Genomic DNA, 112762 nt, shown 5'->3' on the forward strand with positions numbered 1-112762 from the left:
ACCCACGGCTACCCGTAAAGCTGCTGCGTTATTCACACAAGGGTTTGCAAACCAGAATACAGACTGGGCTGCAACCACCAAAAGATAAAGCGCTGTGAGAACCAGAGCTGCTGCGGGCTCCTGCAACACGCAGCCAGGTTTGTGACCATCTCTGAAGAGAGGCCACTGCTGGAGGCAGCATCCCAGCACTGCCAGCAGAAGGGAACTTACCTCCCATTTAATGTGCACGCAGCTCTTCTGACATTCTTCAGCTGTGAGACACTGAATCATCACACTCTGCTGATCCAAGTCCTTTTCAGGATGGAATCTCTGCATTCCTCCTTCCTGAACGCATTGCCATCCTGCGTATTTTCTTTATTTGCCACTCCATCAGCCTGTGCTGCCCAGTATCTGCATCTCGTTTTATTTCCAAGTACTCAGTTAATAAAACCACACCAGTTAAAATACCCTTACACACACTTTAGGTACCATATATTCTTACAGGTTACAGTCGTCAAGTAGGGCGAGATTTTAGAGAACCTAAACGTTAAGGTCTGGGGCAGGGAACATCAGCATTGAACACAGCCTGACACCTGCAGCGTCCCGGCCGTAGGTCAGACACCTCACGGATCAGCACAGCAGTCCTCTCCTCCTCCTGCTCTGCCGGGGCTGTGCCACAAACCAGTCACCCCACAGACATCCCAGCACATTTAGAACGGCCACGACACAAGGAGGAGTGACACCGAGCTGCCCTGCAGAGCCACCCTGCTGTGCTGCTCTGCAGCTCTGCCAGCAGCGCTGCCACTCCCACGTGGGCAGAGCCGGCTGTGCCGCGTGTCCTGCTGTGCCGTGTGTCCTGCAGTCCGGCGGTGGCCGAGGGGCACGGTGCCACTCCGGGGCATCACACCGGTCCTTGTGCCGCCCAGCAGGGATGCACCCTGCGCTGCCAGCCGTCCCAGCCCCGCGCCGCTGTCACTCGTGGGCCACGCGCTCCAGCGCCACGTAGAAGCTGTCCTTGTCGTCCACGCAGTGCCAGCCGATGGGCCCGGCCTCGCAGTCGGCGCACACCAGGAACTTGACGTTGCCCACGTCGCGGGTGAAGCCCACGTTCTCGAAGGAGAACATGTCGCGCACCAGCCAGTGCTCCCGCACCACGTCCCCGTCGCCGCCGTCCGCCGTCGCCGCCGCCTTCTTCCTCATGGCGGGCAGCAGCAGCTGCGGAGAGCACCGCGTCACCGCCCCGCCGCCAGGGGGCGCCCTCCGCCCCGCCCCTCCCGCCTCCCCCGGCCGCTCCCCGGTACCTCGCGGCAGGTGAAGGTGGCGGCTCCGGGCAGCAGCACCCGGGATCCGCAGCGCTGGCACAGCACCGCCTTCAGGTTCCGGCCCTGCGCGCACACCAGCCCGGCCGATCCCGGCGCGGCTGCGGGAGGAGAAGAAGGAGGCGCCGCCGCCGGCTCCATCTCCGCACAGGCCGCCGCCATGGCCGCGCAGGCGCAGCCGGGCCGCCGCCCGGAGGGCGGAGCTGAGCCGTGACGACGGCGCGTGCGCAGCGCTGAGGCGGGCGCTCGTGGCTGGGGGCGGGGCCTCGCGCTCGGTCCATCGCCGCGCCGCGCCTGCAGCCCAGCCATGGGGGGGGGGGAAAAGCTGGAGGAGCCGCCGAGCCGCGCTGGGTTCGTGCACTGCGCTTCCCGAGGACGGAGCGTTTGCTCTGCACCGCCCGGCCCGTGAGCTGCGGGATGAAGGCAGCGCTGGAGGCGGCCGCGTGGGCTGAGCGGGAGTCCGCGACGCAGGGAGTCGATGAGCGTCCGCATGGCACGGAACAGAGGTGAATTCCTTCTGGCTCAGGAAATATTTTATTCTTTATGTTTTCAATAAAAAATAAACATAGGAAACAAAACCACGGAACACTTGTGTAATAGAAACAAACGCAGAAGGTCAGAGCGTTGGCTGAAAGTGCATACTTAAGTCATGCTACCACGTCCCTGCTCCCACCCTGTGCCCAAGCCGGGACCAGCAGTAAGCTCGAGGAGCAGCGCTACGAGCTCAGGCAGAGGAGAGCCTGCGGGCAGCAGGAACGCGGGGCGGTGCTGGGAGCCGTGCTGGGAGCGCTCCCGGAACCGGCAATGGGACGCCGTGCTGGGGCTCAGCCTGCGGGGCGGGCGGCGGACAGCTGGGGGGCAGGGAGGGCAAAGCTGAGAACGTGGGGGCAAAACAGAACCCTGGATGTGACTCCAAAACAGGGCCGGTAGTAGGGAAATCCTAAACAACAGGAAAACCAACACCATGAATTGAGTTACAGCCTGACGGGGGCGCAGCGGGCAGACAGCGGTCCAGGGAAGAACCAGTTCATCAGCAGGGACTGAGCAACCGCATCGCCGTGCCCCGGCCTCGGGCTGCACTTCAGCCTCCCCACAGGGGTGGGAGCAAAGGCACTGCCTTTGGCAGCAGGGCTCCTGTGGCCAGAAACTGCAGCTCTTTGCAGCTGGGACTGTCAAGCTTTTCAAGGGAAGTACGATGCGATGAGCCCTGCCATTACAGCACAAATGCCACAGCGCTGCCTTTATGCCAGGCAGTGGATTTCCCTGCCCTCTGCCCCTGCAGCCTCAGGCTTTTGGGTCTCAGTAGTTGACAGCTTCAGTCCGCGACTCCTTGCGTGCAGAACCTGCAGCACAGGACCCCTCACACACACGTGCTCGTCCAGTTTGGCTCTGCACTGACGTGTGCTTGAGGAACGAGTTGAGAACATTCAGTATGTACAGGATGATTGGAAGCGGGAACGAAGAGCAGCTGGATTCCACCCGCACGCATCCACGGGACTGAGAGCAACCGGAGCACCCAGCCGGTCCTGCAGCGGCCGCAGAAACCACCCAGCTGTGTGCATGTCCTCACATGTGCTCACCAGGCCGGCTGATGCCAGCTGGGGGCTGCTCTGCTCTGCTGGGAAAATGAGCCACAGGAACAGCAGAAAATGCAGCTTCTGTCGACCCACTTCACCACCTTCTCCAGCTTCACACAGAGCCCCCGATTTCAAATGACTGCTGAGATCACACGATTATGCACATGCTCTAGTCAAAGCAGCACAGAAAGCTGCCGTTCTGGTGCCTACTTCCACAGCATCCGCAACTCTCAAAAACAGTCACTGCAAATCACTGGGGACTCTTCTTGCAGCAGGCAGTACTGGGGAAGTGCTTTGTAAGCTCTCTCCAGATCACTTCTCCCGAAGGACGCAGACCCCGGCGTCACAGCGCTGCATCCCCAGGGAAGTCACCACTTCCCAGCTGTCGATGATGGGATCGTAGCACTCAATGCTGCTCAGCAGTGAATTGCCATCGTAGCTGCAAGGACAGAAAGTTACTGTGTCACTTCGAGTCACTCACACCTCCTCCCGACACACAGAGCACCTTCCCTCCGGCCCACGGCCGCCTCTTACCCTGCTATTGCATACAGCCTTCCCCGCAGCACGGTGGCCCCCACGTAGCAGCGGGGGGTGGTCATGCTGGTTACAGTGGTCCAGGAATCGGTGCGGATGTTGTAGGCTTCCACAGAGGAGAGATGCGCCGTCCCATCGAACCCACCAACAACATAAATGTGGTCGTTCAGCAGAGCCACTCCAGCACCTGCGGAGAGAGGAGGACAGAGGGGTGCTGGCAGTGCTGTGCCCAGCACTGCAACCCGTAACTCTGCCAAATTCTGCTCAGTTTCCAGTCGGGGAGCCACCAGCTGCAGCCAGGGCAGCAGGAGCAGCACCAGGTGCTCAGCTGCCTGTAAGATCTGTGCTCAGTTGCCTCACTAAGAGCAGTAATGCTGTTGGCCCAAACTGGGGGTGTGGTGACGGCAGAACTGTGCTGCCAGCAGGGTGCAGGGCAGCCCCAGGCACCGCAAATAGCAGAGGGCACGGCAGCAGAGCATGGGTAAAAAGGAGCTGCAAGAAACAAGTTCTGAGACATAACTTTCTGCAGAAGGACTCGGACTATACTTTTCTCCTAGATCCTGATGCGAGGCTTGAAGTTCAGATAGGACGCCAAGCAGGAAAGAGAAGCTGCAAGCTCCAGTTGGCCGAGTAATGCTGTCTTAGCAATGCTGCTCTCTGCTGTCCTGGCTGCCCAGGGGATGAGGCCCAGTGCTTCCCCCAGCACCCCTGCAGCAAACGAGCGCTGCCTTTGCACACTGTGCCATTACTTCACACACAACAGCTGTTGCTGGTCCTTGCCAGTTCCTAATTAGGGCAGTCACAGCAGACTTACCCTCTCCCTGCAGTCTATCAAGCCACACTCACACTCCATTATGGCTCCTCCTCCCGGGGATCTAAGCCAGCACGTGAGCTCCTACCTGAGCGCTTCGTGGCCATCGGTGTGACGTTAGTCCAGTGTCCCGTGTGGGGATCGTACCTCTCCACAGAATTCAGGATGTTCAGCCCATCGTAGCCACCTGAAACACAAGAGAGGAGCAAACCGTGAGCCTGATTTCTGGACAAGTTTTCTGCGCAGAGAGCAGTAATGTGCCTGGTTCAGCCTCAGCACAACTCACAACACAGCGGTGCAGAGCAAAGAGGATCTGTGCAGCATCCCAGCCAGCACAACCACTGCACCGTGCAGCGCTGCCTCGCACTGCGCGGCTGCCACCCCACCGCAGCGCAGCACGGCTTCCAGGACCGGCGCTGGCTCAGGATCTGCTGCCTGCAGGCACCTACCGAGGCAGTAGATAACTCCATTGGCCACAACAAGCCCCGCTCCTTCCCGTGCTGTCTGCATGTCTCCCAGCATGCTCCACTGGTCGATGTTGGGGTCGTAGCGTTCCATGCTGGTGTGGCGCCGGCTCCCATCGAACCCACCAGAAACATAAATCATATCTGCAACGACAGAGCAGGGCTGGGCTCAGCAGATCGAGCACCAAATGTGCACGTGGAGCACGAAGCCCTCAGACGGAGCAAATCTACAACATGGACTGCGAAATGCAGCAACCAGCAGAGCTCGGCACGTTTGAAGCTGAGAGAAATGCAGACTGCTCACCCTCACGGCATCAGCCCGCCTGCAGAGCCGGCCAACCAAACCCAGAACCCAGCCGGCCCTTCCAGCTGCTTATCCTCCATGAGAGCTCCCCCTCCTTGAGCTCCCGTCGCTCAGAGCACAGCGGCACGAAGAACGGCGACGCGGCACGGCATCCATCGCTGTATCGCAGCAAAGAGCTGCCAGACCTGCAGGACCCCAGATTTCCGCCCCGCGCTGCCCAGGACGCACCTCCCAGGGTTGTGGCTCCCGCCAGCCCGCGCCGCACATTCATGGGTGCCACGGAGTACCAGATCCCATCCTCATCCGACGTGTAATCCAGGCACTCCACGGAGCTGAGGCGCGAGCGGCCGTCGTAGCCCCCGATGACGTAGATCCGGTCGTGCAGGGACACGGTCGCCACGTAGCGCCTCTTACGGGTGATGCTCTGAAACGGTGCAGAAAAGCAAAGGGTCGAGAGAAATGACCTCTGTGCATGCGGAACAACCGCCGTGCTCCTGTCCCATCTTTGCTGCCTTTTTGCAAAGCGGCGCACAGAGGCAGAGGCACGCGATGCCGTGGATTTTAGGGATCCGGCTCTGGCTGAAGTGCAGCAGCACTGCGTCTGCTTTCTGCAGCTTCTGCTCCTGTGCCCAGGTCTCCCTGCACAGAATTATTCTGCCTTAAATGTCAGCTTATCTCCTGTCACTGCCGAATCCCTGCACATCCTGGAGGTGTGCACGCCTCCCACCGCTCCCTGTCAATGGGGAAACGTGGAGGCTACACAGATCTGATGGATGCAGCTGAAGCTTTTGGCCTCCCAAAAAAAGAACTGAATTTTGGGAGATAAAACTAGTGGTAACAAAGAAGCTCTGCACTACTGCATACTGATACAGCTGCTTTTAAGACCGCAGTGCAGAAGCTCTTAATAAATCCCATCGTGCTCAGACCCAGTGAGAGCAGGGATCACATGGCCCACATGAAGCAGCGCTGACCCCAGTGCTCCTACTGACATCCCACACATCACCTCCAGACTCCGCAGCTCAACACCCCTCAGTGACAAAACGCGTCTCTTCAGCTCTCGCTCCCACAGCAGAGATGCGTTTTCTGCAGGCTCAGCCCAGCAGACATGGCAGCAACCTCTTCCACAAAGCTTTCTCAGTAAATCTTTACACGCAAAGCAATTCCAGCATTTTCTGCATACTCCCCCACGACCCAAAGGAGCTGAGGACAGCCCACAGTGGTTACATGGCCGATGGCACGCGGCCCACGTTTGATGTCAGCCCGCCTGTTCCACACAACGATGGTCAGAAAAGATCCCTTACGGGCAAGAAACTCCACTCCTGGGTCTTCGGGTCGTACTTCTCCACGACGTCGATGGGTGACTGCTGGCTGCCAAAGCCGCCGATCACAAGCAGGACTTCGTTTGCTCCTGCAGCAAAAGGAAGGCCAAAGCCACGTCAGCCCCTGTGCAGCCGTTTTGTCACAGCACCGAGGCCCTGCATGGCCACACAGCTGCTGCCGCTCCCGGCACCCCACACCGCTCACCCAGACGGGCTCTGGTCCTGGGTCCCTGCATCTGGCTCCGCAGCTCGGGACGGAGATGGAATTTCTTTGCTTCATCGACGAGGTCTCTGCACTGCAGGCTGCATCGGATGAACGGCTGCAGAAAAACAGCGGTCACTGATAGCTGTGGTCTGTGCTAAGATCTCCCAGGAGCTGCCTGGGGCTGTGCAAAGACACGCAGGGATGGATGGCAGCTAAGAAGATACAGCTCATCTCTTGCGGCGCTGCAGATTGCAGGATAAAATACCATACGCTGGAAAAGTGAGGAAAATCGAATTCTGCTACACAAAAGTCAGCTCAAATCCATTTGAGGAGGGAGCAAGGGCTGAGGTGGGCCTGGCTGGGTCTGCCCCGCAGCCTCAGCTCAGCATGTGCCTGCCAGAGACACAGCATGCAGCAAAGCACAAACTGCACTGCTCTGCCATTAGCTGTGCACAGAACACCCTGCTGCGAGCTGACTTGAGAAGCAGGGAAGTCTCCTCCAGAAGCAGCTGTGGCACAGCAGCCCCAGCACTGCCTCATGTCCTCCTTGTCCCCCAGCTGGCCCTGGACCAACCTCACCTGCAGCTCCGCCTCAGTTCCCTGCGGGGGTTCGGTGCTGTATGGGAGCTGTGAGTCATGGCCTGAACCCCTGCTTGTCACCTGAGGCGAGCGCTGAGTCAGGCAGAGGAGCGCAGGTGAAGGCAATGCAGCTGTGCTGCTGGAAGGGGGGAGCCTGGCTGCACCTCTCCTAGACCCATTTCAGAGCTGGCTGCCAGTGGGGAAGGATCTCTGCTGGAAATCTGCTCTGCTGGAGTTTTGTGAGTGAGCCCAGGACAGGGGTAAGCTTTCTATCTATTCTCTTTTTGTTATCATTATCTGCTTTGCCAAACTCTCTTATTTATTTCGTAGTTATAACATCCTCATGTTCATTGGTACACAGGTGCCATGTGCTGCTGCAACGCACCAAGACTGAACTCACTGTGCCCCGCTGCCAAACCTTGCGCCGGATCAGCACTGCTTGTTTGGAATTTAACTTCCATTGCAAAAGCTTAACGGCCTCATCTCATCATCCACACTTTGGTTTGCCTCTGCCCGTACCTCAGTGTCAATGACATCCGTGATGTAGCGCGGGGTGAGGAGCGGCATGCGCACGTACTGCAGCAGCTCCGGCAGCGACGCCTCCCGGTCCTTCTTCGAGTGCTTCACCCAGTTTATAACGGCCTCAAATACAGGTTCTTCTGAGTCCACCTGCAGGAAGAGGCACACGTTGCTCAGACAGGAGAGCAGCAGCCTGCGGCCGAACGGACAGCCCTGAGCACAGGACAGAGCCCAGCAGCAGGGAGCGCAGCAGATCTAAGCCTGCTGTGGGTGAGAAACTGGGCGTCAGCATCACAGCCAGGGCTGCGCTGACAGGAGCCCAGCTGGCAGTGTGGGAGCGGGATCTGCCCCTCTGCCCTGCTCCCAGGGCCCCCCAGCATGAGGACATGGAGGCCCAGAGCCCACGAGGACGCTCAGAGGATGGAGCGCCTCTCCTGTAGGGATGGGCTGAGGGGCTGCACTCCTTCAACGTGGGGAAGGGAGACCTCACAGCAGCCTTTAATAATTAAAGAGAGCTCATCAAAAAAGACGGGGAGAGACCTTCTAACTGAGCCTGCAGGTAATGGTTTTAAATGAAAAGAGAGCAGGTTTATGTTAGGTGTAAGGAAAAAATTCTTCACCACGAGAGCGGTCTGGATGAGGAGCTGCGAGATCTGGTTTAGTGCTCGTGGTAGCAGTGGTGATGAGAAGCTGGTTGGACTGGATGATCTTATAGGTTGTTTCCAACCGTGTGATTCTATGATTCTGTGATTTCTATGACAGGCGGTGAGGCAGCAAAACACAGCGTGTGGAGGAGCAGGGCTGCCCCATCCCCAGCACTGCTCCCAGGCAGGTGGTGAGCGGGCGGTGTGACCAGGACTGGGGGCCGATCCCTTCCAACACAAAGCCTTCCCAGCTCTGGGATCCCTGGCTGCCCAGCAGCTCTCACCACAACCCACCCAGATCAAACCTCAGCGCTGAAGGCACAGCTGTAAGGACCCCAGCCCTCCCCTGCACTGAGCACCACCTGTGTGCAGCCCCCATTGCTGCCCTGCGTGCTCCTTTCTAAGGTTTGCTAACAAGAGATCAGCTTGGCCGAAGGCCGCTTCTGCTGCAGCCTTTCAGAGCACACATCCACGTCTCTCCTCTGCTCAGCCCTTTGCAGGGCTCTGAGGAACTCGGGAGATTCTGATGATGGCCTGCTCCAAGGAGCTGTGAGCTCTGAATAACGACTCGATCACTCCTTTAGGGCTGAAGCAAACACCACCTCTTGTCGGAGTCCAGCAATAACAGATCAGTCCCCTTCCTATTCTCAGGGAATGTTCACCTATGTCAGTTCTCAACAAAATACGCGCTCATAGAAGACTTGGAAAAAAAATCTGACAGTTGCCAGCCGTGCCGTAACACCTCCAGAAACCAACTGTGAGGGATCAAAGTCTGCACCAAAACTCGGGGGCAAAAACACCTTTGTGTAACCGCCTGGAGCAGCGCCTGGCAGCAGCACTGCGCCCTGTGCGAGCAGAAGGGCCGCATGTGAGGTTATGGGGCCAAAGGAAAGGGGAGAACCTTCCTGCAAAGCGAACTCCCAGCTCGGGAGGGACGGTGAGGCTCTCTGAGCACTGCGGGCCGATTTCCGACTGCTTTCAACACTTTGCATCTTTGCAGAGTAACGCTACGTTCAGGTTTTACCTGAATTTCATCACACTTGATGAGCTTTTCAACCTCTTCTTGATTTAAGAGGATAAACTCCTCGTGCTGAACCACCTCTGGAAAATGTTTCTGGCTGAAGACCTCTGCAGCTTGCATTAGATCAACACAATTGTGTGTCTCAGCAAAATCCCGAATGCCCAAACAATTTGATGGATCCAGCTGGCTTTCTAGAAACTCACAGCAAGCTTGTTTCACACCTATGGAAAATCAGAGGGGTGAATGAGCACTGAACACATCCTGTCATCCTCTGCTTCAGTACAGGGAAGCTGGAAACAGTCAGGACAGACCGACTGAACAACAGTGGAACAGCACCACACGGACACGCATGCAAACGGCTCTGCTGAGGGGCACAGCAATGCCGAGCAGCAGGAGAACTGCTTGGGCTGTTTGTGCCTGCTGTGCTGAACCCCCTCCTCCCCCAGGTTGAATCCAATACTGAAAACTGTGAGCAGAACTAAAGCAGAAGTGCTGTGGCTTTGCCCAGCTGTGAGCAGCTAATCACTGGCAAAGCCAGGCGGCGTCGGGGCTCTGCTCTTACTGTCAGCAGGCAGTAATAAGTGACAGCAGCACAAAGCGTGGAGAAAAGAATCCATCCCACTCTTTCTCTAGAAGGGTCAGCTCTGCTACACCGAGAGCAGCGTGCAAAGCAGAGGAGAAGTCTGGCACAAGGTGAATGGCTCCAAGGCCCGGGCTGAGCACAGCGCAGAGGCATCGCAGCCATGGGAGGAACAGCAAACCTCAAACCACAGACACCTGCAGCCCGCCCAGCACTCAGCATTACCTTTCAGCTGCAGCAGGCACGCTGCTGGGAGCAGCTCCTGGACGTTCTCTACCGTCACGTGAACGGTTTCTGTGTACACAAAATCCAGCAGGATTTCCATGGTGGAAGCCGTCAGCCCCTGGATGTCCACGTAGGGTTTGTCCTTCTCTGAGAGCTGTAAATCAGAGAGGAGACAGAGTTCATTTTTCAATCATCTGGTCAAAAAGACACCAGTGCTCAGCAGGTGCTAAAAAAGTGAGATTCCAACAGAACTCCATCTTTTCTGTCCTTGTGCTCACCAAAAGGAGAGGGAGGAGAAAATCCCCCTGGAGAACACACGGACAGATGAGCCGCAGAGCAAAGCAGAGTCTGTTACGTGTGGGGAAGACGTTACAACCGTGCTGCAGAATGCACAAACTGCACCCCGAGCCAAAGGCTGCACATCATTCCTGTGTGCTGCCCGCTGCGCCACGCAGGGACCCCGAGCTGTGCAGGAGGAGGGGATCCAGGGATCCTTCCTGGGCTGCACACGTGGGGCCAACGCGGCATTCGGGGCTCTCACTCCTCTGCTCTACGCCCCAACCCGCACAGAAAGCTTCCCAACCATTCCACCCATCCACCCTATCAGCTCACGGTTAAAGTCCCTAAAAAGGACGACTATCTGCAGCCCATGAAATTCAGAGTTAAACGGGATTTTAACTTCAATATTAGAAACTAAAATCGGAGCGCATGCAGTGATGGCATTTAAGCAGTGCTGACTTCATCCCCTTGATATTCTGTCAGCTCAACAGCGTCACTTCAGAACAATTGCTTTCTCTGAGGACCCCTGCCCCGAGCCAACCTGTGGAACGGTGGGCTGCAAGCATCCACTGTGTGAGAACCCCTCTGTGCAGAGCTGACACCCCACCAAGCAGCAGCTGCAGGCACAGCACCCTGTGGGAGCTCATCAGCACCCCGGCAGCAGGACGTCTCCACGCAGCACAGTGCAGAGCCGATCCCTTTGTGCATCAGTGCAAGCACAGCTCACATGAAAGCTCCTCACTTTTCTTGCCAAGAATGAGAGTGAAGTTGGTTGCAGGCACACTGAGCGAGGAGAATGTGTGATCAAAGCATCACCGCTTCGCTTTGGAAGTGCCACCACAGGGGATGGGAGGGGGGATCAGAGCGGACACAGAAACTCCCACAGAGGCATTTGGTGACACAGCAGCAGTGCAGAGGTCACCACTGAGATTGAGCCACTCCTGCACTGCGGGCACCGCGATCAGCACCCGCAGAACCTCACAGCACCCACAGAACCTCACAGCACCCGCAGAACCTCACGGAAGGACAGACTGCCCTGCTGGGCCCACAGAGCCGCAGGTGCCTGTGATGCAGGAGAGTCCGGCTCAAAGTGCTTCCAAAACAAAACTGAGCCGTCCGGTGTCACCAGAGCCCAGAAGTGACCGGACCGGATGTTTGCATGACTGCAACACGCAATGCAGATGGAGGCTGTTCCTGTCCTGTCTGCGTGCTTAGAAATAAGAGGACAGGAGTTACTGGGTCTTTGCGACCAGCAGCCTTCCCAATTACTTCATGTATTGTATGTGAGGCAGAAGAACACGGGATCCCAGCACCATACCTTAAAGACCCCAGAGCTGACTGTGACACAGAACGTCCCACCAGGACTCTGAGCTCCAGAGCACACAGGCCGTATTACAGAGCTGCATTCCAAACGCATTCCTAGTGCATCCCATGCAGCACAACAGCGTCAGAAAGCCATCAGAGCACCCAGGGCAGCTCCATTCCATAGGAAATGACTTTGCAGACACCGCGTGCTTCACCCCGGATGCCCGAGGCGGCTGTGGCACACAGCACTGCCATCCCCCAATCCACCCCCACATCACAGGACTTGCTGTGCAGGAGTGTGGCCGTTCCCAGGGTTCAACCCAGCATTTCAGAACTGCACCTCGTTCCACTTTCTTATTCAAGCCCACTTCTTGACTTTGTCCTCGCTGCCGCAGATACACACAGCGTGCTGCAATAAACCCTTCAGCTCCCTGCGAACAGGGAACGCTGGTGTGACCGTGCTGCTCTGAGGGACGCTCACAGCACAGACCACGGGCTCGGGTCAGACAGGACCTTAAGGACCACTCGGTTCCAATCCCTCTGTGGGCTCGGTATGAATCTGAACGTGACCAGAAGTTGCTAATTTTCACAATTAGAAGAATAGTTCTGCATGGTCCAGGGAAAACAGGAAGGAACACAAAGCCCAAAGACCTCAGACCTCGCTCTAAGAGAAGACAGAGCGGTTTCTTTCTCAGGTGGAGCCAATGAGGAGCTCTTAGCAACCCTGTGATCCGTGAACTCATCCAAAGGCAGAAATGGTGCAGCTGCAATACAGCACAGAAGGGCTCTGCTACAGCTCCCACCGACAGCCCTCAGCACTGCACGGAGGGAGCAGCTCTGCTCTGTCCTGAAGGAACGCAGAGATACAGGCAGAGCCACTGCTCAGGGGGATCCAGAGCCACATCCCAGTGGGACCCAGAGGGATCCCAGCCCATTTCCAAAAGGATCCAGAAGGATCTGCATCTACCATCCAAAGGGATGCAGCGGACCCAGAGCCGCCGTCCAAAGGGATCCAGAAGGATCCCGGCCCACCGTTCAGAGGGACCCGGAGGATCTGAAGCCATCGCCCAGGGGGATCCACAGCCGGGATCCAGGCCGACATCAAAAGGGATCCGGGGGACCCACAGCCGCCACCCAAAGGGATCCGGAGGCCCCGGCCCGCCGTCCGCACGGACCCCCGGGGGCCCAGCCCACCTCCCGGACGGCTCCGGAGGACCCCGGCCCGACGCCCGCATGGCACGGGGAGCAGCCCGGGCCGCGCCCGCCGCCCCGCACCGACCTCGCTGGTGAACATGGCGCAGAAATAGTCGCTGCAGGCGGCCAGCACGATGCGGTGGGCCGGGAAGTCCTTGTGCTCCACGCGCAGCGTGACGTCGCACAGCGTGTTGCTCTTCCGCAGCGCGTTCATGGCGTTGAGGATGGACTTGGCGTGCGAGTTGGTCATGATGTCCTTGGGGGGGGCCATGGCGCCCGGCACCTGCGGGCACAGCCAGCACGGCCACATGTCACGGCCCGCCGCCGCGCCGCCAGGGGGCGCCCTACCGCAGGCGGCCGCCGCCGCGCCGCCCCTCCCTCCCCCAGTCTCTGCCTCGCCGGGCCGGGCCGCGCCGCCCCGGCGCCCGCGGCGTCCCTCCGGTCCTCCCGCCGCCCCTCCGACCCGCAGCGCGGCGCCCTCGCGACGCGGCGACGTTCGCCCGCACTCACCGCGCCGCGGGGAGAGGACCCGGCCCGCACGGCGCGCCTCCCCCCTCCCCTCCCTCTCTTCGCCGGGCGCGCTCTGATGACGTCACGATGCGGCGCGGCGGCGCGGCACCACCCGTCCCTCGGTTGCTCGGCAACGCGCCGCCGGAACCGCGCGGAGGGCGGCACGGCGCACTGCGGTCACCGCCGCCGGGTTCGATCGGCGGGCGCGGCGCTCACAGCACCGGGAGCCGCCCCGCCCCGCCCCGCCCGGCCGCGGCGTCGCTCAGCCACGGGCCGTCAGCGCCGTCCCCACCCCCGCCGTTGCCCGAGCGCCGCGCGGGGAAGGACGGAGCGCAGCGCTGCCTCGCGGCGGATCCCGCGGCCTTTATTGAATGTAGAGACTCGCGGCGAAGACGATGTCCCGTTTGATGCAGCCGCTCGCCGCCTCCATGGTGGCCGCCAGCCCCGGGTCGCCCAACATGCGCGCGGCGCGGCGCAGCTCCCGGCACAGCTCCTCCAGGCGCTGAATGCAGCGAACCACCGCTCCCTCCTGCAGCGGAGCCAGGGCGGCCAGAGCGGCGAAGGGCTGCGGGGGAAACGGGGGGAAAACGGGAGATGAGAGGGGGAAGGGGGGAACGAGGCCCCAGAGCGAAACGGAGCGACCGTGACGGTCCGGAGGCCGTGGGGAATGGAGGGATCCCAAAGGGGAATGGGGGGATCGGGGGCTGCCTCTGGGGAACGGAGAGTCCAGAAGGGAACGGGGGGCTGTGTGGGTCGGAGGGGTTCACGGGGCTCTGGGGAACGCCGGGGGCGTCTGTGGGAGTAGGGTGGGTTGGGGAGGCTCACCATGCCGCGCGCCCACTCGTACACCACCTCGGCCAGCCCGAAGCCGAACTGCCCCACGTAGTCCTCGGCGCTTTGGGGCAGCCCCCACTCCTCCTGCAGCCGCCCCACGCGCTCGGCCACGGCGCGGATCTGCTCCATGCCCTGCGGACGCAGCCCCACGGAGCTCCGCTCAGCCTCCAGCAGCCCCGCGGAGCCCCCGGCCCCCCAGAGCCCATACCCGCTGCAGGTTGGGAGGCAGTTTTGGGGGCGGCTCGCCCCGGCCCGGATGCACGGTGCAGGACAGCAGCGCGGCCACCTCCTCGGGGCGCAGCGGGCTCAGCACGTTGCCCAGCAGCAGCTCGGTCAGCAGCAGCTCGTGGCAGCTCAGCAGCGCCGCCACGCGTCCGGGGAGCTGCACCGCACCGCCGTCGGCCACGTAGCCCAGAGCCTGCAGCACCTGTGGGCAGAAATTGGGGCTCAGCCCCGCAGGGACCCCGCGGCGGCAACAGGAGAACCCACCGAGCGCACGGGTGGACCCACGTAACGCTATGGGCGAAAAGAGCCGTCAGGTCAACCCGGAGGGACACGAGGGACACTCACGCCCAGGCGCTGCCGGTACTCGGGCAGCAGCAGCAGGGAGCGGTCCGACAGCTGGTACTGGAGCTGCTCCACCTGTGCCTGCAGCCGGCGCCGCGCAGCGAACTGCGAGTACTGCGGGACACACAGCCAAGGTGGAGGAAATGGCAACAAATAAAGGAGAACACAGCCCCAAAATGGACACAAGCAGGGTTAGGTGAACCCAGAGACCCAGACGACCCCAGAATTGATCAAATCGCACAGAAATGACCCCAAACGATCCCCCAAACAGCCCCGAGATGGCCCCAAAGTGACCCAAATCCATCCCCAAATCACACAAAACACCCCAAATGACCCCAAGATGACATTGAAGGATCCCAAAAACCAGCCCAAAAGCGCCCCAAACAACCCCAAAAGACACCAGAATGATCCCACAGAAGAGCTCCAAAATGACCCGTCCCCCTCACTCCGTACCAGCTGGGGAAAGCGGGGGCCGTGCACGCAGCGAAAGCCCCCCAGGGCCGCCCCCAGGCTTCGGGCACGGGCAGCTGCCTCCACGGCAGGGGGGTCCCGCAGCTGCAGGGCTCCCACTGGGTCCAGCAGGGGCAGCCCCCCCGCAGCCGCCCCTGCCATGCGCAGCAGCTCCTGCAGGGCTGAGAGCAGCTCGGGGCTGGGGGGGTCCTTCCTGGAGGAGATGAAGGGGGAACAAAGTGCCACAGTGCCCCAGAACCCCCAGGGACACCCCCCAAAACAGCCCCCTGCCCCCCAAACCCAGCATCCCCAGAGGACCGCCCAGGAACCCCACAGCTGAAAGGATCCCTCCCCCCAGTAACCCTAATTACCACAGCGGATTCGCTCCCCTCCCCAGGGACCCCAATATCCATCCTCTCGCAGGGAACCAATACCCACACGACCCCCCAATAACCTTCAAATAGTGGAGAGCCCCACCCCCCTGAGGACCCCAATAGCCAGAGACCCAAATTAACCCTATGGAGCCCCCACAGACCCCAATAATACCATCAGCCCCCCCAAAGCCCCACCTTCCCCGCGCTGTCTGCCTCCGCCGCAGCTCCTCCAGCAGCCGGGGGGGGTTTGCCCGCAGCGTGCGCCCCACAATGCCCCCCAAGTCCTCGGGGTGCAGCTGCTCCAGTGCTGCTCCGGGGGGGCCTGCAGGGGGAGGGAGGAGGGGGGGGGCAAAATAACCCCTAGATAATCCCAAACTCTCCCCCAAAACGGGGAGTCAGGGGCTTGGTATGACACCCTCCCCCCCCCCCCCCACCAGCACCCTCACTCCAAAACAGGGGCTCCCATAGGGTCTGTGGGTTCTCCTCAGGTGCCTCCCAGCCCCCATAAAGCCCCTCTTCCTTTGGCCCAGAGCCCCTCCCACCCCACTTTTTTTGGGGGCTTCCTCTGCACCCACCCTCAGGCAGGAAGAGCCGATTCAGCAGCACATCCTCAGGGTAGGGGGCATCCGGGGGGGGCGAGGGGGGCGGCCCCCCCTCCTCGGGGGGTTTCTCACTCAGCACCATCGCTGTGATGGTGCGGCCCCCCCCGCTTTCAGCAGTCACCTGTGGGGGGGACAGGGGCACGATAGGGGGGCAGGAGGTGAGGGAAGGGATTGGGGGCTCATTGAGGGCGGGAGGGACTGGGGGCATTTTGGTTTTTTTGGGGGGAGGCATTGGGGGTTATTTTAGGGGCTTGGGGGTGGGGGTTATTTTGGGGAATGTTGGGACTGGGGGCGATGTGCATTGCTTTGGGGTGCTGTGGGGGGACCTGGGGGAGTTCAGGGGTTATTCTGGGGTTTTTTGAGGGGGGGAACGGTCATTGTGGGGCTATTTTAGGTACCTGGGGACGTTTGAGGGTTACGTTCAGGTGTTCAGGGTTACTTTGGGGAATGTGGGGTGGGGGCTGTACCTGCAGGATGAGCCCCAGCGCATTGCGGTGCTGGGGGGTGCAGACCACCACCACCCGCCCGGGGGCCAACGCCTTCAGCCCTGCCACTGACTGCGCCACGCGGCGCTGGGGGGAGAAATGGGGGGTTGGCACCAGGACCCCCCCATGTCCCTCTGCAGCCTCCTCCTCCAGGGTCTCCCCATCACATCCCCCCACGCCCCCACATCAGGAACCCCACAGGTCCCCCAGGACCCTCCCACCCCCTCCCACAGCCCCTGCATTTCCCCCCATTCCTGCTCTTCCAGGATCCTCCCCGTTACCCCCAGCGTCCCCATGTCCCTCCATCCCCATTGGAACATCCCTAACGTCCCCAGTCCCCCATTCCCACCCCATCCTCCCATGACCCCACATCTCCCAGCCCCACCTGCAGCTCCGCCCGCGCCTCCAGCAGCCCCTGCACGGCCTCGTGGTACTGGGGGAGGTCGTCCAGGGTTCCCTCCTGCGGGGGCTCCCCCAGCGCTGCCAGCTCCTGCTGCAGCTCAGCCACGCGCCGCTGCTGCGCCTGGGGGCCCCAAATGGGATCGAGTGGCACCGAAATGGCCCAGATGTCACAAAATGGCACCAAAATGAGGTCAAGCGGCACCCAAATAACCCCACAGCCCCACTGCAGCAGCACTTCCCCAGAGCCCCCCTGCCCCACCATGTGCCTACTGCCCCCCACCCCACACCCCACAGTGCTCCCTGCGCCACTCATTGCTCCCAGTGTCCCCCCCGCTCCCAGAGTGTCCCCAGTGCTCTCATCTCCAATGTGTCCCTGTTGTCCCCATACCCCCCACCTTATCCCTGTGGCTCCCACTGTCCCCAGCGCCCCCAGCTCATCCTCAGTGCAACCATCCCCATGCCCCCAAGGCCCCCACCGCTCTGATTCCCCCCACATGTCAACTCCCCACCCCAGTGCCCCCCATCCCGTACCGCGGCGCGGCGCCGCAGGGGGAATTCTCCGAAGCTGTTGCGCATCAACCCCTCCACGCTGAGCGCGGCCGCGCGCTGCAGGCTGAGGATGGTGCCGTACGTCAGGCGGAACTGCGACTGCAGCCCCGACGGGCGGCCCTGCGGGCACAGGGACAGCAGTGCAGCGTCACAGCATGGGGAGGAAATGGAGAGGTGGGGGTGACGCAGCCCGGGGACACGGGGTGATGCGGGGCGGCGTTGGGGTGACAGCGGGACGGGGACATGGGGTGACACTGGGTGACGGTGCTGCAGGACAGACGGAAAGCGCTGACAGGAGGGGAGGCGGGCGGCGCTCACCAGCATCACGCGGTGCAGGTCGGCCATTTCGGGCACCGTCCCCCGGCACAGGATGATGACAGTCCCGGTGCGGTCCAACCCACGGCGCCCGGCGCGCCCCGACATCTGCACGTACTCACCTGCAGAGAGGGGCTGCCCCATAGAGCCCTGCCCCACATCCCCAAACCATCCCACGGCCCCCAGGCCCACACTGCAGCCCCAACCCCGCTCTCAAATCCACCCCGTAGACCCTAAAAGCCACTCCAGAGCCACAAAAGCCCCCCACCCCCCCAGCCCTGCCCACCCCACATCCCCACCTGGCAGCAGGTCGCGGAAGTTGTTGCCATCGTGTTTGCGGATGGAGTCGAAGATGACGGTGCGCGCCGGCATGTTCACCCCCATGGCGAAGGTCTCGGTGGCAAAGAGCAGCTGGGGGTGCGGTGGGGGTGGGTGAGTTGGTGGGGGACACGTGTGGGGCTCAGTCCCACAGCTGCCCCACAGCCGCCCCATACCTTGACCAGCCCCTGGCTGAAGAGCATCTCCACCACCTCCTTGAGCAGCGGCAGCACCCCGCTGTGGTGCACCCCGATGCCGCGTTCCAGCAGCTCCGACATCTGCAGCACCTGGGGGGGGGGGCAGAGGTGGGACCTACAGCAGACCCACACCGCCCCATTCAGTGCCCCACAACTCCTCCCAGCCCCACACAGAGCCTCCCAAGAAGTCCTGAACCACCCACAGACATCCATAAGAGCCCCCCCGGTAAGAGCCCCCAAGGCTCTTTAAAGCCCCCCAGGGCTCTCTCAGATCCCCTACAACCTACCCTAACTCCCCATTAACAGCCCCCCGGGCCCCAATAACTCCCCACACAGCCCCCCAGAACGGCCCCCGAGAGCCCCCACCTGAGGCAGGCGTCGGTCCCCCCCCCGGAGCCGGGCCAGGCAGCGCCGCACGAAGCCGCGCACGCGTCCCTTCTCGGCGGCTGAGCTGAGGTCAGTGCGGCCCAGGGCGGCTGCGTGTGCATCACAGCGCCCGCGGGAGAAGGTGAAGGCCACGGCCGGGAGCTGCCCCTGCGCCTGCAGCAGCGCCACCAGCGAGTGCCACATGGCACGGTCCTGTGGGGAGCGCGGCGTGAGCCCCAAGAGCTCCAAGGGAGCCCAAAAGGAGGGCGCAAAACAGGGCGGGAGGATCCCAGAAAGAGACCCCCCACCCCGTTTGGGCTCCCCTCACCTGCCCGGGGCCGCTGCCCCCCCCGTGGGGCTGTTTGGCCCCAAAGCTCTGCGCGTGTTTGCTCGCCCGCTGCTTCTGCGCCTCCACCGCGGCGTAGTACCTGTGGGAGCCATGGGGCGCTGTGGGGCAGCGCTACGGAACCGTGGGTAAACATGGGATGGTTGCGGGGCGCTGCAGAGGGACTGCGGGGCACCGGGAGGCCGTAGGGGGCGGCGGAGCGGCCGCAGGGCGCTTGGGGCGCGGTGAGGCTCTCACCCCTGGGTGCTGAAGGCACCCCGCGCGTCCAGCAGCAGGAAGAGATCGCGGGGTGAGGGGGCACCGCCGCCGCCGGTGTAGAGGAAATGCTCGAGGGGCACCGGGCGCTGCCGAGTGCTCAGCACCCGCAGGCGGCGCCGCTTCGTGCGGCTGTGGGAGACAAAGGGGGGGGAAATGTGAGGGAAATGCCCCACAGCTCCCCCGGCTCCCCACAGCCCCTGGATGACTCTTAACCCCAACGCAGCCCACGACACCCTGCAGCCCCCCTCCCCCTCCCACACCCTCTCACCGCCTATAAGCCCCCTGCAGCCCCCCGGCCCCAGAATCCCCCGTGACCCCCACAGACAACCACCACGAAGCCCCCTCTGTACCCCCCAGCCCCACAGCCACCCCCAGCCCTCACAGTCATCCACAGACCCCTCCCAGCCCCACGACCACCCCAGAGCCCCTCACAGACCCCCCCAGCCCCACAGCAACCCCCCCCCAGCCCCTTACCCGACCCACTGGGCGAACTCCAGGGCATTGGGGATGGTGGCACTGAGCAGCACCAGCCCCACGTGCTCAGGCAGCAGGATCAGCGTCTCCTCCCACACCACGCCGCGCTGGGGGGGCAGGATATGGGACCCCCACCAGAGCCCCAGGACCCCCCATAGCATCCCACACTCCCAGTCCCTCCCTATGGCAGCAGATGGTGCAGACCCACAACACCCAGCAGCACCCCCGATGTCCCAGACAGCCTCCCTCCCCAAATGACCCTAAGACCCCCCAGGAGACCCCCCCCGCTCCCCCCCAAGACCCACACAGCCCCCTCCCTCCCCCCAGCCAGTAGAAAATGGTGCAGCCCCACAGGAGCCCATGGCCCCACATGAGCCCAAGGTCCATCAGGACACCTCGGACCCACATGAACAAAGCCCCCACCCCAAATGCCAAATTCCCTCCAAACCACCCCCCCAAATCCCACTTTTGCCCTACAGCAACCACCCTCCTCGACCTCCCCTGGTTTTTGGGGACCCCCAGCCCCCACCTCAGCGTCGTTGATGTAGTGCACCTCGTCGAAGATGACCCACTCCAGCTCACGGAGCACCTCAGAGCCGTTGTACAGCATTGAGCTGCGGGGGTGGGGGGAGGATTTGGGGCGTTCAGGGTTTCTTAGGGGTTCAAGGTGGACTTTTTTGGGGGGGTGGGGATTTTGAGGGGAATTGGGGCTACTTTTGGGTCTGTTTGAGGGCAGCGCTGGGGCAGTTTGTGGACGGTTTCAGTGCCACTTTGGGAGCTGTTTTTGGAGCAATTTTGGGAGTGTTGGGGGCACTTTTTTGGGGCCATTTGGGGCTCACCGCAGGATCTCAGTGGTCATGATGAGGCAGGAGGCGTCGGGGCGCAGCTGCACGTCCCCAGTCAGCAGCCCCACGTCCCCAAAGGTGGCCCTGAAGTCGCGGAACTTCTGATTGGAGAGCGCCTTGATGGGCGACGTGTAGATGGCCCTGGGGGGCACGAGGGGTCAGCGACACAGAGCGGGTCGAGGACCTCCCAGGAGCACAGGAAGGGGTCAGGGTCCCCCAGGGGGACCCCAGTGTCTGGGGAACACAAGAAGGGTTCAGGAATCCCCACTGAGACGCCAGGAAGGAGCTGGGGACCCCCCAGGAAGGGATCAGGGACACCACGAAGAGGTTTGGGCCCCCCCAGAGACCACAGGAGAGCTGAAAGCAGTTCAGGGAACCCCAGAGCTCGGAGGAAGAGATGGGGGGACACCCAGGACAGGCTCAGCACCCAAGGAAAGGGCTCAGGACCCCCAGTACGGGCTCAGTCCTCTGCCCAGCCGCCTCCCCCTCCCAACCCGTGGCCCCCCTCACCGTGTCATGTGTCGCCGTGCCAAGGCGATGGCGTATTCGGCCACGGCAGTTTTGCCAGCTGAGGTGTGAGCAGCCACCAGCAGCGACTGCCCCCGCTCCAGGCACAGCGCCGCGCGCTGCTGGAAGGCGTCAGGGCGGAACGGCCACTGCAGGAGGGGGGGTGAGGACCAGAACGGGGGGGACCCCAAATCCCGAGGACCCCAAACCGTGGCAGCCCCAATAGAGGAACCCCACACCCTGGCCATCCTGGGTGCCCATGGAACCCCAATATCTACACGCACCCCAATCCCCCACACTGACCCCAGACCCCACGTCACACCATAATGGCCCCTCAAACCCCAGAAGTTTTCCCCCAAACTGCCCCAGACCCCCCAGCCCCCTCCACGACCCCATACCCACCAAGGACACCCCCACAAATCACGCCGTCCTTTGAGCCCCACCCAGGACCCCCAAATCATCCACAGATCCTCGCCCAAACCACCCCCTGCATCCCTCAAGTCCCCAGATCCCCCTAACTGCCCCCACTTCCCCGCAGTCTCCTCCCAGGACACCCCCTGCCCCCCTTCCCCATTTTGCCCCCCCCACCTTGAATGCTGGATCTGGGATCTTCTCCTCAAAGTCCTCCACAGGGACGCTGCAGTCCTCCTCCACGGCCCACTCCTCCTCCTCGCTTTGCGGGGGCACAGGGGGGGTGGCTGTGGCTGGGGGCACCAGCACCTCCTGAGGGTGTGGGGGCTTTCAGCGTGGGGGTCTGCGGGGACCCCCTGATTTCCACCCCCTCCCCCCCACTTACCCCCATCACCAGCTCCTCCAGGCTGTCGGCACGGCGCAGGGGGGGTGTGGGGGAAGGCAGCCCTCCTTTGTCAGCAGGCTGCTGAGAGGGGGCACCCCCCCCAGCACCCTCCCCCTCTTTTTTCTCCTCTTCTTCCGTCCCCCCCAACTCCAAGGAATCCAACGCCCCCAAAACGCTGCAGAGCGACGGTGCCCCCCCCCGGGCTCCGGGGGCTGCTTATGTTTAAAGGAGGAGGGAACAGTGAGGCAGGAGGGGCCCGGTGTGCTGGGGGGGGGCACAGATGTGGGAGTTGAGGAGGTTCTCCTCGCTGTTCCCTACCTCTGGCCTGAAACTCAACACCGCGTTTCAGCCCTGGGGGGGTGGTCAGTAAATCTGAAGTTGGGAGGGAAGACAGAATGAAATGATGAAGTTAAGGAAGGGGCACCTCCAAAACAGCCCCCCTGGCAGTTCTGTACCATTTTCAAAGTCCAAATCCTCTTCATTTGGCCCCTGGGTGTGGAGCAACTCCAGGGGGGGTTCCTCCAAACCACCTACAAAAAGGGCAGTAAGGGTCAGCTTTAGGGGTCACAGAAAAAGGGGGGCAGCAGGTATTAAAAGGGTGGGGGTTGAGGTGCCCACCTTCCCACTGGGGGACGTCGCCGGTGTCTGGGGGAGAGGGGAGCCCCGCGTCCTCGTGCAGCTCCTACATTGCGGTTATAAGGCGATGTATAAGAGGGGCTCTTATACTATGCCAGCCCCCAGCCCCCAATTAGTTAATTAGCATTGCCCCACCTCAACAAAGCCCTGCAGAGCCCCTGTGCCGGGGTCCCGCAGCGCCCGCACGCTGCTGTGCACCGGCGTCGGCTCCAACACAAACAGTGCGCGGGGGGTGGGCACCCGCGTCCAGCGCCTGGGGGGTGGGAGGCAAAAAGAGTTGCAGAGCCCCCCCTCAGTCTGCCTCCCCTCTCAGAGCCCCTCCGAGGGAGCAGAAACCCCTGATGAGCCTGGAGCCCTGCAGGGATTTTGCCCCAATGTTCCCCCACTATAAGTGCCTCCCCCCCATCCTCACAGCCCCCCCTGGAGGGGCTCAGAGCCCCCACATATCTGCACTGCACTCCAACAACCCCCTTTATCACCCCCCCCCCTCCCCCCATACCTCTGGGCCCGTTCATGTTGGTGGGGGGGCAGCCAGGAGGGGGTCTGCAGGAAGCGCTGCTCCAACTCCGCTGTCAGGGGAGGAGTGAAGGGCGGGAGGCCCTGGGGGAGCTGGGGGGAGGTGGGGAACACGAGGGGTCACTGAGAGCATTCCATAAAGGGGGCACTTTAGGGGGGATCAGAGGGTATCCAGGGGGGTCCCTTGGTGGAGAGTTTTCTTGTGGATGGGGCATCTGAAGGGGTCCTTTGGGGGGATTTGAGGGGACTGGAAGAGTTGCTTGGGAGAGTCCTTTGGGAGGAGCAAGAGGGGGTCTGGGGCTCAGGGTGTCCCTCTGGGGGTCCCCTGGGGAAGTCAGAGAGAACCCTTGGTGGGGGAACATTAGAAGGGATCTGGAGAAGGGATCAAGGGGGTCCCTGGGTTAGTGGGATCTGGGGGGGGGGGTCTCTTGGGTGAAGTAGGAGCAGATCTGAGGGGGTCAGGGGCTCTGGGGGAGGAGTCAGGGGGGTCCCCGGGGAGCGGGCTTCACAACGCTCTTTAGGGGCTCAGAGGGGGCCTGGGGGGCCGTCAGGAGGGGGAAACGTTGGAGGAGGGCTGGGAGAGGAGGGAGGGGAAGGCAGAGGCTACGTAGGAGTCAGACGGTGTCCAGGAGGGACTCACCGTGCTGCGGGGGGGGGCGGGACCCGGCAGCAATTCGCAGCGCCCGGCGCAGCCCAATTCCAACAGTGCCAGGGGGAGGTGCAGGGGCCCGGGGGGGGGCAGCACTGGGGGGGGCGGAGAGGAGCGAAAAAATACAGAAGACGATCAGAGCTCCACAGAACACCGCCCCCATCCCGAACCCCACAGAGGCCCCTCCATAGGCCCCACGACCCCCACCGGACCCACAGACCCGCCTCTCCCCCAATACAGACCCCACGACCCTCCCACAGACGCCCCCACCCCACCGATCCGCTCCAGCTCCATCCCCACTGCTCCGCCGGGCGCTGACCCGGAAACGCTCCCCCCTGCCCTCAGCGAAAAGCGGAAGTTCCGGCTGCTAACCGGAAGTTCCGGATGCCGAGCGGAAGTCCTGCAGCCGAGCGGAAGAAGTGCGGCATTGCGGCCGTTGTCAGGGAGACCGGAGTGAGCCGGAGCTCCGGGGCCCCCCGCAGCTTCTCAGAGCCCCCGCCGGGATCCGCCGTTCCCAGCCATGTTGACGCTGCCGCCGGGGCTGACGGAGGAGGAGGAGGCCCTGCAGAAGCGTTTCGCCAAACTGCGCAAAAAGGTGTCGGCCTGGACCCACGCGGACCCCCAGCGGCCCCTCATTGCCTCCCCATTCCCGTCCCATCCCCTGAACGCCGTCTCCCCGCAGAAAAAGGCGCTGCTGGCGCTGAAGAAGCAGCAGAGCAACACCGGGCCCAGCAGCCAGGGGGGCATCAAGCGCTGTGAGTCGGGGTGGGGGGGCCCTAAGGGAGGGGGGGAGGCTTGGAGCCCCTCAAGGCCTAAGGGATGCGGGGGGCTCGCGGTGGAGGGAAGCGTGGTTTATGTGGGGATGGGATTTGGGGAAGGGCGTTGGGGGGGCGGGGTTTGTTTTGACTTTGGGAGGGGTGAGGTTGAGCCCCCCCCACCGCAGCCATGTCAGACCAGCCCCCGGTGGACACCGCCACGGCCACCGAGCAGGCCAAGCTGCTGGTGAAGTCCGGTGCCATCAGTGCCATCAAGGCCGAGACCAAGAACTCGGGCTTCAAACGTTCCCGGACGCTGGAGGGGAAGCTGAAGGTGAGGAGTGTGAAGATGAACCCCTCCAAAAAAAAATCCCAGGGCCGCAGCGCCCCCAGAGCCCCACACAGAACCACAGAGCTCCCCTCAAATCCTATGGAAACGACCCTGAAACATCAAAGTTCCACAAAAACTTCTCCAAAACACCACAAATTCCACAAAAACAGCCCCCAGAACGCCACAAGTACTACAGAAAGGCTCCAAAATGCCACAAAACACTCTGAAACGCTCCAGATCCCCCAAAACACACCAAACCACCTCATATTTCCTGCATTTTGCTTCAAACCACCCTCCCAAATCCTTCCCATTTTGGCCCAAATCCCACCCAGAAATGCTGAGCCTCTGAAGAAACACCCCAAATCCCACAAAGCCCCTCACTGCCCCATAATTCCAACGAAGCCACTCAAATCTTCCTCATTTTGCCCCTAAATCCCCCTCGTTTCCACCCAAATCCCACCCCAAATTCCCTAACACCCCCTGAACTCCACCTCATCTTACCCAAGCCCCCATTTTCCCCAGATTCACTCAAAATTCCCCCCGTCACCCCTCTCCCCCTTCCTCTGTATTCTTTATACTCCTCCCAGGACCCCGAGAAGGGCCCAGCCCCCACCTTCCAGCCCTTCCAGCGCAGCGTTTCGGCTGACGATGACACCCCTGAGGTACTGGGGGGGCAGGGAGGGACAGTTACTGAAGGGGGGCAGGATACCCAGAGCGGGGATTCAGTCGTAACCTCCCCTACCCCTGCAGTCACGGCGACCCCAGAGAAAATCGCTCTATGAGAGGTGAGTGCCACCCTCCCCTTTATCGCCCCCACCCCTTCATTTGGGACTCCCATCCCTTTCTTCTGGTCTCTACCCTGACGCACACCCCTCCCCCCATCTCCGCCCCCCCATATTTGAGCCCTGTCTCTGTGTTTATTTTGCTCCCCTCTCCCCCAGCTTTGTCAGTGCCAGCGAGCGCCTGCGGGAGCCCGAAGCCGGGGGGGGACGTGGGGACCCTCCTGAGCGGGGAGAGCGTGAGCGCCGCTTGGACTGGGAGCAGGAGCCGGAGCCGGAGGAGCGGGGCGGCCGCGAGCGCGAGGCAGCTTTCAGGCGTAGGGGGGGGTCCTCAAATCTGGGGGGAGTTTGGGGGTTCTTGTTGGTTTCAAGGGGGTCCCGTGGTGGCTCTGGGGTTCATCTGGGGGTGCTCTCCATGGAAAGGCCCCCGGCGCTGGGGGATGTCCTGGTGGGGGGGTGGAGGAGGGGGTTTTTGGGGGCGTCGCATTACGGGGATCCTGCTGGGGGGTCCCCCTGAAGATGGGCCCCATGGGGCGGGATCCCGCCTGAGCATTCTGTTGTTGGCGTCCCATTGGGATTGGGGGTTCTCCCGGGGTGTCCGTGGGGGGATGTCCCTCAGTGTCCCCACCGCGCCCCCCAGGTTCCGACTCGTTCCCTGAGCGCCCCTCCCCGCGGAAGGGCAACACGCTGTACGTGCACGGAGCCGAGCTGAGCCCCGAGCTGCTGCGCAGCGCCTTCGCGCCCTTCGGAGCCATCATCGACCTCTCGCTGGACAGCCCGCGCAAGTGGGCGGGGCCACGGGCAGGGGGCGGGGCCACGGGCAGGGGGCGGGGCCGTGGAGCCAGTGATGGGGTTGTGGGGCAGGCGGGGCCGGGGCGGGGCTAAGGGTGCGTGGGCGTGGTCACAGGCCTAAGGGAGGGCTGAGGAGGGGAGGAGGGTGGGGGGGGCGGCGGGGCTGGGGTCGCTGATTTGTGGTGCCGAATGGGGAGCGGCTGTTGGGGTGGAGCTGTGCCGACCTCACCCCACTGCAGCTGCGCCTTCGTCACCTACGAGAAGATGGAATCGGCCGACCAGGCCATGGCCGAGGTGGGTGCTGCCGTGCGGGAGCTGTGGGGGGACACGTGGGGTGCTCCCAAGCGCTGACCCCCCCGGTGCCCCTGCAGCTGAACGGCGCCGTGGTGCAGGACGTGCAGCTCCGTGTCAGCATCGCCCGCAAACAGCCGCTGCTCGACGCTGCCACCGGGAAATCGCTGTGGGGATCCCTGGGTGAGCTGGGGGAGGCACCGGGGGGCACAGGGACGTGGGGGTGCCAGCAGTGCTGAGTCCCTGCCCCCCTCCTGTGCCTCCACAGCGGTGAAGAACAGCGCGAAGGGCTCCCACCGCGACAAGCGGGCGCAGGTGGTGTACAATGAGGATCTCTTCGGGGGGCAATAAAGGTTTACTGCACACTGCAGTGGTGTGACAGGCTGAGAATGGGGCACTGCAGGACACGGGGGGCTGTGAGGGGGGAGGAGGAGCGGTGATCAGCTGCACACCCACCCATAACTCAACTGCAAGCCTCACCTGGCTGCGGTCCTGAGTGTGCTGGGCTGCCCGGCCCTGCTGTCAGCAGCACAGCTCTGGGAATCCCTCCCAGCTCCCAGCCTCCCTCTCTCAGATTCACACTGCACAGAATAGCAGCTGAAGGCTTTAGGATCAAATAAGCGAGGGGTGCTGTTCGAGCTCATTCCTTTCCATGGAGCAATGATGGCAGTAACCCGGTGGCAGCAGCACTGCTGGGAAATCAGAAAGCGATGGGAGGGTGGATGAGCACCATCCTGCTCCGCCTGAGACCACAGACAGACGTACAGCACTGCTGTCCTGTGCCAGCTTTATTTAAAAACACAGCCGGGAGCCGCTGGCGCAAACAGAGGAGCCTGACTACGTTCATACAATATCTTAAATAGAAGGCAAATATAAAATGAAAGATAAAATATTTACAGTAACAATAACGGCATACACAAAACGGGCAGAGTCCCACCCAGAGGCGAAGGCTGACAGCAGAAAATCACAAAATCTTCTGCTGAATCACGGCATCCTTCAGCCGGCCCAGGGCTGCACGGCGCCCACAGCGCTGCCCCCAGCGGCCCGGCCGGCTGCGCTCCGCTCCCCTGAGCCGGGCGTCGCTGCGGGGCGGCACAGCACAGAAATGAAGTATTTACAATAAACGCCTCTGCCGGCAGCAAACGCCTGGGAGCCCCTGCGGCATCACACGTCACAGTAGGAAAAGCCTGAAGTTCTGCTACAAGTTAAGAAAATAATCCCGAAGTTGTCTGCGAGGGAAAACACGGAGCAGAGCGGGGCAGCAGCACAGCCGTCCCGCAGGGCCACAGCCGCACGTCGCTCCCTGCCGCCCTCGCACAGCGCCCGGTGCCGCAGCAGCTCCGGCCCCAGCGCAGGGAGCTCCGGGAGCCCAGAGGCGCCGCCGCCGATCCTCGACAGCCCCACCTGCCGCGGAGCAGAGGAACGCCGGCACCCGGCTCCGACCGGAACGCGTCGGAAGTACGATTAAAAAAAGGGGGCGAGAGCAACGCACTGCAGCGCGCGGCTCCTTCTCCCACTGATGCCGCATCGCTGCTGAGAACCGGGAGGCAGCGCGGAGCCCCCAGCCTCGGCGGCACGTTTGGTCCCAAACACCAGAATAATTCTGCTCCCTCCCAGCCCTCCGCCGTCACGAAGTTGCCTTGAGGGATCCAAGTCAAAACAAAAGCAAACACAAACGGAAGAGCCGGCAGAACTCCGGAGACACGGCAGCTCCCAAGAAACCGGAACAGCAAAGCTTCCAGCTGCTCCCCACGCTGAGCGCGGCCAAGGGAGGAGGAAGGAAGAAGCTTCAGCTTTAAGCCTTCAGAGCATCCCTGGATCAGATCAATTCGCAGCCAGCGCAGCGCTGGACGCCCTCAGGGCTGAGTCAGAGCTGCTTTCTCCTCTTGCTGCTGAAAGGAGCCAACCAGGATCAGGGAATGGACGCGCAGGACCTCAGCTCTGACCAGCAGGAAAACTCAGGACAACGGAATGCAGGCTGCCAATTTCTACCAGTTCAGCTGTGCTTTAAGACTCACGGTGAAGCCTCCTTCACAAAAAGCATCACCCCGGGGTATCCAACGAAAAAAAAAAAAAAAAAGTTTTAATTTTTTTTTATCTACCATAAGACTGCAGTTCAACTGTCAATCATCTCAGAAAGTTCAAGAAGGAGGTCATCCTCATCCTTCCCCGGGTCCAAGTCAATTTCTGCTTCCAGTTTCCCTCCTGAGATTTCCCAGATCAGCTTTTCAAAGTCATCCTCCACAGACAAGGGCGCCTTCCCAGCCCCCGTGGAGCTCAGCTGCTGCGCTTTGGCCGCCGACTGGGAAGAAGCTGAAGCTGCACTCGAGTGCTCCGACTGCTCCCCATGGTCTGCTTGGCTCCCCCGATGCAGTTCAAGGCTTGGGAGAACAAGGAAGAGAACAACATTACACAGCATTTCTCAGCTGGAGGCATTTTCTGCTGACCAGCACTCACACCCAGTTACTCCTCCTGCACCTCAAACACAGGCGCTGCCAGCCGGTAACCCAGACCGCCTGCAGAGCCCACGTGCCAACAAGGCTGTTTTTCAGCGTGGGGATTTATCTGCAAGAACACCGAGGGCCAGCAAACACAGCTCCTCTTCTGTAGCCAGAGATGCTCTGCCTCCTTCGTTAGGCCGACTGGAAAAGCGTTAAGGCAACCTCTGCAAACACCTGTTCACTCATTTGGTTCCTTTGCCCAGTGTGCTCAGCAGGCTGCTCTCGAGTCCAAGGAGCTGAACTTCCATCCACCACCTCTGCGCTCCCTCACAAGATCTGTCTTAGTGCTGTCAGCTGAGTGGTGTTCTCGAGCACCAACACGAGCAGGACAACTCACACATCAGCTCAGCTCAGGGTCACTCGGGCATTCAGAAACCCACGAACACACTGGAGAGCTGAACCAACTTGCAGCATTTCAAGAAAATCATCTAGCTAAACATCTCTGCTAGCTGCCAGAAAATTATGTGAGATGACTTTTCTTTTGCTGGATCAACCCCACCATCCTTCCCACACACGGAAGAACTCACGGCTCACGCAAAGACAAACCGCTTAAGAAACAAAGCAGCTGTGCTCATCACCTGCTGGGGGGTTTCTCTGCGCCAGGCTTGGTGAGCAGGCTGTCGTCTGGCAGGGCTGGAGCAGCAGTCTGGGAAGAAGCAAGGCAAAGTCAACGATTCCTCAGGACAGCTTCCCCTGCAGCGCTTCTCCTTCAGCACTGCTGAGCCCGAACCCAGCCCAGCTCCTGAAGGATGTCAGCTGCGCAGCACCTCGGCTTTGGAGCAGCACAGCACCAACCACGAAGTCCTGCACACCAGGAGTCACAGCACTGCAGGGCGCCGCGCCACCCATCCGCACAGCGACCGCTTTGCGGGGCTCCTGCAGAACGCCCCGGCCCTCCGCTTCCTACAGCAGCTGCGCCTCAGTGCAAGTCTGTCTGACGCTGCCCCTCCTTACCAGAGCTGCTTTTTTAGCCGGAGGCTCCTCGCTTCCAGCGCTACTCAGAGGTTTCACGGCTGCCACAGCAGAGGGAGAGATCTCAGCCGCCTTCCTCTTCAGCGCCCGCTTCGAGGGGGCGCCGGCTTTGCCGTCTGCAGGCTTCGCGCTCGCCTTGCACTTGGCTGCAGTAAGAGGAAGAGAGCTGCTGCAGCCGTGCCTCCAAGAAGCCCAGCTCTGCTGTCATTCCCACAGCCCTCACGCACACTTAAATATATCTGGCCAGCAAAGCTGCACTGCTCTTTCCTCAGCTCTCAGCAATCTTTCACAAAGCCAACCCTGCCTACCAGCAGTCCGACCAAAGGAACAAAGAAACTGCACAGCTCCACCCAACAACCCAGGACAAGGGAAGCAACTATACAGCAATCCCAGAGAAAGCAGTACTTTCCTAAGACACTCTGAAGTCCAATGGAATTCACAAACACGGACTTCTGTACTTAAAGCCTCGCTCCCTCTACTGAAAGGAAAAAGCAGCAGCGACAGCAGACATGAGGGTGGGACCAGACGCTGTGCAAGCCCCAGCAGACCCTCAAAACGCACTCAGCTGTTCATCACATCTGCAGTTCAGTGCCACTGTCTCTCTCCCATTCTCAAGCTGAAGCCTGGCTGGAAGGAACGCAGTGAACTACAAAAGTAAGCACCTCCCCTCCCAGCAGGGAGCAACAGCTCGAGCCCACCGTGAGATCTGTCCTCGTGTCCCTTCACTTCCAAGGACCACTGCACCCCACGCTCAGTTCTCTGTGGCTGAGGTTGGTCTGGTGGTTTCCCTGGCAATACAGTCTCCCATCTTCCTGAGATTTCACCTATGCCTTTGCAAGCTGTTAAGCTGACCCTGAAGCCAGGGTGGATTCAGGGCTGCTACGCCCTGGACTTTTACCTTTGACTGTTTCTTCAGCAGCAGGTGGCACAGCAGCCACTTCCTTCTTCAGCTTGTCCGGTTGTCTCAGCTGCGGCTTCTCCTTTATTGTCCCCTCAAGGCTCTTCACTTGAGCTTTAGAATTTGGTGTGCTCTGATCCGAGGGCTACAAAGAAACAACGTGCAAAATAAGAACACCAGGGAGGATGCACTGAGAAAATCAGATTGGCAATATTTCCAGGATGGCCCCAACAGCACATTACTGTCACTCAGTCGTTTCCTTCCGTAAACGTTCGCCCGTAACAAGACCCAAGCTTTGCTGTGAAAAGAGTTTCAGAACTGCACAATTCACAGCAAAGCGAGCTCCCTGCCATCAGCACAGTGCTGTAGCTGGTAGTTACCACATTCTTCTTGAGCAACAGAAAGTCACTCCTGTTCCCCCATGCAGCATTCACCCGCACGCTGCGTTCCTCGAACACTTTTGTACCCAACGCCCTCCTCATCAGCCTCACAAGTTGCACCCGGTGCCAGCAGGGTTACAGCCTCACTGCCAGTACAACCAGATTAACTCAGAGTTTGAGGACAATGCTGCCTGCAAAAGCTATTGAAATGGCAGGACTGAAACTCTGCTGCAGCTCTTCACCAAAGCACGAAGGTGGGAACGCGCTCAGGATGGCGGCACAGGTGAGCAGCAAGAACAACACGTCAGTGTGTCCATGTTCAGAAGGGACTCACCTCTGCAGGTGCAGAAACAGCTTTGGGAGAAGCCCTGCTCAATTCCACAGCCTTCTTCTCCTCTCTTCCAGGTGCTTTAAAACAAACAAACAAAAAAATAACTTGGTCAACAGCAAGCCTATAAAGAAACCCGAGTGCCCACGTCTCCTCTGTGTGCTTGTTTCCTCACACCCACAGCGAGGCACAGAGAGGCAACACCACGCAGCCATTGCAGCATACGAGCTCTCACCTCCTTCCTGCACTTCTCTTCACAAAGCCTCTGTCACTCCCCAACCAACAACTCCCCCCTGACAGAGGTCGGCCCCACGCTTTACAAACACGTTTACATACTAAGCAACACGTGCCAAAGATGAAGGCAACCCTGCACTGCACACCAAAGACAGACGGCAGGAAAAAAGTACAAGAGAAACTGAACCACGAAGCCTCACACGAGTCGATTTTCCAGACGGAAATGCAGGCAGACACCACAGATTCAGTGGAAAAATACATGGATGTGGATAAAGGCACCCAAGTTTGCATTTTGTTGAAAGAAAAAAAAAAAAAAAAAAAGCCATGGGAATTCTGAGCAAACTCCATTTGCTTGACAGGGAAGCAGACAGAGAAGCACCTCGTTACCTGCGAGCTTTGTGATCCGCAACAGCTTCCTCCCTGCAGGGGGAGGCCCAGGCTGTGCTGCTGCAGCTGAAACGTTTTCCCCGCTCTGCTGCATCCGCAGAGCTTTCTCCTGCTTGATTTCTTCCAAGGTTTTAATATGCACTTCTTCCAAAGGCTTGATTTTACGTGCTGGCTCTTCCAATTTCACTTTACCAGGCACCGATGGAGGCAGAATTCTCTGCTTCCTGCGCTCGCCCTCAGCTCTCTTCTCAGTGAGCAACTCTTCTCCTTTTTGTTTCTCTTCTTCCAGTCGCTTGTGTTTCCTTTCAGCCAGGGCTTCCGAGAAGGTTTTGATGCGACCCGCAGGAGGCGGCCTCCCCCCTGAGCTGGGATCCTCCGCCCTGCAGCTCTCTGCCTGGGGGGCAGCTGGGCTTTCTCCCCGCTGGTTCGCTCTCTCCAGACGGATCTCCTCCAGCGTTTTCACGTGGATCTCTGCTGCTGGCTTGGCACCCTTCTCTGTCATCACCAAGCAAGGAGAAGCACAAAGATTAAAAGAGTCCAAAGAGAGCTTAAGTCCCCAAAATTTGTCCCAATGTTATGGGACGTGAGCGCTCACAACAACGCATCACAGCACAGCTTCCCTCTGCGCTGCAGCTTTCTAAGCCACCTGTCCTACTTTGAAAACCAGCCCCTTTTTTTTCCCCCTTTCAAATTAATGTTTAGGGCTCTATGGAAGTGGTCTAAGTTCGTTAAAAGGAAAAAGGGGAAAAAATTCCTAGTCATTACCCATTTGAGCACTAGTCTGTCTCAGTCTCTCCTTCACAGACTTCATGCCTCGAACTACAGAACAGAACCAACCAGGGATGCTGTGTAAATTCCAGCTCTGGGCTCACGTCTCAAAACAGGGCAGGAAAAATAACTGTGAAGCCCAGTGGTGATGACCTCAGGAAGCAGCAGAGAGCACTGCCAGGGAAGAGCAGAAAGCCTGCAGGAGCCTGCGCAGCAAACCCAGATGCTCATTTACCTCTCCTCGGTGCTTTGTCAACCTCGATCTTCTTCCCCAGCCTTTCTGCAAGGCTGCGCTTCAGCGGGAGCCCACTGACATCAGCTGCAGAGGAAACAACACCACTCCTGAGATAATTTCTTGGGAGGAAGGTTTTAGGGCAGTCAACCACGAGCTTCAATTTCTCCAAGTGCAATTTCTCAAATTCACCTTTCAGCTGCTACGGTTTTGCACCATTTGTACAGTGAGCACAGATCCACAACACGCTTCCCCCCCTCACGCTTCAGCAACGCCCCCCGCCGCAGCCACGCTCAGAGGAGGCCCCAAACACAGCCCCCAGGCAGCCCTTACCAACAGAGGCTTTCCGTTTTCCAGGTTTCTCAGCAATACTCAGTCGAACCACAGGCTCCTCCCCTACAACAAAGGGCAATTTGCTTATTTCGCAGTGACCAGCAGCCTACAGACTTACTGCCCTGTTAGCTCATTTCCCACAAAGAAAACACCACCACCACCCCAAAGACACTTTTGACAGCCTCGACACAAAATAACATTGCCAGTGTAACGCACTCAGAAGCCTCAGTTGCTTCATTCCTCTCTTTAAATTCCTCGGTGGTGCAGCACCGCCTCCTGGGGCTCTTTGCTCTCATTTCTGAGTTGCTCTGCTCTCAGGTGGCTCCTGAGCTGCACACTGACCATTGCTGCACTGTTAGCCTGCTGCTGAACTTCACTGAGCTCTAATCTGCCCCTGCTGTCAGCTCATTAACAAACACCACTGGGGTCAGGAGCACAGCAGGCACAGCTCAGCTCCTCTGGGAGTTGCAGCTCAGCAGTAACACAGAGCTCACCACGGGGTTCACAGGAGTTGCTCTGTGATCCCTTCCTACTACAGAACAGAGCACCTACAGTGCCAACCTTCCAACAACCAGAGACTCCTGGTATAAAAGCATCTTTTGGATACAAAAAAGCAACAGCAGCAGACCAACACAGCCCAGCTACCTTAACTGTTATCTATCCATTCCATTCAGCAGCCACGAAATGGAAACAGAGGTACTCATCATTACCTTGCTTTGCAGACAGTGTCACAGTTCTGACCACTGTCCTCACGTTCTCCTTCTCTGGCACAGGAACGGCCCGAGATTGGAGCGGATGAGCAGGAACTCCTGAAGGCCCTTCTGATCAAAGGGAGCAAAGTGTTTACAGAAGAGAAAAGCCACTGCCAGCAACAGAAAAACACCTGACAGAACCATCGCAAAGACCAGAACGCATTCATTACTTGTTACTGCCAAATATGCAACAGCAGTGCATGTAAGCAAGAGGTGAACAATTTGCCTCCAATCTGCTCTTGGAATTGCCACCTAGAAGAGCAGCTGTCTGCATTTAAAACAACACATTGCATGCTGAAGTAGCTTGATACCCCCAGCTAAAAATGGAAGCCCGTCTCTCGTGCAGCTCCCAGCCACCAGCAACTGCTACTGCAAACTCAGCAGAGCAAGAAGGTTCCCTTCCACGAATGGCTCCATTCTAACACATCGCCAGCTATGCAGGTATCATCAGAAGGGAAAAAAAGGGAAGAAAACAAACAGAAGGATAACAAAGTAGGGCATATCAACTCACCGCTCTGTTTTTTTGTTTTTTCCTTTTGCTTCTTCAATTTGATTTCTTCCAGCGTTTTTATTCCAAAATTCAAGGTGTCATCTGGGAACACAAAGCAGCGAATGAGGCCCAGGGGCAGAGGGCCGCACTGAGGGGCTCTGCCAGCTGCCTCGTGCTCAGAACATCCATCACAAACCCTGCCAGCTCCCCCACAGGGCAGAGCACCATGGAACTGATGTCTGCTGCTGCCCTCTTTCAGCCTTCAGGACACAAAAAGTAAACTTCACCCCTGATTTTAACCCATCTACGTGACTTTGGATTTCTCTACCAGCAGTGTGGCTTTCACCAGTGGCTGAAGAGATGCACGCAGAGACGCTTAAACCCCGTGCTGTGGCCCTGCCTAACGAAGCAAACAAAGCAGTTTACCTTTCTAACCTGAAAGGCACACGAAATTACGAGGTAGGAACAAGACCAGGGAAATAGCTGGGTGCACTCAGCAGCCCTGTGCTCTGCTGTGTTTGCACAATAAGCGGCAGGTTCTTCTGATTCATCCTACCACTGTGCTGGAGTACCTTGTTTTGTATCAGCATTAGATTTCCTGGTGGAAATTATCCGCAATCCGTTATGGTTTTCCTCAGCTGGTTGCTGGACAGGTGTTTTTGTTTCTTCTCCCTCCTCAGAAAGCTGGTCTGCACAGGGATAGAGTCAGCCTCTTCAGTTATGCAATGAAATTCAACCAGATTTCTAACGTTTCTGCAGCTCACACAATGACACTTCAGCCCACAGTTAATATTCTTAAGTACAAACATAAATGATTACAGGAGGGCTCCTGATTTCAGCAGCTGTACTGACCTGGTGAACACACAGAAGCAGCCTAAGTGAACAGAATAACTAGTGGGGAGCTGGAAAGAGCATCTGGGGCTCCAGACTCTCCACATGGCTTTAAGCAGTGCATGCTCTGTTACTCTCCTGACCAAACAGAGAAAACTCTCCCCTGAGATCCACACTGCAGACCAGCAGCAGGAGTGGCTCTGAGCTTCCCTCCTGCATTACAATTCCTGCTCACTGCTGCCAGGCTGCTGCCCCATCCTCATCAGCCCTCAGGTGTTCTACGAGTCACAGAACACAAACACCTTCAAGATCAAAAGCAGCAGCAACCACACTCACCATCATCATCTTCATCATCGTCTGCAGCATTGATTACAACTGGAGGGTGCGTAGGGCTTGGGACATTTTCTGAGTTTTCCACTTTCATCACTCCCCTCAACTGTGGAGAGGGGTTGGACTGCACAGAAAGCTTGCTCTGCTGCAGCGTTATCTGAGCTGCCTTCAGATCATCATCTGCAGACTCCGGTGGACTCGGCAGCGTGGCTGCAGGAAGGAGAGGAGCACCAGGAATTTAAAGCTTTGACCCCAACCCACAGCCTCTGCACAAAGATGGCAGGCAGAGCTGACAACCTGCACATGAAGAGTTGAGTCTCCAGTTGCCATCCAGTGACTGGCTGCTCTGTCAACAAAGAATCCCCATTCCCCCCCCCCCCCCCCCCCAAGATTCACCTCCCTAACAGCAGTAAAAGCTTAAATGCAGGAAAACAACCTGCAAGGGAACGGCCACAGGAGCAGAGAGAAGCTGAGCATGAAAGAAAAAACCAAAATGTCAGAAGCACACGCAGTTCAGCCGTGCCCCCATCAGTGCCCTTCCTCCTGCACTCAAAATGAGTGTCAGCTGGCGTCTCCACAACACCACACCCAACAGCCAGAGTTGATCCTTCATGGTCAGGAAAGACAAACTCACTTTTGCTTGGTGGTAAGAAGAGCCCATCGACGTAACGCCCCTTGGTGTGATGAAAGGCACAGTTGGATTTCTGGCAGCCTCCTGGCTGGTTCTCCCAGAAGCAGGGGATCTCACTGCGCTTCTTCTGAAGATACAAAGGAAGAAAAGCTGATGGCAACGGGCACCTCAGGTTTGCAGAGGGAGACTGAGCTCCAGATCACAGCACTGAGCCGGCTGTCACCCAGCAGCACTCAAACCCCACTCTGAAGGGTGCACAGCTGTGAGCACGGGGCTCAGAGCTCCCAGCATTGCATGGGAGAGGACAGCAGTGCAGAAGGGGCTGAACAATGCCCCCAGCACAACGCCTCTCTGATCGATGGGGCTCTTTAGCATCTGTTGAGAGAATGCTGTTGGTGTCTACTGCAAGGATTTCCTGCTACGAAATACCAAAGACACCGAGTTCTCTTCCCTCTACTTCCTCCCAGCCCCCTCTTGACAGCAGGAACCACCATCATTTCACAGCAAGCGAATCTGATCTGCAAAAGCCCATCCAGCCCAGCTAAAGCAACGGGAGGTGGGTTTGGTGACGGATTCTGAGGAGCCAGCACTCACATCGATCTCCATGTGCCTGAACCTGCAGACATTCCTGAAGCAGCGGCCCTCCTTCCACAGCGTGCAGATGGTTTCGTTGCCCAGAGCAGCTTCGCAGTGCCGGAAGGGACAGCTGTCTCCCTGTGACCCAATGGAAACAAAGAGAGGAAAATGAAAAAGTACAGCCTGACAGCTGGCCGCAGTGCAATCAGCTGCTAAGTCCTCCAAAGATCAGTCATGCCTCTACTCCACTCCGTCCTCTTAAGAACTAAAAGAAAGGAAAATGAAGGAAAAGAAGCAGACCTTGTTACAGGTGGAATAGAAGTAGAAATAGCAATCATCTCCTTGCTTCGACATGCTGGGCGAGCTCTTGGAAGCAGCTCTGTCCCAAGGATCTCTTGCAGTCCCCTGTGCTCTAAGAGTTGGCTCGTGCTTCCTCGGACTGAACGTCTTCTACTGCCTGGATCAGCAAAATCTTCTTTTTAAAAGGAACCCTAAGCAAAATACCAACAAGTGGAAAATCATGAGGAATGCGCATCTTTCCAGCTTCCTTCTGCTCATCAAGTTAGTTAGCAGCTGCTTCAGAACACTGCCCTCCTCAGCACTGCAGTCACAGCGCCCTGACTCAAGCGCTCAACTGCCAGCCCCCAAACTGAGCCCCTCCTTCACCACCGCGGCTGTCAGTCAGTCTGTAACCCCCAGCAACTCCGTCCGACCGCTGCAGAGCCTCGAGCTCACCCACCTGGACAACCTCAGCAAAGACAGCGATCTTCAAAGCCTTCCAGTTAACTTCTCCTGTAGGCCGAACCAACACTGAATCCGTGAATTAATAATAAAGGGGTAGAAAGAATTTTCCTCCTCACTTTGCCAAGGGAACCTCTCATCCACAAGTCAAACACGGGATGTGCTCTTAAACATCTTACAACTAATGGAGGAAGCGAGTCCATTGGAACGCTCTCAGAGCGGAGGCAGCCAGGGTTAGTGAGCTCTTCGAGGAGAAAAAAGGAAAAAAGGGAAAAAAAAAAAAAAGAAAAAACCCAGCGCACTTAAAGGCGAACTCGTGATCAAAGCGGCTGCAAAAATGAGGCTCCGTCTTCCACAGCCGGGCAATTTTTGATTTAATTCTATCACATTTTTAAAATTTAAAATTCTGTAAGTTGGAATTTCTGGTCTTCAAGATTTCTTCACCTATTAAGAAAACACAAAAACCTTCCCCCGTCTTTATTACCTGTACAGCACAAGCACGCCAGTGCGCATCGACACACAAACACAGCGGGCGGGAGCGGCAGCGAGAGCAGGGGGGGGGGGGGCACGGGCAGAGCAGCGCACCGCGGCCGGCGGGAAGCGCCTCGGGGGCGGCGGCTGGGGGCAGCGCACGAGGCGCATGCAGGCGGCGCGAGGGAAGGGCAGCGAGCGGGCGGAGCGAACAGAGCGGCGAGGCGGGGAAGCCTCGCTTTGCGAACGGCGTGGCTGCACGGTACGGAGCATCTGCAATCGGCCGGCTTTGTGCGGGTCGCTTCTGCGCCGCAGGGCGCCGCACGTTCGCCACGTGCCGCTCCCTCGCTCGCAGCGCTGGGAAAGCGGCCCGGCTCGGCTGCAGCGCGTTTTGCTCAGCCTCAAGAAGGGCTTGGGCTGGGTTGGCTTTTTTCTGGTGTGAAATCGAATGCTTTGACATTTCACTTGTTTTAAAGATATTAAATGCCGTAAAACCTGCAACCAGGCCAGACGGAAGTTCAAATTAAAGTGATTCTGAACTCTTTCGTTAAAGTGCTGCACGTTTCTGTGCAAAGGATTTCCGACAATCAATAAGGAAAGGTTGGAACCTTTTACTCACACAAACACTAGGGAATTTTCCAGGAAATATTTTTTGGCAGGGAATTTTCCCAAATCTAAAATAAAGAGAGGAGAAGTCGGGTTCTCACGTTAGTTGCTGGCTCGACTGCGTGACAAAGGGAATAAAAACAGCAGTTAAGGGCAAAGATTCCTTCTCCAACAGCAGTGCTCCCTTCTGACCTTTAGCACCTTCACAACCCGATCATCTGGCGCAGATGCCCACACACACCTGCTCCTAACAGCCTCAGCACGGAGCTGGGCACAAACACATCTCTGGCTTCTGCTCTGTGGCACACACAGCTCAGCACTGCACTCACGGCCTTCGGTTCTCCTGCTCGCAATTGGAAGGGATCTGGACTCGGGAGCAGGAAGAAAACACACCTAGAAATATCCCACAGCGCTGGGCTCCCTGCAAGCCCTTCAATTTTATAGCAGGTGACCCCAAACACACCTGTCAGCACGACAGACCACAGCGCTGCGCCCTGGGAGCCTGCGCACAGCGAGTAACTCTGGAGCACTCAGCACATCTCAGCAGTCTGCTTCACCTTTTTAAAGACTGCCTTTCTCCTCCAGAACGCCAGCCAAGTTTTTATATCAAGAGATTTCAAGTTTGTTCTGTACAAAAGAATTCCAGCTACACTGAGGTCACAGCAGCCGGGACTCAGTGCACAGACAGACAGACAGACACAGAGCAGCCCTTGCCAAAGGAAGACAGGTAGCACAAAGGAAGCAGCTCGTTTCTTTTGCATCTTGCCTTCCTGAGCACCAAACACCACCATCAATTCCCCACTCTTGCTTTCCAGTTTGCGGTCCTGCAGAGAACAGCATGAAGGGAGGAGGATTTTTCTGTGCTTCAACTATTATGTTAGAGGAAGATGACCACATTTACCCAGCTGCATTTGTTGTTGTTTACCTACAGCATGAAGTATTTCCCTTGCAAAGACTCTGCTGCCACTCACCCTGCAGCAGATTCACAGCACAGCAACCTCACAGAGAGGGGCAGGAGAGGCAGCACTCCATTGCGCTGGGGGCAAAGAGAAGCGTCAGGCAACAGAAGTGTTTGTCTGAATTTCTGCAAAAGCACTTCTGAAAGCATTGCTTTTGTGAAGAAAACTCCCTGTCTTTTCCAGGTGCTCTGGGCTCACACCTTGCAGTCTTTGCTCTTCTTCCAGGTAACAATGAGAGCTGTAACACAGCCCGTTCAATGAAGTCCTGCCCCCCATCTTGTGCAGCAACACCAGGCACAACACACCACGTGGAGGCAGGACCTGCAAATCCCAGTCCTCAACAGATTTTTAGAGAGTACCAATTTTTAATGGAGTTCCTCTCTCTCTTAGTCCATAACTCCTTTTTTTCCTCTACGCTGACATTGAGTGGTTCTCTGTCCCTTTCCTTCTTAGTGCCTGACCAGGCACTGGGAACCTCTTCCAGATGAAGGGTACTATGAAGCTGCTGCTTCTCTAAAGGGAGAGAACACACTCATTCCTTTTTTATTTCTGAAATCACTGCTGGGCTTTGGCAGCAATTTACTAAGAGAGTAAGGATGATTCATCATCCTCACTGAAACACTGTACAAAGTCTCAAAAAATAACCCATTTCCCCTGGAAACAGCCATTTGGGAGAGAAGGGAGAGCAGGAGGAACTCTGCCCCAGACAAACCTTTGTGCTGACGCACCTTCCAGCCACCACCTGGCAACCAACCCAACTCAGCTGCTCAGCCCGAGGCCTGTCCAATTCACACACAGCACAGTGGTGGTTCTGATATGGGCTTTCAAGCCAACTATCCTCAGAATATCTTGGTTTTTTTAGGATGAAATAACACAGAACTGCACTTCCCAAGAAAGGCCCAGAGCTCAGAGCACAGGTCTGCTAAGGAGCTGAACATTCCCACCTCTGCAGTGGTTCTGTGAGGTCATCTCACACATCACTCCTGCCCTTTACCAAACCAGAGGAAACAGGCACCTCTTAATCCCAATCTTTAAGAAATAAACACAAAAGTTTGGTTTTAAGCAAACTAAAGGAGAAATTACGATGACAACCGAGTGCACCCAGAATTAGTCGGGCCCTGAAGCTCTACGGGGAAGAGGGGCGATCTGTCAATCGCAGCACATTCCCCACAGGCACTGCTGCTAAAGGAAGGCACGACGCCGTAACTCCGCAGGGCCAGAGGCGGGATTTCCAGTCTAATCAACGGCCCTCCAGAACGCGCTCTGCCTCTCCGGACGCACCGAGCCCGTGGGAACGGCGATGCGCGGGGCCGGGCAGGGCGAGGAGCAGCGCGGGGCCGAGAGGAACCCGGCCTGAGCTGAGAGGAACCCAGGGGGAGCCGCTCGGCCCGGGGAGCCGAGGAACGCCGCGCCGCACCGCCCGGCGGCGAAGGGCGCCCGCGCGGGAGGCTCGGGGCCTGGCGGTACCGGCCGCGACGCGGCCTGCTTCCCCCGACGGGAGCGGAGGGGACCCGGGCCGGGCGGAGACCTTTCCCCGCCCCCTGCGGTCTACGAGCGGCTATAGTTACCGGCGAGCAGGGACTTTACCGAACCCCAGGGACCGCGGCCGCCGCTCTATCTCCCCGCTCCGCTGGGGCCGCCGCTCGGGCCGTCGCCTTTCCCCTACTGCCAGCGTCAAAGATGGCGTCCGACATACGGGTACCTGGGTACCCCCGTAACCAAGATGGCGCCCGTCGCGGCTTCACTTACACCCGCTTCCGCCCGCTGGAGCGAGCGGCGGCGAAGCTGTGCGCAGGCGCAGAGTGAGCGCGTCCCCGCCCACCGCGGCCTCGCGCCGGAAGTGGGGCGGGGCGGGGCTGTCACTTCCGTCTGGGGCCGCCCCCGTTTCCGGTGCGGTGCGGTGGGTTTTGCTGCCTTAACGCCAGGCGAGCTGTTGAACTCTGTGGTATCAAAGTTACAAACGTTCGCTCAAATATTTGTGTCCGTATCTTCAGTAAGATCATCCGCACGGGTAAAATCCCAAAGGGGGCTCGCACAAACGCATCCTCTTCCAATATACGGAAGCTCAGCACCGGGTCAGTTCTCCCTTGACGCTTAATGGGCGTTGGGCGACGCTGAGGCGTGGTGGCAGGGAGAGATGGGTTGAGTTCCCTCGCAGCTGAGCTCCCTCCTGCCTCGCTACCATTTCTGGAAATGTCCAGAAGAGGACAATGTTCTCTTGCTTTCAAATTCCTCCCGTAACAAAAACTACCAAAGTGTGAAGAAAGGGAGGAGGGGGAAGAGGAAAACAATTCAGTTATTTTAATTGATTGATTTAGTTGGAAATAAGTGCAGGAGGGAAAACAAAAAACAAAAAACACACAACAACACACGCAATTAGACTTTTCCCCGGGGCGGAAGCAGCAGGCAGCCGCAGGGCAAACCAAGAGTGCACAACACAAGAGGTCAGAAAGCAGCCACTGGTCAGCAGCGGGGCTCCTTTATTATCTCACAGGGATGGATGGCTGATACAGCTGTGGTAACACCGGCAAGACTTAAGCTTTGCCCAGAGCTGACCCAGAGCTGACCGCGGGTGGCAGGTGGTGGTGGTGGGTTGTGATGGGAGAATGGATCTGGGAGATCCCTGAGCCATGGGGAGAGAATTCAGGACCATTCACAGCGGTCTGTGTCCTCGTGACACTGCCATCCCACAAAGCTGATTTCTGTTCCCTTCTATGTGAGCTGTCCTCACAAAGGGGGGGGCAAGCACAGCCCCCACATGGGCTCTTCTATGGGGGGGACACGTGCTCCTGAAGTGAGAGCCTGTTACAGGGTGAGATTTGGGGGCAGGGAATGAGCCAGACCCGTCCCCACCATTCCCCATGGAATCTGGCAGCTCTGGGCAGGAGGTGCGAAGGTGGAGAGCTCTGTGAGTGGGGGGAGGCCCACGTCCCCCCAGGCACACTGGCCAGGTGACTACAGGCAAAGCACAAGGGTTTCTTGGGGGAGGTGTTTGGATTTGGCTGCTTTGGGGGTCAGAAACCCATTGTTGGGTTGAAAGAGCAGTAGCATTCCCAGCCCGGGGCGCTGGCTGAAGGAGCAGGCACTGCCCAGCAGCAAGGCTCCCAGCACAGAAACCACCCGACATTAGCAGCCCCAACGAGTACACTGCTCATAACCCATCTCCTCTGCCTTTGCAGCTGCTGGTGTAAAGGGCACACAAGCCCACTTCCAGGGCACTGCAGGCCCGCAGGGACCCGGGTTTACCATCACCTATGGGTGACCGTGTCGTTGCAGCTGGCTGCTTCCACGTCTCTCTGCTGCAGAGCACTGCCTTGTGTGTACTCAGCTGTCCTTGGGGCTGGGTTTTGCTGCCGATGAGAGGAGGGTCTCCCTGAGCCGGTGGGGTCCCTCCCACACAGTCCCTAGCAGGGAAACACGGTCCCCTCCCGTGGCCAGCCCGGAGCGTCCGCAGCCATAGAGCCCTTCCAGGACCTTGGCAACGGGCAGCGTATGTGGGGGGGCGGGGGTAGACGGGTCGCGCTGGTGCTGGAGGTGGAGCAGCCCGCTCGCACCGGCTCTCCGCGCTGTGGGCACGGCTGCTCCGAGCTCTATACGTGAGAGACGTAGGGCGGGGGGGGGCAGGAGGCGGCCCGGGGGCTGCGGGCGGTCGGCTCCCCGCTCTCTGGAGCCGTCAGTACCGCGCTGTCACTGAGGCAGGGGCAGAGCTCGGAGCAGCCCCGCTGCCTCCCCCCCGCGCCCATCCTTTGCTGGCAGGGCACGAGCGTCGCGGAGGGGAAGCGGTAGCTGTCGAGGATGGGGTGCGCTCCCAGGGAATCGGACGTCTCGAATATGTGGTCGATGTCAGAGAAGCTGACCAGAGCCTGCGTGGAGTCGTAGGAGCTTTTCTCCACGTCGTCGAGCCCGCAGGGCTGGGGGCAGCCGCCCCTGTCCCGGCCTTTCTGCCGCAGCAGGCGGAGGTCATCCCTGCAGTGGGGGTTGAAGAGCAGGTAGAGCACGGGGTTCAGGCAGGCAGGCAGGGGCAGCACCACCAGGAGGACGGATTTGATGACCTCCGGGGTGATGAGGAAGAGGTTGAGCGTGGAAGAGAAGGTGAGGAAGGCCACCGGGCAGTAGAGGAGGCAGTTGGTGAAGATCAGCCAGGCCACGTGCTTGACCATGGCGCAGTCCCAGACAGCGCCGCACTCGCCCTTCAGCAGGCTGCAGTACAGTCGGATGTAGGTGCCTGTGACCATCAGGAAGCAGAGCACATTCGTCATCGCCAAGGCCACGGTGAAGCCCAGGGTGGCGGGTTTCCCACCCGGGATGGGGTATGGGAGGCACAGCGGGGACGCTCCGTACTCCCCGATGGAGAAGAGAGGCAGAACTGCGGCCACGGAGGACAGCAAGAGGCAGCCGAGCGCCGCCGCCTTCACCTTGCCAAGGGAGGGTGCCTTCCTGCAGCCCCGCGCGCAGGAGACCGAAATGCTGCACTGCACTGCAGCCAGTGTCAGCAGGAAGATGGCGGCTTCGGAGGAGAACACGGCCAGGAAGCCGGTCACCCTGCAGCCCGTGCCGCTCTCCCACCTGGCGCCGAACTGCGCGAAGTGGCCGTAGGTCAGGGCGTCAACGAGAGCCAGCATGCTGCAGGAAACGCCGCTCAGCGTGTTGGCTCCGGCTATGGAGCCGATGACAAACTTGACTGGAGAGAGGTAGCTGGGAGAGGCGAAGACAGCCAGGACCACCAGCCCGTTGCAGAGCACCGAGACCAGAACAATGACCCAGACGCCCAGGCGAATGATCCAGCTCTCAAACAAGTGGTCACAAGGCTTGAAGGGGCCTGGAAGAAACCCAAACCCAAAGTTAAAACCCCATACCAGCGCTTTGCTCCGGTGCTGCTGCTCAGAGCGGTGGCCCCAGCTCCTCAGGGCAGATCCCAGCATTGTCACCCCGTGACTCTGTGCATGGCAAAGTCCTTTTGCTCTCCTGTCCCACCCCTGCCCTATGCTGAATCCTGAAGTCAAGGGGACTTCTTTCAGAGGAGCTCACGGCCATAATGCCCCACATTTCTGTGGGTTTCCAGCCTCATTGGTGCTCCTGGGCTCAGCCTGGCATTTGGGCTCCTCTGCCAGATGCTGCTGCTCCCCCCACACCCCAGGGATCTCACAGTTGTGGAGAGGGGATGCAAGAGAGACGGCAGCATGCTGCATCCCTGTGCACTGCCAGCTCTGCCCTAAACTCACAGCTTTGGCTGAGACGGGTTTTATTGTGTTGGCATGAACGACCTCTGTGCAGAGGGGACGGCCAGGACAGGATGAAGTGTTAGGGAGGGAGACAGCTGGCAAGGAGAAAGAGGGAGGGAGCTGCAGTGTCAGGGAGGGGATAGAGAGACCTGAGCAAAGAGAATGTGGGAGGATATAGGGAGAGAGAATGATGGAGGACTGAGGTGGAGAAAGGAGGGAATGAGAGACGGGAGTAGTGCAGGGGTGAGAAGGGGACAGGTAGTGGGTGCTCTTTGCCAAAGGAGAAAGGAGAGAGGAGACAGTGAAATGGGAGAATTGCTTTTGGGAAGGATTTGGATTTCCATGGGAGATGAAGGAGAAGGTTTTGCCATGCAATAGTCTGGAGTGGCTAGGAGACAGCACCGGCTGCTTCAAGTGCCAGAGCCTGACTACGGGGCGATGGGTGGGTGATGGAGGGGTGATACTGCTGATACCAGGACAGGGACACCACGCCTTTGTCCTCTCCCCATCGGAGGGCAGCTCCCTCCAAGTGGGAGAAGGCAGCTGTCCCTCTCACAGAGCCCAGCTCGAGGGCTGGGCCAGGATCTCAGATGTGGTTTCCACATGAGATGCTGCAGGAAGGGCTGGGGGGGCCTGAGAGTTCAGCGATGCTCAAAGGTGTGCAGGTATGTTCAGAGGGAAGGCTTTCCCTGGCTGCTCACCGGGGCTGGGTGTGCACTGGATAGAGGGGTGCAGCTTTGAGTCCTCAAGGTCCAGCTGGAGCTCGTCTGCCTCGAGGTCATCTGCAAGAAAGCAACAGAGAAGCAGTGCTTGAAGAAGAATGAGCAGGGCCAACGGGCCAGCAGGGCCACAAGCTTCTCCCACCTCCTGCCCTCCACTTAGACCTTCCCAGCATGAGCTGATGGGAGGCAACCCGACCATTCTTATGGCTCTGTGATCTTCAGGGTCTCTTCCAACCCAGCCATCCCATAGGTCTGTGATTCTATGATACCACAAGCAGCAAAAGTTTTGGAGTTACTTTCTTGTAACAAGGTCATTTTCTTACAGGGAAGGAATGTTTGAGGACTTTTTCCCTCCTGTTACAAGACTCATCTAACACAGCTAAATCCCACTGCTGACCATCAGAAAGGAAGAGCTGAAACACAAATAGATTAAGTAAAGCAGTAATATCTCAACAGCTTCATCATCAAAAATAGCCCACGTGTTACTGAACGGAAAGGAGGAAGGACGTTCGTGTTCACTCCACATTTGCAGTGCTGTGGTTTGATATTTCAGGCAAACCCAAGGCTTTAACATCCAAAAATGTGAGCCTTTATGAGCTGCTAAGAGACTCATCTGGCACAGCCTGCGAGCACTCGGTGTTCCCCTCCAGTCTCACATGGAATCCATGGCGCTGAGGCCGGCTGGGCACCGCGGGAGGGGTTGGGTAAATTGGTGTTTCGGCACAGGATCCTCAGGGTCATCAAAGAGCCCCAGCACCGGGCAAGAGCAGGATGGGGGCAGGGCAGATGGCAGCAGAACGGACACAGACCCAGGCGGTGCAGATGGCCTCGGTGTTTATGTGAGTGTATAAACAAGCACAGCCTCCCAGCTGCGTCCTGAAACACGATTTCCACTCTCGAGCAGTTACAGAAGAGGGAGAGGAGCTCACGCTTTTCGTTGTGTCGTTCTGAGGTTCCTTCGCAATGGGGTCACACAGGGCTGTGCTTTGTGCTCCCCTCTGATGGCCACGTGCAGCAGGATCCGTGGGGTTGATGCAGAAGTACGTCTTGAGGAACAGAAAAAATCAACCGCAGAGCAGGAAGTGCTGTTCAGCTCCACCTGTGAGCCCTGCGTGGGTTTGTGCCCCCGCGCTCTTCCTTCTCTTTCCACCTCCCATCAGGGGTGCCCACATAGTCCACGCTCCTCTCAGCTCGTTGTCTCCATCTCAGGGTCCGCCCTCTGTGTGTCCCAGTGATAACAGCAAAATCCTTCCAGAGGCTCTGCGCTGCCCAACGTGTCCAAGCCCGCGTCCCTCCTTGCTGCCAGCAGAGTGAAATGAGCCACGTCTGTGCCTCCGAGAGCGCTGGATCTTTCTCTTAGAATGTGAATGAAGGTTTAGAAGTGCCTGATGCACTTTTTCTCCCACGCACTGACATCACTCACAGCCCATTCACCAGAGCTGGAGGAGGATCCCTCTGCCTGCTCCGAGGCGGCTGGCAGCGTCTGACCTGCAAGCCTGGGCTGACACCCAAACTGCCAGCATGACGGTGCTGCAGAGCATCGTCCTGCTCAGCCTACTTACAGTGGTTGTCTGCGTGACCTGGGAAGAGCTCCAGGGCCCTCCTGTGGGGATCTTCATCCTCAGGGCTCGCGCCTCCTGCTTCCCACTGGTTGGATGCTCTGAAGAACCCACTGCAGCTTCCATAGGCGCAGCACTGGTAGGCGTAAGGTACCTCGAGGACTCTGCAGAGGGGGAGAAGGGAACTTGTATGTGACTCTGGCTCCCTATTGCTACACACTTTGTGCTGAATTCTCATGCATCAGAAGCCAATCCGTCATCCAGTGGTCACACTGCAGCACAACTTTGGTTCCCTGAAAGGGACTCCACGTGGGACAGAGTGCAGGCCCACATCACCCCACAGTGATGGGCTTCCTCAGTGCCCATCACTGAGGGGTTTCTGCCTGAAATGCAGTGCTGCAGTGGGGCTGGGTGCTGCCTGGGCTCAGGATCCAGAACCCAGCCCAGAGGCAGGAGTGGGGTGAGTGGAGGAATGCCCCAGAGGAGCCCTGAGATGCTCCACACTTCCCAGCTGTGTGTGTGGGTTTGCCCTGGGAGCACAGCGCTGCCTTCCCATGGAAGCCTATAAAACATGAGGTGTGATGGCAGCAGAAGGAGCATCCTCAATCTGTCAGCCTGGAAAGCACGGGATAAACCAGGAAAGGGGGAGGCTGACTGATAGAAGCAAGTAGAGACTGCGCAGAGAGCAGGAAGGAAAAGAGCGGATGGGGTCTGGGGTGCAGGCAGTACCTTAATTTGGGAAAGCTGTCCTCGGCAAAGGGCTCAGAGAGTGCTGGGTTGCCCTGCAGCTTCAGGTGGGTCAAGCTGCCCAATCCACCCAGCGGCAGCACTGCCAGCCGGTTGTCTGACAGATCCCTGTGGGAGGAAAGCAGAGAGCTGGAGTGCACCCGGGAGCTGTGCCGGCCGCCTCATGCTTTCTGCCTGAAATGCAGTGCTGCAGTGGGGCTGGGTGCTGCCTGGGCTCAGGATCCAGAGCTGATGGATGGGGGCTGCTGCCCATGGGGGCAGTGATGGGTTAATGTGCGTGCCGGGAGCTCTGTGTGACTTCTGACACCAATAGGAAGCACTGCGATTCGGTCTGCTGCCGCCGGCACCATGCAGGCACCGCCTGCCAGGCAGCACGGGGCGCTTCGTCCCACTGCAGAACGAACATCAGTGCCACTTACAGCTTGGTGAGCGAGCGCAGCGTCACGAAGGCGTCGGGGTGAATGAAGTGGATGTCATTCCAGCTCAGGTCTCTGCAAGGGAAGGATACTGAGATGGGAGCAGAACCGGAGAGCGAGCGGAGGGAAGGAAGGGCAGCCTGACCGGCAGCGCGGGGCGGCCGTCCCCACTGCACAGCTTACATGGAGCGCAGGGCTGTCAGCTGCACAAAGGTGTCCGCTCTGATTTCGTGGATTCTGTTGTGCTGGAGACCCCTGGAAAAGCAGAAACTGGTCTGAGGAACAGCTGAAGGCAGCTGCACGCCTCACCGCAGCAGGTTGGCGCAGGGAAGTCATGCGAGTCTGGGAAACTTCTTTTATTTCAGGGGGCAAAAATGCACGGGGAAGGCGCCCTTATCCCGCATTTACACCTCTGCATTCCCAGCAGGGAGCGCAGCGCTCAGCCCCCCCAGCACCAGGAGCTCAGTGCTGGGCTGCTCTGCCGCCAACATCACCCCTCTGCCCTGAGCTCTGTACTCACAGCTCCTCCAGCCGCTGGCACCGGTGGAAGCTGGGCAGGTCTTCGATCTTGTTGTGTGACAGCTCTCTGTGGGGGAGAGACCAGCACAGGACGTTAGGGAGAGAAGAAATGAAGGGTGAGTGCCTCTCTTTGGAGGCGGGTGTCCAACCCTGATAGCGGTGCAATTAATGTCAGTAAATGAATGGGGAAAGAGGAACAAGGAGCGAGGTGGGGTGTCCTCATAAAAGCTGTGTCACAAGGAGGGGCAGGCATTGATAACATGAAGGTTTACAGCCTGATAAATTGCAAACATAGACCAGCACATGGGGCGCTGCAGCCCTGAGTGTCCCAAAGGCAGCGGGGACGTTTTGGTGGCATCGAGTTGGCTCAGATGTCTTAAGCTGAGAGATCTTCCCTGCAGGGACAGCTGGAGCCAAAACACTGTGATCTGCTAAGTTACAAATGCTGTTCTTTTATTTTTGTGTTTTTCTCATTTCCAACTTCTGTGATCCAGAGTTCACTCTTGTTGCTTTCCTGGAAGAGTCTTGTTTTCATTTCCAGCTCGCGTGTGTAAAGACTGATGAGAGGCAAACCTTCTTCTTGCCCTCAGGCTGCAAACTTGTATAAATCTGGCTCATGACTCCCTTCCTGAAGATGTCACTGACTGCAGACAAGGTTGGGGACCTCGGGAACAGAGGGGAGTGCTCCTGTGCTGGCGCAGTGGGTGCCAGGTTAAAGACAAACCACGCTCTCCCTCTCAGCATCACTCCAAGCCTTGCTGAGCTGATAGGGCACGCAGAGAAGGAGGTGTGTTCACAACAGGTACAGAACCATGAGGTGGTGCTCCACAGCCAGACCCCTCCCTGAGCCAGGCAAGAGGAAAGCCCAGGTTCTGACGGTGCTTTTCTGAAGAGCAGACAGGACGGAGAAATGCACATTACTCACAGGACGCGCAGGTTGGGCAGCTGCTGGCACACGGCTCTGGGGAGGAGGCGGATGCCTGCGTGGGTCAGCGTCCTGGGGGGAAAGGAGAGGGAAGAGGTGCTGTCAGTGGGACCAGTGCAAGGGCTCTGCTACCTGCAAGGCCAGCTACGGAACCCAGGAAGAGGCAGGAGAGACAACATATGTGAGACACTGAGATACCCAGAAAGAACCAAAAACTGCCTTGGAAACGGGCACTGCTGCTGGGCTGCTAAAGGTGAATGCAAGAAACTCGGACGCTGCTGGGTACTGAACTCAGTGGCGTCCTCGGCCGTGTTGGGGCAGCTGGCTGCACACCCTGCTGTCCCAGTTCCCCACCACCCAGACTGGTGATCTCTCCAGAGCCACCACTGCCTCAGAATCCCATGTATGGGCAGTGGGGTGCCCCGATCCCTGCAGCAAGGTGCAGCCAGGGCTGGGCAGGCACTCACTGTGCCCCCATTGCAGCGCTGCTCGCAGACCGTGCCCCACAGAGACCCACGGGGCTGCAGACATTGCGTCCTGCTGCTGCCTGCTCCCCTGGGCATGCAGCCCCCAGCCCCAATGCGGCAAACACAGCAGAGGTTCCCATCACACTGCACTGCACGGCGCTGGTCCTGGGGCGGGCAGACAGGCACTGATCCCAACAGACCGCAGCCAAAGGCTCATTCCTTCACAGATGCAGAAGGAAAAGAAGAAAATAATCCAAAAAAAAAAAAAAAGAAAACAACCCCAAAAGATCAGAGCATGCTCAACAGTACCGAGAGAGCAACTCACGGAGAAGAAAGCCGCTTTCAGGAGCCACAGGGATGAAACGAAGCAGAGAGGTTTGTGCCCAGGAGGGGCAGAGCTGCACAGCACTGTGAGAGTTGTCCTGGACCGCCTTGAAGAGGGCAGAGCACAAATAGTGGGGTAAAAGGGAGAGATTTGCCACTCACAAAACTTCTAGGCTGGTGGTGCCTTTTAGGTCTGGGAATTCTCTGATGTCCGTTGCACCGTTGAGAGACCTGCAGGGAAAGAGGCAGAACTGAGCAGGTCAGGAGCAGCTGCCTGAGGGCCCAGGCTGCCCCTCACCCCAAACGTGGCGATGGGAGGCCCAGACCCAGAGGTGCTGCTGCCATCTGTGTGCCACTGCTGCTGGGCAGCGGGCAGACGCCTCCCTTGGCACCGATGCACTGCGCTGGGGATGAGTGTTGCTCTGCAGAGAGGCTTGGCAAGCTCAGACCTCCTCCAACCACTGACATTCTTGGCAGGATTTCTACCCAAATTGCGTTATTAAAAACAATAATAATTTCCATTGGGAATGCGAGAAGGGCATCCCAGCCACACCTCCCAGGCCTGGGCATTTGTTGGATGCACGAGCATCCAAGGAGGGATGTTTTCAGCCTGTGTGTTCCTGCAGCGACAGGCTGGCTGTGCCTTGTGAGGAGCAGTTCTGAGGTCACCTCTGCCCCGATCTCCAGCGCTGTGCTGCAGCCCTGCTGCTGATGGTGGATGTGGAGCTGCTGCTGTGGCGCCCGGCACGCAGTGGTGGCCCTGAGCACCATGGGGTGATTAGCACCACGCAAAGCAAGCGCTGTCACCTCTGGCTGCTCAGCTGAGTTATGTGGGGCAGTCCAGAAGAATGGACCATGGCCTCCTGTTGGCATGAGGCCTCTGGGAAGCAGGACATGGAGAAGGCCACGGAGGGGTCCTGCTTGTGAGGCTCAGGCCTTGGCTGTGTATCTGAGGACCTGCCTGGGGAACTTACAGAGTGTGTAGCTTTGGCAAGTACTGGAAGGCAGACTGTCCAACAAACTGGATGGGGTTGTCATAAAAATGGCTGCAAAGGAAAAGGGCAGCTGGTTAGATCTTGCTGTGCATGCAGAAGGCACAGTTACAGGTGAGAGCCCTGGGCAGCAAGCTGCAAGCTGAGCAGAGGTGCTGGCTGCCCCGTGAGGAACCCCTGCTTCCCAGGCTCTCCCAGCAGCCTCTCTGGGCTGAACACTGGTTAAACTGAGGTCTCCAATCCTGCTACTCTAGAAGGATCCTTTAGTATTCTGCTGAACCAGGCAGGCTGCAAAGAGGCAAAGCCCTCCAGCGATCCTTCCATGGTGCAACACCTTGCATGTGACCACAGCTCTGACCTTACAAAAACCCACAGCATCTCTCCTGCCTGTCACACTCAACGGAGAGAAGCGAGGACGTGAGTGTGCTGTGTGTCCCTCCCCACATCACTCCGTGGGGAAGACGGGGGGAGGCTGCTTTATTTTGACTGGGGCAGGGGCTGTTTTCTCCCAGCTGACTGCTCTGCGGGTATTTCTAAACATGAGGCAGATGTCACCCAGGGCTTAGGAAATCCCCTCGCACACAGCGTGGCCTCGCATTTCCCATTCCTTCATCACCATCAGCCTTGCTGGCTGCAGCAGAGTTCAGCTGTGGGTAAAGGAGAACCCATGGCAGAGAACTGGAGGCGTAGCTGGGAAGGAGATAATTTCAGCTTCCATTAACCTCCATACAACAAATGTCAAATTGCGGTCGTGCTGACAACTGTCAGAAATCCCAACCAAAGATGTGAGGAAATGCCTCTTCCCAGGGGATGTAAAGATTTAGGAAACACCGTTTAATTTTCTTACATTGTTTGGAGAAGGGGATTCCCAACAAATGCGTTCTCTGGGATGGCTTTGATGTTGTTGTTATGAAAACCGCTGTTGGGAGAAAGAAACATCTTGATATTAACGCATTGGAAGGGCTTGGAGGCGCTCAACACTTCTGGAGGCAGAGGGCCGTTAGAAGATGCACATAAAATAGGGGGTGAAGGCTCAGTCCTGCCTGAAGCATCAGCTCAGCAAGTGGACAAAGTCTTTTCTCAGGACTGAGGAGCCCTGCCAGCTGCCCAATCTTGGCTCTTCTACCTTTGGGTGTCAACTCGGGTGATTGCGAGGGGATGAAGTGCTGTGTTTGTAGTGGGAAGAGTGGGCGAGAGAAAAGAAGGGCTCGAGCTGAGCGCCCTCCCCAGTGCAAGCATGGGCAGTGTTTGGTAGGACACTTTCCAACAGAGAACCCTTCTGGAAAAGAATAAATAGGAAATCTCACAGCTCCTGCAGTCGGCCCAGCGTCCGAATGGCCCCTGGGAATTCCAGCAGCTCGTTGTAATTGAGATCCCTGAAAGACGGAGAGGAGAGCAGTCATCAGTGTTGCTGGAGGAACTCGGTGGGGTGCATCTGTGCCTTTAAGGGACGGAAACTTGGTCGCTAAGCACGGCAGAAAGGCTTTTCCTACTGTGCCCATCCAGCCACTGCCTGCACACCAGCTCTCCCACATTCCTGCTGCAGGAACGTTCCCTATGAGGAGCGCTGTCGGGGGAGGGCCAGTCCTCACGCTGCTGCTTTGTGTCCCCAGCACCCAATTCCCCTCTCCCAGAGTCTCTCCCCCGGGCACTGGGGCTGGGAGTCATTTATCTTGCCTTTCCAGGTCACAAAAGGATGTTACAAAGAACAAGAAACATGAGAACAGCTTCAGCTCAGCCCGTGGAAGGGCTCTCCTTAATTGTAGAGGGGAGCAGAGACCTGCAGAGCAGGGACAGCTTCCTTGGTGCTTCTCATAGGAGTGCTGGAGCTCCCAGCTGCTGGGATGAGCTGGGGACCCTATGAGGAATGTGCTCTGAGAAGGTCCAGGTCTTCTTCTGATGGCTGATGGCAATGTGAACCTCACCTTGAAACCATGAGCCAAAGGTGGAAGTGATGTAGAAGAGGGGTGGACAGTTCTGGAGGTTAAGTTTAATTTGCAGTACAATAAATACAATAGGATATGTTTAATACAGGTGGTCATAATGACAAGTGCAGTTTATTACCCTTGGCAACCAGGAGTCCTAAGGGCAGCTCCAGCCAGCATGGGCCCCTCTGGCTCCTTCTGGACAGCCCAGACCCCGAGGGCTGAAAACTCTGACTGCTTCCTCCCTGCATGAAACTCACTGAGTTTTAAGAGGGAGATACTCTGCAACATGAGGGTAATTACGGGCTCCTGGATATTACTGTATAATTACACTTAATGGGCCTTGAAGTAATTACCACGTAACTTGGATTGTGGTTTACAGAACAGAAATAACCACCCATTCACACAGCAATGAGTTGCTGCCCGATTTCCTTGTAATCCTCACCCCCTGGGCCCAGGCACAGCAATTCCATTCTGACCTCCTCCCCCCCTTCTCCTCTGCCCTCCTCCCTGCACCGTGGTCACGCTGTGTCCCTGCTTTGGCTTTGCCTGCTGGGCGCTGCCACGGTGAATCTCCAGCGATACCCGACGTGCCTGAAAGCCGCCAGGTGGGAAGTATTGCCCAACAGAGCCCACATCACCTGTGATTCACGAACAGAGGAGGTGTTGGATCTGCACCCGATGCTATTGACTGGGGTAATTCGGCGCTGTAAGATTTGCGCCCATTCTTTCTCTAGAAATGCACTTCCTTTCCAGGCCGGGTCTCTTCCAGGCAGGCTGCTCTTTCATCAGCAGATGAACATTCTGTTTGTACCTCGATGTGTGTGCAAGTACGCACAGGACCCGTCCTTCCTGAGTTGAGCACACACCTCTCCCAGCCTGGCAGCATCCCCGCGCCTCCCCCGCCGCGCTCGGCGCGCACAAAGAGCGCTGTGTTCAGCAGATCCCTCTGGGGAAGAAAAGCCACCGCCGGCTCCTGGCATGCGTTGGGCTTGTTGGGAAGTGGAAGTGCACCCAGGTGTAGTCATGTTGCTGCAGCCTGGCCGCCAGCAACGCCGCTGTGCCCAGGAGGAGAGGCGATGCGCCCACGCTTGCTCCTGCGGTGCTTCCTGGTTTCTGGCGTAGCGAGGTTCCCTCCCGGGAAATGAACCCATCTGTCCTCATCGCCGCCTCCCTGAGCGCTGCCCCAGCTCTGGGTGCAGCCTTGCCTCCAGCACTGCCCTGTGCCAAACGTGGGGAGCCCGTCTGCCTGGGTGCTGGGTGAGATGGGCACTGCGGTGCTCCCTGGCCCTCAGCCCTTCCCAGCAGAAGAGCAGCTCTTCCCGAGCCCCAAACCCAGGGCGGGACCTGAGGGTGGCTTCTCCGTCTCTTCCTTTTCCTTCCCGGAGCTCCAGCCTGGCCCTGGTTCAGGCGGTGGCCCAGAAGTGGTCCCCAGCCATCGCGTTGGGCAGCGGTGGTGGCAGTGAGGAGCTCCGCAGGAATCGGATATTTCTGCTCATTTAGGGAAGTTCAGCCCTCGGTTCCTTCTGCAGACGTGTGAGCCTCTCTCTGGGGGTGGGAGGACACGGAAAATGGATGTGCTGCAGGAAACTCTTTCAAGTGTCCGCTCCCCCTCCATGCCTTCTCTGAGCTGCTCTGCAACGCTTTGCTGGTGCCAACACTTTGCTGATCCCAACGCTTCTCTGGTCCTGGTGCTCCGCTGTTACCAACCCCACTATCAGCTCCTTCTCCCAGTATCCAGCTTCGGGAGCTTCAGTGGGGAGGGCTGCAGAAGGCCCGACCTGCCGCCAGGTGACACTGTCCCCAATGACTGCAGTGGCCCACGGGCAGAGGTGGCCGCAGGGCAGCACAGGGGCATGGGGGGCTCTCAGGGCTGCGGGGTGGAGCATCTGGGACAGCAGACCCAACGCCAGCATTGCTGGATTGGAGAACACCAACACCCCACGGACATCTTCACCCCAAAACAATAGGAGAACTTCATAAAACCTCAAGTGGGAAGAGGAGAAGCGCCAAATGGCACAAGGAAGGGAGCTTTGCCCACCACCGAAGGCCTTTGGAAGCAAAGTCACGCAGCCCACAAGTCCTACAGAAACCGACTGGGAAAGAACTGCTTTCCTCAGCTGTGCTCCACGTTACAATGAAAACCTCTTAGAGGGCTCAGCCTCAGCACAGCGCAGTGGCTGACTTCACACTGCTGTTATTTGTAGTGAGCCTGCAGCTCTGCATGAGGAAAATCTTAACCAGCCTTGTCTATGCAGAAATGAAAGCAAATTGACATCAAAGGCGCAGCTATTCTGGGCTGTAAGTGCTGGGCTGATTTGGAGCCGACAGCACACAGCACTATTAATACCTCCAACAGGGCCAGAAAGAGAGAAGGAGGGGAAAGAGTCTCCAGTCAATTTTCTGCCTGTTAGGGGCTGTTAGTGGTTCCACGCAAGAAGACAGACAAGAAAAAACCCCAATTATGCAGTACTATAAATTCTTGCATAAGCCACAAAACACCGCAAATTTGCAGCTAATAAACCTGAAGATGCACACAATTAGGAGCAGGAGGCAGCACAGCGCTGGCTGTTTGTGTCCCAAAGCGGGGCTGCATCCCCTGCTGCCCTGCACTGCCAGCTCCCCAGAAATCACCTCTGCTGCAATGGGAGAGATTTCACTGGGGCTCAGGAGCTGTGCTGAGCCCAGCCGACCCGCTGCATTCCTCCATGGCTCTGAACTGGGCTGCTCACCAAAACGCAACGCTGCCAGGAGCAGCCAGTTGTGCCACGCTTCTCTCGTGTCACAGCAGCACAAACCCAGATGGAGACTTCAGAGAGGAGGGAGCTGCCCTGTGCTGGGATTCATCCACGGGAGCAAACGTGGCCCACAGATGCCCGTTTTAGCAGATAACAAGGAGCACCCAGGATGCGATGGCAGGGCTGTGGGTGGTGCTGGTACCCATTTCTTCCAGAAGAGCAGTGAGCTCCAACAGGGCTGTGTGCTGACAGCCCGGCCCGGACGCACCGAACCTCTCACACCGTGCTGCACATCCCTGGGGCTCACAGAGCGCGGGGGGGACCCGTCTGTCCGTCCACATTGCATGTCTGCAGCTGCCGTCCTGGAGCTCTGTTCCCCATTAAAACACGCAGCAGTGCCCGGAATGCGTCTCTTCCAAGCAGCGTTGCTGTCTGCTCTCTAACCGAGGAAGGTACCGAATTAAATGTGTTTTCAATTCCGTGTGATTTATTTAACAAGGTCGAAACAAGGCTTTGAGAGCGGGATCTCCTGGGGGGTCCCGGGAGCGCAGCGCTGCCACGCACGAACCATTGAGGAGAGACAAAGGAGCGCAGCGCCGAGCGGGGGAAACCGGGGCGGTGGGACACAAACGATAACGGCGAGGCTGAAGGGTCGGGGAGGGGGAGGAGGAGAGCGGCGGCGCTTTGCCACGCGGGGGGAGCGGTGGGGCGGGGAGAAGCGCCGGGTACAGCGGGGTGCTGCTGACCGGCAGGAAGGACGGGAGGACCCCCAGCCTCCCCCCCCGGGCACAAACCTGCGCCCCCCGCGGCACGTTGGTGTTGGAAGAGAGCAACGGGGCGGGGAGCAGAGCTCTGGGTACTGGGGGCGATTTCTTCTCTGCGGTGCTGCATTGGCACGGGCTGCACGACGAGGGGACGGGTCACTGTCCCGGGGGGGTCCAGAACAGCAGAAGGGGATGAGCCTTACAGCACAGCCATAAGCTGGCGAAACGCAGTGACCTGGGCTGGCTCCGCTCACTGCTTGTTTTTTTCCTCATAATCTCCCCAGACGTTGTGTGTCTGCACGGGGACACAACCAGGTGAAGCTCAGAGCCCTGTGGGAAGGTGTGGGTTCAGAGCCTGAGCTCAGCACTGAGGCACCGCGGGCTCCTGTGCTCAGGAGAGGAGCAGCAGGCTGGGAGCAGGCAGCCCACAGGGGCCTCCCAGGCAGCACTGAGTGCTTCTGGACTTTGCCCGGGTGGAAAAGTCACCTTCCATGCAATGACTGAAGCAGGTGATGCACTTTGCAGCCCTGTTCTCGGACCAGAGGCAGAACCACACAGCTCTGAGCTGTGGTCCCTATTCCCAAAACCCATTTCTCCATCCCCTGCCTCCTGAGGCAGCCAGCAGAGCATCCGCAGGGGGGGGGGAGGGGGACATGTTGGCAAAGCCAAATCCCATCAGAAGAGCAAGGCAGAGTGTTTTCCAGAACAACACTTTTGCCCTAAAAGGGTTAAACAGCCCTCATACCAACTGTGGTGGAGGTATTTCCCATTTCCTTCCTTCTGCCTTCAGCTCCTCAGGTGTGTGTGGTATCAGTGCTTGCTTTTCTCCTTCCACAGAAAACGCAGCTCTCAGAGGCGGCTCCAGCTCTGCTCTCCGTTTACGGCCTTGGCTAATTACCCAGATAATGGGGCAGTGTGCTGTGAAAGCTGTGGTCGGGGCTTTTCGTGTGAGGCAAGGTTGGGCAGATTGACCGCCCGCAGCAGAGGTTTGGGATCCGGCCCTCCTGGGAGATGGTTTTAATTTATTAGCGCTATTAAAAGAAAAAAAAAAATCAAAAGCTTTTTAAATGAATGAAGATTTGCTCCTTCCAAGTGGTTTGCATGGCGAAGGGGGAGCTGGCAGCGATGGGGATGGGGAGATCTTCTCCAGCCTTGGAGATTCTATGATTCTGCGACGCTGCGTCATCTGCAGAAGGTGAAGAGGCCGTGGTCACCCAGTTCAGGCAGCTGGCAGAACGGTCCGTCCACGGTGGGCTTTCCCCCACAGCCCTGCCAGGTGCTGCTTCTCCAACAGCTTTGCCAGAATTTGCTAAAATAGACACTTTCCTGTCCAGCCGAATATGAAGAGAAACATTTCCCTTCGGTTTCTGCATCTAAAGCTGTGCAGGCTCTTCTGCATCCCCCCAAAACGATTCTTTCCACTCAAGTTCTACAGCTCTTCAACCATTGTGCCTGGATTATAATCAGCACTTGGCCACAAGCGCTCATTTTAGGAAGCCCGGAGATGTTTCTGTCTTCACCAACTCTTCCCCTCCTGCAGTCTTCCAGGAGGTGACGCCCACAGGGTAAACGAGAGCACAGCGCTGCCAGCACCAGCCAAGAAAACGTGCTAAGTGCTGTCAACAGAATGTAATCATAACCTGAATTAAAGGGTACGTGCAGGAGGCTGCAGCAGTCCCCACACGCATGGGAGCTGCGGCGCTGGCAGCTCTGCTGGTGCAGCCACCACGCACAGACAGTTCTGCTGCGGGGTGAATGGGTGCTGAACCCACGGAGGGACGAGAGGCTCCTCAGAGAGCTCTGCTCGGTGCGAGGCTGGGAATCGGAGCTTGGGGGTAAGAGCCATCCTTCTCTTTTCCTAAGGCGCTCCATCAGGAGGAGCGCCAGCAGAGCTCACCCACAGCCCTGCCTCGCAGCTGCAGGCGGCTCGAGCAGGATGTGAGCACTCACAAGCTCAGGTTGGGGCCATGAGACCAGAGTGGAGCAATCCTCGAGCAGAGCCCCGTTCCCAAAGGGCGAACCCCCCCTGCTCAGCAGGGACAGGAGCCGCAGGGTAGGGGCAGTGGGCTGCCATCAGCGCCGTGGCTGCAGGGTCAGGCTGTCCTGGCGCAGGCTGCTCCATTGCTGCGTGTTTCCTGGCCTCTGGCTCTGGGTGCTGCCAGGTGACACGAGAGCCTCTCAGACAGAGATGCTGCACAGATCCCCACGAACACAGCCAGCCCTGTGCTGAATCCAACCCCTCATTTTGGCAGCGTCTGCTGTTTTGAAGGCTTTGGGACTGCGTGTGAGTGGTGAGGAGTGGGGACACATGGAGCCGGCACTGCACCGAGGGCAGATTTGTTTCCTCAGAGCCCCCACCCTCCTGCAGAGCCCTCTGCAGCAGTAGGGGCAGAAATGCAGGTCTGTCCTGCCCCATTCTTGGCAAAGAGGAAACGCGCAGCAGGAGCTGACAGAGACATCAACCCCTTCCTAGGGGCAGCGCTGCAGGCAGCCCAGGCCCTATTGGAAGGTGGGGGAGCTCAGAGGGGCCCACGGCCACACGCTGCTCTCGGCACGGGGCAGGGCAGAGCACACCGGGGAGGAACAGAGGGGAAAAGGCGACTCACAGCGTCTCCAGGTTGTGCAGCCCATCAAAGCCTTTCGCCCCCAGGCGCTGGATGCGGTTGTTGTGAAGGTGCCTGCGGACAGAACAGAGGTGTTCACTGCAGATCAGACATGAACTTTTCCTGCCAACCTGAGCCGTGGCCCAGCCTGCAAGTGGGCTGTGCGGGGATGGTGAGGGTGCTGTAAGGTGCTCCCCCATCTCATGGGACACACGCTGGGTGCAGTAGTGCTCATGGAGCAGCTCCTACTCTCCCAGGAAGTCCAGGCGTTTCCTGAGAGCTTAAATTTGGGTGAAAATGCTTAAATTGAACCCTTAAGAAACACTCTACAAATGACCCTGCAGAGCTAACATTGGACCTGACCCTACCAAAGCTGTGTGGCTTCATGGGCACCGGGTGCTACCAAGAGCAGAGCTATACTCAGACTCCTCAGAGAATTAACAGCAGCAAGAAGGCTCTGAGCTCCAAATAATCCTGTTAATCACAGTTTATTATTGTTCCTTAAAAAAAAAGAAAAAGAAAAAGAAAGAAAAAAAAAGAAAATCCTTCCAGTCCTGGATTAGCTCCTGACTGCAATGAAAGTTACAGAATCATAGAACCACAGAATTGCTCAGATTGGAAAAGACCTTAAGGATCATCAAACATGAGACAACTCTGCTGCCCAGCCTGCGCTTCAGCCAGCCCACCTCAAGCACGCTGGGGAGGTCCTTCCCTGCATGCAGAAGCGCCCGCCGCAGAGGTGAGATCCTCCAGGGCAGGACACTCCTGTTGATCCCCATCGGAGTCGGCTTCCCCACCAGTTCAGGCTCTCCTTTAACACACAGCCCCCTGTGGTTCATCTGCTGCAGCCTTGGGGTCCCCCTCCCACACCCGGAGCTGCACCAGCCTTAGTCCAGCACCTCCTTCCAACAGCCCGCAGGAGGCTGCACACTGGCAGGTGAATCAATGACTTTTTTCATTATTTGCTGCTTGATCTCAATCTGTCTCAGCTTGAAAAATCTCTCGCTCCACCTGGCTTCAAGTGGGAACCGTTTGGCTGAGCGCACACAGCTCCCACTGCCAAATTCTTGGGGTAAAACAGGAGGGAGCTGGGAGGCTCGAGGGCAGCGTGGCTCAGAAAGCAGCCCAAGATGGATGCGAGCTGTGGGGATGTGCAAACATTTCAAAGGAAGGGAACAGGAAGGGAGAGAAGTGTGATGAAATGCGTTTGCTCCTCTGGGGCTGAATCCTGCAGGAGGAATTCTCTTTGTCACAAGAAAAGAAGTTCAGGTCCAAATGGTTTCCTCTGTCAAACTTTATGAGCTCGCCGCAGATCGTGCTGTTCTCACTTCATCTGGCAATTCCAGCGCAGGACGGTGCCAGTTGTTTGGGTCCCTCTGAACACTGGATGTGGCACTTGGCAAATGGCGCTTTTGGATCTGGAGCCTCTCAACCTCAGCACAGGAACCCACAGCTCAGCTGTGAGGAGGGAGGAAATGCTGAGCACTGGGGAAGAAGCGAGAGCCGTGGGGCTGCGCTGGGGCGGCACAAAGAGCCCGACCTGCCTGGGCTGGGGCATGAGAGCAGCTCGTCTGACTGCTGCTATCCGCCAGGCCAGGAGAGAGAACAGAAAAACCATCACCTGCTGTGTTCACATTTGGCTCTAAGGGGCTTTGTTTGGAGGCAGAGTAATGGAAGTCATCCGAAGGGTGCTTTGTTGGTGAGAAAATTAAGAGCAATCGAAAAAGGGAGTTATAAGAAAAACTGTCGTCCAAGCTGAAGTCTGGAGTCATTATCCAACCACATGGCAATAATAGAAACAAGCCAGTCTGAATGCAATATAAACTGGAAAGGTAAACACTTGAAAAGACATTCTTTTCTTCCATCCTGCCCTTTTTTTCCCTCCAATGGTAAACACATTTTAACAAGTGGAATTGCAACATCTCTAATGTTTGTCAATTTGAGCTCAGCCCACACAGCGTTATATTCTGCCCCGTAAATTACAGCTGGTGTGATGGCAGATAGGGATGTTTGGTTCTGGGCTGTAAACAACCATCTCACGACGCACAAACACGAGCAGTCTGTGAACCTCACAGAATCACAGAATTGTAGGGGTTGGAAGGGACCTCCAGAGATCATCGAGTCCAACCCCCCAACCTCTCCTGTTGGAGATGGGATTCGCTCTGTCCTCAGCAAAGCCAGCAAGCACTGAGATCCGTGCGTCTCCATGTGCAGCACAGGACAGGGCTGGTTGTGGACAACCCCCCATGGCAGTGGCTTTGCTCAGGAAGGAGGAAGGCAGTCATTGCTTTCTGTTGGCTGGCACATCCACTGGTTGAGTTTTCCAGCATCTCCACGCACAACAGAATGTATAGGATCCCTCCTGGTCAGAAAATGGGTACTGAAATAGTTCTGTGATTTAGCAGAGAAAAGAATAATAGGACGTCTGAAGTCGAAGCCAAAGAAAATTCGAATGGGAAATGTGAGCTTTTTCTTTCTCTTTCTGCTAACACAGGGATGATTAACCCTGGAACAAACTACAAAGAGAAGTGGTGGATTCTCCATTGCTTTCATTCCTAATGACTTCATTTTTTCATCTTAAGAAAGAAAAAAAGGACCAATGCAAACATTCTCCATCAGTCATTCGCACTGTGGGACTTCGAACAAGGTTGAATCTGACTCGATGTGAGCTTTCCCACTGGGTCAGCTACTGCCACGATGAATCCCTCGCTCCGTTGAGGCAAATCTGTCCTTTGTCTCTGTTCATCCACGGCTACGGATGAATAGAGACATCTAAATCATAAATGGTGCAAATTCCCATTGATTATTGCCAGCGGTGCAGGACAAGCATTAGACTTGTTGGGCAGAGAATGAAGCTTGATCAGAAGTGACGCTGTCAGCACTGGAGCACCGTTCATTTCTTCCTCAAGCGCCGAAGAAGGAAACTCACTTTTCCCAAGGCTGCAAACTCAGTCCTCATGAGAACAGGCGCTTTTGCAAATGGAAAAGGTCCCGTGAACGAGGCCCGGCTGCTCAGGCTGTGTTCTTGGTAACGAATTGCTGACGCCAGCCCTGCCCAGCACACCGTTCCGCCATCACCGTGCGCTCAGCCCTCAGCAGAGGAACACGTGTGTGCATCCTTTGCATCCCGGTAGGGAAAACCTCCCCGCAAACCCCGCTGCGCCCCTCAGCCAACGCCTGGGAGCTGTGCTCAGCCCGGCGGGTGAGCGGGGCGGGGAAACGCCGCCAGATGAACGGAGGCACAAGGAGGACGCGGGGTTACTTTGCGCTGCTGCCAACGGGGGGCTGCGTGGCGGCGTGGGGGAGATTTATGGGGCAGATCTGCCAAACGCTCTGTGAGCCCACAGCCCGGCAGGACCACACATCTGCTCCTTCCCAACTGTCTGTGGTGGGACGCTATTCTCTCCCTCACAAACTCACGGTCAATGGCTTTTATTTCTTGGGCTTGCCTGTTTAATTAAGGAGTTGCTTCTCGCTGAGAGTACGGGATAAACAAGAACGAGAGCAGCACGCTTTGGAGACTGAAACAACCCAAATGTCAGCTCACCCTCCCTGCTGGCTATTAATGCTGAGTGAAGCGGCTGCACTGTGGGTCGTGGATGTGCTGGTAGGACGGGCATTGTTGTGGGTAAAAATGACTTATTTGACACGGCTCAAGTTGCTCCCAGCATTTCCCTTAAGGAAGCCTTTATGATTTGCCTGAACAACTGAAGCTGATGCTAATAAAGCTCTGGGCTGCGCTTTGGCCGGGCTCAGTCTGTGACAGATGTGTCAGCACACACTTTGCCTCCTGACAGTGACATGGTTGCCACGCTTTCCCCAGGCACTGCATGCTGAGGTTTCTTCACACCCCGATATCAAAACATGCACATCACCCAGCTGACAGCATTTCGTGTAGATACAGGACCTCCAAATTAATTGGCAATCACACCTGAGCTTATTAATCAACACCCAAAAATTAATGACTAGCTAATTTGCACATGTAAACTTCCTTTAAGCGTGAGATAATTCCCAGGGCTCTGCTGATGGATGGGAGGCACCTCATAAATGGCACGACAGCACTGGTTTCTGTCTGCTGTGTCCCATGGAGGCGATGGACCCCCCTGGACCCCGCGCCCCCAAACGCTGCCGCTCGCTCTTTGCCATGCAAGCAACAGCAGTGAGACTGCAGGGCTGGGATGGAGCCCAGCACAGACAGCAGGAGGGTGGCACAGCCCCGTGTGAGGTGAGGACAAGGTGTTGAGCTCAGCCCAGTCGTTCAGAATCAGATTTGCTCAAAGTTTTCATAGAAATCAGAGGCATTTTGCTGTTTGATTTTTTTTTTTTTTTCCCCAGCAGAAAAAGATCTGCTTTTTGTTTCCAGATACTGATCTTCTTTAAGGCAAACCACGTTTTTTTTGGAAGGTGACGGGGAGCTTCTCAGCTGCCCCACTTTGGAAATGGTGTTTAAAAAAAAAGATTGAAGTGGCATTTGGTATCAGCGGGCTGCGAGGCTGTCGTGAGCCAATCTCACAGCAAGAGGAGCGCTGCACGGCCACAACACCTTGTCCTCGATGGGAGGGAGAACAAATGGAGAAAGCTTACAGCACCACGAGGCTGCTGAGGTTCTGGAAGGCGAAATCGGGGATGTGCCAGATCTGGTTGAGCGCCAGCGTCATGGCCTGCAGTGCTGGGAGGCGGTTCAGAGCTCGGACCGGGATCTCCGTCAGCGCGTTGTCATCCAGCCAGAGGTGCCGCAGGGACTGCAGCCCCTCAAAGCTCCCCTCGGGCACCACGGAGATGAGGTTGGCATCCAGGCGTCTGGGTGGGAAACAAACAGGGCGGGGAGGAGTGAGAGATGGAGCCGGCACCGCTGGAAGCACCGCAGCGTTACGCAAAGGGAGCTTCGTGCCGAGGCGGGACGGACGGACGGCAGGGGGATCGGGTGGGAAGAGCAGCGGGGTCGGCGCGGGGCCCTGCCGGCACTCCGGGCTCCTGGCTGCCCGTCCTGACGGCCGTGAGGCGCTGCTGGTGGTCGGAAGCAACACGGATGGGCCGCTCCCGTGCACACGGGCGCAGCAGGCGGCACGGCAGCGCTCCAACAGCCACGCGCCCCAGGGCCAGGCTTACCGTGGGTCCTGCTGACCCTGCAGAGCGCCGCCCTGCGCGCAACCGGGGGGCGCACAGCAAACCAAGGGAAGTGGGAAGAGCCCCATTGGAGAGGAAAATGCTTTGCCTGAAGAGGCGCCTGCAGCGAGCAGCGCCCCGTGCGAGACCCGAGCAGAACGGGGGCAGGAAACACCGGGCGCGAATCAGAGCGCGTCACAGCACGGGAATCAACCTGAGAGCTGCACGTTGCACCAGCCCAGGCCTTTCTCTCTCCTCGATTCACCAATTGCCCCCCTTTTTTTTTTTTTAAAATCATGGAATCCTTAAGGCAATTAAAAAGCAGAGCTTTAATTTGGTTAGAATCCGTAATTTTTAAGACTTGTTTTTGTTCCAAAAACGAAGAGAGAAGCCAAAAAATATTCAGCTCATTATGGGGAAAAAAAAAAAGTTGAAGAAATAGGTTTGGGAATCATCTCACATAAAGATCTCTTATTTCAACAGCAGTGAGGTGGATAAAATGCCTTATCTGCACATTTCGAAATCAAAATGTAAGAGGAAAACATTTCAGATTTGGACGGACGACCAGGAACCGATTTCAGCAACAGGGAGAAAACTCCGATTTCGCCCTGGCTGACGGAGCCCCCCGTGTTCCTGCAGATCATCTGAAGGATCTCCGAATTGAGAGGCGCTGCGCCGCTCATCAGCGTGAGGGGAGGCAGGGAGCAGCGCTGCCTCGCACAGCCTCGCATCCATGGCATCCATAGAACGCGGCTCAGAAGCTCATCTTTCTGGCTGCTGGAAGTAACATTTTTGACAAAAACTGAACAATTCGGAACTCGCTTCCTACAGCCCCAGCTGAAGGCCCATGAGCAGCTCGTTCTATTTCCCAGTGCAGGCTTTTCCCCCAGCTCTCTTGGTTTGGAGGGGGAGCCGTAGATGAGAAGACGTCACCCGCAGAGCTCAGCGTGGCTGCTGCAGGTTTGCCTTTGTGCTCAGAGCACCAGCATGAGAGCGGATGCTTTCACCTTGAAGAGGAAGAGCGCGGTGCACAGCCTGCCTCAGTTTACCCCGTGGCACCCAGTTCAGCCCCACTCATCTTCCCACAAATTCAAAGAACAAAGAGAAGGAAAGGAAACCCTGCAGCAGCTCAGGGTGAGATTAAAGAGCCTGTTTGAGAGTTTTCATCAACATGTTTTGGGACAAACAAGAACTTTTCGACCAAAATTAAAACTCGTGTGGGAAATGTTAATCTTTGCTTAATTTTTCCATTCCTTCCCCAGCATAAGAATTCTGTTAGTTGTTGGCACCACCGTTTGTTTCTCAGAAATTAAAAAGTACTGCTTACTTAATCCCTATATGTTTACTGAAAATTGTTTTAAAGTGAATGCTCTCTTTCAAGTTTAATTAATTAAAGAGCAGACAATGAAAATATCTGCTGAGAAGAGTTATAATATTTCAAAACCAAATTAAGCTTTCAGAAATGGAAACGCTGAAAGAGAGCCAAGGGCTCTCTTGATACCTTGGCGTGAGGTCCAAGATGGGTTCATAACAGTTTAAGAGGATCCAAGATGGGTTTATGTTGGTCTGAGATGCGTTCGTGGTGGTCCAGGATGGTTTCAGATGGGCTCGAGATGGTCCAAGAGGGGTCCAGATGGGTTCTGGTGTCCATGGATTCAGGGCTGCCCCAGTACTTTCTGAGCTCTCCGCCCTGCTTTGGCCATGAGCTCCTGTGTGAAGGCACAAGAATCCAGGGGAATTTGGCCCCGGTGATGGCGCCCCAGGTGTCAGAGGAGCTGTTAATGATTAGAGGAGCTGTTAACGAGGCCAGGTTTCCTCACAGCTGCTCAGCGTACGCTCAGTAAGGGCTCTCTCACAGGCATGGTCCTGTAGGTCTCACAGCAGTGCCAGTGGAGCAGGATGGGTCCTTGGTGGATTTTTTTGAGGTGCTCAGAGGTATGGAGGTGGATCCCCATGGTAATAGAGGGGTGATGAGTGAGCTTCACCCAATGGCTCTGTAATGCTCCTGCATGGAGCGTGCTGCAGCCGGGCTCTGTGCCTTTTATTGCTGGGAGGACCCTTCTGAAGGCCAGAAGGAGCCCCGCATCTTCTCCCTCTTCACCTCCACCACGCTGGCCAGAGCATGGATGCTGGGCTGGCTGCTGTCCCTGGGAGATGCTGCCTGCCTCCTTGGTTGGCTCCAGCCACGTAATTTTTGCCCCAATCTGCTCCAGGGTGCTCAAGTCTGGCCTCAGTCAGACTGAAGGGGAGCATCAATGAGCTGGACATCCCTCCAGATATCAGCCTGCTGGGACCACAGCCCAGCCCTGCGTGGAGCCAGAGGAGGAAAACAAAGAGCAGGGAAGGGTCCGTCTAAAGGCATTCCACCTCTGTCCTGATGGGCAGCGGATTTCTGATGTGCCTTCACAGTGCCAGTGAGGGAGCAGGGAGCAAAGAGCGAGCCATGGCCACGTTCCTGCTACCAAAAGACCTCCGCATTGTTTAATTCCTCCCCGGGGAGTTGCTGGCTCTTTCTGGAATAGAGGTGCATTCTTTCTAATAAAAGCTGTGCATGTGGGGATTGCTAATTGCTATGGCTTTCAGACAGCTCTCCACTCTCTTCTGGAAGGAGAAAAGCTAAAGTTCTTGGCAAGGAGTTGTTAGTAATTATACCAATTATACTAAACAAAAACCAACCCAACAGTTCTCTCCTTTCTTCGGTGTGTGACTCTGGCTCTGTAAGTGTTTGCTGTTATGATTTATACCTAAGATAATTAGGCCGATTAGCAGGTAAATGGGACGGCGCAGGCTGGGGCTGGCTCCTCACCTTCCACGGAGATTTTTTCCTCTTTATTTCACCAAATCACTCAGTCGGTTTCCTTGCAGCATTAACTCATTTGTTGCTAACAGAAGCTTGGCGGAGCTGCTGGGACTTGGTGCGATGCGCGCTGCAAGCAGTGCTGTAGGTCTGCAGAGGGGATGAGACGCCATGGTCCCCAAATGTCTGCGTGGACAACATTTCCCAGTGACTTCACAACCTGAACCAGCAGTCAAAGCACCGCACAGCTGTGCCCCGCTTGGTGCAGGAAGGAGCTGACTTCAAGTGGGGCACTCGAGAACGATGCCCTGTGAAAATCAGCAGCAGCTCTAAGCCTCCACTTCTGGCTTCAGGACTGACTCTGCTACTGGTGGCTATGGGCAGTGATGTGACCTCAAGGTGCCGCCGGGACAAAACAAAAACATCTTCAAAGTGCCCAGATTTTGCTCCTTTATCTATTTTAAAGCTATGGAGTGTAGACCCTGCAACACTCTGCTACAGCATCACCACAACAGGACACTGTGGCTTCAGGTGCCTATCCATCCTCCCCAGCATTTCTGAAATATATTTGGCCATTATTTCCCTTGATAAAGTAGGAGAAATCTTGCCACCAAAATTCGTGGGCAGCTCTGAGTGGTGCTGGGCTGTTCTCATCCAAACACAGGAGATTCTCTGCACCTTCCCAGTCTCTCAGCAGCAACGCAAAGAAAAGAAGGTCTGGAGAGAGCTGTGACCTCCAAAAGAGTGATGATTCTGCCCAGAGATCGCCCCTTCCTCAGGAAGAGAGCTGCTCTCTGCCTACCCCAGTGTGCACGTGTCTGCAGAACAGAGCTGATCTCACCAGAAACGTCTAATTGGTGCCTTCGGGCAATCATGTCTCTCTTCCTGTCTGAGTTTATCTTGAAAGGCTCAATTGAGTTACCTCCTATCCCATAATAGCATCTGAATTCCTTGTAGTAATATAAGGAGGAGATGATGTCACTGCAGCTCAGCTTCTCTGATAACTCATAATGAGGATGGCCAACACCTCTGCTCCTCTCTCAGGCAAAGCTCTCGGATGCACTGAGTCAGCGCCTGGCTTCCGAGCTCCTGGGAGCTCATCGTGCTCAGAACTGAGGGCCTCGCGAGGAAGGATGGCCCCAGAGCTGCACAGAGCAGCTCCCAAGGACTCCCAGATCTCCCCAGGCCAGCTCCATGCACGCGGCCCCTCCTGCCAGGCACAGAGCTGGGCACACAGAGGGTCCCCGAGCCACCGCAACAGCAAGGGCTCCTCCTGTCAGCAGGTACCGAAAGGGAGAGGAGAAGAGAAGCCAGGGTCTGCACTGCTAGCTTGGAAGGAAGCTTCAGCCTCTGCTGCCATTTGCACCCTGTTGGTCATGAAGCACTCGGAGCGGCGGTGCCCCTCTCTGGAGGTATTCAAGACCGGGTTGGACGGGGCTCTGGGGGCTGACAGCCCTGCCCATGGCTGAGAGTTGGAATCTGATGACCTTTAAGGTCCCTTCCAACTTAAGCCATTCTATGATTTTAACTTTTCATGTTATTCAGTACGGGAGGCACTGAGCTGCAGCCCTGCTCCGAAACCAGGCCCTCTGCCCCTGCCACAGGAGAGCTCACAGCCCTCCAGAAAAACTTGCAAGAGTTTCCTAGCTCCATTTCCAACTGAGAACTCTTGTGATTCCCATCCCAGGCAACGAATGAAGGTTTGAGCTGCAAACACGTTCCCAGCCCCTTGGCTAGGCAACAGGACCGGGTGGAAAAGTGAAACACAGAAGGGACAGAAACAGCCAGAGACCAAGCAGAGGAGGTCCTGCATATTTGGTGCTCGCCAGAGAGCTCCTGTGCCTCGCTGATGGAGCTGCTCCTTGAAATCCACCATGTTATGAAAGAGGCGGAGAGCAAAAGTTGACAGCAGCCTACAGCAGCACTGTGTCTTATAGGGAGGCCCCAGTGTTACATATATGTGCCTAATTTGAATGTGCTGTTCATCTCTTATTTGGCTTTCTGTCTCCAGTTCCCCTGAAGCATCTCTATGTGTAGGGAAAGACAACAGCAGATAATGAGTTCTTAAAGGAGCCAAAGAAGCAATGGCCACAATCTACATGAAGAAAGAAAGATTTGCTCACCTGTCCCAAGGATCAGGGCTTGCTTTTGGGCAAGACAACATCCTCTGTGAGCTTTCTCTGGGGGCCACATATGAAAGTGGTGGGTTCTGTGCAGAGCTGAGGGAGATGAGATGCTCAGCTCCGGTTTGGTACTCGTGCTCTGATGGGGTGTGTGTGTGCAGGGTGAGGAGAGGAGCCTTTTTCGGATTACTATTCTTTGCTTTGCAGGGGTAGGAAAAACCCATTTGTTATTCATGTAGAAGTTGAAAGCAGTTAGAGTGTCTCTCCATAGCCAAAAGGGAGAACCAGCCCGCTCCGGAGGGCCGTCCATCCCCCAGACGGGGCTCTGAGATAGCAGGATGATTCACGCCCTGGAGATGCTGATCGTTTCCCACTGCTGACTGCCTGAGATGAGTAATATCAAGATGGCTAAAGTCAGAGGAGTGAACCCACCTGGTCTGCCTGAGGGAGATGTGGCACAGCAGAGGCTTACCTGAATGCTTGGTAGTGAAGCCATAGAGGATGACTCAGAAGAGCTGATTTCCTCCCTGGCAGCAGCCATCCACCACAAGGGAAGGACCCAGCGCTGTCTCAGCACCAGCACAAAGCCATCAGTTCCTGTTCCAGCCACCTGGCTTCCCAGCTACCTGACCCGACTGACCACCATAATGCCACGTTCCAGCACGGCTGACCTGCAGAGGTCTGCTTCTTCCTATAGCTTTTATCCTCCCATCTCTCAATGGAAACAACACCTTCCTTAAGCCTTACTGCATCGCCTGTGATTTATAGAGATTATTGCTGTTAACAGCAAACTGCTAAATCTCAGCCAGATCAAAGATGTGGAATGAGGAATGAATTGGCTGAGCTCTTTGGGCTGTGGCGATTCCAAAGCCTTTTTTCCTTCCTTCTGTCATAAGAATTTATATGCTTGTGAGAAACTGATCAGGTGGGAAGCTTTCCTGCTTTGTCTACATCAAAGTCCACATGTTTGCAAATTGCTATAAGTCATTCTTTGCATTTTAATCTCTAGCTGTATATATGTAACAACAATTACCTGCCTCGAGGGACAGGGGATGAAGCAGTCTGCTGAACTTCCTTAAGACTTCATAACATTCCTGCTAAAGATCCCAGGATGGCATCTTTAGGTTGGAGGATCCATATTACTTTAGTTAGAAGTGCCATTTAGAATGGAGTGGAATGGACTGGAATTGTTCAGCTGGAAAGGTTCTTCTGAGTTTCCTCCCAAAGCACCTATTTCTCTCCCTTGACCAAAGGGAGTTGCTTGGATACAAGGAGCTGAGCTCAGACGAACCCCTCACCCTGCTGATGTCCCACTGCAGGCTGGATGTGCCAGTGTCCCTCGCCAGCTGTGTCTCTATGCCCAGGCTGCTCAGGGCCTCCATCAGCCTGCTCTCTGCAGGAGAAATGAGCTCCTATGGGTCAGGAGATCAGTGGGTGGACGCCTTTATCCAGCAGGGAGGATCCCGACTGGGTGCTCTGTGTCCACGCAGTCCTGCCCCTGGCTGAGGGGCGCCCAGTGCCAACCCCTGCCTGGGTGAACCAGGCACACTCTGAGCTCCAGAAACAGCCAGTTCTTCCCATCGCTTTCCATGAGTGTTTGGAACAGAAGAATGAAGAGTTTGTCTTGATCTCTTAATCCACCAGGTTTCTTTTCTCTTTCCTTCCTCTACCTCTGCAACCTGGTCATTATAATTCATAGCACCTGCTTACTTTGAAACACCTTGGACCCCCTTTGCCTGGCACAGGAGCAGACGCAGTGCCCATCTCCTGTGGGTGAGCCGTTAATGAGCCCGACGCACGGCTCGGCACTCGGGTGTTTGTTATTGCTCTGCGCTCCTGCAGGGGATCACAGCGGGACCCCTTGAATTTCCTGGGTAGTCCCACAAACAGAGCTAAGCTCAGAGCTGTTGTTCTCAGCTCCCATTGGTTTGACTCCTGAGAAAAGAGATGAGTGTTCAGAACTCCATTTCTCATGTCTGTAAGGTGCTTTCCCTTCATATCCCACCTCAATCCCAGAATGACCAACCTGGACGTCAAATGCAAATATCTGAAAGAGCAAGCAAACAACCAGCACACAGTCCATTTCAGTCCATTTCAGTCCATTTCAGTCCATTTCAGTCCGTTTCAGTCCATTTCAGTCCATTTCAGTCCAGCAGAGCTGCCTGTTCCACCCCACCTGCTGGCTCCCATTTTCACCTCCCTGTTCTGCTGCCCATTCTGCCCAGCTGAGTCTCCAACTTGCAGTGCAGATGGTTACTATTCCATGAAGTGCCACGCAGGTCCGGTACCCCAGGATCTGTTATGGTGCAGCACGAGGCCACTTCCCTTTGGAATGGAGACAAACAGGCTCTGGGCAATAGGAGCGCACTGGGTCTCAGGCAGCACAACCAGTGCTGCTCAGAAACCGCACTGTGGCGTCTCATGGGTGTTCCAGGCTGGCTCATATTTTGGCACCGAATACACGGGAGTCTCATAAACGCGTGGAAAATGACTCAGATATTAGAAAAATAATAAAATAAAAAAAACCAGATCTCTGTAACACAGACCTCTACTGGAGGTTCTTGGCCTGAGATTAGGCAGAGAAGTCATGGCAGCACGGTGACATCCAAGCAAAGCACCTCAGCTCTGTTCCTGCCTACAGACACAGAGACTGTCCACACTGAGACACGCTGCTTTTCACGCTGGGAATCCTTCATCCCAGTGCAGTGCTGCCCTGTTAGAACGGAGCGAGAAGGAAAAGCTTCTGTGCTTCAAGTATGAACCAGAAGGAGAACTGCAGCCCCGAGGGCAGCGCCTTCCCCTGGGGGAGCAGCACTGGACGGACAGCAGCAGGTCATGCTGGCAGCAGAGCGTGGCCCAGAGGTGGAACAAACCTCAGTGAGGCACGCTGAGATTCAGGAAGGTCCCACCTGGAGCAGCGCTGTGCCTCCCAGCCCCGCCGGGCTGCCAGCAGCCAGCTGTGGGTGCTGCGCCCTGCTCAGATGTCCTCAGGAAATGGAGAAAGTGCAAACCGCTGTCATTTTTTGCACTGCTGTTTGCCCTTCCACCTGTCCCCTCCTCAGGAAAACTTCTTTTGGTGATGTGTGATTTTCGGTTGAGTGCAGCAGCACAGAGCTGCTGTAGGTACAGTTGCTCTAAAAGAAGAGCATCGCCACAGCTTCGGCTTCGTGCCTGAATCACTAGAAGTGTTTTAAGGCGTTTCCTACTCCCACACAACGGCCTTTTGTGTGGGTAGGACTCCCGTGCTGACAGCTGCTCCTCCTCCGTGTGCCCATCAGGTCCCTGCCCCGCTGTGGTGTGCAGTGATGAGGACAGAACCCTCCCGGGTGGACATTTTCCAGCATTCCTTGAAAAGTGCATTGGCTCTGGTGGCCTTTTCGTCACTATGCACACATGGGGAGCTGTAATTTCAACATCCTTTACCACAACAGTGTTCCTTCCATGAAAACCACCCTCCCTTCAATGCTAAGTGACAGTAATCTTTGCTTTAATTGGAAAAGAAAAGGAAGAAGGGACAGAACATCCTTGACAAAGGAACTAATGACTCAAGTGCTGGGAAGTCCTGCCCCCAAGGGACTGCACAGCTTGCAGCATTGATTCTTAATGACTTACAGAGATTGGAGGTTTGGAAGATCTCTCAGTGCCTCTGCAGGGATGCGGCTCAGCTGATTGTTCTGCAGCATCCTATAATTAGAAAAAAAGGAAAAAGTCTGTGAAGAATACAAAAGTTTTTCTGACCAAATGGAAGATGTTGCTGCTTATTTCTGAAGCTGTCCCGGACCCCGGGCAGAAAGCTGGGGGTTGGCAAGCAGTGTGCTGGTCACCCGGGGCTCTTAGGCAGCAGTCCAGGTCAGCCCTGGGTCTGGGGTCCCGGGGGGGTTCTGGTGCTGCAATGATTGATACGCTGCAGGGATGTGAGGTGAAGGACCTTTGCAGCGCACTCGTGTCGCCAGTGAAGGGGCTGAGGTGCACTCAGATGGGCTTTCTGTGACCGTCAGCCTGTGTGTGCAGCACTGCAGTTCAGAGCTGTGCCAGAGCTCCCAGCTTTTCACAGAAAGGCAGCAGGGGCATCAAACACAGAGTGATAAACGGTTCTCTCTCAAAGGAAGGACACCTCAGGGTCTGGGGGTGCACCCTGAGCTGACGTTGAGCACTGCTGCTGAGGGGAGGACGGCTGCACACCTACAAGAGGAGGTGAGGTCACTCTGGCTGGGATCAGCACAAATCACAGTGCTTCAGGGGGTCATGTTTTGATCTCAGAAATTGAAAGATTATTTACTGGAAGAGTCCAGGAAAATGGCCCCGTCACCCCAGGATCCTTGCACAAGACGGTCTCAGCAGACTCACAGCCCTCAGAGGTACAGGTCTGTGCACGATCCAGTGTCCCCATCTGGGGAGGCCGAAGTGATTCAGCCAGCACAGTCAAAGGGCTGGTCCTGCTTAAGGCAGCTGTGTCTGCAGCTCGTGCATCAGGCTTAAAGGCATTCCAAACTCTGCACATTCCTCTTCCCTCCCTATGGGAGCATCTCCCTTGGATGCGACACCATTCCCATGTTCTGCTCAAATTCAGGGTTGTCAGAGAGGCAGGGCCTATCCGGGGATTCCTCAAGCATTCCAAGCCACCTGCAAACCCCCCTCCTGGGGGCCTTTTGGTGACGTTTTTGATGTGTGTTCACAAACCAAGCCAGCCGGTGCCTGCTCTGCACCACCTGAGGCTGAGACTGCGGCTCAGTGTGGGACGTGACCAGTGCGTCCCATGGGGAAGGGTCCAACCAGCCAGGAGAGGTGCACAGCAGAGCGAGGCCACTCATGCCATGCTCACTCCAGCCTACGAGCTGATGGAGAGCAGCCCTGGCGGTGGCTGCAGGGCGGCGTGGGGTGGGAGCACGGGGTCAGCGCGCCCATGCAGGCAGTGCTGTGCCGTGCTCACAGCAGCGTCTGTGTGGGCCTGCTGTGGGCAGTGCTGGGTCTGCGTGCTGCTGTGGGCTGGTTGAGGCTTGCTGAGGAATGGAGCAATGGTGTGGGCCATCCCCGGCTGGCTGGCTGCGGGGGTGCCAGCGCTGCAGCCAAGAGGATGCACGCAGGCGTTCTGCCCTCCGCGTTTCGGGGTGAGGCAGGCTCGGGTTGTGCTTGGAATTTTTCCCTGTGAAGTTTGGTGTGGGATCCCTCCTAGGCTTGTGAGTGCTGCCGTTGCTACGGCGTGTTCAGCCAGGAAAACAAGAAGCCTGGCAACCCCCTCTGTGCAGCAGACTGAGGGTGGGATGCGGTGTGAAGCCATGGCAGTGCAAGATCAGCCGCATGGACAATCAGGACCTGTGCTTCACGGCTGATGGAGCTCAGCTTGGAGATGAGGGTCTGGGTGGCTCACGAGGAGTTCTGGAAGGATGGGACAGTTTCCATTCTGCTGCCCTGGAAAGCTCCAAGGATTGGGGAGCACAGAGTGAGGAGACAGTTTTGGAGAGAAGTAGCTTGGCAAAGGACAGAAGCAGCCAATGGAGCTGATTTCTAATGATGCTGGCCCCGAAGCAAGGATCCTGGGCTTCGTGGTGAGGGTCAGGGTTGGCCGTGCTGCAGAGCAGAGCCCTGGGAGAGGTGCATTCACAAAGTCCCTTTACAAACAGGCATTCCCATCAGCTGCCAGCCTGTGCTCAGCTAAGGGAGCCAAAGAGGACACATCTCATCTTGCTTTGGCTCGGGGCAGGCCTAGGGCTCAGTACATGAAGATCTTGGGCACATTCCTCTGTGTCATGGTGGTTTTTTGATAGCAAAATGCCTGGCTTTTCACTTGCTCTCTTCCACACCTGCTCCCCTGGCTGTGTCCCGTATGGTTTCTGCACAGGCCTATCTTTATGGCCACTTTCCAGGTGGTTTCTGTGCACTGGAGCAGCCGGAGGGGGCAAAGCCAACAAGCTGGTCCTGCTTCCAGAAGCTCTGGGATTCACTCTGAGGGCAGGGAGAGGACCATCTGCATGGGCAGGTTTGGGAAGGAATTCCCGGGGTGTTTCCCATCCATTTTTAAACAGAAGTTAATTCTCTGGAAAGACGGGAAAGCACCAGGCCCCTTAACAGCCCCAGAGTTGACTTCTGGGCATGCACATGACTGCAACGAGCTCTAAGGCCCCACCGCACTAAAATCAATTACCATCCCTGTCTCTCTGGGGTCACCCCGTCCCCTCAGGCCGTAGCTCTGAGCCCAGTGACCCAGCTGAACAGCTCAGGCTGCAGCAGGATGTGCTGCTTTGCACCGCCTGCCACCCGTGGCAGCGCGCACATCACGGAGCTGATCTGTCCTCAATTCCCCCGCTGCCATCCGCTCCAAAGCCTGCTAGTCCTGCCGTTCAGGTATGGAGAAGTGTTTCCTTCCTCATTGCAGCACTGTTTGTCCTTAAAGGGCCACTTCCATCCTCATCCACCTTTCTTTGAGGGCAGGTGACCTCAGTTGCCTCGTTTTCCCTTTAGTTCATCTTGCCGGGGGTCTCTGGCTTCTCCCCCAGCCCCGTTTTCGGCTGCCCACCCCCAGCTTTGTGCAGTCAGCTATCCCAGCACGCATCCCAGAGCCTTTGCTGGCTGTCGGATGGAGCCTGGCACCTCCAGGGGAACAGCCTGACAGGTGACTCCTCCTCCCCACTTCTCCTTTGGTTTCCATGGAAGCAGCCCGGTCAGGAATCAGCCCGATGCCTCGGCCCTTTTGAAAGTGAGGAGACAGGACGTTCCTCTCTGCTCCTCGCTTTTAATACCTCATATCCCAGCGTTTCTCTGATCTCTCCTGCCTCATGGGCTTTTCAGATTCCCTCCCCAGATACCTCCTTCAAGATGTGTGGTTTGTTGTTGGAGATTAAAGTGAAGAGAAAAGCACATGACTGCAGGAGTGGTTCTACTGGTCCCAAGGGAGCAAGGACGTGATCTGGATGGGGAGCAGTGAGGAAGCAGCTCGGGCCACCTTGCCCTGCCCAGTGCAGCTCTGCAGGACATGGGTGCAGCTGGGCTGTCTGATGCTCTGAGGCTCAGTGCGACCAGTTCAGAGCACACTTCTGTATGCTGTGCAGGTGCACCAACTTACAGACCTCCAGCACCTGGTTACACCCCCAGATCGCCATCACAGTGACAAAAATATGGAGGTGAATGCTGCTTCTGGAGGCAGCAGGGACTCAGTGGCTGGAGTGAACTCATAACTACATGCACCAGTGACCACGCTCCTGTGGGCTTACAGACAGCAATTAGAGCAGGAGCACACGGCAGCCTGACATACCCTGCAAACCTGGGCAGGAAAGACTCGAGGCTTTGGAAATTGAAGGGCTGGCAGTGCCTTTCTTTTTGGAAGCAAGAACTGCTCTCAATGAGACATTCTCTGTGAGCATCAACCCTTCCTTGTCTTGGAGCTGGGTTAGTCCTCTGCAGACCTCCATCAGAAGTGGGGAGGCATACATGGGCAGCCCTGCAGCCAGAGGGGCTGGTATGGCAGGCAGAGGAGCTGGTATGGCAGCCCAGTGGCCGCTCAGTGTCAGGAGCACAGCCTGGCTGAGGGCACGGCAGGCTGCCAGAAGCAGAAATCTTGGGCTCAGCTCCATCTCCAGCCCTTCTGCCCTCTCCTTGCACTGCGGCCACTCTCAGAGCCGTCCCTGAGTGCACGCAGGCATCACACAGAGGCAGCGCATTGCTCTCATGACTGCAGCCTGCAGGAGCTGTGCTCTTACGTTCTGCATCAGTAGTTCCCCAGGCCTGACACAAATAGAAATTGATCAAAAGCGGCTTTAAAAGCTCCCGAGTTCCTGAAGTAGAAAGTTCCTCTTGTTGAAATTGGGTGGGAGAGCTGCGGTTTTTCCTCAGTTCCTTTGATTTGTTGCCTAATGCAGGGGATGGATAAATCTCTAAGCCCTGAGATTTAGGGCAGGATTCATACTTTACATCTTCAGAAGACACAGTAAACAGCCCTATGCTCTCTAATCCCGGAGCAGGTCTGTACCTGTTCACTCTGTATAAACTGGACCGGCTACAACAATTTCACGTTGCGGCTGAGTTCAAAACATCCCTTTGGGGATGAAATGTTTATTGCAGGAGATTTTTAAGATGGTTCCTGAAAGAGAGGAAGAGGGACTCCCAGCTGAGTGCCCTGCACAGACCTGAAGGATGCAAAAAGTGTGACTGTGAGCAGTGAGACTGCCCTGGGCCGTGGAACCATTCCCTGGGGAAGAACTTGCTGGTGGCCTTCATCCCTCGGAGCTTCCTGAGGGAGCAGCCCCAGCCCTTCCCCAGCGGACAGGCAGAGGTGGGGTGGTCGCTATGATGTGCATTTCCTGGGGTTGGCAGATCTCAGGCACAGCCCTGATGGCTGCGGTGCTCCAGGACCCGACTGTGTGTCCACATCACCCCGAGACACCACATCTGGGGGACATTACCTCGGGGGATTTGGGGAGTTTTACCCAAAGAGGAACTTCTGCAGGTTCTCCTGCAGTGCATTTCCATGTGGCGTGGAGGGCTGCGCCATGGGGGTGCTCATAGCAGAAGTGAGGAAGCAGAGCTGCGGATGTGTGGAGGTCCTTGGGTGGGTGCAGCTCCTCCGTCACCCAGGGACGTGTCAGCCTCTGTGTGCTCAGCAACTGGCGCTGCAACGCTAAGTTGCATTCTGCAAGCCTCAGTGCATGGCCAGTGCCTGGCACAGGGTGCTGGGGGGCAGGGATGGTGGTGGCTGTGCAGAGGGGAATGAATTACTTACAGAATCTTCAGGCTGTAGAGGCCAGAGAAAGCTTCCCCTGGGATACTGGAGATCTGGTTTCCAGAGAGGCGTCTGCAGTGAAAAGAAGAGCCAGTAATGCATCAGCATCCTTGTAATGACAGCCCCTTGTCTGCAGACACTTCACAACTGATGCCTCTTGCTGCAGCCCTGCTGGGGAGAAGGCAGCAACACCTGCAAGCTGTGCTGCACACCTGGTGTGTGACCCCTCCGTATTGCCTGTTCCCAAAACCAGGACAGAAAAGGAAAAGGGGCTCTGGAATGAAGGCAAGGATAGGGGCAGCGTGGCCTGGGGAAGAGACTGATGTGAAGGGGCAGGAGGGGCAGAGAGAGTGCAAAGCAGCCTCAAGGATGAGAGTTGGACCCCCAGGCTGACGGCACACAGAGTGGGGACAGAGTTCAGATGTGAAACTGGCTCAGTGACCTGATTCTTAACCCCAAATTATTCTGGTGTTTGTGCTTTACTTTCTGATCCTCCTGTGCTCAGACAGGTGTCGAGGTTGGGCTTCCCACAGACACACGATAAGGAACTTGCTGCCGTCCACCTGATTTGAACTGGAATATTGCACCCCCACATGAGACAGTGAACATCATTTGTGATCAGGAGAACCTTCAGCCTCTCAGAAACTCCAAAGCAGACCCAAGAGGCTGGCACAGATACGAGGAAACAAGCTGTATTATTCATGCAACATTGACAAAGCCTGTTTCCCTTCAGATGTTTTGGCTGTGAAGAAGACAAGTGCAGGGGATGAGCAGCATAATCCGGGCTGGAAGCAGAGCACGTTGCAGTGAGGACTGCAGAGGTCATGCAGAGGCTCTGAGCCTTTGCAGGCTCCCCGTGGCAGAGCAGCTCGCTGGGTGCCCAGGCTCCCTCCTTCCTCGTCTCTCCCTTCGGGAATCCGGAGAAAATTACTGCCGTAATTAGGGCCTCTGACAGCATAAACAGCGCAGGGTCGTCCCTTTAATGTGTGTGAGCAGGTCGTAACCTGCCTCCTTGCAGCATGCAAGCTGCCTGGCAGGCTGGGCTATTTGTCACTTGGGGGCTGCGATTTGGGGTAATTGCTTCTTTGATTGCTGATTTCCACACTGGAGGGAGGGCTGTCCGGGAGGAGGGAGGATCCCGCACGGATCCTCAGCCGCTCCAGCCGGCCGTCCCAGCTCCGCTCCGCGGTCTGTCTGTCCTTGGAGCTCCTGTCTGCCCTGCTGCAGCACTCCGGGGTCAGCGTGCGCCTCCTCACTTGTTTCTGGCTGCTCTGCGCCCTCGCATTGATGTCCCTGGGTACGGTCCGGTGGTTGCAGGACTCGCTCCTGCTTGCTGGATCCCTAAATGGAGCTGGGACCTCCAGGACTGGCAGGACGGGAGCTTGTGACTCTTGGCTTGGAGCGGGGTGGCAGGGACACGTGCTAGGTCAGCTTGCAGCATCTCAGTACCGCAATTAAACAGAACTGAGGGGGTGGGGGAGGGCAGAGCATTCCCAGCTTCAGGAAAGGCAGCCGTGTCCCTGCTGCTGCTGCCTGTCCTTGGCTCTGCCCCATGGGGACTGTGCCGTTTCCCAGCTCACCTCCAGCTTCCAGATCTTCTCTCCTCTACTTTTGCCTTCTTCCCAACACCAGGCACCCAGGTGTCCCAGGCAAGGGAGCTGTGCCATTCCTGTGCCATTCCTCTGAACGTAGGCCAGGAATGTGTTTCAGGTCTTTTGGGGCATCCTGTCCAGCAGTTTGCTGTCACCTGGCAGTCTCCCTGCTGCTTGGTTCCTTCCATCCCTCTCACTCTCTGACTGCCCACAAATCTCCCAGCCTGGCAGGGAGGCACCCACTGAACACATCTCCAGGCAACATTCAATAGGAAATTCACTGAAATGATCATTTCCTTCCTATTTAAAAGGGAACAATAACATTCAAAGTGATGCTGCCAGTGTGACTTCCCTTGAGACAGCTCTTCATTTGCTTCTGAGGCCCAGAGCAAAAAACTCTGCAAGAAAGAATCAAGAGGCAGCACTCCTTTGTGCCCCAGGCACAGCGGAAGGGGGGCTGCTGTTGTGGACGTCCGACCCACAGCACAGCTCCAAGCCTGCTCAGGTCTCTCTTTAGGATAGGCAGTCCTGATTCATCTGCATGTCCTTCTGTCCTGGAGCTTTTAAAGTGAGATGGATTGGCAGGAAGGGAAAAGTGCATTTACAATGACTGATGGAAGAGGGAGAGAAGGGGCAAGTGGAAGGTGAGCGGGAGCCAGAGTTGGCTGGCTGTCTTTGGAAAGCTTGCGTGTTTGGTGGATTTTAGATTCTGTTCCCCTCCTTTCCCCCCTCCAGTGATTTCTGGGAACATTCCTCCAGGCTTTGATCTGCATTCCCAATATACTCCAAGTTGGAACAAACTCATGGTTTACCTCTTCACGGTTGCTGTAGTTCAGTTACCACAGGCTCCCACCCCCTCCTGCATCTCGGGCTTCTTGGTCATGCTACAACTTCATGGCACGCCCAAAGGCTGTTTGTTGGGCATGATGGCTCATGTCACGCGCTCAGCCAACATGACGATGCCCTTATCGTTCGCATTAGGAGGCAGGAACGTTGCCCATTGGCAGGACAGGATGCACACACATGTCCATATCCCAGTGGAATTTTCCCCTTGCCAGATCATTACCGTTCCTGTCAGCCTTCCTCTTTGATCTCCTGCTCGGGTTCATTTCTCAAGCTCTAATATTGTCAAGGCAGAATCTCTTCCCAGATAAACTCTCTGCACTCCTGTCTAAACGGTGTCGTCGTGTCAAGATCTTGCCATCTGCCAGGTGCATGGGGGACCAAGGGCTCCATGCTATGCTCGAGTTTGTTCTCATGCTGGTGCAAAGCAGGAATTAAGCCAATTAAGTCATGCAAGTGAAAACATGGTACATTTGAGGAAAGAGTCAGGCTTGGACTCTCCCTTCCCACACAGGAATCTGCAGCTGGTCCTGCTGCGGTATCACCTGGAGGTGTCTCCAACATGGTCTTACTGCTTTACTCCATCCCTGAGGAGGAGACTCAGGCCTGTTTCTAACCCAGCTCCCCGTGCCCCCACCAAATGCCTGTTCCAACTCGATAGATTGATGGCATTCGTTTCTTTTGTTTATGGTCCTGCAGCCAGTTTTCAACCCACACGAATGTTCGTATGCAAGCTAGTTTGGATTCATTTGCCAAGGAAGATTTAGTAAGACGGCTCCTTATGGAACAACCCAATACAGGGCACAGACTACCTTCATTTTGTCCCCTTACGTCAAGGTTTTCGGAGGGGATTTACTCCCTTCAAACCTTTAGTTTAGAATTTTGACTCCGATCTCTGTGCCCCACTTGGGATCCCCTCTGGCAGTTGTTTGAGGACCACTTAAGGAGCACGAGGGGCAGAGATTCTCCCTCGCAAGGATTTTTCAAATGCTGAATTCCGTCCTCAGCACAAACGGAGGAGAAAAAGAACAGAAATTTCAGTGCTCCTCAGTAACATTTTTCAATGTGCACCATGGAGAACCCCTTGGAAGTCCTATTCTCCTGTCTTCACCTGCATCTTCGCCAGCATCTGCCTCCACACCACGCGGATTGCACAGCAATGACTTTGGGAATGCTTCATAGGAGGAATGACCCTTTAATCCTCTCCATGCTGCTGCTCACCCGCCGCACTGATGATCAGTGCTGTGCTCTGCCACGGAGCAGCGTCAGCCAGGAGAACATGAAGTCCTGGATGCACCAGGGCTGGGAGCCTTGTCTCCAATGGGCCGCAGAGGAGCCCAGCACGGGGCTCAGTCGCAGCATCCTGCTGCTGCAGGCACAGGAGCCTGGCAGCGTCCTGGGGAAAACGTGCAGAGGACCTGCGGTGCTCCGTGCTGCCTGGAAGGGGAGAGCACAGCTCCTGCTGCTCCCGGATCAGCGCACAGCACGGCGCTGCTCCTGGATCAATGCACGGCGTGGCACTCCCCTGGATGCTGAGTCCCTCGGCCCTCGGGGCCCAAGAAGAGGCAGGTGAAAGAGCCAGTGGCTGGGAAGGGGTCTGATCTTGCCGCTGTGCCCCGCAGCAGGAGGTGAATGGCAATGAACACCTGCCTTTGGCTGCAGTTTCTCCTCTTGGCACCGAGCTCTCGTGTTTGGATTCAAAGCATGGTAACAAAGCCCTTGCCGGTGAACACATTTCAACATGTTGTTATTCCCAGGCCAGCTTTCAAGATCCTCTTTCTATTCCTTCTCTACTGATTGCTCTTGTTTCTCTTGGCACGCAGCTCTGGCTTTTCAGGCTTCATTAACTGGAATTTATTAGCAACTTTAAACGTCCTTCCCGCTGCCAGAAAGAAAGAAAAGGGGGGAAAAAAAAGAAGAAAAAAAAAGGAGATGTAGAAAACTCAGGGCAGCTCCTGTCTGTGTGAGGCCCACATCGAAGCACCTCTCTGCCTCCAGAGATCTGCTCCGGAGGGGAGGATTGCAGGAAGAGCCCATGCATCCCTATGGGCCTCTGCTCCGTCCCTGCTGAGGTGGAGGTGGATGTGGTGGACGCTTATCAGAGCGTTTGTCCTCTACAGCAATGGGAGCACGCAGCCCATCTGCTCCTCTGGGCAGCTTTCCTTCCCAGCGCGTCACCTGCTGCCCCTCACCCTACATGGCCTGAGCCAAAGGACATCCTGAGCCAGGAAGGACCGTGAGGAGCATCGAGTGCAGCTCCTGGCTCAGCTGCTCCCCACACCTCACCCTCACACCCTTCCCCGTTTCCCTCCTTTGGGTGCCATCGCGTATCAGACCCCAGTCAGCACTGTCTAACAGGAGGCTGAGGCTGGAATTTCGTTCTGCTCCACCGTCGCTCCCAGGACGATGTGATTCTGTATGTGTTCAAGGGCAGGAATGGCAAAGAGACTTCGAGATGCCTCTGAGGATTACAGGAAAGTGAAAGCTGAAGGGAGAAGCCAGCTAAGCTGCAGTGCTGGCCCTGACATCCCTATGAACAACACACACACCGCTGCTGCCCAGGTGCTGTTGTTGGAAGGGTCACTTTCAGTTCTTCCTATTATAGACAATCTTTCCTCACTTCCTTGATTTCAAATCCATCGCTTGATGTCCATAACTATGACTTCTGTGTTTTACCGTATGATTGAAGTGTGAACTTGGATGAGTGCAGATCCAAAACGCCACAGTTTCCATTTCTCCTTATGGCGGTGATTTTTTCCTACTCAAAACACCTCTACCTTCCCAATGAGCAGTTGTGGCGTTTGGAAACTCCAGTGAAATGTTCTTTAACAACTTCCAGTTATTTTTCAAATTTTCCTGTTTAATTTTCCCTCTTGATTTGTGTCATTCATAATTATTTTTGGCTGTGGGAAGCTGGCTCCATTGGTGTCTATGAATATTTATTCATTGCTGGTTTAGACTGTTCTGTTTGTGCACGACGTGTCATCAGGACACGACTGCTTGCAGCAAGACAGCCATTAATTGTATACGAGAGAGCACAGCCTGTGTGTGAGGACCTGTGAGTGCTTTGGGTGCTTGACAAAATGGGAAGAGAATGGCTGCAAGACGGAGGCAAGACCTTGGAAAACGCATCTCCTGAGGGCAGCACGAGAGCAGAGCTACAGGAGGGCGAAAAAAAGGAGTCGTGCCCAGCTCGGAAATGGGGAGGCTGGGAGTCCCTGCAAGCTTAATTAATGCAAGAGACAGAGAGATGAAGAAGATGAGTTTGAAGACCATTTGAAAATAAAAGTATTGCAATTTGATCACTGTGAGATCGGGGCTGTTATGGGAACAGTGGGTGTCAGAATCTCCTCTGGGCTTTTTGGTCAACATCGACTGTTCCAAGGAGTCCACCTGCAAACGTGCAGCCACAAATCAGCACCGGTGAGCACAGGGAAAGCCTTCTGCTCACAGAAGCTGCTGTTCATTACACAGCACTGATGATTTGGGAGTCACTGCTTCATGAACACAAGCACAGGTGGCAGAGCATGGGATGGCATCGCTTACTGCCCCTCTGCGATACACGAATGCCTCAGCATCACACTGACGTTACTGGTAAGGAATCCAACCTTTAGAAACCTGCCCTTTTCAGAAATACCTGTCATCTGCAGCGTTGGCTGTGAGAGGGGATTCAGTGCAGTCAAAGTGCTCCATTTAGACACTGTTTTAAGTGCTACATGCACCACAAGTTTACATCACGTACCTCATATACAACAATAACACCAGTGTTTCTTGCTATGGAATAATGGTGTTTTGAAGAAACTGCATTTTTCAGCAGAAGGCATTGCATAGAAAGGAGCAAAAGCATGAGAACGGCACCCGGAGGGATTTCTCATGGTCAAGCGGAACACAACCATACAAGGCCGGCCTCAGTCTTCTGCCCCCTTCCAGGCTCTGACTGCCGGGCCCCCAAGGGACGCTGTGGTTGCTCATGCTGGTGGTTAATTTTACACTTTCAGAAGCGTGGCCACTCCTCTGCTGACACACAGCCTCGTGCTGATCCCTGCAGAGCGGGACGGAGCTGTGCCTGAGCACAGCGCTGCAGGACGGCCGTCCCTGCTCTGATCTGCGGGGCCGCAGCCCCACCGCTGCCCAGCCGCCGCGCGCCCAGCAGTTCTCGTGGCTTTGGTGCAGGGGAGCTGCGTGCGGACGGTGAACGAAGCTCCCCGTTTTCTGGCTCTGCTCTGGGCTCACTTTTGCACGATGGGCTGGTTCTTAAATTCTGGTGTTTGGCACACGCAGCGTAGCCTGAAGGTGCATCCTGCCCCAACCCTGCAGCAGCAATTAACCCCTGCGCAGCACACAGCGCCCATCAGAGCCCAGCCCATCTCAGAAGCACGCAGCCCCCAGCACAGCACCCCCCTACTGGGTACTCACAGCTCCTCCAGGAATTGCAGGCGGCCGAAGGCGCTGGGCTGCAGCTGGCTGATGTTGTTCATGCTCAGATCCCTGTGGGGAAGAAGACATTCTCAGGTGAGTCCCATTGCAGTGTGCACACATAACTCCGTGTGCTCTGCTTCTCCACTGAGACAGAAAGCACTTCAGTGAGGGAAAACCCTGCGCAGCTCATCTCAGAGCTAACAGCTCTGTGCAGCCCGGGCTGCCAAGGGATGGAGAGCAGCACACTGTATTCCTGTTCACATTGTTCTGTCTGCCACTCCATGCTCCGTATTTGGATGATCCCGTGGTGTAACACAAGGGTTAAAATATTAGTTTGTGCTGCTGCTATTTTTATTTTTAAATCCCTAAGGGCAGTTGCTACTTAGCACCCATTAAAACATCTTTTTTCCCCTGCATCAAAGTGCATCGTGTTTACACTGTAATGAATCAGCCTGATGTTTTGACATGTTGTGAAACAATGCAAAAATAATAAAACAAAAAAAAAAAAAAAAAAACCCCAAAAAAAACAAAATGAAAGGCTATGAAACAAAACACAGACCTGAAACATTCAACATCTCCTGGAAATTCTGCAGCCTGCTCCTCAAGCTGCCTTCTGCTGGCAATGCGGGCAGCACTGCTTGCTCCCTGCAGAAGGCACTTCTCCAATCTCATATAAAAGCACCTATTCTGACTCCTTCCCTCCTCCACCTCAGTCTATACGCACATAACCCCAGGAGGAGGAAAGCACGCTGCTTCCTCAAGCAGTCATCCAGACATCAGAGGAGAAATTACCCTACCCATCACTCTGCTCCCCTTGCTTTGCCTCCCCAGGGCTCCCATCTGTGTTCAGGCCAAAGAGAAGGGGCCCTCCCCCATCCCCTCTTAGGGCAGAAAGAAGAAGAGGATGGATTTTCAAGGCACAGGGAAGATTTAGGCTCATTTTTTTACAAATAAATAAATCTCTGCTGCTGCGGGGGTTTGGATGCTGTTTGTTCATCCACAGTTCTCCTGCAGGACTCAATCTCAACACATTTTTCTCCACAGGTCACCCACCCTCGTGTGAAGGCACAGCATTCCTGCCCGAAGCGTTGTTGGAGTGTTTGCCTTATTGCTCATATCAGGATGTTGTTGACTTGTTGCTTGTTTTCCCAAGCTCGTGCTTCTCCTCTTAGTAACGTTTCTTGCGTTACACACAACCCAGCACACGTAAGCACGGCAGTGCTTCTGTCTGGGTGGAAAGGGCCACCCATCTGTGCAGGTGTTGGGGGATGGCTGCTCCAGCCAGCCACGTTCGGCTCATTTTGAAAGGATGCCATTGCATCCGAACCCTCCTTGGGATTACTTTTTCAGGCACATCCACGCAGGGTTTTGGGATCCATGGATCACAGGCTCTCCTGCTGCTTCTCTGGTCCTCCAGTGATTTTGTCTTTCCAAAATAGCTCTCTCGTTTAAATCTTCAGCATCTGCTGAAGTCAAACAAATATTGGGTTCAGCAGCCTGCCCAGCTGCTTGCCTTTGGGTCCAGGAGGCCACGCTGCTCTGGTGCAGTGGGACATGCCCTACCATCCCATCCCAGAGCTCTCCTGCTCCACTTTCCCCAACCACCTCCTCTTTGCCCTCTCCACAAGCTACAAGATCAAAGCAGGACTCCTGCAGTCCAACCACGTTATGTGGCAGCAGTATGAAACGCTGTCAGAGAAGCAACACGAGCTCCCAGAACCAAAATGTGGCTCTGCATCACCTTCACCCACCCACAGGGCGACGTCTTTGAAGGCCTCCAGCACCAGGCGCTCAGGTTACCTGTGCTTCCCAATGGCGCTGAACCAAAGCCATCATGGCTGTAATTAGTGTGATTTAAAACCGTCCCCCGCTCCTTCCCCAGCTCATCCTAAACATTTATCAGACGCATTTCTAACTTGTACCTGCAGGAAAACTGAGACACAGTTCATGGAAACTGAGCCCATGTGATTCAGCCTCAGACCTTACAACTCCTCTGGCCCTCCAGGGGTTCCTTAAATTATTTGCTTTGATGTCACCTTCTTTCATGAGCAACCTTTGAGCATTCACTGATGAGCTGATCTTTACCAAAGAGAATGACGTGACACACAGCACGCGCCGGGTTCTCCAGTAACTGCTCACCATGGCCTCTGCAAGAGCCACGAGATGGGCACTGCTTTTAGTTGAGGAATGATAACGAGATTTAAAGAGCAAAGCAATTCACCTGAGGCACAATCACGGAGGCAGGTGGGATGCCGGGAGGACACTGCCCAAACCACGGGGCAGCACTCCCAGTATTCAGGGAAACAGACTTTGATCCACTTCTGTAAGGGAGCAAAGCGACCCCAAAGAACGCGATGACTGCGATCCTCAGGTTTGAGCCTTCTGGAAGCTGTTAAGAATCCCAAATAACGACCATCTCCTCAAGCCCTAAAAATCAATCCACTCTATCCATACCTTTCCCTTTTTCAGGAAGCTCAGGATTTCGGTGGGATGTTTCCCAGCACGGACTCAACCCCAGGTCCCCTCAGTGTTGGAACTCGAGTTCCCCGACCATCAAACAGAGATTCCTTTCACCCAGGCATCTGAGCAGAAACCTTCAAGAAGGCTGTGGGGAGAAGCCAACAAGCTGGTATTCTCTTGATTAATTGATTACACAGAAACACATTAAAGCCTCCCAGTTTTGGTCCTGCAGTCTGATTTCTGTGGGAGCTGTAAAACCAGACCAAAATTCCCATGCTTATCCCTGAAGGATCTATCGCTGGACCTGCTCTTGCAAGGCACGGAGCGCTCCTGTCTTGCAGAAATCTCCTGGAGATGAGCGATATCTCCACCAATCTTCTGGCCACTCTCTTTAGCATCCAGTGAAAAAAAAATGCACAAATAAACCACCTTTAATAAAGGAGCCCAACGGCAATAAATGATGGTTTTTATAAATTCTTCAGATTGTACAAGAGTGATTCATAAAGGTTCCTGTTATCTCCTTTCCTCAGTATCTTGAGATCTCCGAGGCCACCACAAAATGCCTGCGCTGCTTTGGGTAAAGCTGAGGCTGCAGAATGGGACTGGAAGCCATCGAGCCAGCTGAATTTTTTTGCTAAAAGCCTGCAGGTTGAAAACCATGCTAAAGGTATTCTTGGTGGAGAAAAAGAGAAAGGGAAGATAAAGAGATCAAAGCAGCAAGAGCTCATTTGCATTGCACCATATCTGGAGGCACCAGCCCCGCTTCAATCCCCTATCACTGCAATAGGCAGAAGCAGAATGCGTTTCAACTCCCACCTCTACAGTTTGAAAACAGATCAGACATCTTAGATCACCCCCCCATGCGGGCCCTACCTGAGATCTCCACAGCGTTTCAATCATAAGGGTTCCACCAAGAGCAGCCTGGCAGGGTGAGATTCAGCCCATCCCTGCCCTGTCAGCAGTCTGATCCATGCAGCGCGTCCCAGCCGCCCGTGGCGAGCATCGCGCTCATGCCGCCCTCATTAATCCTCTCCCAATTCACCCCACTGCTGCCCCAGCTCTGCTCGCTGCTCTGCAGCCTCCGTGCTTGGAAGCAGAAATGGGCTGAGCAGAGGAGGTGGCACAGCTGTGTGTCTGTGGGCAGGCAATCAGAAATAACCCTTTGGAGCCACCTGATGAGCCAGGGCAGTGGATGAATGCTGACTGCTTCTCAAAGAGACAAAACGTGGATGTTGCCAAATGTGTTCCTAGAGGCTTTTCTCCTATTTCAGCCATGGGAGCTTAAGGTGTTTTCCAGAGCACGTCCTTCGGGCGCAGCTCAGCTGCTATCTGCACCCTGCAGCCTCCCTCCTGCATCTCAGGGCACAGCAGCCCCTGCCATCCACATCCTTCTTCAGACTGCACCAAGTGCATTCCAGGTGCATTGACCCCACGAGTCCTGGAGGAGTGCAGCTGGGACCCTAAGGGAAGGCTGACAGTCATAGAATGCTTAGGCTGGAAAGGATCCCTGAAGATTGCCTCATCCAACCCCTGCCCTGGGCAGGAGGGATGAAATAAAGCCTTCCTGGACACTGCCGTGCCCACACTTCACCTCTGCCCACTCGAAACCCCCAACATCTGGGGCACTCCTCCCCCACTGCCAGCTGCTCCCCCCAGCCCTGCTCCATTTACTTCCAGACCTGCACAAAGGAGATGGCAGAGCCCAGGGCTGGCAGAGAGGAAACTGATAGCCTGCAGTCGACCAGAGGCGCACACAAAAACATGCTGCTTTATTTCACTCTGAGAGGAGCTGGCAGCCCACAGTTACTCCTGTTATTTCCCTGTCTGGCAAGAAATCAGAGAACAGACCTGGCAGAAATCATAGTCACACAACCTGCCACCCCATCAGCAACAGAGCTCTGAGCAGGGGACCAAATCAGGGCAGCAACCAGGGCACAGCAGCACCCAAAGAGTGCAGCACCAGGCTGCCCATCCCGAGAGCTGCAGCTCGGGAGTGACAGCAGCAGGGCAGAATATCACCCCCAAACCGAACACAAGGTGTACACACAGACCACAGCACTGGAAGAGATGCACTGCTGAACCTGGGGGGGTTCGTCTGACACAAACAGGAAAAACTCATTCAGAAGTCAGGGAAATTTTACAGGAGAAAGATTCTGATGTATATTTTCAGTTGGAAGCCTCAGAAACTCCGGTTGGAATGCTTTAAGCCGACGTCAAAACATTTCATTCACTAAATGCCAAGCCATGAGAACACAGTATTTAATTACATACATTATCTGCATGCATTAACCTAAGGTTGAACGTGGAAAAAAAAAATAAATCAGAAGCAAAACAAAACCCAAACTGAAACACAACCTTTCACTTTTACAATATGTTTTCATTCAAAAAAAATTTCAACCACAGCTGCACACTGCCTGGAAAACGGGCTGTGATGGAGAACAGCTTTTGCTGGAGGTAATGAAAGATTTCGTTTCCCCGTACACCACCAGCACTCCTGCTGCTTACAAGGAGGGACTTGGGTACCAGGGGTGACCACATGCAAGAGCTGGCAGAGGGAACAGGTCTGCATTTACATGAACTTCCTCTCCTTGCTCGTCACCTCTCAGCTTTCCAAACACTGATGACAGCACTGCAGCTGCACACGCCGTTCTCTCACCATCAGGAACCCAATTAATTGGGAATGGAGGATTCTGCCTGATTTGGCACTTCTGGAGCGGCTCCCTAAAGTTCCTGCAAAAGCACAGGGGCCTCAGAGATAAGAGGACAGGTGTTGGTGTGATGCCGGGGTCTTTGTGCCTCCTGTTCCTTGGAGCAGACTGACAGCTCCAGAGATCACAGATTTCTATTACCCACGAGGTGAAGAAAGATCTCAGGTCAGAGGAAAATGAGCTGAAGGTTAAGGTTAAGGTTAAGGTGGGAGTTAAGGTGCCAGCTGCAGGCTGAGGGCTTTCTGCCCAGATCCCTGACCTCATGGAGAGGGGAGCTTCTCCCATGGAGTCAGAAAGCTCTATGCAGACAAAGCATGCAGATCCCCAGGTCTCAGGTGGGATTTATTTCTGCTGGCAAAAGGCTGCAGAGCTGCCACATCTGTGCCTTGGCTGCACGCAGCCCTGCACCTGTGTCCTCTCGCCACGTCACAGCCAACCCTGGATTCCCCCCATCATATCTGCCACAGTGGTTCACTGAACCAAAACTCTTTTTCAGACTCAGCATTCCCAAAAAACCCCTTACACCTCATTTTGCTCCAAGTGCTTCTTTAAGACTCCCACTCCCCTTTCCAGCCTCAGAGCAGTCAGTTGGGCTACAAGCACACAGTGCAGATATATGCAAGCACCCGCAGGAAGCAGCAGGGATGTCTGTGCAGCACACGTGTGCTGAGAACCACCAGTCTCAGCCTGCAGATGTGCAGCACCGATGAGCACAGCCTCCCTATGGCCTCCGACCTGCAGCTCAGCAGGCAGGAGCTGCGTCAGCCTGGGAGCTGGCAGGAGTGGCCTCAGGAGGCAGCACTCGTTGGGAAACGGTCCCCAAGAACGCTCACACTTTGGCCATTGCCATGTTTGGTTTGGAACACTTTGTGCTACAGAATCCTGTTAAAATGGCACTTCCTACACATTCCCAGCCAGCATGGCCAACCAGCAAAGACAATTCAGCGTCACAAACAACCCAAAGAGCCAAGGATGTGTTCCCATGCCTGAAATGGGCGGAAGCCTCAGTTGTGGTGTCTCTGACACCGCTGTGGTGCCAGCTGTGTTGCAACGCTGGCCGGCAGGCACAAGAAGGTGGGCTGTTCTGAACGCTCCCTTCTGGCTCGTGCTGTAGCATGAGGCTGAACTCCTGCAGCATCACTGCCCTGCTCACACCAGTGCCACTGCGAGCTCACCCTGACCTACAGCAACAGCAAGCGAGCTGGAATCAGCCAGGAAAACAAGGCCAGATATCAGCTTAGGGTCAGCACTGAACTGCAGCCCCCCAGACCCTGCCTCTACCAACCCACAGCTGCAGATGATCTGAGGCGTCCTCACACTCACCTGGACTTCCAGCCACCACACCGGGAACCACCATAGATCTCAGACAGCCACTGCTCAGGGAACAGCATCCAACCCCAAAAGGTCTTTGCAGATCTTTGGTCTATCAAAGGGAGGCAGATGGGTTTGACTCTGAGCTGATGGGGAGCCCTCTCAGGTGGTTCTCATCAGATTACAGCACACCAATCAGTAGAGTCTGATCCCCACACACAGGGGACACACAAGAGACAAATAGAAAAGAGTTGCTGAAGGTTATTCATAACCCTCTGCACTTTATCACAGGTTCACGTGCCTTGTTATGTCCTTGGGATTCATTTGCCCATGCATGGCAATGCTAAGATGCTGCTAATTACCTCACTGCCTGTCCTACCCCAGAGGAGAGCTGCCCACAGTAGAAACGAAGCACATGGAGGTTGTTCCCCTCATTAGCAGATGACAGGCCAGGCTCAGCCCAACGGCCACCTGCATCAGTGCTGGCAAGTTGGTACTGCCCCCAGAAAGCATTCCCAGGTCACCGCATCCAGGTCAAACTTCCAGCCAATATAATGCCATCCACAAATAGAACTTCTGGAGAGCGGTGGCCTCAGAAAGTAGAAAATGTCATAAAGTGACACCAGCTGAGGAGTGAGACTGACCAGGTTTTGTCAGCTCGCCCGTCTGAGAGGAGCTGTGCTCTGTGAGGCAGTCAGAGAAGCAGAACGCGCTGTGACGAGGCTGGATGCGAGCGATGCGCTCACGCAGCAACGGAAAGCAATAATTCAAGTGGAGCAGGACTGGCTTCGGATGGTCTGGCACTGCAGATGATTTATATTTAGAGTTAGGCTTGGCAGGTGCTTTTATGGATGTTGGGTTTTCTATTGTATTCAACCTGTCCCAAACATAATTTAAACCATCCTGCTTTAAGCCCTGGCCAACTGTTAACTACCGCCGCTAGAAAAAGCTCACAGCTCTGCCCTGCTCCGTTTCCAGGGAGGTGGATGGAGCGAGGGCTGCTGGAGACGCAGTGCTGGCCTTGGTCAGAAACAGCCGGTCTCTCTAACGTGGTGGCCTGAGAACGTGGGCTGATGGAGGGAAGCACCGCAGCCTGACGGAGGATCTGACCCTGCTGGTGCTCCTCACCACGGAGCGTTTTCCATTCCTCGTGAGATTTTGAGTAAAGGAAATTGTAAATATTTGGTCCTGCAAATGTTCCTTCTCAATTCCGTGTAGGAGGTTGGACTCGGGCAGAGTGAGAAGGGAAATATCACCTCTCAAGCAGTCGAGATGGACTCTGGGGTGGGACTTGCTCTGTCTGACCTCATGCTTGGGGAGGAAGGCAGGAAAAGCAGGGGAAAAAAAATATGAGCTCGTTTAGAAGCATAGATAATGATATTTTAAGTTGTGCTTATTATTTAAAATCTGTTCCTAGGGCTTAACAAAAACTGAGCAACGCTGATGTTCCTGCTGATACAGGGCAGGAAAGCACCCAAGTGATGTGACATGCAGAGGTAGGATGTTACAGGACAGCACCCACCTTTATCCAAAGGGGTGACAGAATCCGGGGCACAGCCCTGGGACAGGAGCTCTGCCTGCTGCCTTCCCTGCCAGCCAACAGAGCTTTTGGGACACACGGACCATGGCTGAGGGGAGCACACCAAGGGTATTCACCAGGGTTATCTATCTATAGAGGATACAGGGACAGACATGAAGCTAAAGGCAGAAAATCAGGAGATTAACATTCATCTGGAGAAGAAAGCTCCATCTGTTCTCACTCTTATGGGCCACTGGCAAAGTGCAGGTGCTGCTCCCAGCCTGGGCAGCCCCAGAAATGGGGAAACCACCCACAGCAGCTGTGATCTCACAGACTTCCCAGATGCTTAGGCCACGGGAGTTCTGTGCAGCCACATCAAGTCTTGACAAGCCTTGGCAAAGGATGACGCAGATGCTACGGCCTCGCCAAGCTCTGCCCTTGTGGGAGCAACGTGTGGCCATTACCAACACGACCTCCCCAAAGGTCAACAGAGCAACACCCAGAGCATCACTGCAGGCTCTCACTGGAGGTGCTCTGATTGCTGACCTGGGTTAAGGAAGGGGAAACCACTCAACCCTTGTGATCGCTCAGCTTTGTGCTGAGCCCATGTGGGCACCTCCAGCACTCTGCTCCTGCAGCTCCCCTGCAGGCAGCTGTGATGGAGCCGGAGAAACTCCCAGGCAGGTCCATGAATGCTCATTTTCAGATGTTATCTATGAGCAGGACAGCCAACCCTGCAGACCAGGTGTGCAGAAAGCAGGCTGGAGGTGAGACACTGCTGCCAAGCTGGAAGGATAACAGTGCCCAGTACGGAGCCCCCAGGCTGCTCGGAAAATGCTCACAATACCTTCGCAAACATGAAGGAACTGGGCTGGTCCTCTATGGGGCACAAAGGTTGTGGCCCCAGAGCATCCTTCATCCTGACCTCCCCTGGGCTGGGGGAGGAGAAGTGCTGTCCATGGAACACAGTGTGCTGCATGCAGTCTGCCAGGTGGTGTCCAGCTGACAGCCTGTCGGCAATGCAGGGTGTGCTGAGGGGACCCAAAATGAGTAAACTTGGCATTTCTTCTCAGTTTTCTAACCAGCACAGTGTCTGAAGGCTGCAGAACTCAGCAGCCTGGAGCCCTCGCAGAGGACATGATGGAGTCATACAGACACAGCACACATATTAGCTCACAGCCATCGTTCGCTGCAGATGCAGCACCTGCCTGGAGCAGTCAAACTATTAAACAACATGGCAGCCTGAAATTATGTTATGGGTCACCCCAAAAATGACCCTTCGTGACAAAAGGCCGCGTTTCCCGGTCTGTGCCTGCTGCACCCACACCAAGGAGGGACTGCTGAAACCATGCGGGCAGCTGCAAGTTGCAAAAGCGTTTCTCCTGGCTGTCAGTGGCTGCCTTCTCGCCCCCACGCAGCCCACAAGAGCTCACCTTCTGCACCAGCAGCTTCCTGCTGGCCTCGCCATGCCCCCACACGCTGTGTGTTATCTGGGGCGCAGCGCTGCCTGCCCGTGTTCTGATGCACCATCAAAGGCATCGGGTGACGTTGGGGTAAATGGAAAAGGGCTGGGGCATTTTTGTGCTCTGAATAAAGGAGAGTGGGGGGTCACCAACGCAGCAAGGTTGAGAAACCTGGCAAAAGCAGTGTCAAAGCAGGCGGGGCAGGCTGCGCCCAGAGGCAGAAATCAGTCGCAGCCCGAGGATTCAGGTCTGTCCCAGCTCTCTGAATGGAGCTCGGGACCCTCCCTGTCTCCACTTTGCTGACAAAGCAGACGAGGGAGGCAGTTCCTAAAGCAAAGAAAGTTTGAATTCCTCCAGCCCATTACCTCATGGCTGTAAATCTTCCACCTCTCCTTCCCAGTCACTGGTGAAGCCTGTCTATTGTCTAGGGAGCCCGGCTGTCTGCCCCAGCACAAAAGGGAGAACAATCAGTGGGCTTGGGAAACACAGGATGTACTAAAAGAGGGAAGAATAAAGCAGGGAAAGGGCCAGGGAGAGCTGGGTGGGGAGGAGATCTCCAAGAGGCAGCTCCAACGATGGGTGCCTGGCTTCGGGAGGCATCCAGCCCTGCCTGCCTCGTGCAGGTGTTGCTCAGGCTGGGTCCAGCTCAGCGTGATGCTGGGCAGGGCTGGGGCTCTCGGCATGGAGGTTCTCAGAGGTGGGGATGCTGTGCCCGCTGACTCCTGTGGTTCAGACTGCTCTGCCTGGTTTGAGATGAGCTGACCTTCGACACAGAGGTTGGGGTGTTTGTGTGGGTAATCCAGGGAACGCTTTGGGTTTTGCCTACCTCCTGCCCTGGGATGTGGCTGTGCTCCTTGAGGTATGGGCAGGCACCTTCCCATGATCGGGACGGTTGCTGGCAGCCTGATCCTGCATAAACCATCTTCAGAGCCACGGCCTGCAGTCCTTTCCCTGCCCGAGAGGTGGAAGGTGGCATTTCCTCATAGCAGTGAGACACGGGTCCTTCCCCAAGAGCCCAGTCTGATTCAGGGCTCCCATTCAACTCTAGCCTGATCTTTTTTTTCATCTTGCGCAGTTCAGACGTGCAAAACATTTCTGGAGAAAATCGGTGGTTGTGTCATTTGCCCCCCAAGTTTTGGACTCAGCTTTGGAGCATTAGTCTTCCATTGCCCCAACAGACGGAGACACAGAGAAAGACAAAGCCCTTTTCTATGCTGTGCCTTAGAGCGTGGCATGACTCCCATGGGCCACCAGCACGTGGAACACTGGGAAGGGAATCAAGGCCACAGAGCGATGTGCTAACCCAGACTATTGTGGGGAATGATGGCTGATGGGCTGATGGAGACCTCGGTCGTGTTAGCAGACTCCACAGGTGCTGTGCAGATGTTCTTCACTCCCTCACTATCTTGAGCTGCCACAAACCAAAGGCCGATGGTCCTGCATGAGCTCTGAGAGGTCCCCACCCTGCTCTGGTGGTCAGCTGGGCTGAGTCAAGCTTGCTTTGATGCATGGGGTGTGTGAGACGAAGCTGAGTGTGACCACAACCTCTTCATTTGCCAGTGCCCCAGCAGAGAGCAGCACAGAGTTGGGTTCCTGTGTCCCCATCTGGCATTGCTCTTCGCTTCTCAGTGCTTGAAATGTGAAGAGAAGCCTGGGCTGGAGATGGGGATTTGGCCACAGAATTAGGCAATCCAAAATGTAGACCTCCGAGCTTCTTGCATGGAAACCAGTGCTGTGCCCTGAGGACAGCAGGGTGACATGGGCTCAGTGGGAACTGCCTTCAGCTTCTGAAACTTTGCCTCTGTTGGAGAGCTGAAGTCTTGTGCCCACTCTGCTTACAGGAGATATCCGTGCTGTTGAAATGGAGCATGTCCCACATGCCACGGGATGCTCATGGAAAGGGCACAGAGCACTACGTGGGTCTTGGGAGGACCAACCTTAGCAAACAGATTTGAAAACCATCATCCTGATTATTGCTATCACTCCTCCAGAGGAAGCTCAGATCAAAAGCCGTGTGGGTACGAGGGCTGTGATATTGAGTCCCGCAGTCCGGCTGCAGGTGATGACCCTCGCTCTTGATTGCTGCTGGGTGACAGAACTGGGCTTCCTGGGCACCGAGGAGCAGGTGTGGGATTTCTGAGCCAAGTTGGTGGCTGTTTGTTCTGCCAGTGCTCAGGGGAACAGGCCCCAGCGTGTGTTCTTGGTAAATAAATGAGATTACATCAAGAATACACCCAACTCCTATAATTTACTTTTCATCTTAACAAAACCAGCCTGTCATGACTTTGGATATTGCCTACTTGCTTGGGCAGAAGGGTTAACAATGAAGAATATTGGGTTTCTTTTGTTTGCTTTCTGAATTTTGAGCCTTAAGAAGCTCAGGAAATCCCTTCTTCAAATGAGAGAGCTTCACTGCATGGTGTGAGTCCAAGAACTGTTTTGCTAAAAGCTCTAAGAAGTGTGAAGGTCTGGCACTGCCAGCAGCCACCCGTGCTGCCACCTGTGCCCTGACATCAACACCAGCTGGTCTTTCCAACAGTGACCCGGGACACTGATGACTTCATGGAGACAACCTCAGTGTCTGTGAGGGGGGGACTTCAGAAGTCCTGGGGACAGCCAGGCTCAGGGAGGGGCTGTGGCTCTCTGTTCATTGCAGGGAGATGGATCTCACGGCCTTTAAAGGTCCCTCCAACTTAAGTGATTCTATGATTCTGTGAAGTCAACATCCAGGGCTGCTGCCACGGTACCCCCAAATTAAAGGGAGCTCTCTCAGCCAGTCTTGACATCTGATGCATCTCCCTCTTCCCTCCTCACCATCCTGCTCTCCTTCTGCCATGCTGTAGCATTTCTCAATGCCAGAATGCTCCTAAGGACCAACATCAATGCAAGCAGTGCTGACCTTGTTGGTGGGGCTCTGAATTTGCTCTCTGTGCATTTTCTCTGCTAAATAAAGAGCCATAAGAGAAAGCTCCACTGCCTTCCCTACCAGCACAGCAACAGTCAGAAGGGACTCAGAGCCGCTGCACGAGGAGCGCAGTGTCCATGCCCTGCTGCATCTGCTGTGATGTATCTGCCTACAAGTCCTGCGAAGGCCACTGGGCTGGGAAGAACTGCTGTCGGTGGGGGAAGCTTGGAAGTGTTGTGATCCCTGATTCCAAGCATGCTGCCGTTTATCTGTGGGACGACCCGCTGGTCCCTCCCTTAGCTTGGCCCATGAGACCCTTTGGAAACAAGAGGGACTGGGTTTGTGGAGACCTTGCTGCTGAACCCAAACCATCCAGGCAGCAAAAGGTGAGGGCGCATTGCTGCCCAGTCACCTCCAACACTCGTCAGCAGAAAAGCTTCTGAACTCTGACCGCACGTTTTCTGGCCCTTGGCCAGAGCTGCCAGCGCAGTGCTTTCAGCAGAAAGTGCCTTTTCTCCAAAAGCAGCAGCCCTCGGTTCTGCGGGGTTTCAGCTGCTGTCCGGGCTGGGCCTGCAGGAAGGCTGAGGGCTTGGCTGCGGCAGCGCAGCTCCCATCCATGCCAGACCATCCTTCCGTTCAGTCTGAGTCTTCAAAGGAGTCTGCGCCATTAATTTTGCTGTCTTCCCTACCACAAGCTGTAAATCTCCTGACAGCAGGGAGAAGAAAGCAGCGAGCCCAGCTCTGCACAGCTCTGCACACAGGAGGATGCTGCAGCAGCATGGCGCAGCTCGTCCTCCTGCGCTTCGTCCCACGCCGCCCCGCAGCTCCTGCCCGCAGCACCTCCTGCCGTGAGCCCACACCTCCTGCTCTCGCTGTGCTGATGGTGTCACACCTCAGCATCCCCCCTCAAGTCCCATCACCCTCCCACCAGCGCTGCTCCATGCAGCTGGCTGCCATGGTTGGAGAGGAGCATCTTCTGGAGAGCTCGCAGCCCGCAGCTCCCCGCTGCAAAGGCAGGATTTTGTTTTTCTGCTCTGTACTCACTAGACAAAAATGTCACGGCTTTTCCCACTTTTTTATTGAGCTTCCAGCATTCACCGCAGAGCTCTGTCCCTTCTCACCCACATGGGGCCCTGCAGAAACGCCGCTGTCCTCAGCCCAGCACCTCCCAGCATCACCTGCCACCAGAGGCGGCTGCTGTTGCTGTTGGGTCACAGAGACAAGAACGGCCTAAGGAGGACATTGTCTTCAACCAAGAACAATGTCCCCCATTTTCAGCTTGTGAGGGCAGCTGCAATAATTCCTCCTGGGATTACTTTTTTTCTGGCTTTCCAATTTGTCCATCTCCACCTGGAAAGGCCACTAAGGAGAATACAGGGAACCAGTGAGAGGCTACTGAGGCTCTACGAAATTCTCATGGTGTGTTTTTCAGAACAAAGGCAAAGCTTGAGATACAGCATTTGTTTTCTGCATAGAGAACACCCTTCCAGCGTTAGCATCCTTGTCACATCGCAGTCACTCTGGGTCCCACGAGGAGCCCCGTCTCAGGGCCTTCTGAGCTGCAGGTGCCTCCTGCTGTGGGGTTCGGTCGCTGTGAGTCCAACAGGGTTCTGTCTCAGCCAGGAGCTTTGGTTGAGGGTTGGAAGACGCCATTCAACGCATCACAGCTCAGCTTTTCCAGCGGAAATTTGAGACGTCCTGGCACAGAGCGCGATGTTCTGAAGGAAGTGTTCAATTTGGGGAGAAAAATGCATTTTTCCATTAACAAAGCCCTGAAAGAGAAACTCCTCTCTCCCTCTCCCATGGGCAGGCGTCAGCCCGCGGCGCTCAGAGCTCTGTCTGAGAATGTGATGGCAGAACCGCGTGCTTTGGGGCCAGCTTCCCTGCAGGCCCCTCGGGGCAGCCTGCATCTCACAGCACAGCGGTACCAGCAGCGCCTGACCTCACAGCTGCTCTGTTGTTGAGCACCACGACCCCAAATGCAGCACTGCATGGAAACCGTGCAGCACAGACATCCGTCAGGGGGTCTCTGGCTCGGGATGGACCGAATGGGAGGAAGCAGGAAATGTGGAATAAAGCTCATGCGAAGTTATTGTTGCTTTGGCAAGGTAAGGGAAGTGGGGGAGGTGTTGGTGGGGCCGTGGGTTTTGCAGCCATTTCACAGCCGTTCCCACATGGCGAGAGCACCCTGCGCCCACCATGGGCTTAAAGCCCCCAGTGAAGCCAAATGCTGCACAGAAGGGTTTTCCATCATGGGAACTGCTCCACGAGCACCAGCAGAAAGAACAGCAGGGGAGGGGGTGGCGGAAGGAGCATTTCCCTAAGCTCCAAGTCAAAGGCACTTGGAACCGGACGGGGCAGAAAGGCAGGACCTGCCCGACCAACCAAGGAGATAAAGGTCTCAGAAGCAGTGCTGAGGGCCAATTCTCCCATTTCATAGATCTGCTTTCTCTCTCATTTGCTGCCTCTTTTCCGGGCTCTGGAGCTCGAACCTTAGAGACCACGTATTTTGGTGCAGAAGGCACTCCAGACCTCTGATCCTGCTTTTTAACCCCACCGGTTCCAGCTGAGCCAGCTGCAGGGAATGCACCCGTTGCCCTTGATCTTGGAATTTAGATGGCAGCTCAGTATTACAAAGCTGTCCCTCAGAAGTCTTGTAATTTGGGGAGAGCGTCCCCAAAGGATGAAAAGAAAGGGAACTCTTGGACCAGAGGCAGACACCGTGTGACTTTTGGCCCAGCTGATGCAGTGGGCTTGCAAAAATAGAAAAAGGAATTCTGGGTTTCTGTAGAGATTCGTTGGATCCCTTTTATCACAATAATCCAGGGCAACAGCACTGCTTTTTTCAAGGGACGTGAACCAGCCCAGCCATCAGAGCCGTCACAAGGTGCCAAATTAGAGAGGTGAAATCCTGACGGCTCTCCACCGAATCCCTGGGCTTCACCTCCCCAGAGGCAATGGAAATGAACTCAGAAATCACAGACTTGGCCACGCCAAAGACAGTTAGTAGGTTTCAGCATTTTATTAGCGTCATTAACTTTTATCACCAATTAATTAAAGACTTCACCAAACTTCTCCCCATTCCTGGAATTACTGAAGGGGACGTTTGAAGCTCACCACCGTTTGGACGCCTCCAGTGCTCATGTCTGCATCTGGGCCAGGCGTGGGCTCCCTTCTCAGTGCCACGAAGAGGGGCTGATCCTCCTGCTGTGAGCTCAGCCTCCCTCCTCCTCCTACTGACTTTAAGGAGTGGGTAAATGAAGAAGACAAGCTGTGAGGTGAGGTTAGGCTTGTGCTATCTGGATGGCTGGGGACCATTACCCTGCTTCCGAAGTTCCCACTGTTCCTTTCACTTCTCTGTGCAGCTCCCTGTGCCCACGAGTTGAGGTCTATCAATGCTTTCACTCTCTGTTCCATTAAATTACAAAGCAGCAGACTGGGCCAGGCTGAGCACTGGGATTACAGTCCCATCTGGAAAAATCAAAGGAAGTCTTTAAAGCACAGCCAGATTTTCATTGTCAGGAGTCTCCAGCTCCATCAAAGGAGAGGCAGTCTAGACAAAACACCTACAAACTCCACTCTGAAAAACTGAACCGTTGTGGTTTCTTGGGAGGGTGAAGGGGCTTTCACAATTTCTGCTCAGATCAACCAAATAAATTACACCTTTGCTGCTTTGAGCTCTTCCACTCTTTCGTGAATCCCCACGAAGAGACTTTTGAAAAACCACTCCCCACCTTCTGGTCTGTTCAGTGATCCTCTGGAGTGTGAAATCCAAATTTAGTGCATTCTGAGGAGATTCACAGGCAGCACTTCATTGCTTTGGGAGCAACCCTCATTGGAGAACTGGAGACCTCCTCCTCCTCCTCCCTCATTCCAGCAAATGCCAAAAAGAAGCCTAGGACACATGATGGCAGATAGAAGCATAGACTCATAGAATGGCTTGGGTTGGAAAGGACCTTAAAGATCCTCTTATTCCAATCCCCCACACTGCCAGAGACAGCCCCACAACTGCAGGCATCCTTTGGGCTAATTAGAGCTGCCTGCAGCCTTCTCTCTGTCTCTCATTTTAGGCATGGCTTCTGTAAGGAGCATCCCAATCCCGGGGAGCTCATCTGCAGCAGCGCTGCAGCTGGATGGTAAATAATGGGACGCTCAAATTGCCATCCTGAAAGCTTCCTGCTCTCAGCAAACAGCTCCTCAAGAGCACTGATCTGCCTTTCCTGTGGCAGGGATCTTGTTTCTTTCCGGAAAAACACTCTGCTTCCTTTTGTTCTGTTCTCAGTGGTTGCTTTAGTGGAGAAGCTTAAACCCTACTAAGCCACAACAGTAGGGATGTAACGCGTGCTCTGAGTGTGTCAGATGGGTGGCTGCAGTGTTTGCTCCTTGCCCACTTTCTTATGAAGAGCAGCAGACTCGAAGCACTTGAATTGGCTGGAAATGAAGAAGCTGCCACACGAGCAGCCACTGCTGGCAAAGCCTCAGCCATCACCTCCATCATGGGGGGCCAGGAACTCCTGCACGTGGGTGCACCACGAGCACTCACACGGGCAGCCCTGACACAATTAATGCCCACAGTTAATGGTCACAGCACTGACTCAGTGTCTCCAAGATAATTCTGGATGAGATGAGGAATGAGACAGGAACACAAAGTGCTGGAGCAGATCCACCCCACCCAGCAGCTGCCAAAGCGCCCTGGCCAGCACGGCCGATAGGCCTCCAGCCTCTGTGTTGGGCTGCCCACCACAGCTTTGACTTCCAGGGCTTGCACCTCCCTCAGCAGACTGCAAAAGCCAAGTCCCAGCACCGTGCAGGATGGGTGCAGAACGTCCTGAGGGCGTCAGGCTGTCTGCATTGGGTCACCTCCGTTGGCTGTAATGAGTGACCTTCCTCTGCGCCACGCACGGTGCCCTCCAGGTAGAGAAAGAAACTCACAGACAGTGTTGTTGTTGCTGGGAATTTTGGAGTAAAAGCAGAAATTTTGACAGCAGAAACGAGTTTGAGTGTCTGTATTTCATGGAAGTTTGGAAGCCGTGGCATCTCTGCTGGTGGTGGCTGCGCTCTGAGCAGTGCTGTCACACTCCAGCAGCGTTTCAAATCCTCCCCTCTCTATTTGTATTTTTTTGACTGATGCTCTCCAGTGCAAAACTGCTTGTCTGCATCAGCTGGAAGCTGAGGTGTGGAGGGTTAAGAAGCAGGTACAGGTCAAAGAGTTGGAGAACAGTACCTGGAATGAGCAAATACCAGAGGCAGAGCAGATGAGACAGACTCATCTCTAAACAGATCTGTCTCCACATTTTTGTAGGAGGCAGCAGAGCCAAAGGAATGCACAGTCTGCACACATCAGTAATAATGAATTGTTCCATTGTGACACTTAATGGGAAGAAGGTTCATTAATTACAAGGAGTTTTTACACAGTGGGGGGTTTAGCCTGGCTACAGCCAACATCTTTGGGCAAGCCCAATGTTCCCTGATGCTCTCCCAGCCTGGGAAATCATAGGCAGAGCTTATGCAAACCTCCCATCTCTGGCTGCCGTTTGCTGGACCGGAGCCTGCGTGCTCCGTGCTGCCTGCGCTCAGCTCCAGCGCTGCCCCACCGCCCCTTCCTGCTGGGAGGGCAGCAGAGAGCCGCTCCATCCCTCCTCGCACAGCCCCGCACAGCTCTGGCCCTGACGCTGCTCTGTGTGAAGAAGGGACCCCCGGCAGCCACGTCTGCTCCGGCTCCCACGGCTGCAGAACATGGAAACCTTTGCCTGCAGCTCGCGCTCCAGCTCCACTCCTTCCCCTTTCGGGTGCAGATCCAGTGACCCCAGCACCTGCGGCCCCATCTCCTGGGCGAAAGGCGCTGAAGTGTTTGGGGCACATCTGGAAGCCAGATGCCCCGCAGGTGACTCAGTGGCACTCCCTCTGCTCATGCACTTCACCTGTCCTGTCCAGACAAGTTGCAGCAGCGTGAGCAACAACTGAAAGCCAGCAATATCCCAAGATGACACCAGCTGAGAGCCCATACGGGACACTGCAGGAAACGGCCCTTTCTGAGGGACAGCGGTGGGCGCAGCCCGTGGAGCTCAGAGCACACAGAGCTGCTGCTGGCAGGGAGCGGGGCAGGGCTGGGGGCTGAGCCCTCCTGCTGGGCACTGGCAGCTGCGCAGTGGTCAAACTGCAGCGGCTCTCCAGGCTCCATGGCTGCTCTGGTTTGGGTCCATGCCCTGTTCCCGTGCATCAGATTTTGCAAGGCACGTGGAGCAACAAAACCAGAACACAAACATTCTCAGGAAGCCGTTGTGGTTGGGCTGCCAACAAGCTGGCATCTGCTATCTGGTGGCAAGTTTTGCTTGGCAGCATTGCATGGCTGTACCCAAATCCCAGTGATCTCCATTTGCTCTGCAGGTGAAGTCTGCTGGGAGTGCAGCGTGGTCCCAGGATAAGTCTTTGGATCCATCCATCCACCACCATCAGGCACAGCTGTAACACTAAGCCTGGGCATGGTCCTGGCTCTGCTGCTGGATGCGGGGGGACCAAAGAGCACCCAGCTCTGCTGCTCAGCACCACCGGGGCTCTGCTCCAGCTCCCTCCCCTATGCCCCATCCCCAAGCCCTCCTGAGAGCCACCACTTTGTACCCACAGCCTTATTTGGGGATGGCAGCAATCAGAAGGAGCGCTGAAAATGTCCGATGCCTTTTATTTATTTACTCATTTATTTTTCCCACAGCAGCTTCTCTGGAACAACTCCTGCAGACAGCCTGCAGAGCAACTGAGCTTTGGGGAGGGGTCTGCATGCAGCCCTCCTTCCATGACAGCCCCACTGCTGTCAGTGCATGGAGCCAACCTGCCCCACTCCTCCATGCAGACAAACCAAATCCCAGACTGAAACTTCCTTAAGACACTTCCCATCTTTCAGGATCTTTTGGTGCTACTTTCATCTCCGATCCACATATCACAGCCCTATAATAATAATAGCAGCAATAATAATAGCAATAATAACAGCGATAATAATAATACCTTCTGCACCTATGTAGCACCTTTCATCCGAGGATCTAAGTCACAATTACAGCCCCACACATTCCTGTACATTACAGCCCTATAATTCCAAGACTCCTCAAGTATCCAGACTTCAAAGGGAGCGTGGATTTCCCCTCCAGCCCAGTCACAGTGCCCAACACGTCTCAGAGGTGTTTCGAAGGTGTCTTGGCAGGAGCTGGGGAGAGGCAGGAGAGCTCCGAAGCCAAAAGGAGCCTTCGTGGATTCCTTCCTCCCCTTTCCTGGCGCTGTCTGATCTCCCTGGGAAGTCATTGCAGCCACGGGACGTTGTGGGGTGCCGCTATGGGGTGGGTGCTGCTGTGAGGCAGCGCGTGTGCAGTGGGAAGCAGGCAGGCAGGAATGGCACTGGGAGGCCATTGGCACTGGGTGACATCCAGGCCAGGAGCCCACATGGTGAATTTCTGCTCCACTGAAGAGAAGAAAGGAGTGGAGACGGCGTTGTTCTCAGTGAAAGCTCTTATAAGGGCTGAGAGATTTTCAAGTAACCCAAAAATTCTCCTTTTGGGTTCAAAGCAAAACATCTCAGGGATACCCAAAACAAGTATGATTTGTTTTGGTTTGGTTTGGTCTTAATTGCATGGGAAACATGAAAAAAAAAATCTATTTGTTTAATGAAAGCCAACCTTTCCTCCTCCTTTGTTTTTTTGTTTTGTTTTGTTGTTTAGTCAAAGAGGTGAAATGGCTGCTATTTACACCTGTGCGTTCAGGGCGCTCAAAGCAAGGCAGCTTCCTATAGCAAACAGGTGAGCTTAAAGAGGGGCTGCAGGAGCTCAGGCCGGGCTGCTGCGTTCAGGGAGCCGTTCATGGAGCTCACCTGAGTGCGACCGCAGCACAGCGGCACCCCGAAGGCTTCACCCAGCCTCCTACCCGAGCTCCCGGTTGGGATGTGGCTGCGGGTCCGTTTGCACCATCGCCCCACAGCCGACACCAAAGGGGTTTCCCGTCCTCTGCGCGGCTCGGGGAGGTGACATCCCCGTCCGGACCGCTCCGTGGGACTCCCGGCAGCTCCTATGGCCGGCGGGCACGGAGGAAGCGCCCAGCGCTGCTCTGAGCCTCTGCTGCTCCTCCTCCCCTGGGCTGAAAGCGCTGCTTCTGCGCCCTTAGCGCCGACCTGCCCGGAGCCGAGGGGGAGCGGCGGGGAAAGGGTTAAAGCAGAGCAGCAGAGGGGGTTCCCCGTTACCGGAATTCCTTCTCGTGTTCTCTGTGAGAAATAGGAGCTGAGTTTCTGCCTGAAAGCCCCAGTGCCTTTCCCGCAGGTTTCGTGCATGTAGTTACGAAAACTCGCTGTGCTCAGGTTGGGAAGCGCCCGTAATGGAGAAGTCTCTGGAAGCTGTCCCGTATGGGGTGCAACGACACCCAGAGCCACCGCTACACCGGTAACAGCCCGGGGAAGGCAGCCCGCGCCTCACCCCCCCGGCTCGGCAGAGATGTTCCTCTCCACGCCCCGGCGGGTGATGCGCAGCCCGCTGAGCGCTGCGGTGCCCGGGCATCGCGTTCCACCTGAATGAGGGGCAGCGTTACTAATTGGTGCCTCACGGGGATGCCGAGCGCTGGAAAACTGTTCTGTCTCCCCGGGGTCTCCGCTGTGGGTCCCGAGGCAGCTCACAAAGAAAGGAAGGGGGTCCCACAGCCCCACACAGCCCCCAGGGAAGCGCCGTGCTTCCCTCTCCCTCCTCCACCCTCCCGCTGCTCCCTGACCCAGGCAGGTGCAGAGGGGGAGAGGCGTTCGCAGCTCCATCGCTGCCTTTTGGCACCGGAGCCTCTGCCAGAATCAAAGCGCATTTCAAAGCAAACCCTAAACTCCTTTAATCGCCAGCGAGAGCTCCTCCTGCGCAGATCTAAGGGCCATGAGCTCAGTGTTTTCGTTGCCCCGGGCAGATTTATGAGCTTATTCTTCACGGAAGGGAGGGAGAGAGGGGAGGCTGTGGCGTATTGCTTAGCCCGGGGGGCGGGCAGGGAGGAGCGGGGTTGGGGGTGGGACGACTCCACGGGCTTCGGGTGCGAGCAGAGACCGCGATGCTGAAGCCCAGAGCGCGGGGAGGACGGACGGCAGCTCCTGCTGCGCTCTGTTAGCCGTGCGCTCGTGCACGTTCGCTCCGTGCTGCCTGCATCAGCGCGCTCCTCACCCCCTGCAACCCAGCCGGCAATTCCTGCCAGCTGCGCAGGGCTGACTGCTCCCGCTCCTGCAGAGCCCAAAAGGGGACACTGCTGACACCTCGCGCCCAGGAAGCCCCGCAGGGAACGGCTCTGCACCTGGGGAAGGGCCCGGTGGTGATCTGCAGCGCTACGGCCGGCTGGGGGCTCACGGAGCTGCACGGGGCCCAGCGAGACACAGCAGAGCCCCGAATGGGGCCACTGTGAGCACCCTTGGACCCAAACTGTTCTAGCTGATGGTACTGAGAGGAGAAAAGGAGCAGAGCTTGTGAGAGAGGGGCTGGGAGATGAGAAGAAGAGACAGGGAGAGCCTCCAAGGACCTGCAGGTTTCCACCTGGTGGGAAATTCAGACTTCAGCTGTTCCTTTCCTCCCAACCCACCACAAAGAGCCAACGAATCAGTATTGACCACCACCACCAAAATCAACAGACCGTGCTTAAAAAGGCCAGGATGTTTTGCCGCGATGATTCTGCAGTCCCACAACGTGAACATTAAACGGCTGGCAGGTAAACGAGCAGGTGAAAATATGGAAATGGAAACTTCAAAAGGAGAATGCGAGAGAAGTGAAAGCACTGAAATAATCTCTCTATTTTTTCTATTCCATCAACTCTGGTCCGTCACACCAAGCATTTCCCTCCCAGGGAAACAACGTGTTCCATCCCCCCCCATCAGCCCCTGGTGCAGCTCTGGGGCTGAACCCTCTGCCGCGCCCCTCGCTGCCCCGCTCCATCTCCCTGCCTGCAGACCCCTCACAGCTGCTCCAAATAGCTCTGCAAAGCGAGAAGGGCCCCGAGAGCCCTTAAATGGGGATGAAAGATCCGCGAGAGCAGTCAGCGCTGTAACGGGGTCGGGTCCTTAGGAGGTATTAGAGACGCTCGAAACGGGTGAGGCAGCAGCAGCAGCAGCGCCGTCCGCGGGCAGCTTCAACCAGCGGAGGTCTGTTTTCACCCCGCACTGCCCTCCCCAGGGCTGGTACCGCGCACAGGGGCGGAGGGGGCCGGGATGTCCTCGCAGGCAGCTCCCATCCCCCTCGCCCTCACCTCGCTGCCGTCCAGCCCCGTCGGCCCCAGGACGGCCCTCCCCTGGCAGCGGGAGGCGGAGCTGCGGCGCTGCGACCGCATCCCTCGGCTCTCCGGTGCCTTTGCAGGCTCTCGGCTCTCCGGAGCGGCGCGGAGATGCGGGGCAGCGCCCGGCCACGCACGGCGGTCGATCCGCTGTCAGATTCCCCGCCCTCTGCGCACCGGGAGCACCGATCGGCGGCGGAGGCTCCGCGTCCCCGCAGCCCCTCAACCCGGGTAGCGGGGATGGAGGCAGCGGCTGCCCGCGGCTCCCAGAGCGGGGGGAACCTCGTGTGAAAGGTGCTGCGCGGTCCGCTCTGCTTGACCCGCACAGCTCTCCCTAGACGCGATCTATAGCAAAACTCATCCTTTCCTGCCCTGATTTCTTCCCAGCTGCCCATCTGCACGGTACAAAAAGCGACGCCCTCGGGTCAACGGGAGCTCTCGCCGGGTCCCAACGGCCCAGCCGTGTTTTGCAGAGCCCCTCGTGAACTCGGAGTGCTGAGGAGGACCCGGAACACCGGGATGCCACACCTGGCCACCTGTCCTTCCTCACACACAGCAGCTTCCAGCAGCAGCACACTGGCTGGGGAAAGCAAGGTCCTTCCCGACCTGCTGCGCTGCACTCTGCTGATAGAAGCACCAAGCATCCTCTCAGGGTGCACCAGTATTCAGCGGTGTGTCCCATCCCCCCGGTCAAAATGTGGGATCCTTCCCAGCCCACAGGACACCGTCAGCGCTGCTGAGCCCAGCTTTGAGGCTCCCTCAATCCCTGTGGGAGTGGAACCCTTTTGGGGTATTCATACCAGAGGGGATGGAAGACACAGAGAGCATTGAGAGCCTTTAAATCCTTCCAGAAAAAGAAGAAGAAAAATAATGGGCGAGCACCTAAAACACCTGTAGGACTTCAGGATTGATTTCAAAGAGGCAATTTGGGCACAGCTGATGGCCAGCACAACTCAACCCCAAAAGCTGTGAGTTCTCACACCTGTGGAAACGTTTGACAGGAGGGGTCCTGGAGCAGCTGGCAGTCATTGAGCGGCACCAACGCTCCGTTGTGCTCTCAGACAATTCGGGTCCGCCCAGCAAAGCGGCCCCGGAGCAACGCGTGCAGAACGTCGTGGTGCAAACAGCGGAGGGGCGCGGGGGTGGGGGGAAGGAAGGGGTGCGGGGGATCTGCCTCTGCTTGGCAGCTCCTGGAGGAACTGCTGCCTTTCTTTACTTTCGGCTGTTTCGTTTTTGTTTCCAATTTGTGTGAAACCTGGCGCAAAGCTCCGAGCCGGAGGGTCCGAGAAAGCGGCGCAAAGGGGAAAAAAAAATAAAATAGCAGCGAGGGCTGTACTTACAGGTAGGCGGTCAGCGGGCTCAGGGCGGAGGGCACCTCGGGCAGCCCCAGCTCGGAGCAATCCACCGACAGCACGATGCCGTCCTGCTCGCAGTGACACTGCGCCGGGCACGAGGGCGCAGCGCCCGGCTCCGCCGCTCGGATGTGGGCGCAGCACGCCAGCAAAACGCTCCAGAAGGTGAAGCGCTCCATCCTCAGCTCGCTGCAAGCAGCGGGGAGCCGACGGGGATCCACCCCCACCCTGAGAGCTGCACCGACGGGACGCCCCGGGGCGCTCCGTCACCGCGCGCCCGACCTGCGGCAATGGGGAGAGCGGTGGGGATGCAGCCGGGGAAGGGAAGGCATTGTTGGATGATTTTGGTTATTGGGTTTCAAGGGCTGGGCAGGGGCGTGAGGCGCTCCGGTGGGAGGAGTCAAACCTTCTGCTCTTTCCCTCTCTCTCTCTCTCTCTCAGAGCTGGCAGGAATTTCATTCAAAGGGAAGAAAGGGGAACGAAAAAGGGAAAAAAAAGAAAGAAAGAAAGAAACCTCGACAAATAAAGCCGTGTTCTTGACTCCGGGAGCAGTGCTTGGTCTGAAACAGAGATTTTTGTGAGAGAGCATTGCAGAAGGCAGAGCTGAAGCACCAACGGGGAGGCAGCAGCACCCAACCTGCACTGCAAGCGCTTCGGACCTCGGGACGCTGAAACACAGCCCCGGATAACGCTCTGTGTCTGCGCCGGCAGCTGGGAGGTCCGGGTGCAGCCGGGTCTTGCCCTGCTCCTCTCACCATCCCCATCCACGGAACAGGGCTGGGGGAGCTGCAGGTATGGGGCAGTCGCTGCCGCGGGGCTGAGTTCGGTGGGGCGGCTCCAGAGCGCCCTGCAGGGCTGCGGCGGCTGTGACGTTGGAGACGCTCATCGAAGCGGGCTGTGAGCTGCAGCCACGCTGCTCCAAGAGGAGCTTCCCCCTGCCTCCCCTCGAGGGGATGAGGCACAGGCAGAGGAAGGAGGGACCCCCTTCGGGTGGCTGTGACCCACGAAGTCGCCCCTCTGGCTGCGGCCGTGCTGAGGAAGATTCACATTGCTGCTGCACGTGTTGGGAGCTGCATGTCACGGCTGCACATCCTGACAGGGTGCTTTTGCTTCCAGCTATAAAAGTCTTTCCTAACTGCTGTCTCCATTCTCTCAGGTTAACAGAGATGGGAGAATTATATGGGGTCAAGCAGCAAAGCGGGGGACTTAAAAACTCCAGTGGAGCTGGGGTGTGATCCCTCATCCACAGAGGTCTGTGGGGATTCCTTCAAAAAGTTCTGCTCCCAGTGGAGCTCAGGTTTGGAGCTAATGCACACACCGTGGCAGAGAGCCGTGCAGGACCTGAAGGGCACTGGACAGAAACAGAGCCTGCACCTCATTTGGACCTGAGAGTTTCGGTGTGTCCGTGGCCGACCTGAGTACATCCCTCTGGGGTGGAAGTCCCACTTCTCAGCCGCTTCTAACTGCGACTGCTCTGTGCTGTCAGGTGCCCCGGTTACAGGCGCCGGAGCTCCACGTCCAGCTCACTGCTATGAACGTGAGGGTTTGCGCTCCTGCACGGCACACAACCTCTGTGTTGTCCTCTAGTGGCAGCAGTGGGTTGGGAAGATGGGATGAGCGCAGCTGAGCAGCGAGCTGAGCTGCGTCTGTGCATCCCATCCCTGCCTCTGTCCATCACTTCGGCAGCCCCCAAAGCACCCCAGTCCTCCCACATCACTCCTCTCAGGGTGCTGCCAGAGCTGGGGACAGTCCCAGGCTGTGACAAAGGTGAGGGTTACTGGGCTATTGGGCTGTGGGCTGCTTGCTGCTGTTCTCAGCAAATCAAGAGCGTGCCTTCTGTCCTGTAGGCAAACTGTGCCCTCTGTTTGTTTCCTGCTATTTCAGGGGCTTGGCACCATCCCGGCTTGGCTGTCAGTCCTTAATCCCTGCTGCAGCCCATCAGATTTTGGCTGCTCATCACTACCGTCACAACTGAGCCCCTGCTGGGCTGCGTACTGGGACAAGAGGGCCATAGTGCCAGGGATGCTGCAGGAAAATAGGCAGTGCCAGGGCTGGGTGGTAAATGCAAGCAAGCAGGGAGCCCCAGGGTCAGGGGCCTGAAGCCATGGCAAGCTCAGCATGCATAAGAGCAGGGCAGAAGCGAGCCTCAGCATTGAACCCATCTGACTATCCCAGAAGGAGTTCCCCCTCCAGTTCAGACCGTCCCATCCAGCCCTGATGCTTCCAGGATGAGAGTGGTGCAGTTGGTGATGAGAGAGAATGCTGGAGATCCATGAGCTGCAATGCCTGTGCTGATGTGGCTCAGGTGGAGGGGGAGCAAGCCCTGGGGAACCCCACAGCATGCATCCAGCTGGGGCAGCCAGCCCAGAGTATCGTGGGGGTGCTCAGCAGTGTCCCATGATGGTGCTGGGGGAAGACGCTGCAGCTGCTGAGCTCTGTACCTTGGAGGGTCACGTATCATCAGCACCAGCAAACAGAGGAGCTGTGGGATCCAGGAGCTGTGGTGCACAGCAGTCACCATGGCCCCGTGCCTGCAGATGTGTGCTTGGGAGTCCTGCCCTCCTCCTGCACAGCAGTGCTAACGCGGCATGCCCCTGCTATGGGAGCAGGAGGGGCCCAAACAGAAGGGATCCTGCTTGTCTCTGGGGTTCTGGCATCTGCAGGGGGCTGAAGGAGGAGGTGGGGGTTGAATGCTGAAGGACGCGGCACGGGGCACAGCTTGCTGGGCGGCCCGTGCTGGAGGCTTTGTTCTGTGTTACTGTTTTGTTGTCTCTTTCTCCCACTCCGGGTTTCGTGGCTCTGAGCTGCAGGGCTGGAAAATTATTCATCCCAACCACAGCTCCCACGACACCCTCTGGAAACAGCTGCAGCTTCAGCAGTGGGTGGGAGGTCGTAAATTCAGCATCGCCACCGCCTCGGCCTCCCTGCAGCTGGGATGTGAAGCACGGAGACGCAGTCGCACTGAACTCGCTGAGTGAAACCTGCTGACCAGCTTGCAGGACAGTTCCCTGCCACGTGCTCGTCCCCTCCAAGTCCTTCTGGTCCCTCC

General features: G+C 56.4%; 6 protein-coding genes and 1 long non-coding RNA gene across 14 annotated transcripts; 1 reads left to right on the forward strand and 6 right to left on the reverse strand.

Annotated features, from left to right (window-relative positions):
• Positions 1-380: 380 nt before the first annotated feature.
• RABIF (RAB interacting factor) lies at positions 381-1495 on the reverse strand. The gene is made up of 2 exons (XM_052702595.1): positions 1281-1495; positions 381-1194 (listed from the first exon to the last, which is right to left on the reverse strand). The coding sequence occupies exons 1-2, from the start codon at positions 1458-1460 to the stop codon at positions 952-954; spliced, it is 423 nt and encodes a 140-aa protein (XP_052558555.1). The 5' UTR covers positions 1461-1495; the 3' UTR covers positions 381-951.
• A 318-nt stretch (positions 1496-1813) lies between these two features.
• KLHL12 (kelch like family member 12) lies at positions 1814-13494 on the reverse strand. Of its 2 annotated transcripts, XM_052702560.1 has the most exons (12): positions 13369-13494; positions 12944-13141; positions 10081-10234; positions 9279-9496; positions 7611-7760; positions 6513-6627; positions 6290-6396; positions 5217-5412; positions 4670-4828; positions 4309-4407; positions 3410-3596; positions 1814-3314 (listed from the first exon to the last, which is right to left on the reverse strand). In XM_052702560.1, the coding sequence occupies exons 2-12, from the start codon at positions 13127-13129 to the stop codon at positions 3188-3190; spliced, it is 1698 nt and encodes a 565-aa protein (XP_052558520.1). In that variant the 5' UTR covers positions 13130-13141; positions 13369-13494; the 3' UTR covers positions 1814-3187. The 2 variants fall into 2 exon arrangements, with proteins under 2 accessions (XP_052558520.1, XP_052558519.1); XM_052702559.1 differs by lacking the exon at positions 13369-13494 and having other exon boundaries at positions 12944-13206.
• A 224-nt stretch (positions 13495-13718) lies between these two features.
• On the reverse strand, positions 13719-24190 carry SKIC2 (SKI2 subunit of superkiller complex). 2 transcript variants are annotated; one of them, XM_052702529.1, is made up of 29 exons: positions 24130-24190; positions 23846-23949; positions 23189-23298; positions 22825-22942; positions 22672-22735; positions 22509-22583; positions 22372-22425; positions 22054-22265; positions 21846-21980; positions 21261-21406; positions 20745-20891; positions 20435-20519; positions 19906-20012; positions 19411-19560; positions 19156-19255; positions 18828-19040; positions 18441-18551; positions 18246-18357; positions 17950-18068; positions 17614-17751; positions 17066-17203; positions 16663-16767; positions 16169-16316; positions 15789-15915; positions 15223-15433; positions 14773-14883; positions 14411-14629; positions 14194-14334; positions 13719-13933 (listed from the first exon to the last, which is right to left on the reverse strand). In XM_052702529.1, exons 1-29 carry the CDS (start codon positions 24146-24148, stop codon positions 13733-13735), a joined length of 3720 nt encoding a protein of 1239 aa, XP_052558489.1. In that variant the 5' UTR covers positions 24149-24190; the 3' UTR covers positions 13719-13732. The 2 variants fall into 2 exon arrangements, with proteins under 2 accessions (XP_052558489.1, XP_052558488.1); XM_052702528.1 differs by having other exon boundaries at positions 22054-22268.
• A 41-nt stretch (positions 24191-24231) lies between these two features.
• NELFE (negative elongation factor complex member E) lies at positions 24232-27168 on the forward strand. The gene is made up of 10 exons (XM_052702582.1): positions 24232-24449; positions 24537-24609; positions 24798-24943; positions 25528-25602; positions 25691-25725; positions 25882-26036; positions 26360-26504; positions 26751-26805; positions 26883-26985; positions 27071-27168. Exons 1-10 carry the CDS (start codon positions 24375-24377, stop codon positions 27151-27153), a joined length of 945 nt encoding a protein of 314 aa, XP_052558542.1. The 5' UTR covers positions 24232-24374; the 3' UTR covers positions 27154-27168.
• Positions 27169-27572: 404 nt separating this feature from the next.
• ZC3H11A (zinc finger CCCH-type containing 11A) lies at positions 27573-41976 on the reverse strand. 6 transcript variants are annotated; one of them, XM_052702555.1, is made up of 18 exons: positions 41810-41976; positions 39277-39331; positions 38185-38237; positions 37746-37936; positions 37464-37583; positions 36873-36996; positions 36245-36448; positions 35650-35766; positions 35099-35179; positions 34546-34656; positions 33836-33898; positions 33506-33589; positions 32503-32997; positions 31888-31961; positions 31174-31318; positions 30258-30421; positions 29882-29949; positions 27573-29183 (listed from the first exon to the last, which is right to left on the reverse strand). In XM_052702555.1, the coding sequence occupies exons 4-18, from the start codon at positions 37797-37799 to the stop codon at positions 28919-28921; spliced, it is 2169 nt and encodes a 722-aa protein (XP_052558515.1). In that variant the 5' UTR covers positions 37800-37936; positions 38185-38237; positions 39277-39331; positions 41810-41976; the 3' UTR covers positions 27573-28918. The 6 variants fall into 6 exon arrangements, with proteins under 6 accessions (XP_052558515.1, XP_052558511.1, XP_052558512.1 ...); XM_052702551.1 differs by having other exon boundaries at positions 38185-38630; XM_052702552.1 differs by having other exon boundaries at positions 41791-41976.
• A 152-nt stretch (positions 41977-42128) lies between these two features.
• LGR6 (leucine rich repeat containing G protein-coupled receptor 6) lies at positions 42129-81359 on the reverse strand. The gene is made up of 16 exons (XM_052702464.1): positions 81317-81359; positions 66753-67026; positions 64730-64945; positions 60149-60220; positions 53423-53491; positions 52963-53034; positions 52098-52169; positions 51286-51354; positions 50333-50404; positions 49409-49474; positions 49072-49143; positions 48892-48963; positions 48455-48580; positions 47729-47889; positions 46146-46226; positions 42129-45041 (listed from the first exon to the last, which is right to left on the reverse strand). The coding sequence occupies exons 1-16, from the start codon at positions 81357-81359 to the stop codon at positions 43813-43815; spliced, it is 2766 nt and encodes a 921-aa protein (XP_052558424.1). The 3' UTR covers positions 42129-43812.
• Positions 81360-83629: 2270 nt separating this feature from the next.
• On the reverse strand, positions 83630-92425 carry LOC128090330 (uncharacterized). Its single transcript, XR_008210905.1, has 3 exons — positions 92230-92425; positions 85736-85807; positions 83630-85649 (listed from the first exon to the last, which is right to left on the reverse strand). It is a non-coding gene; the product is annotated as an uncharacterized LOC128090330 (long non-coding RNA).
• Between the last annotated feature and the right edge of the window lie 20337 nt (positions 92426-112762).

The sequence above is a fragment of the Tympanuchus pallidicinctus genome, unplaced genomic scaffold (assembly GCF_026119805.1).
Source record: "Tympanuchus pallidicinctus isolate F22 unplaced genomic scaffold, pur_lepc_1.0 scaffold45, whole genome shotgun sequence".
Classification (NCBI taxonomy): Eukaryota; Metazoa; Chordata; class Aves; order Galliformes; family Phasianidae; genus Tympanuchus; species Tympanuchus pallidicinctus.

What these genes read in the sequence shown, in the direction of transcription:
- RABIF (XM_052702595.1), bottom strand. Translation starts at nt 1,460, where the DNA reads ATGGCGGCGGCCTGTGCGGAGATGGAGCCGGCGGCGGCGCCTCCTTCT. An exon ending in CCACCTTCACCTGCCGCGAG is followed by an intron (nt 1,195 to 1,280) that starts GTACCGGGGAGC and finishes TGCTCTCCGCAG; the next exon opens with CTGCTGCTGCCCGCCATGAG.
- KLHL12 (XM_052702559.1), bottom strand. Translation starts at nt 13,168, where the DNA reads ATGTGGCCGTGCTGGCTGTGCCCGCAGGTGCCGGGCGCCATGGCCCCC. An exon ending in GCGCCATGTTCACCAGCGAG is followed by an intron (nt 10,235 to 12,943) that starts GTCGGTGCGGGG and finishes TCTGATTTACAG; the next exon opens with CTCTCAGAGAAGGACAAACC. An exon ending in GGGAGCCACAACCCTGGGAG is followed by an intron (nt 4,829 to 5,216) that starts GTGCGTCCTGGG and finishes CTGTCGTTGCAG; the next exon opens with ATATGATTTATGTTTCTGGT.
- SKIC2 (XM_052702528.1), bottom strand. An exon ending in TGGAGGAGCTGGTGATGGGG is followed by an intron (nt 21,981 to 22,053) that starts GTAAGTGGGGGG and finishes CCACACCCTCAG; the next exon opens with GAGGTGCTGGTGCCCCCAGC. An exon ending in TGCCTCCCAACCTGCAGCGG is followed by an intron (nt 14,335 to 14,410) that starts GTATGGGCTCTG and finishes CTGCGTCCGCAG; the next exon opens with GGCATGGAGCAGATCCGCGC.
- NELFE (XM_052702582.1), top strand. Translation starts at nt 24,375, where the DNA reads ATGTTGACGCTGCCGCCGGGGCTGACGGAGGAGGAGGAGGCCCTGCAG. An exon ending in TCGCCAAACTGCGCAAAAAG is followed by an intron (nt 24,450 to 24,536) that starts GTGTCGGCCTGG and finishes GTCTCCCCGCAG; the next exon opens with AAAAAGGCGCTGCTGGCGCT. An exon ending in TCGCTGGACAGCCCGCGCAA is followed by an intron (nt 26,505 to 26,750) that starts GTGGGCGGGGCC and finishes ACCCCACTGCAG; the next exon opens with CTGCGCCTTCGTCACCTACG.
- ZC3H11A (XM_052702555.1), bottom strand. Translation starts at nt 37,799, where the DNA reads ATGTCGAAGCAAGGAGATGATTGCTATTTCTACTTCTATTCCACCTGT. An exon ending in TAATGCTGATACAAAACAAG is followed by an intron (nt 35,180 to 35,649) that starts GTACTCCAGCAC and finishes TTGTGTTCCCAG; the next exon opens with ATGACACCTTGAATTTTGGA. An exon ending in CTGTTTCTGCACCTGCAGAG is followed by an intron (nt 31,319 to 31,887) that starts GTGAGTCCCTTC and finishes GTTTCTTTGTAG; the next exon opens with CCCTCGGATCAGAGCACACC.
- LGR6 (XM_052702464.1), bottom strand. Translation starts at nt 81,359, where the DNA reads ATGACCAAGAAGCCCGAGATGCAGGAGGGGGTGGGAGCCTGTG. An exon ending in CTGCACAACCTGGAGACGCT is followed by an intron (nt 53,492 to 60,148) that starts GTGAGTCGCCTT and finishes TCCGTCTTTCAG; the next exon opens with GGATCTCAATTACAACGAGC. An exon ending in AGGTCACGCAGACAACCACT is followed by an intron (nt 46,227 to 47,728) that starts GTAAGTAGGCTG and finishes GCTTTCTTGCAG; the next exon opens with ATGACCTCGAGGCAGACGAG.